Below are 144,179 nucleotides of genomic sequence, written 5' to 3'. Positions count from 1 at the left end.
GGGTGGAGAGGGTCTGTATCGATGGGTCGACGAGAGGCCGAGCGGCGGTGGAGGAAATGGGCTCGCCGGTGCTGCGGTCTGGCACTTCTGGTGGAGGAAAATGGGATTGGTTTACTTGGTGAGCTGCGGTGGATCGTGGGGGTGCTGATCGCACTTCGGATCGAGGATGAGGAGCGGTGGTGGGAGCTGCCGACGGTGAGCCGGGGGCGCGGCGGATGTCCGGTGAGCAATGGCGATCGGGGCAGGGAAAATTGAGGGGAAAAACGATGTGCAACAGCCAGGGCGTGTACTAGGGAAGCTAAAGGAAGAGCTCAGGGAGGTGCCCGTGCGCAAGCAGGAGCTGGCGTCAACGACGCGCGTGGCGATCGCGGCGGCGCTCGGGCAGAAGCTCAGCGACGTGGAGGACGCACGGGCAGGCCAGCACGGGGTCGGGAGGGTGGCGGCACAGCAGAGGGATGATGCGTGGAGCATAGGAAGGCAGGAGGTGGCGTGGGAAATGCTGCGACGGTGAGCGGCGGCGATGTGGAGTTCGGGCAGTTTGCGGGCGACGTGGCCGAGCGGGGAGAGGCCAGTGAGGGGGCGGAAAGCGGCGGGGCAAAGGCCGGGGTGGCATGTGGCAAGGTCCTGAGCGGCGCAGAGACGGCAGCGGCGGCGCACATGGCCAGGAGAACGGCGACGGCGCGCGACAGAGAAGAACAGAGGAGAGGGAGAGAGAGGTAGACGAAGGAGGACTCAAATGCAATTTTAGAGAAATGCAGGGACCCTACTGTAAAGCATAAATAACTTTCACACCAGTGCTCAAATGGAGATGGGCCCAAAAGCAAAAGTGTATGGTTTTTCAAAATGTACAACTTTGCTTTAAGGTTCATCCACGGAAGAGCTAAGGAGTTGGAGTTAAAATAAATTTTAGCAAAGATTCTATACTGTATACAAACCCTATTTAAAAACTACACCACAAATATGTCCAAAGGGTAGTTTCACCTACTTTTGTGATTTAAACACAAGTTTTTAACTTTTGTAGAACAACCCTCATACTTTTGAATTCTACCCTCCATGTTCACTCATTTAACACAAAAGGACTCTAATTTAAATATAATTATATAAATAACCCTTTTCCCTTAGCATTTAAATTCTTAAGCACACTTTTACCACATTTTGCACATAACATTATACTTAAATCTAGGGTGTGACAACACTAATTACCTGAGTGTCACACTTGTCGGGCTCCGAAAAGCTCATCCACTGATCAACGCGGGAGAACGAGATGGGGACCTCCAACCAACGGAGTGGTCGTGGTACCGCCGGCTCGACGGACATGATCTCCCGGAGAAGCAGCTTCCGGTCCCGCCTGGAGCCGAAATCCCCATCTCCCCCGAAGATGATGTTGACGGTCTTCGAAGCATCCTGGAACTTGGGGTTGCGCCCTTGGTCCTCTTGCTCGTCATCCTCGGTTTCTTTGTCCGCAGGCTTCTTGTTCTTCCTGCCACCACCGGAGTTGCTGAACATCCTCCGGAGGTGGTAGCAATCGATGGCCACGTGATTGGCACCTAGGTGCAATGGGCACTTCTTCTGTAGGAGCTTCTCAAACTCCTCCTGCGTCATCGACTTCTTGCCCCGCGAGGGACGATCCACAGCCACGATGAGATCATCTGGCTTGCGCTTTCGGGGTGGACCCGGATAGTCCCGCTGGCCTTTGTCGTTGCGGTTGTCGTTTGGGCGCCTCAGATTGCTATCTTGGTGCCGCGGGAACCGCTCCCGCATCTTCTCCTCCTATTCGGACCAATCGTACATCATATCATGAAGGCTCGCAACAGTCTTCGGCCTGTTCGGCCCAAAATCCCTGTAGATGCCTGGGTCGGTGATGAAGCAGTTGATGATGTTGTCCTCTGAGATGTTCGCGATGGTGGTGCGGACATCGAAGAAGCGACGTGTGTAGGACCGCAGGAGCTCGTTACATTCCTGTTTACACTGAGCAAGATCGTGATGATTACCTACGCGAGCAATCGCTCCCTGGAAGTTGTCGATGAAGACCTTCTTGAGCCGCCCCCAGGAGTCGATGGAGTTGTTACTGAGGCTCTCCAGCCACGTGAGCGGCGTAGGGTCCAAGGCCATCGGGAAGTAGACAACCTTGGTGATGTTCGAGCCCCCGACGACCTCAATGGCCGTGGAGTAGCAACGCAGCCGCTGCTGAGGAGCCTGCTTGCCATCGTACTTGGTGATGCCGATCGACTTGAAGCCCTCAAGGTACTTGTAGCTGCTGAACCGTGCAGAGAAAGCTGGGAAGCGGTCTCTGCAGTCAGTTCCTTCAGTTTTGACTTCTTCGTGGACCTTGCGCCTGGAGTCGATCACGGACCGCGCGTCGCGGCCTTCATTAATATGCTGGCGCAGGTCTTCTGGAAGAGGCCGATGATTGGCCTGTGGCGGGTTACCCCCTGGAGGTGGCTGCTGCCTCCCACCAGGGGCCTGGCTCCCATGAGCGTTGTCGTTGTTGTGGTTGGGCTGAGGTCGAGGGCGTCCACCAGCCGTTCGGCTGTGAGCCTGGCTCCGACTCTCACCCACGCGCTCCTCCCTGATGGTAGATGCCGGGTTTTGCTGATCCAGCTGCATCTAGGCCCTCTGCGTGTAAAGAAGTGCTTATCGCACATTCGGATCATTACTGCGCTCGAGTATTGCCGTGACCCTTGCAATGTTAGCCGCCGGAGTCCTGAAGCCCCGCTCGCTCACGGCGGCGAACTCAGGGTCAAGCTCGCGATGCATAGATCGCCTGTGCTCGTTGACCCTCTTCCGTCGGATTGTGCGGGCTCTATTCCTGGCCCTCCACGCCTCACGATCGGTGTTGTTCTCATCACCGGCGTTGGCTGTGACCTCATCTTTAGAGACCGCTTCAAAATCGATGACGGGAAAGTTGCCATCACCCTCACCTTCTTCCGCCATCAGTACCTGGCAAGAGACGAGCTCGTCAGAGCTTGCGTCGACTAGTTCAGTCGACTCCTCTGCCACGGTAGCCAATGGCCTGCCCTCCTGAAAAGGCAAAGGTTCAAGGTGGGCCACGAGTCGATCCTGAGCCTCGAGTAGATCGGAGAGCTCCATGCCCCTCCAATGTACGAAACGCCCCTCCGGTATGGAGGTGATCATCAGATCACTGGCGCCAAAACAACCCGAAGCCGCCCGACACGTGGTGGCTTTAGGCCCTCTAGATTGAAGCAGAAAATCCAGGTCCTTCTCTAACAAAGAGAGGGACCCAGAGTTGGGATCGGTTACGTGAGTCCCTAGATTGGAACGAGTCCAACCCAAGGGAAGTTGCCGCAGCGCTTGATGAAGTCGAGCTGGGAGCTGACTCCATCTTGATCTTTGCGGCGGATGCATGGATCGGCAAGTCGTCGAGATCATCGACGAACTTGTCGAGATCGCCACGAAGATTCGCCACGGGAGTCTTTGTCTTCATGTCAACGAGGAATCGCCAGAAATTGCCCACACCATCTGCGATGCAAACCCACGAGCCAAAAACAAAAGTCATGCCCTGAGTGGGAACTGACCTGGAGAATCGGAAAGACGCCATCGAGCTCGCCGGTGGATCTTCGACGTGCACCCCTACCTGGCGCGCCAGCTGTCGGTGTTTTACCGGCTATCCACCGAGGGATATACCCAAGGTGGTAAGTTTTGAGTGGGGAGACGCCGAGATCAGGAACTCGAAGGTGCAAGGAACACAAAGCTTAGACAGGTTCGGGCCGCTAGGCGCGTAATACCCTACGTCCTGTATGGTGGTTTGTATTGCCTTTGGTGTAGATTGATCTAGAGATCTTGTTTTGAGAGGGGTCCCTGTCCTCCCTTATATATCTGAGAGGCCAGAGTTACAAGGATACTTGTCACACCTGTGGCAGAACCAACCTGAATTATACTGGCTCAAGTACGTGAGTCCATTCTTGAGGGCTCCAACGTGCTTCAAACGGTATAATCCCTTGGCCTGTCGGGTAACGTCCCGATAAACCACCGAATACAGGATCAATAAGGTTACCTCACACGAAGGTGAGTCCATAGATACAGTCACCATCATATTTTACATCACAGGGAATTACATTATAAGAGTTTCCAAAAGTAGTACGAAGTTTCAGCTCAGAGAGATTATTACAAACTGTTAAAGTTAAGGTTCTTAGCAGCGGAAAACATACGCGACGATTCCTAACACGTCGTCAAGACAGATGCCATGCTAAGCCCGGGCACGACATCACTCGATATCACCAGTGCTGGCTAGGGACGGATCCCATTCCAAGGGCCAACCGTCTGGAAGAGCACAGGGCCATGACAGGGGAAGAGTAGGGTCTTCAAAGGCTTTACCTGAAAAACAAGTTACTAGCAAGACTGAGTATACTAATACTCAGCAAGGCTTACCCGGGATTGGGTATACTTTAGCCCATAACTAGACTCATGAAGGCATTTCAAGGGTTCTGGGTTTATTTTCAGCTGAAAAGCAACAAAGAGTATAATCTACTTTCAAGTTTTAGCTTTCAGATTCTAGCTGGATTAGCCAATCTAGGTAAGCACCTATACTAAACAAGCAAGATATAGATTATCATCCATCAGGATTATTCCATCAACAATTACACTTTTTACTCGATGTGGCAGAAGGGATAAGCAGTCTCATTCATCGTGAGAGGCGGACGATTCCTGAATCGAAATTCAACCTTGCAAGGTAAACCTAACACACACGCTTGGAATACCAATAGGGCGTTCCGAAGCAACTGTTTACCTTTCATTCCGGGTCGTGGAACAGGCCACCACAAGCGACTTGCAGGACCGTACGCACACCCTATATGTGCAAGACATACGTCTGTAGCACGACTACAAAACCCGTATTCCTGTCTGCCATGCAGAACGTACTCCCACAGGTCGGTGCATAAGAAGAACCAAATTAATCGAGTGGTGGAAGGTATGTCCACTTGCCGGGCCGATTGGTTACCAGTCTTACCGCTTACCATATTTCGCGGCATGTGGCTAGTACTTTCAAACGCTTAGCCACCACTACCACACATTTTGACCTTAACCACTTTTGACAAAACAGACAGGGTAAACCTCCAGGTCATGATACAACACATGACCCTATCCATCATCCTTATAGTGGTTGCAGAATTGTAAACAAGCAACTCCTATATCGCGCGAGTGACAGAAAATCACCCGATTTTTACCGGCCCTATTTAGCAGAGCATCTAAGCGATAAGGACTCGGGGGCAATACATTGGATTCCTAAGATCTTATGCAACTAGGGTTTCATTTCAACTCCTAGACATAATGCAAGATATGTAGTATATAAGTGAAATGGTAATAACTTGAAATATTGGGATATGCATCGGGGCTTGCCTTTACTGGTGGGGCTGAAGTCAGAAATGTCAATATCTTCCGAACTTTGGTTCGGGGCTTCCGATAATCCCTTGGTGACGTTCACTTGGTCTTCAGAAACATCCTCTGCAGACTCCGGGGAGATCTCGTAGGTACCGTTGCCGAAGTAGTCATATCTACATGTAATGCAACATTACATTTAAGTATGCACACCAAAACTATTCTACTTCACAACAAAGTTGCAATCCAGCACTCATATAACACACTATTCACATAACAACCAAAAAGATCTGAATTAAACCTAGACAGAGCTTTAGGTGGACAACTAATTAGAATCGGCTACTCGTTGAAGATTATAACAGAGCCGATTGGAAACAACAAAGGTTTAGCCGATGGAAAGGTGCATCGGGTTCCTAGATGATCGATGAAAGCATCGATTACTTTGGCAGAAGGATTATTCCTAAAGTAGTTGTCTTAACTGAGATATGCTTAAGTGTTATTCTAGGTAACTAAGTGTGGTTATATCGACTCGATTACGTCAGCACAACTATTGAGTGACGTACAGCCGATTGGAGTGTGGTTGAGGATATGTGACCGATAGATATATAGCCGATCTTTCAGTCGATAAATCGGCTGATAGAGGTGTGTGGAATAGAGATGGGAAAACTAAAGATTGATCAGCTCTATTTGACCGATATGGAAAAGCAACCAAAATCGGCTTGGGTCGGCCGATGGCAAGAACCCTAAGATTGTGGGTGCATCTTCGATGCATCGACTATGTGCAGCCGATGTAGGACAGAACAAAAGAGTGGTATCGGCGGTAGCCGATACTAGAAAGGTAACAGCCGTATCAGCTAACCAACCGATGGTAGGAACATATCAAAAGAAAAGCATTGGTTGACAGTTGTTACACAGAAACATCATAGACTTAAAGAAAACGGATGCTAAGTGGTTGGGTTGATAACCTGACACTAAAGCATAACTGCCAAGACGTATTAGCTAAGCAATAGATGCACACGGACTAACAAGGATCTATATACGACAAGGAACTTAAGGAAACAGCAATCAAGACGAGGACAATGTCTTGATGGTAGGGATATGAGCACTAGGGTGATAGAATTAACTAACTGTCACACTTCTCCACTTAAAACATACATCCTATACTTACTTTTTAGCTATAACACATGCACACAACACAAGGTACAAGTAAATCATTCATTCCCTAATATTTAACCTAGACCGCAAATCAAGACTTTCAATTCAAGATCACAACATAAACTTGTAGATTTCGACCTAGGGTTCAAACAAAACTGGTTTTGTATTTTTATGAACTTCCTACGGAAATCTATGAAATGTAGAATTTCACTGATTTGATATAAAGAAGACTCTGGAAAACTTAAAGAAAACACCCTAGAACTTTCTAAAACGAAGCAATTAAGTCCCTGGCCTGGGAAAACAGATAACAGGAAGATAACAACGATATTCCGGCAAAGGAATCGCCGGTATTAAGAAGATTCAGTGAACCAGGGCAAACCTTGGGGTAGCCTTGGTTATGAAGGAGAACACGCGGAAAGTGAATTCCCGCGGTGAACAGGATTGGCGACGAGAAGAGCTCGACGATGACGAGATTCCATGAGTGACGAAGAAGTTTGCCGGGAATTGTAGTGGTTAGAGAATGGCCGAAGAAGTAGTCTTCGCGGTGACTCGTGGTGATAGCGGTTGAGCGATCCACGAGGGTAGGAACTGCTGAACGTCGTGGACCCCTGGGACGAGATGATGGAGCCGAACGTGTTCGCTATACCGACTTTTCCGCGAACCTCAGGGTTTTCCTGCTTACGGGCTAAACCTCTTTTGCTCACGCACGTGTGCCACTGAAACACGGCCGGCACACCCGCGTAGCATCCTGCAGGACTGCCGTGCTTGGTTGCATCGAGGCTCCTCCGAGCTCGTCACGCCCGACCGCTGCCTTCGCTCCGCAACTTCTCCTTCCGACTTGCCGCGCCATAAGCGCTTCTCCGCCTCCGCGAGGATCGAGGTCTTGCTCGCACCTGGCCACCTCCAAACTCTCCACGAGCAGTCCGCAGTGCCGCCGGACTTCGCCCGTTGCCTTCTCCTCGACGGCCTCTAATGTCCATCACGCGCGACCCTCCTGCACCCAACTCGATCGTGGCCTGAGCTCGCCCAGTGGGAACACTGCCATGCGTTGCACGTCGCCACTCTGCATGTCGTTGCCCTACTCGTCAATGCTCTGCATAGCTCCTCCTCCTTCCTCTGTTGCCAGACCCGCGCTTCGCTCCGGCCTTACCGCATCGCAGGTCCCTCCGCGGCCATCCTTGCCAAGGTACTGCCGTGCGTGGCCCTGTTGCCCTCCGTGCGGGTCGGTCCCGAGCCGCCACGCCTCACCTCCATCCGCGCATGTGGCAGAACCAACCTGAATTACACCGGCTCAATTACGCGACTCCTCTCTTGAGGGTTACCCCGTACTTTAAACGGTATAATCCTTTGGCCTGTCGGGTAACGTCCCGATAAACCACCGAACGCAGGATCCGACAAGGTACCTCACACGATGGTGAGTCCAGAGATATAAATGCCATTATATTTTACACCACAGGCAAATATATTACAAAAATATACAAAGCATCATTAACTCCCACTGAGAGGAGGTTATTACAAAACAGGTTTAAATCTTAAGATAAAGCAGCGGAGTTTGAAAAGCGTAAACATTGTACACGTCGTTATTACAGATATCATGCTAGCCCTGGCAGGATATCACTCAGCGGAATCGGTGTTGGCCGGGGACGGATCCCACTCCACGGACCAACCATCAGGCAAAGGGTAGGGCCACGGTGTAATAAAAGCGGGCTCATCAGTGAGATTACCTGAGATAAATCAACAAAAGCAAGGCTGAGTATACTAATACTCAGCAAGGCTTACCCGTCTCATGGTATACTTAGCCATGTATCTAGACTTATGCAGGCTTTTAAGGTTTTGGGTAAAGTTTTCAGCTAAAAAGCAACAAAGAGTAGATCCTTATTTTCAACTTTTTAGCTTTCCGGTTCTAGTTGATTAACCATTCTAGGTAAGCACCTATAACTACTCAAAACATGGTAGAATCATTAACAAAACATCATCTTTCATAATCACAAAGTTGCTCTTGTTACTCTATGTGGTAAAGGGGGTAAGCAGTCTCATTCATCGTGAGAGGCGGACGATTCCTGAATCGAGATTCAAAACCTTGCAAGGGTAAACCTAACACACACGCTTGGAACACCAAAGGGTCGTTCCGAAGCAACCGTTTGCCTTTCATTCCGACTCGTGGATCAGATCCACCACAAGCGACTGCAGGACATACGCACTTCCAAAGTGCAGGACGTACGTCTGTAGCGCGACTACAAAACCCGTACTCCTCGTTGCCCAGCAACACGTATACCTACACGTCGAACAAAGTAACCAAAAGAAGCAAATACATGTGGTGGGGGGTATGTCCACTCCTCGGGCCGATTGGTTACTAGGCTTACTGCTTACCATATTTCACGGCATGTGGCTAGTACTTTCAAACACTTAACCACCGCTACCACACACTGCGACCTTATCAAATTCCATACACCGACGGGTATCACCTCAATATGATACCTCACAAAATCCCGTCCGTCATCCTTATAGTGATAACAGGAATGTAAACATCACAATTCCTATATCGCGCGAGTGACAGGAAATCACTCGACTTCTACCGGTCCTATAAGCATAGCAGCTAGTCGGATTCAAGTACTATTATTCAATACATTGGTTCCTAGGATTCATGCATCTAAGGTTTCCAAACAACTCCTAAGAACTTAATGCATACAAAGATATATAAATAATATAGGTTGCAGTGTAATAAAGTAGGGGTTATGTCCGAGGCTTGCCTTCGCTAGTGGGGTTGGGGTTAGTCAAATTATTTTCTTCCGAACCTTGGTTCGGGGCTTCAGAGAAATCCGCAACGAGATTCCTGGAGTCTTCAGAATAACCTCCTTCTTGTTCCGGAATCAGCTGATAATCCCCGTCAGCGAGAGTGGTCGAGTCTACATGATATGCAAGATGAAGTTTAATGGATGCATACACTTTCATTTCAATTCACGATAAAGTTGCAATCCAATTAACAGAATATTACATTACAACAAATAACCTGACTATCCTGCACTGGGCAGTCATTTATCGAGTATTAATTATTTTATCTAAACCCATTAGACAACGGGGTTGATTACACTAATTTTCTAACTAGTGGCATAGGGCAACAGGTTGGGTGGTTCCTAACAATTGTATTAAAGAGCTTTATACATTGACTACACCAATTATTTACATGTCCTCTATATATTACTATTATATTATGGACTAATTAAATTTTGTCCAATTCGTTTGACATCTAATTCATAATTGTAAATTTAATCACATGTTATACTATTAAGGAACAGTACCCTAAAATATTTTCATATTTTTTTTTTATAATATTAATTTATTAATATGAAATAACTATAATAATTAATATAAGAAATATACTTATTTATATAATATTTTTTTTTTTTTTTCAATTCTTTATGTTAAAAGAAATTAACACCACTGGTTTCACCATTTTATCATTTTTCTATGAATTTATATGCATTTCCTAAGTTTACAAGTAACTAAACTTAACATTTAAATTAGATCATCAAACATTCAGAAACTGAAGTTCATCCCTTAAGTAAAGTTGTAGATCTTTAACTAAGGATTCCAACAAAATTTAGTTTGTATTTTTATGATTTTTCCCCGAATAGATACAGAATTTCTAAGTTGACAGCCTTATTTACACAAGGGGGTCCTTCGGTACTATTTCTCTGAGTCTAGGGCTTTGCAGAAAACCCCCTGGACTTCTATTCCTTCTAACCCGACGTCCTTGGCTGTGAACCGAAGTAGAGCAAGGCGGTGGCGGCCGTGTTCCGGTGACGGTGGTTACCGGCGGCGAGGTCCAAGGGCAGGGAAAGACTCAGAGGCTTACGGTGGTCTTGTTGCGCTACTTGTCGAGGACTGGGATGGCCGGAATGACAGATCTCGACGAGGACCCGAGGCGGCGGCGGAGGGGTCACCGTCGATGGCGAGATTCCGACGGTGAACGTCGGCAAGGGACCTGCGCACGAGAACCAGTACGTCATGGGGAAGGTGCACGTGCAATCAATTGAATGAATAGATGCTGAATCAAGGGTGATCGACGGAGACCGAAGCGGCGGCGGCGAGGAAGAACGCCGGCGAGCGTCGGGGAGGCGCGGTGGTGGACTAGAAGGTCAATGGAGAGGTCGAGGAGCTTCACAAAGGTGATGTAGTGCTGGCTAAGGTATCGTGGTGGTGTGGAAAGGCTCGGAGCGAGCTGCCCACGGTGAGGCCGAAAGCGGCGGCGGACGGTGATCGTCGCAGACGAAGCTCCGGTGGAAATTGGAGGACAACAGTTGGTCGTCGAGCACGAGCAAGCAACGGGGAAGCTTGTACAAGTATTGATTGGGGTGGAGAGGGTCCGGTGTGGGCTGCCCACGGGCGTGCCGTGCACGGCCGGAGCAGAAGAAGACGGCGGCAGCGAAGTGTGGTTTGGGCGCTCGGAATTGGACTCTGGAATAGAAGGAATAGAACGTAGGGATGAGGGTAATGCTGCTGCACGCGAGAAAGAGGGAGTTAAGGCGCTAGGGTGGGCTGTCCACGGCGACGAAGAGGTGGCGGCCGGAGGAGGCTCGGGGTCGTCGTGGCGCGCGCGCGAGGCCAGGAAGGGAGAGGAAAGAGGTCGGGGCCGGGAGGGGACGACGCGTGGGAAGGTAAACCAGCAGGAGGTGGAGCTTGGGGCGCGGCGCCGGCGGTCAGCAGCGGAGGCAGAGCAGAGCAGAGAGAGGGAAGCGGCGGTGCTAGAGGTAGAAGAAGCAGGCAGGAGTCAGAAGGACCTGTTCGTGATTTCCAAAGAGTTCAGGGACCCTTCTGTAAACTAAAATTTCCCATTGATACAAAGGTCAACTGAAAAAGTGTTCAACATGAAAGTTGTAGAGTTTTTCAAACTCTACAATATTGTTTTAGGGCTTAGGTTCAGAAACTCAAAGTTTACAGCTATTTGGATTATATTTTGAAACAAGATGGAATTTAAGTTAAATTTGTCTTTGCCCACCTAAATTTGATTAAATTTTGGGCATGTTTATAAATTTTCTGACCTGTCATGATTACTTGTATTTTTACACATTAACCCTTAAGTAAATTTGAATTTGACTTTTATATTCTAACCATTTCATATGTAACCCTTATATTTGTGTTAATTACACATAAGCCCTTAGTTTCATACAAAGTCTATTTCTTTTAGGTTTTAACCTAATATTTGTACTTTTCTTTTCTATAGTCATTTGAATTTGACATTTAAGATCATTTTTCACACACTTGCACATATGAACTTATAAAATTTATAATTTACAAATACACCCCTAGTTCTTTATACAAACCTTAATATACATACAACACACTAGTAACTAGTGTCTATATTCTAATTACAGGAATGTTACAGCCTTCCCCCTTAAAAAGAATCTCGTCCCAAGATTCCGAAGCTGAGCAGAAGTGGATGATTAGATTTGGGGATTGGCTTGAAGGAAGTCTGGGAAATTCCGTTGAAGATAAGACTCTGTTTCTCAAGTCGCTTCTTCCTCGGTGTGATGATCCCATAAGATTTTGTACATCTTAACTGCCCTTCTTCTGGTGAATCTTTCCTTGGTATCTAGGATTCGAAAAGGTTGTTCGATGTATGATAGATCGGGTTCAATCTCGAGGGTACATGTCTCAACGATTTCTGTGGGTACTTTGACACACTTCTTAAGTTGAGAGATATGGAAGACATTGTGAATAGCAGCCAATTGAGATGGAAGGTGAAGCTTGTAAGCCACTGGGCCACAAACATTGAGGATTTCAAAGGGTCCGACATATCGAGGTGCTAACTTTCCCTTTATGCCAAAACGTTGGACGCCTTTGGTAGGAGATACTCGGAGATAGACAAAATCTCCAACTTGGAATTGCAGAGGTTTCCTCCTCTTATCTGCATAGCTTTTCTGTCTGGACTGAGCGGTTTTAAGATTAGATTGAATAACCTTAACCTTATCTTCGGCTTCAACGACTAGGTCTGGTCCGAAGATTTTGCGTTCACCGATCTCTGACCAACTCAAAGGAGTTCGACATCTGCGACCGTATAACGCTTCGAAAGGAGCCATTTGAAGACTAGCTTGATAATTGTTGTTATAAGAGAATTCAGCTAGAGTAAGGCATTTGTCCCAGCTTGTACCATAGTGAATAATACAAGCTCGGAGCATGTCTTCAAGGATTTGGTTAACTCGCTCAGTTTGTCCATCCGTTTGGGGATGATACGCGGAGCTTCGAATTAATTTGGTTCCTAGAGCTGATTGTAATTGCTCCCAGAATCGTGCAATAAATTGGGGTCCTCGATCAGAGATGATGGTTTTTGGAACCCCATGTAATCGAACAATTTTGTCCAGATAGACTTCGGCATACCTTTTAGCAAAGTAAGTGGTATGCACAGGAAGAAAATGAGTGGTTTTTGTGAGTCTATCAATGATTACCCATATGGAGTCATGCTTTTGAGATGTGTTGGGAAGACCGACAATGAAATCCATGCTAATGTCTTCCCATTTCCATGACGGAATGGGTAGTGGTTGAAGTGTACCAGAAGCTTTTAAGTGGCTAGCTTTGACTCTCTGGCAAGTGTCACACTCAGATACATATTTGGCAATTTCTCTTTTCATTCTGGTCCACCAAAAATGTTGTCGTAGGTCTTGATACATCTTGGTGCTACTAGGATGAATAGAGAATTTGCACAAATGTGCTTCATCAAGGATTTGCTTACGAAGTGGATGATCTTTAGGTACAACAATGCGATTGTTGAACCATAGGACTCCTTGATGATCAGTGTGAAAATATTTATATTTGGCTTCTCCCTAGGATAACTTTGATTTGATGATTTTGATACCCTCATCATGTAGTTGCGACATGATGATTTTATCCCGCAGAGTAGACTCAATGGATAGCAAGTTCAGACTGCCTTGAGGAATAATCTCTAAATTAAGCTTTCTCATCTGATTGCAGAGAGTGTCACTGAAAATTGTTACAGAATAACAGTGACAATGTGCTTTGCGGCTAAGTGCATCCGCAACCACATTAGCTTTGCCTGGATGGTAGTGTACCTCAAGGTCATAGTCTTTAATCAATTCCAACCAACGCCTTTGCCTCATATTTAAGTCAGCTTGAGTGAAGATATACCTGAGGCTCTTATGGTCAGTGTAAATATTACACTTAGCACCCATAAGATGATGTCTCCAGATCTTGAGAGCATGGATAACTGCTGCCAATTCAAGATCATGTGTTGGATAATTTTGCTCATGATTCCGAAGTGCTCTGGATGCATAAGCAATGACCCGATTGTTTTGCATAAGAACACAACCCAGGCCAGTTCCAGAAGCATCACAATAGACATCAAAAGACTGAGTATTATCTGGCTGAGCTAATACGGGAGCAGTTGTCAGAAGCTTCCTCAAGGCATGAAATGCTTCATCACACTTATCATCCCAGCGGAACTTAACTTCTTTTTTAAGTAGCTCAGTCATTGGTTTGGCTATATTGGAGAAGTCTGGAATAAATCGGCGATAATATCCCGCCAATCCAAGGAAACTTCGAATTTGATGGACTGAAGTTGGAGGTTTCCAGTCCATAACCTCTTGGACTTTGGTTGGATCAACCGATATGCCTTGACTAGATATAGTATGTCCCAAAAATTTCATACTATTCAGCTAGAATTCATATTTTGAGAATTTGGCATAAAGGCGATGATCACGTAGTCGTTGAAGAACGACACATAAATGATTAGCATGGTCTTCTTTAGTTTTGGAGTATATTAAAATGCATCAATGAAGACCACGATGAATTTATCGAGTTCCGGCATGAATACTGAATTCATGAGATACATGAAATATGCCGGTGCATTAGTAAGTCCAAATGACATAACCAGATATTCGTAAAGTCCATATCTGGATGAGAAGGCCGTTTTTGGAATATCACAAGGCCTAATCTTGATCTGATGATAACCAGAGCATAAGTCAATCTTAGAGAAAACCTTAGCCCCGGCTAGCTGATCAAACAAAATGTCAATGCGGGGAAGAGGGTACTTATTTTTGATGGTAACCGCATTGAGTGGACGGTAATCGACACATAGCCTTAGGCTATCGTCTTTCTTCTTGACAAAGAGAGCAGAACAACCCCAAGGTGAGGCACTTGGGCGTATATAACCTTTATCAAGAAGATCTTGGAGCTGAATTTTTAATTCTACTAATTCATTTGGAGGCATGCGATACGGCCTTTTTGAAATAGGAGCAGTGCCAGGTTGAAGTTCAATGATGAACTCGATGTCTCTATCTGGTGGCATTCCAGGCAAGTCATCTGTAAAGACATCGGAATATTCGCATACTATAGGAATATCCTTGACTTTGATATCTGTGATAGCATAAGTGCAAGGGTGTAGACAATCTGGTTGAGGCAGATAAAGGGTGGTAATCCCATAGTATGGTGATTCAATTTCAACCACGCGGAAAAAGATATCTAACCGAACTCGATGTTTAGTCATCCAGTCTGTTCCAAGTATAATATCAATACCCTCCAAACTTAGTAAAACCAAATCAGTTTTGATTTCTATACTACCGAACTGAATTGGCACACTTTTAACCATTTGGTTAGAGGTGATTTTTCCTCCAGGGGTAGAGATCATGTATGACCCCTGGGTAGGACTAAGATCGAGTCCAATTCGGGTACCACAGTTGTTACTAATAAAACTATGTGTTGCTCCAGAATCAAATAAAGTAACAACTGGTTTGTGGTGAATAGAAAATGTACCCGACATGACGGGAGCCCCATCTGGAAGTTCTGCCAGAGTGGTGAAGTTAATCCGTCCTTGCCGGACTTGCATCACCGGCTTCTTGCCCTTGTTCTGGTTACCCTGAGTAGAGCTTTGCCCTGGATTAGGTTTCTTGGGCCGCGGACAATCCCGGATGAAATGATCCGCACTTCCGCAATTGAAACAGCGATAGTTGCTGCCTCTCTGTGGCACTTGTTGAACATTTGGCCGTGGGCCAGATGGTTGTGCTTGTTGCAGAGGAACGGGAGGTCTATACCTTCCCTGCTGTTGGGGCGGCCTGAAAACCAATTTACCCGTTGGGGCATTCCGCTGCGGTGCTCTAAATGGTGTATTGGGAACAACCCGATACCTCGGTGATTGAGCACTCGAGGGTCCAGTAGGGTTCTTTCTCTTTTTCTCAGCATGATGTGCCACGATACAATCTTCTTGAGTTAAAGCCATATTAACCAGCTCGCTGAAAGTATTAGCCTTTACAAGATTCAGGCGTTCCTTGAGCTTGGTATTAAGGCCTCGACGGAAACGATCTTGTTTCTTGGCATCGTTATCCGCATGATATCCTGCATATTGACACAGATGATTGAAATTCTGTGCGTATTGTAGGACTGTACTGGTGCCTTGAGTAAGAGCCAGGAATTCATTCAACTTTCGCTCTAGTAATCCCTCCAGAATATAATGTGCTCTAAAGGCTGCCCGAAATTCATCCCAGGTGATAACATGCCCTGCAGGTTGCATGGCGTAGAAATTATCCCACCAGATCCGAGCAGCACCTCGGAGTTGCTGTGCGGCAAAGGAAGCTTTACTGGAATCCGCACAAGGTACTGTCAATAGAGCGAACTTTGATTCAATAATATGGAGCCAAGCATCAGCATCCAAGGGCTCTTCAGCTTTACTGAAGAAAGGAGGCTGTGTACTGATGAAATCCTGGTAACTAGCCACGGGAGGATTGTGATCATCCCGACCTCCTCGGAACTGTTGACGTTGTTGGTTTTGCTGCGCTTGAACCAGCAAGTTAAGCAACTCAGTTTGCCGAACCATAACTTCGGCAAGGTTAGGAGGTGGCGGTGGCGGTTGTTGTGAACCGCTAGCCTGATCTGCCCGGAAACCTTCCGGGGTTCCGCGCGTGGCTCCAACCATCTGAAACAAAGGAGATGTCCATCATTAACCATATAGCCTTACTCCCAATTTCAGAAGATATAAACAATGCACATACTCCATTCAATCATCTCATTTCAGAATCATAAGGATAATGAACCGGATGATAAAATAGGAAACTTATATTACAACACTTATTCTGATAATTGTTCACATCACACATCCGAAAGTTCACTACGTAGGCCATCTAAGTTACAACAAATGGCACGAGGTCTAACTACTTAAGTTATTACATTCTCATGGATTACATCTCGAAATTCGACGATTTACGAAACTAGAAATCGTCGAAGTTGCCTATAGACGACTGACTGCCAGAGGGAGAGTGATAGGGACTAAGAACAGGATCCCCATGCTCAGAGTCAATCTCTGAAACACCCTCAATCTCTTCTGGATCTTCTTCTTCTTCAGGCATTATGGGTATAGCGTGAAGTATCGGTTGTTGCTGTAGTTCCTCAATGTGAGCCTGAGCATCATCAGCTTCAAGTATCAGATCATGGATCTGCGCCTGTAGGAACTCAATAACAGTGTCGCGCTGAGTGATTATATGATCACTCTCATTGATCTGATCTTCATCATGGAGGATTGTCTCATCTCTTGCTGCAATAATTTCATCCTTCTGAGTCACCAAAGCTTGTAATTCTTCTATTTGGGTTACTTGATGGTCAGCATTCCGATAGTGACTTTGAGCCACTCCAGTTAACTGACTCACACCATGACGCAGTAGCATCTGGTAATGATGTTGTACATCCATAAACCTGGTAATGATACGGACGGTTTCTTCAGCCAGATCTCCTAGCATATGACCAAGATGCTCTGTCCGAAAATTCCATTCCGAATTATCAGGGTCTATGGAAGGAAATAACCCAATAGGATATGCAGCAACTTCCATCGGATGCTGAGTGCAGAAAAGTTTGATAGCCTCCAAGGCAGCAGTTTCAAGGGTATCAACCAGACGATATCCAACCACTTCCACTTCTATGGGATGCCATAAGGAGCGGAAAGGGTGTTGAGGAATTATCATCTTAACCCGGCATCGAGGAACTCCTTCTTCACGATATTCTACCCCATCGTATTGAGGAGGCTCTGTATAATGAAACAAACTTAAGGATTCCCACAAGAGACGAGGAAACCCTTCCCAATGTAAAGCATTGGTGTGGAAATGCCCTTCCTGATCCCAGAAGGCATTGGAAGGAGCAGCCATCTGCGACAACAATGCAAATGGTAAGATATATTTACCCTGCGGAAAATTCTCAAGGTAAATGGATTAAGATAGTTGATTCTGATAACAGCAAAGGCTGGAAATCAGATGGATACTTAAGAGCTAAAGATTGCTATCTACCCCAATTAAGAAATACCAACATGTTACTTATTTCTTAGAAAGCATCGAATTTAAGCATTCGTTTTGTTGATTAGTGTGTTATGCATGCACGCACTACGTGATCTCACAACCAAAAATAACTGCCAAGTAATCTTGGTCTTACGTGGTTAGTTTCGGTAGCATAATACATACGTCTCTCCTTAATAACTAGTCGATAAGCCCTATCCGTCCTAGTTTCGTAATCGTGGTTAGTGTACCTGCAGAAAACCACAATGCATATATATATATATATCCAATGAACCTTTCATGCCAGCATATCATGAAAGCGTCCCCATTCATTACTGCTCACTATAGAAATAGCATCTGTACAATTACCGCCGTACAGACAACGTTAACATACGTCGCCAAAACAACGTATTCACGGGGGGTACCACAAAATGCGGGGGTATGAACAGCGATCACCATACCCTGCGCCGAACCATCTACTCCCAGTGTAGTCAACCAAAGTTGGTACATTGGTAGCATCTCAAGTAAGCCACTGCTTGAGAAACAGCGTTCGGTTCGCATCACCGACAGGAAGGCCAAGCTCCCTCAGTTGGCTGAGGATCCTTACCTTCTTACCTCACGATCGAAGATGTCGTTATAGAAAGTAAGGTTGGGATTGTGCATAAATTTAAGTTTCAACAGAAAAGTAATGCTAGAAGTCAGAGTTATATATATATATGTTACAGCCACCTCTAATTCCCTTATAACATTACCCTAGGGCTTTACGTACTATACATAAACCTTAACGAATCCAACGTACCTTTTGCAAAATACTTTGTTGGTCAAATTTTATACCGAAAGTATTTTTAAGGCACTTTATATCTCCAGTGTACACTTGTTAGCTCTGATACCAGCTGTGGCAGAACCAACCTGAATTACACCGGCTCAAGTACGCGAGTCCTCTCTTGAGGGTTACCCCGTACTTTAAACGGTATAATCCTTTGGCCTGTCGGGTAACGTCCTGATAAACCACCGAACGTAGGATCCAACAAGGTACCTCACACGATGGTGAGTCCAGAGATATAAATGCCATTACATTTTACACCACAGGCAAATATATTACAAAAATATACAAAGCGTCATTAACTCCCACTGAGAGGAGGTTATTACAAAACAGGTTTAAATCTTAAGATAAAGCAGCGGAGTTTGAAAAGCGTAAACATTGTACACGTCGTTATTACAGATATCATGCTAGCCCTGGCAGGATATCACTCGGCGGAATCGGTGTTGGCCGGGGACGGATCCCACTCCACGGACCAACCATCAGGCAAAGGGTAGGGCCATGATGTAATAAAAGCGGGCTCATCAGTGAGATTACCTGAGATAAATCAACAAAAGCAAGGCTGAGTATACTAATACTCAGCAAGGCTTACCCGTCTCATGGTATACTTAGCCATGTATCTAGACTTATGCAGGCTTTTCAGGTTTTGGGTAAAGTTTTCAGCTGAAATGCAACAAAGAGTAGGTCCTTATTTTCAACTTTTTAGCTTTCCGGTTCTAGTTAATTAACCATTCTAGGTAAGCACCTATAACTACTCAAAACATGGTAGAATCATTAACAAAACATCATCTTTCATAATCACAAAGTTGCTCTTGTTACTCTATGTGGTAAAGGGGGTAAGCAGTCTCATTCATCATGAGAGGCGGACGATTCCTGAATCGAGATTCAAAACCTTGCAAGGGTAAACCTAACACACACGCTTGGAACACCAAAGGGTCGTTCCGAAGCAACCGTTTGCCTTTCATTCCGACTCATGGATCAGATCCACCACAAGCGACTGCAGGACATACGCACTTCCAAAGTGCAGGACGTACGTCTGTAGCGCGACTACAAAACCCGTACTCCTCGTTGCCCAGCAACACGTATACCTACACGTCGAACAAAGTAACCAAAAGAAGCAAATACATGTGGTGGGGGGTATGTCCACTCCTCGGGCCGATTGGTTACTAGGCTTACCGCTTACCATATTTCACGGCATGTGGCTAGTACTTTCAAACACTTAACCACCGCTACCACACACTGTGACCTTATCAAATTCCATACACCGACGGGTATCACCTCAATATGATACCTCACAAAATCCCGTCCGTCATCCTTATAGTGATAACAGGAATGTAAACATCACAATTCCTATATCGCGCGAGTGACAGGAAATCACTCGACTACTACCGGTCCTATAAGCATAGCAGCTAGTCGGACTCAAGTACTATTATTCAATACATTGGTTCCTAGGATTCATGCATCTAAGGTTTCCAAACAACTCCTAAGAACTTAATGCATACAGAGATATATAAATAATATAGGTTGCAGTGTAATAAAGTAGGGGTTATATCCGGGGCTTGCCTTCGCTAGTGGGGTTGGGGTTAGTCAAATTATTTTCTTCCGAACCTTGGTTCGGGGCTTCAGAGAAATCCGCAACGAGATTCCCGGAGTCTTCAGAATAACCTCCTTCTTGTTCCGGAATCAGCTGATAATCCCCGTCAGCGAGAGTGGTCGAATCTACATGATATGCAAGATGAAGTTTAATGGATGCATACACTTTCATTTCAATTCATGATAAAGTTGCAATCCAATTAACAGAATATTACATTACAACAAATAACCTGACTATCCTGCACTGGGCAGTCATTTATCGAGTATTAATTATTTTATCTAAACCCATTAGACAACGGGGTTGATTACACTAATTTTCTAACTAGTGGCATAGGGCAACAGGTTGGGTGGTTCCTAACAATTGTATTAAAGAGCTTTATACATTGACTACACCAATTATTTACATGTCCTCTATATATTACTATTATATTATGGACTAATTAAATTTTGTCCAATTCGTTTGACATCTAATTCATAATTGTAAATTTAATCACATGTTATACTATTAAGGAACAGTACCCTAAAATATTTTCATGATTTTTGAGCAATTATAATATATACCATTTGATTATATAAGATGAACTATACCACATTTCTAATTTAAACTAATACAGTAAGAAAATAGTACTTAAATATGGGAATAATTATTTTTATTCAATTCTTTATGTTAAAATAAAATTAACACCACTGGTTTCACCATTTTATCATTTTTCTATGAATTTATATGCATTTCCTAAGTTTACAAGTAACTAAACTTAACATTTAAATTAGATCATCAAACATTCAGAAACTGAAGTTCATCCCTTAAGTAAAGTTGTAGATCTTTAACTAAGGATTCCAACAAAATTTAGTTTGTATTTTTATGATTTTTTCCCGAATAGATACAGAATTTCTAAGTTGACAGCCTTATTTACACAAGGGGGTCATTCGGTACTATTTCTCTGAGTCTAGGGCTTTGCAGAAAACCCCTGGACTTCTATTCCTTCTAACCCGACGTCTTTGGCTGTGAACCGAAGCAGAGCAAGGCGGTGGCGGCCGTGTTCCGGCGACGGTGGTCACCGGCGGCGAGGTCCAAGGGCAGGGAAAGACTCAGAGGCTTACGGTGGTCTTGTTGCGCTACTTGTCGAGGACTGGGATGGCTGGAATGACAGATCTCGACGAGGACCCGAGGCGGCGGCGGAGGGGTCACCGTCGATGGCGAGATTCCGGCGGTGAACGTCGGCAAGGGACCTGCGCACGAGAACCAGTACGTCATGGGGAAGGTGCACGTGCAATCAATTGAATGAATAGATGCTGAATCAAGGGTGATCGACGGAGACCGAAGCGGCGGCGGCGAGGAAGAACGCCGGCGAGCATCGGGGAGGTGCAGTGGTGGACTAGAAGGTCAATGGAGAGGTCGAGGAGCTTCACAGAGGTGATGTAGTGCTGGCTAAGGTATCGTGGTGGTGTGGAAAGGCTCGGAGCGAGCTGCCCACGGTGAGGCCGAAAGCGGCGGCGGACGGTGATCGTCGCAGACGAAGCTCCGGTGGAAATTGGAGGACAACAGTTGGTCGTCGAGCACGAGCAAGCAACGGGGAAGCTTGTACAAGTGTTGATTGGGGCGGAGAGGGTCCGGTGTGGGCTGCCCACGGGCGTGCCGTGCGCGGCCGGAGCGGAAGAAGGCGGCGGCGAAGTGTGGTTTGGGCACTCGGAATTGGACTCTGGAACAGAAGGAATAGAACGTAGGGATGAGGGTAATGCTGCTGCGCACGAGAAAGAGGGAGTTAAGGCGTCGGGGTGGGCTGTCCACGGCGACGAAGTGGTGGCGGCCGGAGGAGGCTCGGGTTCGTCGTGGCGCGCGCGCGCGAGGCCAGGAAGGGAGACGAAAGAGGTCGGGGCCGGGAGGGGACGACGCGTGGGAAGGTAAACCAGCACGAGGTGGAGCTTGGGGCGCGGCGCCGGCGGTCAGCGGCGGAGGCAGAGCAGAGCAGAGAGAGGGAAGCGGCGGTGCCAGAGGTACAAGAAGCAGGCAGGAGTCAGAAGGACCTGTTCATGATTTCCAAAGAGTTCAGGGACCCTTCTGTAAACTAAAATTTCCCATTGATACAAAGGTCAAATGAAAAAGTGTTCAACATGAAAGTTGTAGAGTTTTTCAAACTCTACAATATTGTTTTAGGGCTTAGGTTCAGAAACTCAAAGTTTACAGCTATTTGGATTATATTTTGAAACAAGATGGAATTTAAGTTAAATTTGTCTTTGCCCACCTAAATTTGATTAAATTTTGGGCATGTTTATAAATTTTCTGACCTGTCATGATTACTTGTATTTTTACACATTAACCCTTAAGTAAATTTGAATTTGACTTTTATATTCTAACCATTTCATATGTAACCCTTATATTTGTGTTAATTACACATAAGCCTTTAGTTTCATACAAAGTCTATTTCTTTTAGGTTTTAACCTAATATTTGTACTTTTCTTTTCTATAGTCATTTGAATTTGACATTTAAGATCATTTTCCACACACTTGCACATATAAACTTATAAAATTTATAATTTACAAATACACCCCTAGTTCTTTATAGAAACCTTAATATACATACAACACACTAGTAACTAGTGTCTATATTCTAATTACAGGAATGTTACAGCGCACGCCCGAACCGCGCGCGTCCTTGGCCCGCATCGCGCTGCTGCTCACGCGTCTGAATCCGCCCTGCATGTCACTGCTCGTTCCGGGCCGTTCGCTTCCGCTCGGGTCCTGCTCCTGCACTCACACGCCTACGCCGCCTGCATCGGCGCCGTGCTTGCTCCAACGCCCGTTCCTGCGTCGCGCGCGCTCACTCCGAGCCGCAAACGCACGCCTGCACTGGCCCAACGCCCCGGCCCCGCTCCGCTCTCTGCCAGCGCCTGAGCTCGACGCCTGTGCCGCTCGTCAGTCACCCAGCACCGCACTTGCACATGCTACTGCTCTACCGCGCAAGTGCTGCCTACACACACTCCTACTTCTGCTCCAACGCCGTCCGCGCGCTCCAGTGCCGCCCGTGCGCTCCGCACCAGCCACCCGCTGCCTACTTCCGCGCTCTCTGCGTCCGCCTGCGCGCCGCGCTCCCGCGCGAGCCTGCCCGCATGGCGCGCCGCTCCGTCCTGGGCCCGCCTGCTCCCGCTGCGCCTCCGCCTGGGCCATGCCTCCGCCCCGACCTGGCGCGGCGTTCCGCCGCTCCGGCTCGCTCCCCGCGCTGTGCGCCTCTTGCGCCGCGCCACTAGCCGCTCGGGCCGAGCCGTCCCCTGCGCCTGCACCGAGCCGCAGCAGCGCCTGAGCCGCCGCCCCAGCGCTTGCCTCCAGCTCCCGCGGCCCGCCTGCGCTAGCCACTCGGGCCCCTGCGCGCGCTCGCCCGGGCGCGCCTGCGGCCGCCGCCAGCCCGCGCGACCGCCTGCTACTGCTGCCTACCGCGCCGCCGCCGCACTAGCGCCCAGCGCCGGTCCTGCAGCCGCCCAGCAGAGCCGCCCGGACGTCCTGTACCAGCTCGGCGCCTGATTTGGATAGAGAGAGAGGGGGATAGGTGCGCTGCCAGTAAAAGGAGGAAGAGGTCAAATATAAGAAGAACAGAGAGAGAGTGGAGATAAGGATAAAGCTGCTGCCAGTGGAGGAAGGAAAGAAGGAGACGCCAGGGAGAAAAGAAACAGAGGAGAAGGATGAACAGATTTCCCCAAGGAGCTATGCGTAAATATAGAAAACTGCAAGGGCCTGTCTGTAAAACAAAATTTCCTGTTGATTTAAAACCCATATGAAGAAATGCCCAAAATGAAAGTTGGAGAGTTTTTCAAACTCTACAACATTACTTTAGGGCCCAATTTCAAAAACTCAAAACTTATGTTTTTACATGTGAATTTTTGAACAAAAGTCGGATTTGAATTACTTTTGTCCTAAAGAGCTAAACTTTATAAAATTCAGGACCTAAATGCAAGCATTTATGACACGTCATGATGACGGGATAGACTCGTCATAATGATTGGATAGACATGTCATGATGACTTGCACTTTTACACTTTAGTCCTGAGTAAATTTGAAAGTTACTTTTATAAATCAAACATTTGCATAAAAGGACTTGTACTTTTATAAAATTGCATAAATATCCTTATTCTCACCACTTTTACCCAACATTTTTTTACACATTTCAACATACACATTTCAAATGAAACTTTCAAATAAACATACATTTTTACAAAGGATAACATAAGAAAAACATGTTTACCAAAACCACCTTTCACTTATTTTGAAATTACCCTAATCCAAATACTTTTTGCAAAAACAACCCTAGGTTTTTTTGTAATTACAAAATACCCCTTTTTACTTGCATTTTAAATTTTCAAAAGCTTCAAACATACGCAAGCTTTACACTAACAAGCCTTCACACTAACAAATATATGTCTAGTTTACAAACACATGAACTATCACAACACCCGATTTATAACAACATAAATCGAGCAATCATATATGCGCCAGGATCAAGTCACGCATATATACAACAGAATCATCAAGATATCACAACACGTATCTCGAAATAAAAGCGTATAAATTATAAATGAATATCTTTATTACAACTGAATCAAGAATCAGTTCAAGGAATGCGGAAGCGTAAAATAAATATATGCAGGATAGGGCGCCACAGGGACGTCGGCAGCGGCTGGTCGGTACTCTGGTTGTTCTGCCCCTACTGGCCAGAACTGGTGCCAGTGCTCCTGGTGTTAACCATCTGTTTGCAGCAGAACGAAACTTAAGGGAGACAAATATTGTACGATTTTGGAAAGAAGATCTGATAGGATAAAGTAGAGAATAAGGAGTGTACGGTTTTAACCCCCAACGATCTATCTCAATTTTATCACTTAATTCAAGTTTTGCGTTAAAGTCGATTTGCATGTACAAGTTTAACTACTAGACTATGCAATCAACCAAAGATCCAAATCAAACATTTGCACAATCACAAACATTCAATATTCACATCTTAGCCGAGTTTAGCACACTACTCGACTAACACACTAGTTCTAGCGCACTTCCATCGGGATGGCCTAAACTTATGGGGTTAGACGAGTTCAGGCCAACGTCTACGGAAAAGATCAAATTAATTCTCAGAAAATGCAGAGAGGGTTAGCGAAATCGAGGTTTAGAGCTCAAGGAATAGAAGCAGAAACGAATGTTTGAGTTTTGCGGAAGTAAGGCAGGAGAAAGGAAATCCCTAAACTCTGTCACACCCGATTTATAAGAACATAAATCGAGCAATTATATATGCGCCAGGATCAAGTCACGCATATATACAACAGAATCATCAAGATATCACAACACGTATCTCGAAATAAAAGCGTATAAATTATAAATGAATATCTTTATTACAACTGAATCAAGAATCAGTTCAAGGAATGCGGAAGCGTAAAATAAATATATGCAGGATAGGGCGCCATAGGGACGTCGGCTGGGAGACAACGCCTAGAAATCGTCGAGTCCGCTGATGTAGTCCTCCACGTCGCCTGGTACTGAGCAGCAGTCGAAGATATCCCAGAGAGAACAGAAGAGTAGAGAAGGCAAGTGTGAGTACACAACTTGTACTCAACAAGTATAACACGAATTATGAGGCTCTAAGATTAGCTGACTCAACTGCATTAGCTTTTAATCTTGGCAAATTTTATTAAACCTATTTACTACCAGTGGATGAATTACCATAACCCAAGTTACATGATACTTAATCAAGATTAAACATAAGACTACTGAAAACCAAGCCAAACCACCAAGGTAAACACCCCACTAATCAGACGGAGGATCTAGGCCGCTCATGACCGTGAGCACGGCTAGCATACCAGTTTTACACTCTCGAGAGGTTGCACAACTTTACCCACAAGCCGTGAGCTACGCTAGTTGTTCATCACACTTCCTTAGGTGAGATGGCTAGCAAGCACACTACGAGACCGTTATAGAGGACACGTTGTTAAGGTGTAACCGCTAAGGATTCTGGATCAGCGACTATGGAGCAAGCCTCGAGGGGGTACAAGTACACAGCACAGACCAAGCCTCGTAGCGCGAGGGCCATAGAAACTTACCACCCCTCTTGCCCCGCAGGTAAGTTACTCCCAAACCAAAATGACTTAATTAGTAAGTCAAGACCGTCCCATTCCAGTCTTGTGGTTGCGCGGTTGTCCCAGGTTGTCGCTCGATGAACCGGTCCTTATGGAGAGTGGCCAACCAAGCACTAAGCACCGTGCTGGCCCCCTAAACCAAGTTTTTATAAAAACATCTTTTAACGAGTCGTGAGCCGCTCAAGCACACAGCACAGAGGGCCACTCTTAGAATCAAGTTGCATATAGCCATTAATCAAATTTAATTAAAAAGGATCATAAGGTGTGAGAGCGCAGAACCTAGCACAACTAACCAAAATGCAATATTAACAGAGGAGAAGGATGAACAGATTTCCCCAAGGAGCTATGCGTAAATATAGAAAACTGCAAGGGCCTGTCTGTAAAACAAAATTTCCTGTTGATTTAAAACCCATATGAAGAAATGCCCAAAATGAAAGTTGGAGAGTTTTTCAAACTCTACAACATTACTTTAGGGCCCAATTTCAAAAACTCAAAACTTATGTTTTTACATGTGAATTTTTGAACAAAAGTCGGATTTGAATTACTTTTGTCCTAAAGAGCTAAACTTTATAAAATTCAGGACCTAAATGCAAGCATTTATGACACGTCATGATGACGGGATAGACTCGTCATAATGATTGGATAGACATGTCATGATGACTTGCACTTTTACACTTTAGTCCTGAGTAAATTTGAAAGTTACTTTTATAAATCAAACATTTGCATAAAAGGACTTGTACTTTTATAAAATTGCATAAATATCCTTATTCTCACCACTTTTACCCAACATTTTTTTACACATTTCAACATACACATTTCAAATGAAACTTTCAAATAAACATACATTTTTACAAAGGATAACATAAGAAAAACATGTTTACCAAAACCACCTTTCACTTATTTTGAAATTACCCTAATCCAAATACTTTTTGCAAAAACAACCCTAGGTTTTTTTGTAATTACAAAATACCCCTTTTTACTTGCATTTTAAATTTTCAAAAGCTTCAAACATACGCAAGCTTTACACTAACAAGCCTTCACACTAACAAATATATGTCTAGTTTACAAACACATGAACTATCACAACACCCGATTTATAACAACATAAATCGAGCAATCATATATGCGCCAGGATCAAGTCACGCATATATACAACAGAATCATCAAGATATCACAACACGTATCTCGAAATAAAAGCGTATAAATTATAAATGAATATCTTTATTACAACTGAATCAAGAATCAGTTCAAGGAATGCGGAAGCGTAAAATAAATATATGCAGGATAGGGCGCCACAGGGACGTCGGCAGCGGCTGGTCGGTACTCTGGTTGTTCTGCCCCTACTGGCCAGAACTGGTGCCGGTGCTCCTGGTGTTAACCATCTGTTTGCAGCAGAACGAAACTTAAGGGAGACAAATATTGTACGATTTTGGAAAGAAGATCTGATAGGATAAAGTAGAGAATAAGGAGTGTACGGTTTTAACCCCCAACGATCTATCTCAATTTTATCACTTAATTCAAGTTTTGCGTTAAAGTCGATTTGCATGTACAAGTTTAACTACTAGACTATGCAATCAACCAAAGATCCAAATCAAACATTTGCACAATCACAAACATTCAATATTCACATCTTAGCCGAGTTTAGCACACTACTCGACTAACACACTAGTTCTAGCGCACTTCCATCGGGATGGCCTAAACTTATGGGGTTAGACGAGTTCAGGCCAACGTCTACGGAAAAGATCAAATTAATTCTCAGAAAATGCAGAGAGGGTTAGCGAAATCGAGGTTTAGAGCTCAAGGAATAGAAGCAGAAACGAATGTTTGAGTTTTGCGGAAGTAAGGCAGGAGAAAGGAAATCCCTAAACTCTGTCACACCCGATTTATAAGAACATAAATCGAGCAATTATATATGCGCCAGGATCAAGTCACGCATATATACAACAGAATCATCAAGATATCACAACACGTATCTCGAAATAAAAGCGTATAAATTATAAATGAATATCTTTATTACAACTGAATCAAGAATCAGTTCAAGGAATGCGGAAGCGTAAAATAAATATATGCAGGATAGGGCGCCATAGGGACGTCGGCTGGGAGACAACGCCTAGAAATCGTCGAGTCCGCTGATGTAGTCCTCTACGTCGCCTGGTACTGAGCAGCAGTCGAAGATATCCCAGAGAGAACAGAAGAGTAGAGAAGGCAAGTGTGAGTACACAACTTGTACTCAACAAGTATAACACGAATTATGAGGCTCTAAGATTAGCTGACTCAACTGCATTAGCTTTTAATCTTGGCAAATTTTATTAAACCTATTTACTACCAGTGGATGAATTACCATAACCCAAGTTACATGATACTTAATCAAGATTAAACATAAGACTACTGAAAACCAAGCCAAACCACCAAGGTAAACACCCCACTAATCAGACGGAGGATCTGGGCCGCTCATGACCGTGAGCACGGCTAGCATACCAGTTTTACACTCTCGAGAGGTTGCACAACTTTACCCACAAGCCGTGAGCTACGCTAGTTGTTCATCACACTTCCTTAGGTGAGATGGCTAGCAAGCACACTACGAGACCGTTATAGAGGACACGTTGTTAAGGTGTAACCGCTAAGGATTCTGGATCAGCGACTATGGAGCAAGCCTCGAGGGGGTACAAGCACACAGCACAGACCAAGCCTCGTAGCGCGAGGGCCATAGAAACTTACCACCCCTCTTGCCCCGCAGGTAAGTTACTCCCAAACCAAAATGACTTAATTAGTAAGTCAAGACCGTCCCATTCCAGTCTTGTGGTTGCGCGGTTGTCCCAGGTTGTCGCTCGATGAACCGGTCCTTATGGAGAGTGGCCAACCAAGCACTAAGCACCGTGCTGGCCCCCTAAACCAAGTTTTTATAAAAACATCTTTTAACGAGTCGTGAGCCGCTCAAGCACACAGCACAGAGGGCCACTCTTAGAATCAAGTTGCATATAGCCATTAATCAAATTTAATTAAAAAGGATCATAAGGTGTGAGAGCGCAGAACCTAGCACAACTAACCAAAAGGATCATAAGGATAAAAGTGGCTAGGAAATCCTTATAGGCGTACAATATTAAAATGCAGTATGAAAATTGTATTTAAAAGTGATTGGGTGTTCATGTTACACTTGCCTTCCTCGAAATTCTCCTGCTGCTGCTCAAACTGATCTGTAGAAAGGGGCTCATGGTACTGGTCCAAAGGCTCAGCGTCTACTCACGATCGCAACGCCAAAACATGGTCCATTACATACACATACATGCAAACAAGGACAAAAGATAAGAAACAGTACAATATCTCATAAAAACAGCACACAAAACTATGATAGAACTATTCTACACATTACAACGATCGCATGAACGTGAAAACCACCTAAAACGAAGCTAAGACGCGAAAACTAGAGCTAAAACAAGGTTCAGGGGCTTTTCAGCGAGAAAACAGAACTCCTATGGGGGTTCTGGGCAAAAACCAGGGACCTAAACGTAATTAAAGGCTAGATCTAGGGTCTAACCCATGAAAACATAGGGCATGGATGGCGGACGCAATTTCCAGAAAGCTCAGGGGGCTCCGGCGCTAAAAATAGGACCTAGATGGAATTTCTTTTGAACGGCCCCGGACTGCGGTTTGATTTCGGGAAAACCCAGGGGCTCTTTAACAAAATAGCTAGGCCGAAGGGTATCTTCTAATCTGGATGGTTGGATCTAGATCTGATGACTCGGACACGTTCCAGTTACGATGGTCCGATTTGCACGGTGAGGGTCCGAACGGTCCGATCTGGATCGCACCGGTCCAATTTGACAAGGACGCGGCCGGCGGCGGGGAGGTCGCCAGGGATTGGTTTCCGCGGTGGCGCGTTGCTGGAGCTAGGCGATCTCGGTGCTTCAGGGATCAAAACAACTCGAGCTTGGGTCTAGGGGGTTCAGCGCGACACGGGTAAACCACCTAGGGCTAAGGCGGGGCTCGGGAAGGCTCGGTGAGAAAGAATCGACGGTGGGGGCGGATCTGCACGACGGCGCATCATTGGCGCGCGCGTTCCGGTCTAAGAGGGGCTAAAGGTCTACGACATCTAGCACCAAAGGACTAAGGTGACATGCTGAGGCTCACCGAGGGCCTGAACGGATCGGAGGAGCGGCGCAAGCTGGTCGGCGACGAGGGCCGAGCGGCGGAAACGGGCGGCGCTCATGGGAAGAGCTGCTGCAGGGGTCTTCCGGGCTTCTGATCTCCATGGATCGGCTCGGGGTGTACCTGCGGAGGTGCCACGGGGGTCAGGGGGGTCCGGGGATCACCGGCGGCAAGGAATCGCACGAGCGGAGCATCTCACCGGCGGCGACTCTCGATCAAATTCCGGCCACGGCCGGACTCGGGGTCGAGGGTGGAAGGCTCGGGAAGCTTCTTGGCGGGACGGCGAAGCTGCTGCGAGCCTTGGCCAGAGCTAGGATGCACCAGAGCGGCCGGCCCACGATGGAGCAGAGGTGCTGCACGGCGGAGCAAGCGGCCGGTGGTGCTGGGGATTCGGGCGGCTGCAGTGCGGCGGTAGGGCACAAGGAGGGTTTAAGGGAAGGGTTACAGGGGCCAAATAAGGAAGAGGCCGGTGGTTTGGGCGTGCATGCCCCGGTAGAGATTGCGGCCGTGATCCGCGTGGGAGAAGCGGATCGTACAACCGCTCGGCGCAATCCTGGCTCAGGGAAGGAAACTTTTGGAAGGAGGGTGCGCACGGGAGACTGGCCGATGGGCTCGTGCTCGGTTGCGGGGTGGAGCGGGGCCACGTGCAGCGACGGCACGGCGGGGCGGAACAGAGGGAGCCGGCGCGGGGAAGAAGAAGGAAAAGAAGGAGATGGTCACCGACAGGTGGGGTCGAGCTGGGGGAATGACTGAGAAGGAAGGAATGACAGAAAAAAGAATGGGAATGACTGAGAAAAGAAGGAATGACTGAGAAAAGAACGGGAATGACTGAGAAAAGAAGGAATGACTTACTTTCCTATTTCCTTCCTTTTCTTTTCCCACACCAACTCAAATCTATTTGAATTCAACTCAAATTTGAATTCAACTCCTATGCACTCAACCAAATAAAACTTATGCACCAGCATGAATGCACAAACATGTTGAACCTAAAATAAATTTTAATTACTTGTGATATAAAATTAGTTTAAATGCAAGGTAACTCAAGAAAAACCTTAGAAACTTTATTTAAGCCAAAATAAATTCGTTAAAACTTTAGGAAATATACATTAGGGTGTTACAAACCTACCCCCCTTACAGGAATCTCGTCCCGAAATTCGAATAGGCTAGCTAGCAAAAAGATCGGGATATGTCTGTCTCAGCTCATCTTCTCGCTCCCAGGTACCCTCATCCTCCGTGTGATGACTCCATTGAACACGGCACATCTTGGTCTTCTTGTTTCTGGTAACTCTCTCAAACGTCTCCAGAATTTTCACCGGATGCTCGGTGTAGGTCAGATCCTCTTGCACTTCCAACCCTTCCAATGGTGCTTGTTCCTCTCGCACCCTCAAGCACTTCTTCAGCTGAGACACGTGGAAGACATCATACACTCCCGAGAGGTTGGGAGGCAACTCCAAATGATATGCCACCTCTCCTTTCCGTTCCAAAACCCTGAATGGACCGATGTAGCTTCCCTCTCACATTAAACCTGCGGATTCCCCTCATCGGCGAGACCTTGAGGTACACATGATCACCCACTGCAAATGTCAGATCTCGATGACGAACATCCGTGTAGCTCTTCTGACGAGTCTGTGCGACCCTCAGGTTCTCTCGCACCCGCTGTACCAGCTGTTCTGCCTCTTCAACAATATCCGGACCAAACACCTGCCTCTCGCCAATCTGATCCCAATACAGTGGAGTCCTGCACTTCTGACCATACAGGGCCTCGAAAGGAGATTTCTTCAGACTGGCCTGATAGCTGTTGTTGTATGAAAACTCTGCATACGGCAGGCATTTATCCCAGCTGGTACCATACTGAATAGCACAGGCTCGAAGCATATCCTCCAACACTTGGTTGGTTCTCTCTGTCTGCCCATCTGTCTGAGGATGATAAGCAGTGCTGAAACGTAGCTTCATATCCAACGAGTCATGCAACTGCTCCCAGAACCGTGAAGTGAAATGAGATCCTCGGTCAGATATGATCTTCTTCGGAACTCCATGCAGACAGATGATCCTGGAGATGTACAACTCTGCGAGTCTGGCACCGGAGTAAGTAGTGTTCACCGGGATGAAGCGAGCAACCTTCGTCAACCGATCCACTACTACCCATATGGAGTTGTACCCTTTCTGAGTACGAGGCAATCCAACGATGAAGTCCATAGTGATCTCCTCCCATTTCCACTCTGGAATCTTCAACGGCTGCAATAGACCTGCTGGTCTCTGATGCTCTGCCTTGACACGCTGACAAATGTCACACATAGCCACGTACTCCGCAACGGAACGCTTCATTCCATACCACCAGAATCATCCCTTGAGGTCATAATACATCTTCGTGCTGCCTGGATGAATGGAATACGCCGTATCATGAGCCTCACTCAAGATCAACTTCCTGAGATCCTTCACATCTGGCACACATATCCGGCCCTTGTACCACAAGGTACCCTGATCATCCTCTCTGAAATGAGGTGCTTTGCCAATCTTGAGCAGTTCGCGGATCTCCTGCAGCTTCTTATCATCTTTCTGATGCTGCCTGATCTCTGCCTCTAGAGTAGGTTCTGCCTCGAAGGATGCACTCGAAGTGTGATGTAAGAAACCCAGACTCAACTGTTCAAACTGCTCGCATAACTCCCGAGGCATCTGAAAAGCCACGGCCATGTTGGCATAACTCTTCCTACTCAGAGCATCTGCTACAACATTGGCCTTGCCCGGATGATAGTGAATCTCCAGGTCATAATCCTTGACCAACTCTAGCCATCTTCTCTGCCGCATGTTCAGCTCGTTCTGAGTGAAAATGTACTTGAGGCTCTTGTGATCGGTGTAAATATCACACCGATGCCCAAACAAGTAGTGCCTCCATATCTTCAGAGCATGCACAACTGCGGCTAACTCCAGATCATGAGTGCGATAATTCAGCTCGTGCCGGCGCAACTGCCGCGAAGCATAAGCTATCACTCTGCCCTCCTGCATCAGGACGCAACCCAGACCATCCCTCGAAGCATCACAATACACTGTGAACCTCTTGCTCTGGTCTGGCAGAGAGAGGACTGGCACCGGAGTTAACCTCTTCTTCAGCTCCTCGAAGGCCTTTTGACGCTCATCAGTCCAAGAGAAATCCACACACTTCTCTAGCAAGGAAGTCAAAGGCTTCGCAATCTTGGAGAAATTCTCAATGAACCTCCGATAATATCCTGCTAAGCCCAGAAAAGAGCGGACTTCCTTCACCGTCTGCGGTACCACCCAGTCAAGCACATCCTTCACCTTTCCGGGGTCCACAGCAATACCTCCCTTGGAGATGACATGACCGAGGAATGGAACCTTGTCAATCTAGAATTCGCAGTTGCTGAGCTTGGCATACAACTTGTGCTCTCTGAGCCTCTGTAACACAAGCCTCAGATGTTTCTCATGCTCTGCTTCGGACTTGGAATATATCAGGATATCATCAATGAATTGTGGCAGAACCGCCTGAATTATTCCAGCTCAAGTGCGCTAATGATAGCTATATAGCTGGCATTACCTCAACGCACTTCAAACAGAATAATCCGTTGGTCTGTCGGGTCTCCGCCCGATACAACCACGGTTCAACAGGATCGCAGCAGGTTTACCTCGCATGAAGGTGAGTTTACAATCACAGAATAGCTCATCAACTTTTAATTTACAGTCATTCAAACATTATTACAAACCAGTTTAAACAAAGTAAACTTATACAAACAGTGCTAAACCTGACAAGCGGAACAGCTTGTCCAAATTCATAGCAGAAATAAAAGTTTACGCGACTACACACGTCGCAAAGGTGGACACCATGCTTAGCCCAAGGCTTGGTGTCACTTCGGAGGGTCACTGCCAGCCGGGGACGGTTCCCACTCCACGGACCAGCCAAAAGGAACGGACGTTGGCCACTCAGGATTGTCCGTGGGATTCTGGAAGGTTATACCTGAAACAGATATTGGCAAGTCTGAGTATTCTAATACTCAGCAAGGCTTACCCGAGTTCGGGTATACTTTAGCCCGTAACTAGACTCATGAAGGCATTGCAAAGTTTCTGAGTTACTTTTAGCGGAAAAGCAATTAAGAGTATAATCTACTTTTAAGTTTTAGCTTTCAGATTCTAGCTTGATTAGTCATCTAGGTAAGCGCCTATACTAAACAAGTAAGATAGATATTCTCATCCATTCAAAATTATTCATCAGTAGTTACACTTGTTACTCGATGTGGCAGAAGTGATAAGCAGTCTCATTCATCGTGAGAGGCGGACGATTCCTGAATCGAGATTCAACCTTGCAAGGTAAACCTAACACACACGCTTGGAACATCCAAAGATCGTTCCGAAGCAACCGTTTGCCTTTCATTCCGGGTCGTGGATCAGGTCCACCACAAGCGACTGTAGGACCGTACGCACACCAATTGTGCAGGACATACGTTTGTAGCGCGACTACAAAACCCGTATTCATGTCTGCCTTGCAGAACGTACTCCCGCACGTTGGTGCGTGGGAGAACCAAATTACGAGTGGTGGGTGGTATGTCCACTTGCTGGGCCAATTGGTTACTAGGCTTACCGTTTACCATATTTCGCGGCATTTGGCTTGTACTTTCAAACGCTTAGCCACCACTACCACACATTTCGACCTTAACCACTTTTGACAAAACAGACAGGGTAAACCTCCAGGTCATGATACAACACATGACCCTATCCATCATCCTTATAGTGGTTGCAGAATTGTAAACAAGCAACTCCTATATCGCGCGAGTGACAGGAAATCACCCGACTTTTACCGGCCCTATTTAGCAGAGCATCTAAGCGATAAGGACTCAGGTACAATACATTGGATTCCTAAGAACTTATGCAACTAGGGTTTCATTTCAACTTTTGTTAATGAAGTTTAGTTTGAAACAAAATACTTTTACTTTTATTTTAAATCTAAGGTTAGAAGGTGTTTGGTATATAACTTGTACATTTTAATCTTGCTTCTCATGATTTTTGGCATATAAATCCTATGAGCTGTGTGTAACCTTGTATTAAAATTTCAAACCTAGCTTTGTTTGGTAGCTTAACTTCTTTTAAATTTAGGCAATTCAAATTTGAAATTTTGGCTAAGCATGTTCTATAAGCCTAATTAGTTAAGATCTTTTTGTCATACTCTAATGTGTTAATGTTTAGTGTATAACTAAGTTTTCAAAACCTTATGATCCTTTTAACTTAAAGTTTTGAATTTAAATTTGGAATTCAAATTCAAATGTTCTAGTTCCTATTTGCAATAGATTCAGTGATATCCTCATGACTCCTTTATAAATGGTGCTTCCAACCTAAACCCTTTTTATTTCATGAACTCTTGTGTGTTGACTTGGTTGAATTATAAATTTTGTAATATAAGGTCCTAAATTCAAATCCCATATTACTTAAATTATTGCATCTCATATAGAATCAACGACGCTCGACGACGGAGATTACGAGTTGGTCTTAGGACAAGACCAAGAGTTTTCGGAAGACCCAACGCAAGTGGTCGAGGAACTAACTGAAGCCCCGAACCAAGGTTCGGAAGTCTCTGATACTCCTGCCCCCAACCCCACTCAAGAAGGCAAGCCCTGGATATATCCCACTACTTTATTTACACTGCAATCTATATCTATTTATCTATACTTATGCATTAAGTCTAGGAATTGTAATGAAACCCTAGATGCATGGATAGCAGGAACCCAATGTATTGTACCCGAGTCCTTATCGGATAGATGCACCGCAAATAGGGCCGGTAGAAGTCGAGTGATTTCCTGTCACTCGCGCGATATAGGAGTTGCATGTTTACTGTTCTGCAATCACTATAAGGATGACGGACAGGGTCATGTGCTGTATCATGACCTGAGGTTTTACCCTGTCTGTTTTGTTAAAAGATGTTAAGGTCGATATGTGTGGTAGTGGTGGCTAATCGTTTGAACAGTACTAGCCACATGTCGCGAAATATGGTAAAGCAGTAAGCCTAGTAACCAATTGGCCTGGTAAGTGGACATACCTCCCACCACTCGATCTTTATTTTATGTTCACACGCACCGACGTGTGGGAGTACGTTCTGCAAGGCAGACAGGAATTCGGGTTTTGTAGTCGCGCTACAGACGTATGTCCTGCACAATTAATGTGCGTACGGTCCTGTAGTCGCTTGTGGTGGCCTGTCCATGAGTCGGAATGAAAGGCAAACGGTTGCTTCGGAACGGTCTTTGGATGTTCCAAGCGTGTGTGTTAGGTTTACCCTTGCAAGGTTGAAATTCGATTCAGAATCGTCCATCTCTCGCGGAAATTGAGACTGCTTATTCCTTCTGCCACATCGAGTAAAAAGTGTAATTATTGATGGAATAATCCTGATGGATGATAATCTCTACCTTGCTTGATTAGTGTAGGTGCTAAGAAAAAATGGATAATCAACTAGAAAATGAAAGCTAAAACTTGATAGTAGTTCATACTCTTTGTGCTTTTCAGCTGAAAATAAACCCAGAGCCTTTACAATATCATCATTAGTCTAGTTACGGGCTAAACTATACCCAACCCCGGGTGAGCCTTTCTGAGTATTAGAATACTCAGTCTTGCTAGTACCATTTGCAGGTATAACCTTCGAGAATCCCACGGACAATCCTGCATGGCCAACTTCTGTTCGTTTTGGCTGGTCCGTGGAATGGGATCCATCCCTGGCTGGCAGTGACCCTCCTGAGTGACACCAGGCCCTGGGCTGAGTATGGTGTCCACAGTTGCGACGAGAGTAGTCACGTGTTTGGTTTCCTTTCCACTGTGAACATGGACAAGCCGTCTAGCTTGTCAGTTTAAACATCGTTTGTATAAATTTTATTTGCAGTTGAGCAAGGCTTGTAATAATGTTTACTTATCTGTAAATTAAAAGTAATGAGTGGTACTGTGGTTGTAAACTCGCCTTCGTGCGACGTAAACCTGCGTCGATCCTGTTGAACCATGGTTGTATCGGGCGGAGACCCGACAGACCAATGGGTTACACCGTTTGAAGTGCGTTGAAGCCCTTGAGAGAGGACTTGCGTATTTGAGCCGGTGTAATTCAGACGGTTCTGCCACAGCTGGTATCAGAGCTGTAGGTTTACCATTACTATTACAGTAACTCTTAAAAAGTGTTTTCTAAATAAAATTTGGCCAACAAATGAATTTACAAACATGCGTTGGATTCGTTAAGGCTGTGCTTAGTTTGTAAAGTCCTAGGGATGTATGTGGGAAATATCAGGTGGCAATTAGAGTATATATTTAATCCTGACTTGCAGCACTACTTTCCGTCAAAACTTAAATTCATGCACAACTTAACCTTACTTTCGGTAACGACACCTACGATCGAAGGTAAGAAGGTAAGGATCCTCAGCTAACTGGGGAGTTAGCCTTCCCGTCGGTGATGCGAACCGAACGCTGTTTCTCAAACAGTGGCCTACTTGAGATGCTGCCAATATACCAACTTGGGTTGATTATATTGGGAGTATATGGTTCGGCGTAGGGTATGGCGATGGCTGTTCATACCCTCGCATTTTGCGGTACCCCTGTGAATACGTTGTTTCAATGATGTATGTTAACGTTGTCTGTACGGCGGTAATTATACAGATGCTGTTTCTATAGTGAACAGTACTGTTTGGGGACGCTTTCATGTCGTGCTGCCATGAAAGGTTCATGATATATATATATGTGTTTTTCTGCAGGTACACTAACCACGGTTAATAGGTTAAGACGGATAGGGTTTATTGACTAGTTATTAGGGAGTGCCGTATGTGTTATGCCACCGAAACTAACTACGTAAGTCCGAAGTTATTCGGCAGTTGTTTTGGTTATGAGGACGAATAGTACGTGCATGCATTATCAAATGAATGAAAACAAAGTATGCTTCTGTTAAGGAGGAATAGTGTGTTGTTCATCTTTAGAACAGGTTGATAGGATTTTCATGATAATCTTAAGTATTTTAGGTATCCATCTGATTTCCAGCCTTTGCTGTTATCAGACTTGACTATCTTATTCCATTTATCTTGTGATTTCTCAGCAAGGTAAAAAGTCTCACCATTTGCATTCTTGTTGCAGATGGCAGCCCCTCTTAACGTCTTTTGGGATCCGGCAGGGCATCTCCACATAGATGCCTTGCATTGGGAAGGTTTTCCTCGCTTACTTTGGGAATCCTTAAGGACATTTGATTATATGGAACCTCCACAGTATGATGCGGTTGAATATCTAGAGGAAGGTGTTCACCGAGCCCGAGTCTGAATGGTTATCCCTCAACATCCTTTCCGCTCCCAGTGGCAGCCCATTGAAGTTATTGTGATGGGCTACCGTATAGTGGACACTATTGAAGGAGCCGCACTAGAGGCTATTCATCTTTTCTGCAATCAACATCCAAGAGAGGTGGCTGGACAGCCGATCGGTTTATTTTCTACTATAGATCCCAAAGAGTCGGAATGGAATCTCAGGGTGATGCCTAAGAGTCACAGACTGGAAGGTCCAACAGAAGAAACACTTTGAGGCATGATGCGGTTTGTGAACGTGCAGTATCATTATCAAATGTTACTACGTCGCGAAATGGGACAGTTAGTTCATGCTGCGCGAAGTCATTTTAGGGAGGCTGACAGACTCATCACCCAAGTTGACCAACTTCGAGCTTTGGCAATAGAGAAAGATGGGATCATTGCTGCCCGAAACGAGACTATTCAGCACTAGGAAGACCAGATCAATGAAAGTGATGCGATTATTACCCAACGCAACACGATCATTGAATTTCTTCAAGAACAGATCCAGGATCTTATCCTCGAAGTTGATGATGCCAATGCGCATATAAATGAACTTCAACAGCAGCCTGCACCTCCTGTAGTACCAGCACCCGCAGGCGAAGAAGAGGAAGATCCTGAAGAAATCGAAGGAGTCTCCGAAATTGACTCTGAGCACGGAGATCCTGTTATTAGTCCACATCATTCCTCTTCAGGCAGCCAGTCATCAGTGGGTAACTTGGATGACTTTTAGGTTGGGTGGATGACAGTCTAGTTGTACTTAGTGTAGTAAAGTGTAAAATTGGTAGTGAGTAGTTTACCTAGATGGGGCCACTTGTTGTATATGTGGCATGTGTAGTTAGGTAACAGCTTGTAGTGGTCTCGGTATGCTGATGTAAGATGTAAGGATCACCAGTGTTTATATAGTAATCCAAATCCTGTGTTTTATCATCCTACTTTATCTTCTTGCATCTAAATGAGTGGATTGAATGGAACATATGAATCGTATCTCTGTTTGGTAATTGTATATCATTTGAAATTTGGAGTAAGGATGTAATTGATAATGGATATCCCCTTTATTTCATATGGTTGGAGCTACTCGCGGAACCCCGGAAGGATTCCGGATAGATCAGGCCAGTGGTTCTCAGCAACCACCACCCCCACCTCCAAATTTGGCCGAAGTCATGGCCCGACAAACAGAGCTTCTCAACCAGCTTGTGCAAACACAGATGGGCCATTTCCATCAGCAATCCCGAGGCCGAGATGAACCTCTATCGGCCAGTTACCAAGATTTCCTCAGTAACCAACCTCCGTTATTTCATAAGGCGGATGAACCCCTTGACGTCGATGCCTGGCTCCGCACCATCGAGTCCAAGTTCGCCTTATTGCCAGCTCCATGTTTGGATGAGAACAAGACACTCTTTGCAGCCCAGCAGCTCCGTGGTACCGCTCGTTTATGGTGGGATCATTTTCATGCCATGCAGCCTGCAGATCATATCATCACCTGGGACGAGTTCCGGACTGCGTTTCGAGCGCATCACATCCCCGAAGGACTCATTGAGTGAAAGCTCAATGAATTTTTGAATCTAACTCAAGGAACCCGCATCGTGATGTAATACGCACAAGTTTTCAACCACTTGTGCCAATATGCAGGGTATCATGCAGACAGTGATGTTCGCAAAAGGGATCGCTTTCGCCGAGGCCTGAATACCAAACTTAAAGAACGGCTGAATTTTGTAAGGGCCGATAGTTTCAATGAGCTGGTCAACATGGCCATCACCCAGGAGGACTGCATCTCAGCCCACAGGGTGGAAAAGAAAAGGAAGACCCCAACAGGGCCTGCAACTTCGCAACCCTCAAGGTATCGGTTGGTCCCAAGCACTGCTCCTCGAGCCCCGCCTCGAAGTAATATGCCTGGCAGATGGGTAGCTAGACCACCCCAACAGGCACGATTCAACCGACCACCGACACCTCAACCTCAGCAGCAGCAGCAACCAGGCCCGCGGACGGGCTTTCCACCAGCCAATCAAGGAAACAGCAATTATCGCTGTTTCAATTGTGGAAGCCCGTCCCACTTCATCAAGGATTGCCCTCAACCTAGGAAATCTATCCAAGGGCAAACATCCAATCCAACCAACAAGGGCAAGGGCAAGAGGCAGGTGGTCCAGGCCCATCAAGGAAGGGTGAACCTCACCACACTCTCCGAACTCCCTGAAGGGACACCGATAATGACGGGTACATTTTCTATCAACCATCATCCCGTTATTATTCTTTTTGATACTGGTGCCACCCATAGTTTTATTAGTATGGATTGTGGGACTAAAGTGGGCTTGGATATCTATTCCATAAATGAAGCCTATAGGATCGTAACTCGTGGTGGTAAGATTTTGTCCAATCAAATCTGTAGAATGGTACCAATTCAGCTGGGTAGTCATTTAATCAAAACAGATCTGCTGGTATTAGACCTAAAGGGAATGGATGTCCTTTTGGGTATGAACTGGATGACCCAGCATCATGTGTCCTTAGATATCTCTTCTCGAATTGTGGAAATAGATTCACCTGAGTATGAGCCAACCATTCTCTATCTCCCACAACAGCAATACCTTAACCCTTGCACTTATGCTACAACTAGGGTTAAGCTAAAAGATATCCCCATTGTCTGTGAGTATCCCGATGTCTTCCCAGACGATTTGCCTGCAATGCCCCCAGATAGAGAGATCGAATTTATCATAGAACTCCAACCTGGCACAGCCCCCATTTCTAAGAAATCTTACCGTATGCCTCCGAATGAGTTGGCCGAATTGAAAATCCAACTCCGAGACCTCTTAGACAAAGGTTTCATTCGTCCAAGTGCATCACCATGGGGTTGTCCAGCTTTATTTGTGAAAAAGAAAGACAATAGCTTAAGGCTATGTCTGGACTACCGTCCTCTCAATGCGGTAACTATCAAAAACAAGTATCCCCTACCCCGCATTGATATTCTCTTCGATCAGTTAGCTGGAACTAAGGTATTTTCTAAGATAGATCTTCGTTCCGGCTATCATCAAATTAAGATTCGGCCCAGTGACATTCCAAAAACAGCTTTCTCCACCAGATATGGTCTATATGAGTATCTAGTTATGTCGTTTGGTCTCACCAATGCTCCAGCATATTTTATGTACCTCATGAATTCTGTCTTCATGCAAGAACTCGACAAATTTGTCATAGTCTTTATTGATGACATCTTGATCTACTCTAAACACTCAGAAGATCATGCCCAACATCTTCATGTTATTCTTCAGCGATTAAGAGACCATCGTCTGTATGCCAAATTCTCCAAGTGCGAGTTTTGGTTAAATACAGTGAAGTTTCTGGGCCACACTATTTCTGGTGATGGAATATCCGTTGATCCTAGTAAGGTACAAGAAGTGATGGATTGGCAACCTCCAACATTAGTCCATCAGATTCGTAGTTTTCTCGGTCTAGTTGGCTATTATCGTCGCTTCATTCCTGACTTTTCCAGAATAGCCAAACCTATGACCGAGCTACTAAAGAAAGGTGTCAAATTCTCTTGGGATCAAAGATGCGAAGATGCATTCCACACTCTTAGAGATCATCTTACGACTGCTCCAATCTTAGCTCAACCAGATGTATCAAAACCTTTTGACATCTACTGTGATGCATCGGGAACTGGACTTGGTTGTGTACTTATGCAGGACAACCGAGTAATTGCATATGCATCACGAGCACTTAGGGTTCATGAACAGAACTACCCTACTCATGATCTTGAACTCGCAGCTGTCATTCATGCCCTAAAGATTTGGAGACACCATCTGATGGGTACGAAGTGTCATATCTACACAGACCATAAGAGCCTCAAGTATATCTTCACCCAAGCAGATCTGAATATGAGGCAAAGGCGTTGGCTAGAACTTATCAAAGATTATGACTTAGAAGTGCATTATCATCCAGGCAAGGCTAATGTTGTTGCGGATGCACTCAGTCGCAAGGCACATTGTTCTTGTCTATCCGTTGAAGTTTTCAACGAAACTCTTTGCTGGGAGATGAGAAAGCTCAACCTAGAAATCATTCCTCAAGGTAACTTGAACCATCTTTCAGTTGAAGCCACGCTTAAGGATGACATTGTTCTAGCACAGCAGCACAGTAAGGGAGTTGGAATCATTAAACAAAAAATAACACAAGGGGGGAAAAAGTATAAATGTTTCCAAGTGAATCCCGAAGGAGTTTTGTGGTTCAACGAACGTCTTGTGGTACCTAAGGACCATAAGCTCCGTAGACAGATAATGGATGAAGCCCACCTATCTAAATCTTCTATACACCCTGGCAGTACGAAAATGTACCAAGATCTGAAACAAAGCTTTTGGTGGACTCGTATGAAACGGGAAATTGCCAAGTACGTCTCAGAATGTGATATCTGCCAAAGAGTTAAAGCCAGTCATTTAAAGACTGCTCGTATCCTTCAACCCCTATCCATCCCTTCTTGGAAATGGGAAGATATCAGTATGGATTTTATTGTTGGTCTGCCAAATACTTCTCTGAGACATGACTCTATTTGGGTAATCGTTATTAACCAAAACTACACATTTCCTTCCCGTGCACACTACATATAATGCCAAGAAGTATGCCAAGATTTACTTGAATCGGATTGTTCGTCTTCATGGCATACCTAAAACAATCATCTCCGATCGTGGGACACTATTCGTCGCTCGGTTCTGGGAGCAACTCCAAGATGCTCTTGGAACTAAGTTAATTTGAAGCTCTGCATATCATCCTCAAACAGATGGGCAGACTGAAAGGATAAATCAGATTTTGGAAGATATGCTTAGGGCTTGTGTACTTCAGTTTGACAAGGGTTAGGATAAATGTTTGTCGCTGGCAGAATTCTCTTATAATAACAACTATCAGACAAGCATTAAGATGGCCCCATTTGAAGCATTGTACGGTCGCCGATGCCGAACTCCCTTGAGTTGGTCGCAAACCGGCGAGCGTAAAGTCTTTGGACCCGACCTAGTTATTGAAGCAGAGGATAAGGTAAGAATTATTCAGAGCAATCTAAAGGCCGCCCAATCTCAATAGAAAAGCTACGCGGATATACGAAGAAGACCATTACAGTTTCAAATCGGAGACTTCGTATATCTTCGAGTATCTCCTACCCGAGGTATTCAAAGATTCGGTGTAAAAGGGAAACTTGCTCCTCGATACATCGGACCCTTTGAAATCCTTGAAATCTATGGATCCGTAGCTTACCGTCTCCAACTTCCTCCTCAATTAGCGGCCATCCATAACATCTTCCATGTATCCCAACTCAGGAAGTGTGTTAAGATCCCTACCGAAATCATCGATACCCAAGCCATCAAAATCGAACCAGATCTGACCTATATAGAGCGTCCAATCAGAATACTAGACACTAAAGAGAGAAGCACCAGAAGAGAAACCATCCGAATGTACAAGATTCAGTGGAACCATCATACGGAAGAAGAATCAACATGGGAAACCGAATCTTACCTTCAGCATAACTTTCCCGACTTCTTCCAAGCCAACCTCCGAGCTTGATCATTCCATTCCATCCTGTTCCGAAATTTCGGGACGAGATTCTTTTTAGGGGGGAAGGCTGTGACACTCATGTAATTAGCATAGTCACATCTTAGAGTTTTAGTGTGTTGTTATGTACAAAATGTAGAAAAAGTGTGTTTAACAATTGTAATGCCATGAAAAAGTGTTTGTTTATATAATTATATTCTAATGGAGGTCCTTTTGTGCAAAAGGGGTGTATATGGAGGGTAGATTTCAAAGGTACGAGGGTTATTTTGCAAAAGTTGAAAACTTACGTTTAAATCGTAAATATATGCAAAACTACACCTAGGATGTAGTTGTAGTGTAGTTTTTATATAGGATTTATATAAAGTTTGAAAACTTTGATAAGTTTTGTTTTAACTTTAAAAATATTGCTCTTCTGCAGACAAACCCTAAAGCAAAGTTGTAGAGCTCGAAAAACCATACACTTTTGCTTTTGGGACCATCTCCATTTGAGCACCGGTTTAAAAGTTATAGATGCTTTACAGTGGAGTCCCTACTTTTCTCTGAAATTGCGTTTCAGTCCTCTTCGTCTACCTCCCTCTCTTCCTCCCCTGCTTCTCCTCTGCTGCACGCCGCCGCCCGCGCCCGGTCCTGAGCGCCGCCCTGCTGCTCTGCGCCCCTCTGCGCCCCGCTCCACGCGTCGTGCTGCTCTTCCTCCCACCGCCCGCAGTGCCCGTGCTGGCCGCCCCCTTGCTCCTCCACGTCGGGCAGAAGCCCCGAGCGGCCGCCACGCCGCCCTGATAAGCCCGCTGGCGCCGCCTGCCGCTCTGCGCCTGGCCGTGTGCTCTCCCTCTCCCTTATCCTTCTTCCCTACAATGGAGCGCGGCTATAAAACCGGATCAAGCCCCTGTCTCCACGGCTGTTTTGCCTTCGCCTTCTTCCACCTCGCGCCACCGAACCGCCGCCGCCGATTCCTCACCGGAATCCTCCTCAGCCGCACCATCCTGACCCATTTCCTTGAACCCTAAGCTTCCTCACCTCCTCCCCTTGCTCCCCAACTGGATCCGGTCCATCCCCGGCCATCCCCCTCGCCGGATTTGCCCCAGCCCGAGCCGTCCCTCACCGGCGCCGCTCGAGATCGGCCTCGTCGTCGACAACACGCACCGCCGCCTCTCCGTCCAATCCAAGTATGGAGATCGACTCCCCACATCCCACTGATGCTCATGCGCATGTTAGACCCTCCTGTTCGTCGGTCCTTCACCAGGAATGGCGGCGCGCCGCCACGGCCGCCGCCCCTCCTCGCCGTCGACAGAGTTCCACCTCTGCCCGTCGAGCCCCCCTTGTCCAACTTGTTCCCCACCCCCTGCTGGTCATGCCCCACCGGCCCCTCCCCGCCGGCGACCTCGCCGCCGGCGAGAACATGCCGGGGCCGAGCGGCCGGGCAATGTCAAGACCGGGCAGGAACGTGTCCGTGAGAAGGAGATTTTTTCCAGGGGCCCGAGCGCATAAAACCCAGACACCCCCTCTGTAGTGGATCTATTATTTCATGTGTGTGTATTACTGTCTTGCAAAATTCGTAGAAAACCACAGAAAAATCTAAAAATGGCAAAATTAGTTTTGTTGGAAACTAGATTTCAAACCCTACAACTTTTTTTAATGAAGTTTAGTTTGAAACAAAATACTTTTACCTCTATTTTAAATCTAAGGTTAGAAGGTGTTTGGTATATAACTTGTACATTTTAATCTTGCTTCTCATGATTTTTGGCATATAAATCCTATGAGCTGTGTGTAACCTTGTATTAAAATTTCAAACCTAGCTTTGTTTGGTAGCTTAACTTCTTTTAAATTTAGGCAATTCAAATTTGAAATTTTGGCTAAGCATGTTCTATAAGCCTAATTAGTTAAGATCTTTTTGTCATACTCTAATGTGTTAATGTTTAGTGTATAACTAAGTTTTCAAAACCTTATGATCCTTTTAACTTAAAGTTTTGAATTTAAATTTGGAATTCAAATTCAAATGTTCTAGTTCCTGTTTGCAATAGATTCAGTGATATCCTCATGACTCCTTTATAAATGATGCTTCCAACCTAAACCCTTTTTATTTCATAAACTCTTGTGTGTTGACTTGGTTGAATTATAACTTTTGTAATATAAGGTCCTAAATTCAAATCCCGTATTACTTAAATTATTGCATCTCATATAGAATCAACGATGCTCGACGACGGAGATTACGAGTTGGTCTTAGGTCAAGACCAAGGGTTTTCGAAAGACCCAACGCAAGTCGTCGAGGAACTAACTGAAGCCCCGAAACCAAGGTTCGGAAGTCTCTGATACTCCTGCCCCCAACCCCACTCAAGAAGGCAAGCTCCGGATGTATCCCACTACTTTATTTATACTGCAATCTATATCTATTTATCTATACTTATGCATTAAGTCTAGGAATTGTAATAAAACCCTAGATGCATGGATAGCAGGAACCCAATGTATTGTTCCCGAGTCCTTATCGGATAGATGCACCGCTAATAGGGCCGGTAGAAGTCGAGTGATTTCCTGTCACTCGCGCGATATAGGAGTTGCATGTTTACTGTTCTGCAATCACTATAAGGATGACGGATAGGGTCATGTGCTGTATAATGACCTGAGGTTTTACCCTGTCTATTTTGTTAAAAGATGTTAAGGTCGATATGTGTGGTAGTGGTGGCTAAGCGTTTGAACAGTACTAGCCACATGCCGCGAAACATGGTAAAGCAGTAAGCCTAGTAACCAATCGGCCCGGTAAGTGGACGTACCTCCCACCACTCGATCTTTATTTTATGTTCACATGCATCGACGTGTGGGAGTACGTTCTGCAAGGCAGACAGGAATACGGGTTTTGTAGTCGCGCTACAGACGTATGTCCTGCACAATTGATGTGCATACGGTCCTGCAGTCGCTTGTGGTGGCCTGTCCATGAGTCGGAATGAGAGGCAAACGGTTGCTTCGGAACGGTCTTTGGATGTTCCAAGCGTGTGTGTTAGGTTTACCCTTGCAAGGTTGAAATTCGATTTAGAATCATCCGTCTCTCGCGGAAATTGAGACTGCTTATTCCTTCTGCCACATCAAGTAAAAAGTGTAATTATTGATGGAATAATCTTGATGGATGATAATCTCTACCTTGCTTGATTAGTGTAGGTGCTAAGAAAAAATGGATAATCAACTAGAAAATGAAAGCTAAAACTTGAAAGTAGTTCATACTCTTTGTGCTTTTCAGCTGAAAATAAACCCAGAGCCTTTACAATATCATCATTAGTCTACTTACGGGCTAAAGTATACCCAACCCCGGGTAAGCCTTGCTGAGTATTAGAATACTCAGTCTTGCTAGTACCATTTGCAGGTATAACCTTCGAGAATCCCACGGACAATCCTGCATGGCCAACTTCTGTTCCTTTTGGCTGGTCCATGGAATGGGATCCGTCCCCGGCTGGCAGTGACCCTCCTGAGTGACACCAGGCCCTGGGCTGAGCATGGTGTCCACCGTTGTGATGAGAGTAGTCGCGTGTTTGGTTTCCTTTCCGCTGTGAACATGGACAAGCCGTCTAGCTTGTCAGTTTAAACATCGTTTGTATAAATTTTATTTGCAGTTGAGCAAGGCTTGTAATAATGTTTACTTATCTGTAAATTAAAAGTAATGAGTGGTACTGTGGTTGTAAACTCGCCTTCGTGCTAGGTAAACCTGCATCGATCCTGTTGAACCATGGTTGTATCGGGCGGAGACCCGACAGACCAATGGGTTACACCGTTTGAAGTGCATTGAAGCCCTTGAGAGAGGACTTGCGTATTTGATGCGGTGTAATTCAGACAGTTCTGCCACAGGAACCCTGCCGACGACGAGGAGGGGCGGTGGCCGTGGCGGCACATCGCCGTTCCCGGCGAAGGGCCGGCGAACAGGAGGGGCTATCGCGCGCACGAGCACCAGAGGGCAAAGGGGAAACGATCTCCCTACTTGGATCGGGTGAAGAGGCGGCGGGGTGTGCTGTCAACGACGAGGCCGAGCTTGGGCGGCGCCGGTGAGGGGCGGCTCGGGGTGAGACGATTCCGACGAGGGGAATGGCCGGGGCTGGCCCGGATTAGGCTGAGGAGCTAGAGAAGGAGGTGAGGTAGCTCTGGGCCAGCGGAATTGGAGCAGGGTGGTGCGGTTGGGGAGGATTTCCGGCGAAAGATGAGCGGCGGCGCTTTGGTGCTGGTGGTCGTAGAGAGGAGGACAGGGGAAGAAACAGCAGAAGGATGGAGCTCGGTCTGGTCTTGTAGCGAGACACGGTCTGCTGGAGAAAAGGAAAGGGAGAGGGAGATCACCCAGCCAGCGCAGACAGCGGGCAGCGCCGGTGGGTCTGGCGAGGTGCCGTGGCAGCTGCTCGGAACATCGGCCCGACGTGGAGGGACGAGGGGCGGCCAGCGCGGGCAACGCGGGCGGCGGGAGGAAGAGCAGCACGACGCGTGGAGCAGGGCGCAGAGGGGCGCAGAGCAGCAGAGCGGCACTCAGGACCGGGCGGGGGCAGTGGCATGCAGCAGAAGAAGAAACAGAGAGAGCTTGGGTTTGGGGAAGACGAAGGGGACTTGATTGCAAAATGCAGAAAACACAGGGGCCTCACTGTAAAGTATAGATAACTTCCACACCAAAGCTCAAATGGAGATGGACCCAAAAGCAAAAGTGTGTAGTTTTTCAAAATGCACAACTTTGCTTTAAGGCTCACCCATACAAGAGCTAAGGTTTTGCAATCAAATCAAAATTTAGCAAGATCTCTAAACTTTGCATAAATACTATTTTAAAATTACACCACATTTACAACCAAAAGGTAGTTTCACCTATTTTTGCGTTTTAAACATAAGTTTTTAACTTTTATAAAACAACCCTCATACTTTCAAAATCTACCCTCCATGCTCACCCATTTAGCACAAAAGCACCCTGATTTAAAAGCAATTATACAAGCAATCACTTTTGCTTATCATTAACATTTTTAAACACACTTTTGCTACATTTTGTACATAACTACACACTAAAGATCTATGGTGTGACCATACTATTTACCTAAGTGTCACAGCCTTCCTCCCTAAAAAGAATCTCGTCCCGAGATTCCGGATCAGAAGAAATGGAATGATTAGTTTCGGAGATTGGCTTGGAAGAAATCTGGGAAATTATGCTGAAGATAAGATTCAGTTTCCCATGTTGCTTCTTCTTCGGTGTGATGGTTCCACTGAATCTTGCACATTCTAATGGTTTCCCTTCTAGTACTCCTCTCTTTGGTATCTAGCACTCTGATGGGATGCTCTGTATAAGTTAGGTCGGCTTCGATTTCAATAGTTTGAGGATCGATAATCTCAGTGGGAACTTTGGCACACTTCCGAAGTTGAGATACATGAAAGATGTTATGGACGGCCGCTAGTTGAGGAGGAAGTTGAAGACGATAGGCTACGGGTCCATAGATTTCAAGGATTTCAAAGGGTCCGATGTATCGAGGAGCAAGTTTCCCTTTTACACCGAACCTTTGAATACCTCGGGTAGGAGATACTCGAAGATACACGAAGTCTCCAATTTGAAACTGTAAAGGTTTCCTTCGTATATCAGTGTAGCTTTTTTGTCGAGATTGGGCTGCCTTCAGATTTGTCTGTATAATCCTTACTTTCTCTTCTGCCTCATTGACAAGATCTGGTCCAAAGATTCTACGCTCGCCGGTTTGTGACCAACTCAAAGGAGTGCTGCAACGGCGACCGTACAATGCTTCGAATGGGGCCATCTTGAGACTGGTCTGATAGCTGTTATTGTATAAGAATTCTGCCAGTGATAGGTATTTATCCCAATGCTTATCATATTGGAAGGCACAAGCTCTGAGCATATCTTCTAAGATCTGATTTATTCTTTCAGTCTGCCCATCTGTCTGAGGGTGATACGCGGAGCTTCGAATTAACTTAGTTCCAAGAGCATCTTGGAGTTGCTCCCGGAATCGAGCGACGAATAGTGTCCCACGATCGGAAATGATGGTCTTAGGTATGCCATGAAGGCGAACAATTTGATCCAAGTAAATCTCGGCATACTTCTTGGCATTACAGGAAGTGTGCACTGGAAGGAAATGTGCAGATTTCATTAATCGATCCACGATTACCCAAATAGAGTCATGTCTCAGAGAAGTATTAGGCAGACCAACAATGAAATCCATACTGATATCTTCCCATTTCCAAGAGGGAATGGTTAGAGGTTGGAGGGTACCAGCAGTCTTCAGATGACTAGCTTTGACTCTTTGGCAGATATCACATTCTGAGACATACTTGGCAATTTCTCATCTCATACGGGTCCACCAAAAGTTTTGTTTTAAGTCTTGGTACATCTTTGTACTGCCCGGATGTATAGAAAATTTGGACAGGTGGGGTTCGTCCATTATCTGTTTACGGAGTTTGTGGTCCTTGGGTACAACTAGTCGTTTGTTGAACCACAAAACTCCTTCGGGATCCACTTGGAAACATTTATACTTTTTCTCGCCTTGTGTTATCTTCTGCTTAATGATTCCAACTCCCTCACTGCGCTGCTGAGCTAGAATAATGTCATCCCTAAGCGTGGCTTCAACATAGAGATGGTTTAAGTCAACTTGAAGAACGATTTCTAGATTAAGCTTCCTCATTTCCCAGCAAAGAGTCTCGTTGAAATCTTTAACAAATAAGCAAGAACAATGTACTTTGCGACTAAGCGCAGCTGCAACAACATTGGCCTTGCCTGGGTGATAGTGTACCTCTAGGTCATAATCCTTGATCAGTTCTAACCAGCGTCTTTGCCTCATATTCAGATCTGCTTGTGTAAAGATATATTTGAGGCTTTTGTGGTCGGTATATATATGACACTTTGCACCCATTAGATGGTGTCTCCAAATTTTCAAAGCATGGATGACAGCTGCTAGTTCGAGGTCATGAGTAGGATAGTTCTGTTCATGAACTCTGAGTGCCCGTGATGCATATGCAATCACTCGGCGGTCTTGCATAAGTACACAACCGAGTCCAGTTCCTGATGCATCACAGTAAATGTCCAAGGGTTTTGACACATCGGGTTGAGCCAAGACTGGGGCAGTGGTAAGACGATCTGTGAGAATGTGGAAGGCATCATCGCATTGTTGATCCCAAGAGAATTTTACACCTTTCTTCAGTAGTTCTGTCATAGGTTTGGCTATTCTGGAGAAATCCAGGATAAACCGACGATAATAGCCTGCTAGACCAAGAAAACTACGGATCTGATGGACTGAGGTTGCGGGTTTCCAATCCATCACTTCTTGTACTTTATTGGGATCGACGGATATTCCGTCACCAGAAATGGTATGGCCCAGAAATTTCACTGTATCCAGCCAAAATTCACACTTGGCAAATTTGGCGTATAGATGGTGGTCCCTTAATCGCTGAAGGATGACATGAAGGTGTTTAACATGATCTTCTTGAGTTTTAGAGTAAATCAAGATGTCGTCAATGAAGACCACAACAAACTTGTCGAGTTCTTTCATGAAGACAGAATTCATGAGGGAAATAGGCTGGAGCATTAGTGAGACCGAACGACATGACTAGATACTCGTATAGACCATATCGAGTGGAGAAAGCTGTTTTTGGAACATCACTGGGCCGGATCTTAATTTGATGATAGCCGAAACGAAGATCAATCTTAGAGAATACCTTAGCTCCGGCTAGTTGATCGAAACGGATGTCAATGCGGGGTAGGGGGTACTTATTTTTTATGGTCACCGCATTAAGAGGATGATAATCAACACACAGCCTTAAGCTATTGTATTTCTTTTTCACAAACAGGGCTGGACAACCCCAGGGTGATGCACTTGGATGAATGAAACCTTTGTCCACGAGGTCCTGGAGTTGGATTTTTAATTCAGCCAACTCGTTAGGAGGCATGCGATAGGATTTCTTAGAGATAGGGGCCGTGCCAGGTTGGAGTTCTATGATGAACTCGATATCTCTATCTGGGGGCATTCCAGGTAGGTCATCCGGAAAGACATCTGGATATTCAAAAATGATTGGAATATCCTTTAGCTTGATCCCAGAGGAAGCATAGGTGCAAGAGTTGAAGTGCTTTGGTTGTGGAAGATAAAGAATGATAGGTTCGTGTTCAAGTGAATCTATCTCTACAGTTCGAGAAGAGATATCTAAAGACACATGGTGCTGGGCCATCCAGTTCATTCCCAAAAGGACATCCATTCCCTTTAGGTCTAACAGAAGTAAGTCTATTTTCATCAATTGACTACCCAGTAAAAGTGGTACCTTCATACAGACTTGATTTGATAGGGTTTTCCCACCAGGAGTGATTATCTCATAATATTCATTAGTAGGATAAATTTCCAAACCTACTTTAATTCCACATTCCTTACTGATAAAACTATGGGTGGCACCAGAATCAAAAAGAACAATAACGGGGTGATGGTTGATAGAAAATGTACCCGTCATTATCGGTGTCCCCTCAGGAAGTTCGGAGAGTGTGGTGAGGTTCACCCTCCCTTGTCGGACCTGAACCACTTGTCTCTTGCCCTTACCCTTGTTAATCGGATTAGATGCCTGCCCTTGGAAAGATTTCCTAGGTTGAGGGCAGTCCTTGATGAAATGGGACGGACTTCCGCAATTGAAACAACGATAGTTGCTATTTCCTGGAGTGGCTGGCGGAAAGCTCGGCCGCGGGCCTTGTCGTGGTTGCTGTTGAATTTGTGGCGGCGGTGGTCGGTTGAATTGTGCCTGTTGGGGTGGTCGGGCTACCCATCTACCAGGCAAACTGCCTCGAGGCGGAGCTCGAGGGGCGTTACTCGGAACCAACCGATACCTTGACGATTGTGGAGTTGCAGGCCCTGTAGGTGCTTTCTGTTTCTTTTCTGCTTTGTGGGCTGAAATGCAATCTTCCTGAGTAATGGCCATGTTGACAACTCATTAAAATTATCGGCCTTTACCAAATTCAGCCATTCTTTAAGTTTAGTGTTTAGGCCTCGGCGAAAGCGATCACGTTTGCGGGCATCAGTGTCCGCATGAGATCCCGCATACTGGCACAAGTGATTGAAAACTTGTGCATACTGCGTAACAGTGCGGGTACCTTGGGTCAAACTCAAGAATTCATTGAGCTTTCGCTCAATGAGTCCCTCTGGTATGTGATGTGCTCGAAACGCAGTCCAAAACTCGTCCCAGGTGACTACATGTTCGGCAGGTTGCATAGCATGAAACTGATCCCACCATAGATGAGCAATGCCTCGGAGCTGCTGGGCTGCAAAGAGCACCTTATTTTCCTCTGAACATGGAGCTGCTAGTAAGGCGAACTTGGGCTCGATGATTCGAAGCCAAGCGTCTGCGTCCAAAGGCTCATCTGCCTTATGGAACAATGGTGGTTGAGTGCTGAGGAAGTTCTGGTAACTGGCTGACAGGGGTTCATCTCGGCCTCAGGGTTGCTGATGGAAGTGGCCCATTTGAGCTTGTACAAGTTGATTAAGAAGATCCGTTTGCCGGGCCATAACCTCGGCCAAATTTGGAGGTGGTGGTGGCGGTTGTTGGGAACCACCGGGCTGATCTGCCCGGAATCCTTCCGGGGTTCCACGAGTAGCTCCAACCATCTGAAATAAAGGAGACATCCATTACCAACCATATTCTTACTCCAATTTTAGATAATATGCAATTACTATTGGGAATGTAATTCATATATGCCATTCATTCTACTCAGAACAGATGTAAGGACATTGAGCAGGATAACGAAACACAAGATTTAGATTACTATATAAACACTAGTAATCCTTACATCTCACATCAACATACTCAAACCACTACAAACCTTTGCCTAAAAGCACGTGCCACATATACAACAAGTGGCTCTACATCTAGATAGACTACACACTGGCTATGTCACATCTTTCTACCTTAGTTACAACTAAACTATCACTCACCCAACCACAACTAAAAGTCATCAAAGTTTCCTACTGATGACTGACTACTCGAAGAGGAGTGATGGGGACTGATGACAGGGTCTCCGTGCTCAGAGTCAATCTTGGAGACTCCTTCTATTTCCTCGGGATCTTCCTCTTCTCCTTCAGGTGCCGGTACTGAAGGAGGCATAGGCTGCTGTTGAAGCTCATTTATGTGTGCGTTGGCATCATCCACTTCGAGGATAAGATCATGAATCTGTTCTTGAAGAAATTCAATGATTGTGTTGCGTTGGGTGATCGTCGCATCACTTTCATTGATTTGATCTTCCCTGTGATGAATAGTCTCGTTTTGGGTAACAATGATTCCATCTTTCTCAATCACCAAAGCTCGGAGTTGATCCACTTGGGTGATATGTCTAGTAGCTTCCCTATGGAGACTTCGTGCAGCATTTATCAATTGGCCCAGCTCACGATGTAGCAACGATTGGTAATGATACTGCACATTCGTGAAACGCATCATCCCCCGAAGTGCTTCTTCCGGTGAACCTTCCAATCTGTGACCCTCAGGAATTACCCTGAGATTCCATTCGGACTCACTAGGATCTGTTGTAGCAAACAAACCAATGGGTTATCCTACGACTTCCTTGGGATGTTGATTACAGAAGGCATAAATAGCTTCTAGTGCTGCCCCTTCAATAGTATCCACAATTCGATAGCCCGTCATGCTGATTTCAATGGGCTGCCATTGCGAACGAAAAGGATGCTGAGGAATGGTCATCCTGATGTGGGCTCTGTGAACTCCTTCTTCCAAATGCTCAACAGCATCATATTGGGGAGGTTCCATATAGTGGAGAGACTATAAGGATTCCCAAAGTAAACGAGGGAAGCCCTCCCAATGAAGGACATTAGATGGGGCTGCCATCTGCAACAAGAATGCATATGGTGAGACTTTTTATCTTGCTGAGAAAGTACAAGATAAATAGAATGGGAAAATCAATTCTGATAACAGCAGGGACTGAAAATCAGATGGAAGCCTAAGATACTATAAGATACCCAACTTAAAACTACCATCAGAACTCTATTAACCCCTTCCAAAGACAAACAACACAACATTCATCCTTATCAGCAGTAAATATATAGTACATTCTTTCATTTAACAACAGATTATGCATGCACGTACTACTCGTCCTCACAACCAAAAAAACTGCCGAATATGTTCGGACTTACGTGGTTAATTCCGGTGGCATATCCATACGTCTCTCACTATATAACTAGTCGATAAATTTTACTCATCCTAACCTCGTAATTGTGGTTAGTGTACCTGCAGAAGAACACACATATATGTATATCATGAAACTTTCATGGCAGCACGACATGAAAGCGTCCCCAAACAGTACTGTTCACTATAGAAACAGCATCTGTACAATTACCACCATACAGACAATGTTAACATACGTTATCGAAACAACGTATTCACGGGGGGTACCGCAAAATGCGGGGGTATGAACAGCGATCGCCATACCCTGCGCCGAACCATATACTCCCAATATAAGCAACCTAAGTTGGTATATTGGCAGCATCTCAAGTAAGCCACTGCTTGAGAAACAGCGTTCGGTTCGCATCACCGACGGGAAGGCTAACTCCCCAGTTAGCTGAGGATCCTCACCTTCTTACCTCACGATCGTAGGTGTCGTAACAGAATGTAAAGTTGAATTGTACATGAATTTAAATTTTAACAGAAAGTAGTGCTGCAAGTCAAAATTATCCATACATATATAGATACTAATAGCCACCTTATATTTCCCATACAAGTCCCTAGGGCTTTACATTCTAGGCATCATCCTTAACGGATCTAACGTACTTTACAAACTCATTTGTTAGCAAATTTTATCCCGAAAACACTTTTTAAAAGCTTTTCCAGATGTAAAAGTAAACCTACAGCTCTGATACCAGCTGTGGCAGAACCGCCTGAATTACAAGTGCGCTAATGATAGCTATATAGCTGGCATTACCTCAACGCACTTCAAACAGAATAATCCGTTGGTCTGTCGGGTCTCCGCCCGATACAACCACGGTTCAACAGGATCGCAGTAGGTTTACCTCGCACGAAGGCGAGTTTACAATCACAGAATAGCTCATCAACTTTTAATTTACAATCATTCAAACATTATTACAAACCAGTTTAAACAAAGTAAACTTATACAAACAGTGTTAAACCTGACAAGTGGAACAGCTTGTCCAAATTCACAGGGAAATTAAAGTTTACACGACTACACACGTCGCAAAGGTGGACACCATGCTTAGCCCAAGGCTTGGTGTCACTCCGGAGGGTCACTGCCAGCCGGGGACGGTTCCCACTCCACGGACTAGCCAAAAGGAACGAACGTTGGCCACTCAGTGTTGTCCGTGGGATTCTGGAAGGTTATACCTGAAACAGATATTGGCAAGTCTGAGTATTCTAATACTCAGCAAGGCTTACCCGAGTTCGGGTATACTTTAGCCCGTAACTAGACTCATGAAGGCATTGCAAAGTTTCTGGGTTACTTTTAGCGGAAAAGCAACTAAGAGTATAATCTACTTTTAAGTTTTAGCTTTCAGATTCTAGCTTGATTAGTCATCTAGATAAGCGCCTATACTAAACAAGCAAGATAGATATTCTCATCCATTTAAAATTATTCATCAGTAGTTACACTTGTTACTCGATGTGGCAGAAGGGATAAGCAGTCTCATTCATCGTGAGAGGCGGACGATTACTGAATCGAGATTCAACCTTGCAATGTAAATCTAACACACACGCTTGGAACATCCAAAGATTGTTCCGAAGCAACCGTTTGCCTTTCATTCCGGGTCGTGGATCAGGTCCACCACAAGCGACTATAGGACCGTACGCACACCAATTGTGCAGGACATACGTCTGTAGCGCGACTACAAAACCCGTATTCCTGTCTGCCTTGCAGAACGTACTCTCGCACGTCAGCGCGTGGGAGAACCAAATTACGAGTGGTGGGAGGTATGTCCACTTGCCGGGCCGATTGGTTACTAGGCTTACCGCTTACCATATTTCGCGGCATGTGGCTAGTACTTTCAAACGCTTAGCCACCACTACCACACATTTTGACCTTAACCACTTTTGACAAAACAGACAGGGTAAACCTCCAGGTCATGATACAACACATGACCCTGTCCATCATCCTTATAGTGGTTGCAGAATTGTAAACAAGCAACTCCTATATCGCGCGAGTGACAGAAAATCACCCGATTTTTACCGGCCCTATTTAGCAGAGCATCTAAGCGATAAGGACTCAGGTACAATACATTGGATTCCTAAGATCTTATGCAACTAGGGTTTCATTTCAACTCCTAAACGTAATGTGTAACACCCTAGTGTAATTTTCCCTAATTTTAATGAATTTAATTGGGCTTAAATGAATTTTCCAGGCTTTTCTTTAATTTTTGTGGCATTTAAAGTAATTTTATAACGCAAGTAATTAAAATTTATCATAGGATTAAATTGTTTGTGCATTCATGCTGGAGCATTATTTTTCTTGTGTTGAGTTTATAGGATTTGAATTCAAACTTATTTGGATTCAAATAGATTGTTTGAATGGTTTGAGTGCAAAAGAAGAAAAGGAAAAAGGATAAAAGAAGGCAGCCCAAACCCAGCAGCCTTGGCCTAGCCCAGTCTCCCTTTCCCCTCGGGCCTCCTCTCTTCTCTCCTCCTCTCCCGCATGGGCCAAGCCGGCCCATTTCTTTTTCCCCAGCCCAGCGTCTCTCTCTCTCTCTCTCTCTTTTCTCCCGCGGCCCAGCCCGAGCCAGCGCCCCTCCCCCTCACGCACGCAGCCGCCACGTGCGCTCGCCCCCTCCCCGCTCTCCCTTCCTCTCCCGCTGCCAGGCCGGCCCCACCTGTCATCCCTCTCCTCCCGCAATGACCGCGCCGCCGCAACGGCCGTGAGCTCCGGATCTCCCCCGCCTCAACCGTTCCCCGAGACCCCCGGCCCTGCCCCTCTTATCCCCCTGCGCCATCCCTTGGACCCTCTCATCCCAACAGCGCCGCCCCTAAGCCCTAACCACGGCCGCCGCCTTGCCTCGGCTTGAACCCGAGCCGTTGCCGCCGGTGGGCCTCGTCTGTGCAATTGCCGGCCACCCGTACCTCCTCGTGCCGTGCTGACCCCCCTATCCCTTTCACAGGACCTCCACGCACCGATCCCAGGTGACCAGGAGCCCGGAGAGCCTCGGCACCACCCCTCCCTGTGGGAGCCTGATCCTCTCCGCCGCCGGACGTCGTCGCCCTCCTCCCTCCGCCGCGTCTCCGGCCTCCACAGCACTTCGGTGAGCCTCGCCCCTTTTCCTTGCTCCTTTTGCGCCTAGTGCCGTAGGTCGTAGACCGCCCCAGGGACAACTGCGCAACCACAAGACTGGAATGGGACGGTCTTGACTTACTAATTAGGTCATGTGGGTTCGGGAGTAACTTACCTGCGAGGGCAAGAGGGGTGGTAAGCTTCAATGGTCCCTGCTCCTCCGGCTTGGTCTGTGCTGTGTGTCTTGTACCCCCGGAGGTGGGCCCCATCGTCGCTGATCCAGAATCCTTAGCAGTTACACCTTACCAACGTGGTCCTTTGTAACGGTCTCGTAGTGTGCTTGCTAGCCATCTCACCTAAGGAAGTGTGATGAACAACTGACGTAGCTCACGACTTGTGGGTAAAGTTGTGCAACCTCTCGAGAGTGTAAAACTGATATATCAGCTGTGCTCACAGTCATGAGCGGCCCAGATCCTCCTTTTGATTAGTGGGGTTATCAACCTTTGGTTAGGGAGATTCCCCGGGTGGTTTTGGTTTGGATGGTTCTCAGTAGTTCTTAATTAATACTGATTAATTTCTTATGAAATTTGGGGTTCATGATAATTCATCCACTTGTAGTAATTAGCTTTAATAAAATTTGTCAAGACTAAAAGCTAATGCAGTCGAGTCAGCTAGCCTAGAGCCTCATAGTTTGTGTTATACTTGTTGAGTACTAGTTTGTACTCACACTTGCCTCTCTACTCTTCTGTTCTATTTCGGATATCTTCGACTGCTGTTCAGTGCCCGGCAACGTGGAGGACTACATCAGTGGCTTCGACGACTTCTAGGCGTTTGTCTCCCAGTCGACGTCCCTGTGGCGCCCAGCTTTACATGTATTCATTTTACGCTTCCGCATTCCTTGAACTGATTCTTGATTCAGTTGTAATAAAGACATTCATTTTATAATTTATACGATTTTATTCATGACATGTGTTGTGATATCTTGATAATCTGTTGTATATATGCGTGACTTCATCCTGGCGCATATATGATTGCTCGATTTATGTTCTTATAAATTGGGTGTGACAGATTGGTATCAGAGCCGTGTCGACTGTAGGACGAAGCCTAGATAGAAATGGTCGAGTTTAGGGATTTCCTTCCGCTTGCTCTGCTTCCGCAAAACCCAAACATTCATTTCTGCTTCCATTCCTTGAGTCTTAAGCCCTTGATTTGCTATCTCTCCTGTCTTTTCTGAGAAATAGCTTGAGTTTCCGTAGACGTTGGCCTGAGTTCGTTTAACCCTATAAGTTTAAGCTATCCTGATAAAAGTGCGCTAGAACGAGTATGTTAGTCGAGTAGTGTGATAAACTCGACTAAGTTGTGAATATTGACTGTTTGTTATTGTGCAAATGTTTGATTTGGATTTTTGGTTGATTGCATAGATTAGAAGTAAATCTCTTGATGCAAACCGATCTTAACGCAAACTTGAATCGAGTAATAAAATTGAGATAGAACGTGGGGGGTAAAACCGTACATTCCTTTCTCCCTATTTTATCCTGTCAGAGTTTTCCTTTCCGAAGTTATACCCTATCTATCTCTTATAAATTTCGTTTATTGCAATCAGATGGTGAACATCAGGCGCACCGGTTCCGGTTCTGACCCGCAGCAGCAGAACAACCAGGGTAATGGTCAGCCGTTGCCGATGCCTCCACCACTGACCCCGGAGCAGTTCTTCCAGCTCTAGATGCAGATGATGGCGACCCTGAACAATACCGTTCAGGCTCTGCAGCAGATCCACGCCCAGCCACCGCCTCCTCCGCCACCTCAGCCCCGTGATCGGCGTGCGGATTTCCTGAGAGGTCATCCTCCGACCTTCTCTCACGCCACGGACCCACTCCAGGCGGACGACTGGCTTCGTTCGGTGGAGCGCCAGTTGGTTGTTGCGCAGTGCGACGACCGGGAGAGGGTTCTGTACGCAGCAGGGCAGCTGCGAGGCTCCGCTCTCGACTGGTGGGAGTCCTATCCGGCTCAGGACCGCGACTCTCTCACCTGGGTCCAGTTCCGAGAGCGTTTCAGGAACCACCATATTCCTGAGGGCATCATGAAGATGAAGCAGAAGGAGTTTCGTGCCCTTAAGCAGGTAAATTTGGATAGAGTTATCTGTAATTTCTTTTGAGCTTGATCTATCCTTGATTTCTTTCCATAAGCCGGACATGTTGAGCGATCTCCATCCTTGTTATCTGTGTTTGTCATTTCAGGGATCGATGATGGTGACGGAGTACCGTGACCGTTTCCTTCAGCTGGCCCGCTATGCCCCTGCTGACGTCGCTCATGATAGCGATAAGCAGGAGTACTTCAAGGAAGGGCTGGATGATCACATCCAGTATGCGCTGCTGAACCACCGCTTCGACAACTTCAACCAGCTGGTTGATGCTGCCCTCAACACCGAGCGTAAGCGCCAGGAGATTGAGGATAAGAAGAGGAAGATGGCTCCATCCTCTTCGGGCAGCAACACTCGTCCCCGCTATCAGCATCCACCGCAGCAGCAGCAGCAGAGACCGCCCCAGGGACCGGAACCGCGCTCACGCGGTACGCCGACGAACCCGAGCCGCCCTCGTCGTGGGGATCACCTACCCAAGCCCCAATCTGCCGCGCTGATCGCCCAGATGGATTGCACGTGCCGCCAGCATCCTCTAGAGCTTGACCTCGTCCCGGATGGAGGCCGGACGGCCAAGATCGGCCATCGCCGGCGTAGCGCCGCCGCGGGAGCTGAACTCCGGCGACCCAACGCCGCCCCCTCCGCGCCCAAACACCGCGAACCGTCAGATCCGCATCCTGCGCTCGAGATTAGATCGCGCTGGGAGTAGTTCAGAACCGCAGGATCCCGATCCAACCGTCCCAACCAGAAGATACTAGTTCGTCCGGGGCTTTAAATCTGAGGCGTCCGATTTGGATCGGGTGGCTGTGGTGAGCGCGTACCGCTTCGCGTTAGGGATTAGATCCGAGCCGTTAGATGATGATCCAAGGGCCCAGAACAGAAGTTACCGGTTCAGCTCGCTCGTTTTGCTAAAGAGTCCCTGCCTTTTTGGGAAAACAACCCGCCGTCCACCCCTAGTTCAAAAGTATTTACAGACAGGTCCTTTTCTTCTCGTTTAGACCCCTGGGTTTTCCAGTTTTTCATACCCGCAGTCCATGCCGCGTGTTTTCACGTGCTAGCCCCTGAGTCTAGGGTTTAATTATGTTTAGGTCCCCAGTTCTCGCAAATAGGTCCCTGGATCTTGCTTTAAGCGTAGTTTTCGCGTTTTAGCTCCGTTTTAGGTGTTCTTTATATCCACGCGATCGTTGTAATGTGTAGAATAGTTCTAGGCCAGTTTTATGTGCTGTTCTATTTTATTGGTGTACTGTTTCTTATATTTTGTTATTGTTTGCATGTGTGTGCATGTGTGGCCCATGTATTGCTGTTACGATCGTGAGTAGACGTCGAGCCACCGGAGCAGTACCAGGAGCAGCCATCTTCCGAGCAGTTCGAGCAGCAGCCGGGAGAGTACGAGGAAGGCAAGTATAACATGAACCTCCTATCACTTTTTAATACAATTTCATACTGCATTTAAATTCTGTATGCCTATAAGGATTTCCTAGCCACTTTATATCCTTTATATATATCCTTTGGGTTGCATTGTGGTTAGTTTTGCTAGGTTGCAGCGCTATAACACACTTGGTCCTTTTTAATTAATTTGTTAATGATCTTATGCAACTTAATTCTGGAGCCGACCCTCTGTCTATGTGCTTGAGTGGTTTGTGCGTCCTTAAAAGATGTTTTTATTAGAAGCATGGTTTAGGGGGCCAGCACGGTGCTTAGTGCTTGGTTGGCCACTCTCCCTAAGGACCGGTTCATAGAGCGACAACCTGGGACAACCGCGCAACGACAAGACTGTAATGGGACGGTCTTGACTTACTAATTAGGTCATGTGGGTTCGGGAGTAACTTACCTGCGAGGGCAAGAGGGGTGGTAAGCTTCAATGGTCCCTGCTCCTCCGGCTTGGTCTGTGCTGTGTGTCTTGTACCCCCGGAGGTGGGCCCCATCGTCGCTGATCCAGAATCCTTAGCGGTTACACCTTACCAACGTAGTCCTTTGTAACGGTCTCGTAGTGTGCTTGCTAGCCATCTCACCTAAGGAAGTGTGATGAACAACTAGCGTAGCTCACGACTTGTGGGTAAAGTTGTGCAACCTCTCGGGAGTGTAAAACTGATATATCAGCTGTGCTCACAGTCATGAGCGGCCCAGATCCTCCTTTTGATTAGTGGGGTTATCAACCTTTGGTTAGGCAGATTCCCCGGGTGGTTTTGGTTTGGATAGTTCTCAGTAGTTCTTAATTAATACTGATTAATTTCTTATGAAATTTGGGGTTCATGATAATTCATCCACTTGTAGTAATTAGCTTTAATAAAATTTGTCAAGACTAAAAGCTAATGCAGTCGAGTCAGCTAGCCTAGAGCCTCATAGTTTGTGTTATACTTGTTGAGTACTAGTTTGTACTCACACTTGCCTCTCTACTCTTCTGTTCTATTTCGGATATCTTCGACTGCTGTTCAGTGCCCGGCAACGTGGAGGACTACGTCAGTGGCTTCGACGACTTCTAGGCGTTTGTCTTCCAGTCGACGTCCCTGTGGCGCCCAGCTTTACATGTATTCATTTTACGCTTCCGCATTCCTTGAACTGATTCTTGATTCAGTTGTAATAAAGACATTCATTTTATAATTTATATGATTTTATTCGTGACATGTGTTGTGATATCTTGATAATCTGTTGTATATATGCGTGACTTGATCCTAGCGCATATATGATTGCTCGATTTATGTTCTTATAAATCGGGTGTGACATAATGCAAGATATATAATATAATAATGGAATTGTAATAGATTGAAATACTGGGATATGCACCGGGGCTTGCCTTCTTGAGTGGGGTTGGGGGCAGGAGTGTCAGAGACTTCCGAACTTTGGTTTGGGGCTTCAATTAGTTCCTCGACGGCTTGTGTTGGGTCTTCAGAAAACCCTTGGTCTTGTCTTAAGACCAACTCGTAATCTCCATCGTCAAGCGTTGTTGATTCTATATGAGATGCAATAAATTAAGTAAGACGAGATTTAAATTTAAGATCTTATATTTCAAATGTTGCAATTCACCAAGTCAACACACAAGAGTTCATGAAATAAAAAGGGTTTATGTTTAAACCACCATTTATAACGGAGTTATGAGGATATTACTGAATCTATTGCAAACAAGAACTAGAACATTTGAATTTGAATTTGAATTTGAATCCCACATTTAAATTCAAATTTGAAATAAAAAGGATCATAAGATTTTGGAAATTTAACCATACACTAATCATTAGCATATTGAAGAATGACAAAAGATTTTAACTAACTAGGTTTACAAAACATGCTTAGCTAACATTTCAAATTTGAAATGCTCAATTCAAAAGAGGTCAAGCTACCAAACAAAACTAGGTTTGAAATTTTAATACAAGGTTACATGTAGCTTATAGAAGTTACATGTTGAAATTCATAAGCAACAAAGCAAAAATGTAGAAGTTATGCACCAATTACCCTCTAACTTTAGATTTAAAATAGATGCAAAAATATTTAGTTTCATATCAAACTTCATAAACAAAAGTTGTAGGGTTTGGAATCTAGTTTCCAACAAAATTAATTTTGCAATTTTTGGATTTTTCTGTGATTTTCTATGAATTTTGCAAGACAGCAACATCACCCACATAAAATAACAGTACATAGAAAAGGGGGTCTCGGTATATTTGCATTGGGGCCCTTGGACTAAGTTTTCTATTTGCATAAGAGCCCCTGCCAGGCCCCGACGCCGGCCGGCTTCTCGGCCCCGACGCGTTCTCGCCGGCGGTGAGGTCGCCGGCGGGGGAGAGCTGGCCAGGCATGACCTACAGGGCTAAAGAAACAGATGGGGAGGGGTGGTGCTCGACGGGCAAAGGGGGAACCCTGCCGATGATGAGGAGGGGCGGTGGCCGTGGCGGCGCGTCGCCGTTCCCGGTGAAGGGCCGGCGAACAGGAGGGGCTATCGTGCGCACGAGCACCAGGGGGCAAAGGGGAAACGATCTCCCTACTTGGATCGGGTGAAGTGGCGGCGGGGTGTGTTGTCGACGATGAGGCCGAGCTTGGGCGGCGCCGGTGAGGGTCCAGCGAGGGGAATGGCCGGGGCAGGACCGGATTAGGCTGAGGAGCTAGAGGAGGAGGTGAGGTAGCTCTGGGCCAGCGGAATCGGAGCGGGTTGGTGTGGTTGGGGAGGATTTCCGGCGAAAGATGAGCGGCGGCGCTTTGGTGATGGTGGTCGCAGAGAGGAGGACAGGGGAAGAAACAGCAGAAGGATGGAGCTCGGTCTGGTCTTGTAGCGAGACACGGTCTGTGGGAGAAAAGGAAAGGGAGAGGGAGATCACCCAGCCAGCGCAGACAGCGGGCGGCGCCGGCGGGTCTGGCGAGGCGGCGTGGCAGCCGCTCGGAACATCGGCCCGACGTGGAGGGACGAGGGTCGACCAGTGCGGGCAACGCGGGCGGCGGGAGGAAGAGCAGCACGACGCGTGGAGCAGGGCGCAGAGGGGCGCAGAGCAGCAGAGCGGCGCTCAGGACCGGGTGGGGGCGGCGGCGTGCAGCAGAAGAAGAAACAGAGAGAGCTCGGGTTTGGGGAAGACGAAGGGGACTTGATTGCAAAATGCAGAAAACACAGGGGCCTCACTGTAAACTATAGATAACTTCCACAGCAAAGCTCGAATGGAGATGGACCCAAAAGCAAAAGTGTGTAGTTTTTCAAAATGCACAACTTTGCTTTAAGGCTCACCCACAGAAGAGCTAAGGTTTTGCAATCAAATCGAAATTTAGCAAGATCTCTAAACTTTGCATAAATCCTATTTTAAAATTACACCACATTTACATCCAAAAGGTAGTTTCACCTATTTTTGTGTTTTAAACATAAGTTTTTAACTTTTACAAAACAACCCTCATACTTTCAAAATCTACCCTCCATGCTCACCCATTTAGCACAAAAGGACCCTGATTTAAAAGCAATTATACAAGCAATCACTTTTGCTTATCATTAACATTTTTAAACACACTTTTGCTACATTTTGTACATAACTACACACTAAAGATCTAGGGTGTGACCATACTATTTACCTGAGTGTCACATGAATATCACCACAAAGGTGTCCAGATAATCCATGAAAACCTTGTTCATCAGATGCATGAAGAAAGTCGGAGCATTGGTCAAGCCGAAGGACATGACCGTATACTCGTATAGCCCATACTTGCAGGTGAATGCCGTCTTCGGGATATCCTCAGGATGAATCTTCAGCTGGTGATAACCCGAACGCAGATCAATCTTTGAGAATACACAAGCACCCTGGAGCTGATCAAAGAGATCCTCAATACGAGGCAATGGATGCTTGTTCTTGATGGTGACTGCGTTCAGATCCCGATAATCGACGCACATTCTCTTCGCGCCATCCTTCTTCTCTACAAGCAATACCAGAAAAGCCCAAGGAGAGAAACTGCGACGGATATAACCCTTGGCTAGCAACTCGTCGACAGTCTTCTTAACTTCCTCACGCTCAACGGGTGCCATACGATAGGGCCGCTTAGCAATAGGAGCTGTGCCAGGCAAGAGATCAATAGAAAACTCAATGTCACGATCAGGCGGCATACCTGGCAAATCATCCGGAAAGACATCCGAGAATTCAGACACCACGCGAATACCTTCCGTGGGTCTAGCCTCCATCTGACAAAGAATTCCAGAAGGCTCCGAAGCACTGACTGTGACTTCCTATCCATCCGGTGCTGACAAATGGACAGTCCTCTGAGCACAATCAATCTTGACACCCCATCTAACAAGGGTCTCCATTCCCAAGATCACATCAATGCCCACTGAGTCAATGATGATAAGCCCGGTGCGAAACTCTACCCCCCTTATGATCAAACTAATCCTGGAACAGATAGAGCAGGTATGGATCTTGCCTCCAGGCGTAGTAACTACCATAGGAGTCCTCATGCAGGATACCGGTATATGGTGTTTCTCAGCAAATGACCGAGTAATAAACGAATGCGTAGCACCAGTATCAAAAAGAACTGTAGCAGGGTGAGTATTGACCATGAACGTACCAATAACCACGTTGGGAGCCTCGGCCACTGACTCGGCCGTCACGTGGTTCACCCTGCCCTGAAAGGGAGCCTTGGGCTGAGCTGGGCGCCCCTGCTGTCCAGACTGCGCCTTCCGGGGATAGACATTGGCGTAGTGTCCCGGCTGGCCATAGTGGAAACACACCCGTGGGAGTGCTGGAGCCTGTTGCCCGGCAGGAGGAGTAGGCACTCCTTGCCGCGGAGCTGGTGGAGCCGGTGGAGCAGAGCGTGCCGGAGGCGCTGGAAGCCTCTGGCCCTGTCCCGCCTGCTGTTGCTGCTGAGGACGAGGCGGGTACTGCTGCTATCGCTGCTGGTACTGCTGGATCTGCCTCTGGTGCTGCTCCTGCTGCTGCTGCGGGTACTGGTACCGAGGCCGGGTGTTGCTGCCAGACGCAGCAGGAGCCATCTTCCTCTTCTTGTCCTCAATCTCCCGGCGCTTGCGCTCGGTGTTGAGGGCAGCGTCAACCAGCTGGTTGAAGTTGTCGAAGCGGTGGTTCATGAGCGCGTACTCAATATGATCATCTAGCCTCTCCCTGAAGCGCTCCTGCTTATCGCCATCATTGGCGACCTCAGCGGGGGCGTAGCGAGCGAGCTGGAGAAAACGATCACGATACTCCATCACCGTCATAGCTCCCTGAAACGATAAACACCGGAAAAGAAGGTGGAAATTACTCAGCATTTCCAATTTCACGAGGATAAACAAGGGGGGCTTGAGCTCAAAAGGGAATTATGGAGAGATTTCGCTTTAATTTACCTACTTAAGCGCAAGGAACTCCTTGTGCTTCATCTTCATCACTCCAGCAGGGATGTGGTGGTTCCTGAAACGCTCCCGGAACTGGACCCAAGTGAGAGCGTCGCGGTCTTGAGCTGGATAGGACTCCCACCAATCAAGAGCTGAGCCTCGCAGCTGTCCTGCCGCGTATAGGACTCGCTCCCTGTCGCCGCACTGAGCGATATCCAACTGGCGCTCTACTGAACGAAGCCAGTCGTTAGCCTGGAGTGGATCAGCCGCATGGGAGAACGTCGGCGGGTGAGCCCTCAGAAAATCCGCACGCCTGTCGCGGGGCTGCTGCGGTGGAGGAGGCGGCGGCTGGGTGTGGATCTGCTGCAGAGCCTGAACAGTGTTGTTCAGAGTGGCCATCACCTGCATCTGGAGCTGGAAGAATTGCTCCGGAGTTAGAGGTGGAGGCATCGGCAGCGGCTGGTCGGTACTCTGGTTGTTCTGCCCCTGCTGGCCAGGACCGGTGCCGGTGCTCCTGGTGTTAACCATCTGTTTGCAGCAGAACGAAACTTAAGGGAGACAGATATTGTACGATTTTGGAAAGAAGATCTGATAGGATAAAGTAGAGAATAAGGAGTGTACGGTTTTAACCCCCAACGATCTATCTCAATTTTATCACTTAATTCAAGTTTTGCATTAAAGTCGATTTGCATGTACAAGTTTAACTACTAGACTATGCAATCAACCAAAGATCCAAATCAAACATTTGCACAATCACAAACATTCAATATTCACATCTTAGCCGAGTTTAGCACACTACTCGACTAACACACTAGTTCTAGCGCACTTCCATCGGGATGGCCTAAACTTATGGGGTTAGACGAGTTCAGGCCAACGTCTACGGAAAAGATCAAATTAATTCTCAGAAAATGCAGAGAGAGTTAGCGAAATCGAGGTTTAGAGCTTAAGGAATAGAAGCAGAAACGAATGTTTGAGTTTTGCGGAAGCAAGGCAGGAGAAAGGAAATCCCTAAACTCTGTCACACCCGATTTATAAGAACATAAATCGAGCAATCATATATGCGCCAGGATGAAGTCACGCATATATACAACAGAATCATCAAGATATCACAACACGTATCTCGAAATAAAAGCGTATAAATTATAAGTGAATATCTTTATTAGAACTGAATCAAGAATCAGTTCAAGGAATGCGGAAGCGTAAAATAAATATATGCAGGATAGGGCGCCATAGGGACGTCGGCTGGGAGACAACGCCTAGAAATCGTTGAGTCCGCTGATGTAGTCCTCCACGTCTCCTGGTACTGAGCAGCAGTCGAAGATATCCCAGAGAGAACAGAAGAGTAGACAAGGCAAGTGTGAGTACACAACTTGTACTCAACAAGTATAACATGAATTATGAGGCTTTAAGGTTAGCTGACTCAACTGCATTAGCTTTTAATCTTGGCAAATTTTATTAAACCTATTTACTACCAGTGGATGAATTACCATAACCCAAGTTACATGATACTTAATCAAGATTAAACATAAGACTACTGAAAACCAAGCCAAACCACCAAGGTAAACACCCCACTAATCAGACGGAGGATCTGGGCCGCTCATGACCGTGAGCACGGCTAGCATACCAGTTTTACACTCTTGAGAGGTTGCACAACTTTACCCACAAGCCGTGAGCTACGCTAGTTGTTCATCACACTTCCTTAGGTGAGATGGCTAGCAAGCACACTACGAGACCGTTACAAAGGACATGTTGGTAAGGTGTAACCGCTAAGGATTCTGGATCAGCGACTATGGAGCAAGCCTCAAGGGGGTACAAGCACACACCACAGACCAAGCCTCGTAGCATGAGGGCCATAGAAACTTACCACCCCTCTTGCCCCGCAGGTAAGTTGCTCCCAAACCAAAATGACCTAATTAGTAAGTCAAGACCGTCCCATTCCAGTCTTGTGGTTGCGCGGTTGTCCCAGATTGTCGCTCGATGAACCGGTCCTTATGAAGAGTGGCCAACCAAGCACTAAGCACCGTGCTGGCCCCCTAAACCAAGTTTCTATAAAAACATCTTTTAACGAGTCGTGAGCCGCTCAAGCACACAGCACAGAGGGCCACTCTTAGAATCAAGTTGCATATAGCCATTAATCAAATTTAATTAAAAAGGACCATAAGGTGTGAGAGCGCAGCACCTAGCACAACTAACCAAAATGCAACCCAAGGTCTTTATATAAAGGATAAAAGTGGCTAGGAAATCCTTATAGGCATACAATATTAAAATGCAGTATGAAAATTATATTTAAAAGTGATTGGGTGTTCATGTTATACTTGCCTTCCTCTAAATTCTCCTACTGCTGCTCAAACTGATCTACAGAAAGGGGCTCCTGGTACTGGTCCAAAGGCTCAGCGTCTACTCACGATCGCAACGCCAAAACATGGTCCAGCACATACACATACATGCAAACAAGGACAAAAGATAAGAAACAGTACAACATCTCATAAAAACAGCACATAAAACTATGATAGAACTATTCTACGCATTACAACGATCGCGTGAGCGCGAAAACCACCTAAAACGGAGCTAAGACGCGAAAACTAGAGCTAAAACAAGGTTCAGGGGCTTTTCAGCGAGAAAACAGAACTCCTATGGGGGTTCTGGGCAAAAACCAGGGACCTAAACATAATTAAAGGCTAGATCTAGGGTCTAACCCATGAAAACATAGGGCATGGATGGCGGACCCAATTTCCAGAAAGCTCAGGGGGCTCCGGCGCTAAAACAGGACCTAGATGGAATTTCTTTTGAACAGCGCCGGACTGCGGTTTGATTTCGGGAAAACCCAGGGGCTCTTTAACAAAATAGCCAGGCCGAAGGGGTATCTTCTAATCTGGACGGTTGGATCTAGATCTGACGACTTGGACACATACCAGTTACGATGGTCCGATCTGACAAGAACGCGGCCGGCGACGGGGAGGTCGCCGGGGATTGGTTTCCGCGGTGGCGCGTCGCCAGAGCTAGGCAATCTCGGTGCTCCGGGGATCAAAACAACTCGAACTTGGGTCTAGGGGGTTCAGCACGACACGGGTAAACCACCTAGGGCTAAGGCGGGGCTCGGGAAGGCTCGGTGAGAAAGAATTGACGGTGGGGGTGGATCTACACGACGGCGCATCACCGGCGCACGCGTTCCGGTCTAAGAGGGGCTAAAGGTCTATGACATCTAGCACCAAAGGACTAAGGTGACATGCTGAGGCTCACCGAGGGCTTGAACGGATCGGAGGAGCGGCGCAAGCTGGTCGGCGACGAGGGCCGAGCGGCGGAAACGGGCGGCGCTCGCGGGAAGAGCTGCTGCAGGGGTCTTCCGGGCTTCTGATCTCCACGGATCGGCTCGGGGTGTACCTGCGGAGGTGCCACGGGGGTCAGGGGGTCCGGGGATCACCGGCGGCAAGAAATCGCACGAGCGGAGCATCTCACCGGTGGCGACTCTCAATCAAATTCCGGCCACGGCCGGACTCGGGGTCGAGGGTGGAAGGCTCAGGAAGCTTCCTGGAGGGACGGCGAAGCTGCTGTGAGCCTTGGCCCGAGCTGGGATGCACCGGAGCGGCCGGCCCACGACGGAGCAGCGGTGCTGCACGGCGGAGCAAGCGGCCGGTTGTGCTGGGGATTCGGGCGGCTGCAGTGCGGCGGTAGGGCACAAGGAGGGTTTAAGGGAAGGGTTACAGGGGCCAAATAAGGAAGAGGCCGGTGGTTTGGGCATGCGTGCCCCGGTAGAGATTGCGGCCGTGATCCGTGCGGGAGAAGCGGATCGTGCAACCGCTCGGCACGATCCTGGCTCGGGGAAGGAAACTTCTGGAAGGAGGGTGCGCACGGGAGACTGGCCGATGGGCTCGTGCTCGGTTGCGGGGTGGAGCGGGGCCACGTGCTGCGACGGCACGGCGGGGCGGAACAGAGGGAGCCGGCGTGGGGAAGAAGAAGGAAAAGAAGGAGATGGTCACCGACAAGTGGGGTCGAGCTGGAGGAATGACTGAGAAGGAAGGAATGACAGAGAAAAGAACGGGAATGACTGAGAAAAGAAGGAATGACTGAGAAAAGAACGGGAATGACTGAGAAAAGAAGGAATGACTGACCTACTTTCCTGTTTCCTTCCTTTTCTTTTCCCGCACCAACTCAAATCTATTTGAATTCAACTCAAATTTGAATTCAACTCCTATGCTCTCAACCAAATAAAACTTATGCACCAGCATGAATGCACAAACATGTTGAACCTAAAATAAATTTTAATTACTTGTGATATAAAATTAGTTTAAATGCAAAATAACTCAATAAAAACCTTAGAAACTTAATTTAAGCCAAAATAAATTCGTTAAAATTTTAGGAAATATACATTAGGGTGTTACAATACAAACCAACACCAGCTAAGGAATCGTATCAGAACATATCTCGAGTAGATTCCTTCTTTATCGGTTAGCTTTATCTCCTACTTAAACGGGACAAATAAGAGATAAACGAGATAAAAAAGAGATAAGACAGACTTAATCTCTTAAACCTCTTTGAACTACTATCACAGCCGATTTATAAAGAACATAAATCGAGCAATCATATATGCGCCAGGATCAAGTCACGCATATATACAACAGAATCATCAAGATATCATAACACATATCACGGATAAATATAAATCGTAAATAAATCGTAAATAAATCGTAAATGAATTATTTTATTACAACCGAATCAAGAATCGGTTCAAGAGTTGTGGAAGCGTAAAAGAGATACATGAAGAGTAGGGCGCCACAGGGACGTCGACTGGGAGACAAACGTCTAGAAGTCGTCGAAGCCGCTGACGTAATCCTCCACGTTGCTGGGCACTGAGCAGCAGTCGAAGGTATCCAAGAGGACAGAAAAGGAGGTTCTAAGGTTGGCTGACTCAATAAGTATAACACAAACTATGAGGTTCTAAGGTTGGCTGACTCAACTGCATTAGCTTTTAGTCTTGGCAAAGTTTTATTAAAACTAATTACTACAAGTGGATGAATTACCATAACCCACATTACATAGAAATTAGTCAATATTAATTAAGTACTACTGAGAACCATCCAAACCAAACCACCCGGGGAATCTCCCTAATCAAAGGTTGATAACCCCACTAATCAAAAGGAGGATCTGGGCCGCTCATGACTGTGAGCACAGCTGATATATCAGTTTTACACTCTCGAGAGGTTGCACAACTTTACCCACAAGTCGTGAGCTACGCTAGTTGTTCGTCACACTTCCTTAGGTGTGATGGCTAGCAAGCGCACTACGAAACCGTTACAAAGGACACGTTGGTAAGGTGTAACCGCTAAGGATTCTGGATCAGCGACGATGGGGCCCACCTCCGGGGGTACAAGCACATAGCACAGACCAAGCCGGAGGAGCAGGGACCATTGAAGCTTACCACCCCTCTTGCCCACGTAGGTAAGTTACTCCCGAACCAAAATGACCTAATTAATAAGTCAAGACCGTCCCATTCCAGTCTTGTGGTTGCGCGGTTGTCCCAGGTTGTCGCTCTTTGAACCGGTCCTTATGGAGAGTGGCCAACCAAGCACTAAGCACCGTGCTGGCCCCCTAACCAAGTTTCTATCAAAAACATCTTTTAAAGAGACGTGAGCCACTCAAGCACACAGCACAGAGAGCCACTCTCTGGATTAAGTTACATATACCATTAATCAAATTTAATTAAAAAGGACCAAGTGTGTTATACCGCAGCAACCTAGCACAACTAACCAAAATGCCACCCGAAGGATATATATATACAGGATATAAAGTGGCTAGGAAAGTTCTTATAGGCATACAGTATTAAAATGCAGTATGAAATTGTATTTAAAAGTGATAGGATGTTCATGTTATACTTGCCTTCCTCGAAACTCTCCTGCTGCTGTTCAAACTGCTCAGAAGATGGCGGCTCCTGGTTGTAACATTCAGGTAATTAGAAATATAGACACTAGGTATTAGTAAGTTGTATGCATGTTAAGGTGTATATGAGTTGTACAGAGAACTAGGGGTATATTTGTAAATTATGAATTTTATAAGTCCCTATATGAAATTGTGTAAAAATGCTCTTAAATGTCAAAATCAAATGTCTATAGAGAAGAAAAGTACAAATATTAAGTTAAAACCTAAGAGAAATAGACTTTGTATGAAACTAAGGATCTATGTGTAATTAACACAAATATAAGGGTTACATATGAAATGATTGGAATATAAAAGTCAAATTCATCTTTACTTAAGGACTAATGTATAAAAACACAAGTAATCATGACATTCCAGGAAAATGTGTAAACATACCCAAAGTTTGATCAAATTATTTGAATAAAGACAAAAGTAATTTAAATTCCACCTTTATTCATAAACTTGACTTAAAGAGTTGAAAACTTTGAATTTCTGAACTTAAGCCCTAAAACAATGTTGTAGAGTTTGAAAAACTCTACAACTTTCATGTTGAGCATTTTCTCATTTGACCTTTGTAGCAGTGGAAAATTTTAGTTTACCAAGAGGTCCCTACATTTTCTGGAAATCACAAACTAGTCCCCCGGACCTCTCCCCTCTCTTCTTCCTCCTCGCGCACGTGGGTCCCTGCTCTGCTCGCCTGCCGCCGGCAGTGCTTCGCCCCTGCCGCCGCTCTGCCGCCGCCAATGGCGCCACCTCCTGCTGGCTTACCTTCCCACGCGTCGTCCCCTCCCGGCCCCGACCTCTTTCCTCTCCCCTGGTGGCCTCTCGCGCGCGCGCCACGCCTTCCCGAGCCGTTCGCCGGCCGCCACGATCTCACCGTCGTTGCCAGCTCTTGCTAGCGCCCGTAGCCTCGCCTCTGGTCTTAACTCACGCTTAGCACCACTGTGTGATCTTGTTTACCCTTGTCGCACTTCTTTTCCATTGCCTTTTCCCGTTCCCCAAGCTTGAGCTCTCACCGGACCTCTGCCGCCCCACTGTCCACCGTCGCCAGCCGCTCTCACTTCTGCTCGACCCCAATTTCAAGCCCCTCGAGCACTGCTGTGATCCACTGATGCTCTCCAGCCCGCGCAATTTCATTTTCTCGCATCCAAGCTTCATCTTCCACAGCTCCGGCCGCTTCGAGCTCCGCCGCCGCCTTCGGCTCACCGTGGGCAGCTCACTCCGAGCCCTCCTGCGCCACCACAACACCCTAGCCAGCACTACATCATCCCTGTGAAGCTCCCCGACCCATCTATTAGCTCTCTAGTCCGCCACCTCGACTCCCAGACGCTCGCCGGCTTTCTTCTCTGCCGCCGCCGCTTCTGTCTCCGTCGGTCATCCCTGATCCAACACGTATTCATCCAATTGGTTGCACGTACACCTTCCCCGTGTCTCACTGAAGCTCATGCGCAGGTTTGCTGCCAACGTCGACCGCTGGAGCCTCGCCGTCGACGGTGACCCCTCTGCCGCCACCTCGGGTCCTCATCGAGATCCCTCTTCCCGGCCACCCCAGCCCTCGACAAGTGGCGCAACAGAACCACTGTAAGCCCCTGAGTCCTCTCCTGCCCTCAGACCTTGCGGCCGGTGACCGCCGTCGCCGGAACAGGACCACCCCCGTCTTGCTCTGCTTTGGTTCACAGCCCAGGGACCTCGGGTTCGAAGAATAAAAAATCCAGGGGGTTATGTGCACAACCTTAGACTCAGATGAATAGTACCGAAGGACCCCTTTGTGTAAATTATGCTGTCAACTTAGAAATTCTGTATCTATTCAAGGAAAAATCATAAAAATGCAAACTAAATTTTGCTAGAATCCTTAATTAAAGATCTATAACTTTACTTAAGGGGTAAACTTCAGTTTCTGAATGTTTGATGATCTAATTTAAATGTTAAATTTAGTTACTTGTAGGCTTAAGAAATGCATTTTAATTCATAGAAAAATGATAAAATTGTGAAACCAGTTATGTTAATTTTCTTTTAGCATGTAGAATTGAGGAAAAATAATTATCCCAATATTTAAGTATTATTTTCTTAATGTACAAGTTTAATTAGAAATAATGTATAGTTCATATTATATGATAAATTTTTATAGATGTTAAATGCTCCAAAAATCATGAAAATATTTTAGGGTACTGTTCTTTAATATTGTAACATGTTATTAAATTTCCAACCAAGAATTAGGTGTCAAACAAATTAGACATAATGTACTTAGTCCATAATGTAATAGTAACTTAAGGTTCATGTAAGTAATTAATATAATAAATAAGTAAAGTTATTTAATGTAATTATTAGAAACACACCCAACCTGTTGCCCCATGCCACTAGTTAGACATTTAGTAGGGTTAACTTAACTATTTAATGTATTTAGATAAAATAATTAATACTCGATAAATGACTGCCCAGTGCAGGGTAGTTAGGTTATATTCGAAATGTAATGTTCTTTTGTTTGGATTGCAACTTTATTGTGAATTAACATAAAATTATATGCATTCCATAACTTGTAACTCTGCATCTCATATAGACTCGACCACTCTCGCTGATGGAGATTATCAGCTGATTCCGGAATCAGAAGGAGTTTGCTTGGAAGACCCCGGAAACCTCGTCGCGGAATTCTCTGAAGCCCCGAACCAAGGTTCGGAAGATATTAATTTGACTAACCCCAGCTCCACCAGCGAAGGCAAGCCCCGGACATAACCCCTATTTTATTTACACTGCAAACTATACTATTTATATATGTCTTTATGCATTAAGTTCTTAGGAGTTGTTTGGAAACGTTAGTTGCATAATTCCAGGAACCGATGTATTGAACACTACTACTTGAGTCCGAATAGCTGCTCTGCTTATAGAACCTGTAGAAGTCGAGTGATTTCCTATCACTCGCGCGATATAGGAATTGTGATGTTTACATTCCTGTTATCATTATAAGGATGACGGACGGGAGTTTTATGAGGTATCATGGTTGAGGTGATACCCCGTCTGTATTGTTGAATTGGATAAGGCTGCAGTGTGTGGTAGCGGTGGTTAAGCGTTTGAAAGTACTAGCCACATGCCGTGAAATATGGTAAGCGGTAAGCCTAGTAACCAATCGGCCCGAGGAGTGGACATACCCCCCACCACATGTATTTGCTTCTTTTGGTTACTTTGTTCGACGTGTAGGAATACGTGTTGCTGGGCAACCAGGAGTACGGGTTTTGTAGTCGCGCTACAGACGTACGTCCTGCACTTTGGAAGTGCGTATGGTCCTGCAGTCGCTTGTGGTGGCCCTGATCCACGAGTCGGAATGAAAGGCAAACGGTTGCTTCGGAACGACCCTTTGGTGTTCCAAGCGTGTGAGTTAGGTTTACCTTGCAAGGTTGAATTCGATTCAGAATCGTCCGCTTCTCACGATGGTTGAGACTGCTTGATCCCTTTGCCACATAGAGTAACAAGAGCAACTTTGTGATCATGAAAGATAATGTTTGGTTAAAGATTCTACCATGTTTGAGTAGTTATAGGTGCTTACCTAGAATGGTTAATCAACTAGAATCTGAAAGCTAAAAGTTGAAAATAAGGATCTACTCTTTGTTGCTTTTCAGCTGAAAACTTTACCCAAAACCTGAAAAGCCTGCATAAGTCTAGATACATGGCTAAATATACCATGAGCGGGTAAGTCTTGCTGAGTATTAGTATACTCAGCCTTGCTTTTGTTGAATTACTTTAGGTAATCTCCCTGATGAACCAGCTTTCCTTACACCGTGGCCCTACCCCTGCCTGATGGTTGGTCCGTGGAGTGGGATCCGCCCCCGGCCAACACAGATTCCGCCGAGTGATATCGTGCCAGGGTTAGCATGATATCCGTAATAACGACGTGTACAGTGTTCGTGTTTTCAAACTCCGCTGCTGTAACTTAAAACTTAAACCGTTTTGTAATAATGTCCCTCGTTGGACACTGATGTTACTTTTATATCCTTATGTAATATATATCTGCCTGTGATGTAAAAGTATAATGGCATTTATATCTCTGGACTCGCCTTCGTGCGAGGTACCTTGTTGGATCCTATGTCGGTGGTTTATCGGGACGTTACCCGACAGGCCAAGGGATTATACCGTTTGAAGCACGAGGTAGCCCTCAAGAGAGGACTCGCGTACTTGAGCCGGTGTAATTCAGATTAGTTCTGTCACAGCTGGTATCAGAGCTAACAAGTGTACCCTGGAGATATATTTAACCTTAAAAGTAATTTATAGTATAAAATTTGATTAATCAAGTATTTGCGAACTACGTTGGGTTCGTTAAGGTTTATGTATAGTACGTAAAGCCCTAGGGTAATGTTATTAAGGGAATTAGAGGTGGCTATACTATATATATATAAATCTAACCTCCAGCATTACTTTTTGTCAAAACTTAAATTCATGCACAACCCGACCTTACTTTCTGTAACGACATCTTCGATCGTGAGGTAAGAAGGTAAGGATCCTCAGCCAACTGAGGAAGCTTGGCCTTCCTGTCGGTGATGCAAACCGAACGCTGTTTGTCAAGCAGTGGCTTACTTGAGATGCTGCCAATGTACCAACTTTGGTTGACTACATTGGGAGTAGATGGTTCGGCGCAGGGTATGGCGATCGCTGTTCATACCCCCGCATTTTGCGGTACCCCCGTGAATACGTTGTTTCAACAACGTATGTTAACGTTGTCTGTACGGCGGTAATAGTACAGATGTTGTTTCTATAGTGAGCAGTAATGAATGGGAACACTTTCATGACATGCTGGCATGAAAGGTTCATTGAACATATATATATGTATTGTGGTTTTCTGCAGGTACACTAACCACGATTATGAAACTAGGACGGATAGAACTTATCGACTAGTTAATAGAGAGAGACGTATTTATATTGTGCCACCGTAACTAACCACGTAAGACCAAGATTACTTGGCAGTTATTTTTGTTTGTGAGATCGAATAGTGCGTGCATGCATAATACATTAATCAACAAAAGGGATCTTTAATTTTGCTGCTTTAAGAAATAGGTAACATGTTGGTATTTCTTAGTTTGGGAAATAACAATCTTTAGCTGAGTCCCTTAAGTATCCATCTGATTTCCAGCCTTTGCTGTTATCAGAATTAGCTATCTTAATCCATTTACCTTGTGCGCTTTTCACAGGGTAAATATATCTTACCATTTGCATTGTTGTCGCAGATGGCTGCTCCTTCCAATGCCTTTTGGGATCAGGAGGGGCACTTCCACACTCATGCTTTACATTGGGAAGGGTTTCCTCGTCTCTTATGGGAATCCTTAAGTCTGTTCCACTATACAGAGCCTCCTATATATGATGGGGTGGAATATCGCGAAGAGGGAGTTCCTCGATGCCGGGTTAAGATGATAATTCCTCAACACCCTTTCCGCTCCTCATGGCATCCCATAGAAGTAGAAGTGGTTGGATATCGTTTGGTTGACACCCTTGAAACTGCTGCCTTGGAAGCTATCAAACTTTTCTGCAATCAGCATTCGACTGAAGTTGCCGCATATCCTATTGGTTTATTTCCTACCATTGACCCTGATAATTCGGAATGGAATTTTCGGACAGAGCATCTTGGTCATATGCTAGGAGATCTGGCTGAAGAAACCGTCCGTATCATTACCAGGTTCATGGATGTGCAACATCATTACCAGATTCTACTGCGTCACGGTATGAGTCAGTTAACTGGTGTGGCTCAAAGCCACTATCGGAATGCTGACCGTCAAGTGACCCAAATAGTGGAATTACAAGCCTTGGTGACTCAAAAGGATGAAATCATTGAAGCAAGGGATGAGACAATCCTCCATCGTGAAGATCAGATCAATGAGAGTGACCATATAATCACTCAGCGCGACACTGTTATTGAGTTCCTACAGGCACAGATCCATGATCTGATACTTGAGGCTGACGATGCTCAGGCTCACCTTGAGGAACTGCAGCAGCAATCGATACTTCCTGCTATACCCATAATACCTGAAGAAGAAGAAGAAGATCCATAAGAGATTGAGGGTGTTTCGGAGATTGACTCTGAGCATGGGGATCCTGTTCTTAGTCCCTATCACTCTCCCTCTGGCAGTCAGTCTTCTGTAGGCAACTTCAACGATTTCTAGTTTCGTAAATCGTCGACTAGCTAGATGTAACTTGTGGGGAGTGTAATAACTTAGGTAGTGAGTAACTTAGCTAGATCTTATGCCACTTGTTGTAACATAGATGGCCTGCGTAAGGATCTTTCGGAGGTGTGATGCGGAGAACAATCAGACCCAGTGTTGTAATATAAGTTTCCTATTTTATCATCCTGTTCATTATCCTTATGATTCTGAAATGAGATGATTGAATGGAGTATGTGCATTGTTTATCTAAGACATATATCTTCTGAAATTGGGAGTAAGGCTATATGGTTAATGATGGACATCTCATTTGTTTCAGATGGTTGGAGCCACGCGCGGAACCCCGGAAGGTTTCCGGGCAGATCAGGCTAGCGGTTCCCAACAACCGCCACCACCACCTCCTAACCTTGCCGAGGTTATGGATCGGCAAACTGAGCTGCTCAACTTGCTGGTTCAAGCACAACTGAACCAGCAACATCAACAGTTCCGCGGAGGTCGTGATGACCGCAATCCTCCCGTGGCCAGTTACCAGGATTTCATCAGTACCCAGCCTCCATTCTTCAGTAAAGCTGAAGAACCCTTGGATGCCGATGCTTGGCTCCATATCATTGAATCGAAGTTTGCTCTATTGACAATACCTTGTGCAGACTCAAGCAAAGCTTCCTTTGCCGCCCAGCAACTTCGAGGTGCTGCTCGGATCTGGTGTGACAATTTCTATGCCATGCAACCTGCAGGGCATGTTATCACCTGGGATGAGTTTCGGGCAGCCTTTAGAGCACACTATATTCATGAAGGATTGCTGGAGCGAAAACTGAATGAATTCTTGGCACTTACTCAAGGCACCAGTACAGTTCTGCAGTATGCATAGAACTTTAATCATCTGTGTCAATATGCAGGATATCATGCAGATAATGACGCCAAGAAACAAGATCGTTTCCATCGAGGCCTTAATACCAAGCTCAAGGAACGCCTGAATCTTGTGAGGGCAAATACTTTCAGCGAGCTGGTTAATATGGCCTTAACTCAAGAAGATTGCATCATAGCACATCATGCTGAGAAAAAGAGGAAGATTCCTACTGGACCCTCGAGTGCTCAACCACCAAGGTATCGGGTTGTTCCCAATACACCGTATAGAGCACCACAGCGGAATGCCCCAACTGGTAGATTGGTTTTCAGGCCGCCCCAACCGCAAAGAAGGTATAGACCTCCTATTCCCCCGCAACAATCACAACCATCTGGCCCACGGCAAAATGTTCAACAAGTGCCACAGAGAAGCAGCAATTATCGCTGTTTCAATTGCGGAAGCGCGGATCATTTCATCCGAGATTGTCCGCGGCCCAAGAAACCTAATCAAGGGTAGAGCTCTACTCAGGGTAACCAGAACAAGGGCAAGAAACCGGTGATGCAAGTCCGGCAAGGACGGATTAATTTCACCACTCTGGCAGAACTTCCTGATGGAGCTCCTGTCATGTCGGGTACATTCTCTATTCACCACAAACCAGTTGTTACATTATTTGATTCGGGAGCAACACATAGTTTTATTAGTAACAACTATGGTACCCGAATAGGACTCGATCTTAGTTCTACCCAGGGGTCATATATAATCTCTACCCCTGGAGGAAATATTACCTCCAACCAAATGAGTAGAAATGTGCCAATTCAGTTAGGTAGTAAAGAAATCAAAACTGATTTGGTTTTATTAAGTTTGGAGGGTATTGATATTATACTTGGGACATACTGGATGACTAAACATCAAGTACGGCTAGATATTTCTTCTCGAGTTGTTGAAATTGATTCACCATACTATGGGATCACCACCCTTTGTCTGCCGCAACCAGAATGTCTGCATCCTTGCACTTATGCCATCACAAATATCCAAGTCAAGGATATTCCTATAGTATGTGAATACCCCGATGTCTTTCCAGACGACTTGCCTGGAATGCCACCAGATAGAGACATCGAGTTTATCATTGAACTTCAACCGGGCACTGCTCCTATTTCAAAAAGGCCGTATCGCATGCCTCCAAATGAATTAGCAGAACTAAAAATCCAGCTCCAAGATCTTCTCGATAAGGGCTATATACGTCCAAGTGCTTCACCTTGGGGTTGTTCTGCTCTCTTTGTCAAAAAGAAAGACAATAGCCTAAGACTATGTGTCGATTACCGTCCACTCAATGCGGTTACCATCAAAAATAAGTACCCTCTTCCCCGCATTGACATTTTGTTCGATCAGCTAGCTGGAGCTAAGGTCTTCTCTAAGATTGACTTACGCTCTGGTTATTATCAGATCAAGATTAGGCCTTGTGACATTCCAAAAACGGCCTTCTCGACCAGATATGGACTTTATGAATATCTGGTTATGTCATTTGGACTCACTAATGCACCGGCATATTTCATGTATCTCATAAATTCAGTATTTATGCCGGAACTCGATAAATTCGTTGTGGTCTTCATTGATGACATTCTGATATACTCCAAAACCAAAGAAGACCATGCTAATCATTTACGTGTCGTTCTTCAACGACTACGTGATCATCACCTTTATGCCAAATTCTCAAAATGTGAATTCTGGCTGGATAGTGTGAAATTTTTAGGACACACTGTCTCTAGTAAAGGCATATCGGTTGATCCAACCAAAGTCTAGGAAGTTATGGACTGGAAACCTCCAACTTCAGTCCATCAAATCCGAAGTTTCCTTGGATTGGCGGGATATTATCGCGATTCATTCCAGACTTTTCCAAAATAGCTAAACCCATGACTGAGCTATTAAAGAAAGAAGTTAAATTCTGTTGGAATGACAAATGTGAGGAAGCATTCCATACCTTGAGAAAACTCCTAACAACTGCTCCAGTGTTAGCTCAGCCAGATAGCACTCAACCTTTTGATGTCTATTGCGATGCTTCCGGAATTGGCCTTGGTTGTGTCCTTATGCAAAACAATCGGGTCATTGCCTATGCATCAAGAGCACTTCGGACCCATGAGCAAAACTACCCAACACATGATCTTGAATTGGCATTAGTTATCCATGCTCTCAAGATCTGGAGACATCATCTTATGGGTGCTAAGTGTAATATTTACACTGACCATAAGAGCCTCAAGTATATTTTCACTCAAGCTTACCTAAATATGCGGCAAAGGCGTTGGTTAGAATTGATTAAAGACTATGACCTTGAGGTACACTACCATCCAGGCAAAGCTAATGTGGTTGCGGATGCCCTTAGCCGCAAAGCACACTGTCATTGTTTATCCATAACAACTTTCAGTGACACTCTCTGCCATTAGGTGAGAAAACTCAATTTAGAGATCATTCCTCAAGTTAGTCTAAATCTACTATCCATTGAGTCTGCTCTTCGAGATAGAATCATCATGTCGCAACTACATGATGAGGGTATCAAGATTATCAAATCAAAGCTATCTCAGGGAGAAGTCAAATATAAGTGTTTTCACACTGACCATCAAGGAACATTATGGTTCAACAATCGAATTGTTGTACCTAAAGATCATCAGCTTCGCAAGCAAATCCTTGATGAAGCACATCTATCCAAGTTCTCTGTTCATCCTGGTAGCACCAAGATGTATCAAGATCTACGGCAACATTTTTGGTGGACCAGAATGAAAAGAGAAATTGCTAAATATGTATCCGAGTGCGATACGTGCCAGAGAGTTAAAGCCAGTCATCTCAAGGCATCTGGTACACTTCAGCCATTACCCATTCCGTCATGGAAATGGGAAGATATTAGCATGGATTTTGTTGTCGGTCTTCCCAACACATCTCAAAAGCATGACTCCATATGGGTGATTATTGATAGACTTACCAAAACAGCTCATTTCCTTCCTGTGCATACCACTTACTCTACTAAGAAGTATGCCGAAGTCTATCTGGACCAAATCGTTCGATTACATGGGATTCCAAAAACCATCATCTCTGATCGAGGGCCCCAATTTATTGCACGATTCTGGGAGCTATTGCAATCAGCTTTAGGAACAAAATTGATTCGAAGCTCCGCATATCATCCCCAGACTGATGGACAGACTGAACGAGTTAATCAGATTCTTGAAGACATGCTCCGAGCTTGTATTATTCACTATGGTACAAGTTGGGACAAGTGCCTTGCTCTAGCTGAATTCTCTTACAATAACAGTTATCAAGCTAGTCTTCAAATGGCTCCTTTTGAAGCGTTGTACGGTCGCAGATGTCGAACTCCTTTGAGTTGGTTTGAGACTGGTGAACGCAAAATCTTCGGACCAGACCTAGTCGTTGAAGCCGAAGATAAGGTTAAGATTATTCAATCTAATCTTAAAACCGCTCGTCCGAGGAAACCTTTGCAATTTCAAATTGGAGATTTTGTTTATCTCCGAGTATCTCCAACTAAAGGTGTCCAACGTTTCGGCATAAAAGGGAAGTTAGCACCTCGATATGTCGGACCCTTCAAAATTCTCAATTTTTGTGGCCCAGTGGCTTACAAACTTCGCCTTCCGTCTCAATTGGCTGCTATTCACGATGTCTTCCATGTCTCTCAGCTTAGGAAGTGTGTCAAAGTACCCACAGAAATCGTTGAGACATGTGCCATTGAGATTGAACCCAATCTATCGTACATCGAACAACCTCTTCGAATCCTGGATACCAAGGAAAGACTCACCAGAAGAAGGGCAGTTAAGATGTACAAAATCTTATGGGATCATCACACCGAGGAAGAAGCGACTTGGGAAACAGAGTCTTATCTTCAACGAAATTTCCCAGACTTCCTTCAAGCCAATCCCCAAATCAAATCATCCGATTCTGTTCAGCTTCGGAATCTCGGGATGAGATTCTTTTTAAGGGGGGAAGGCTGTAACATTCAGGTAATTAGAAATATAGACACTAGGTATTAGTAAGTTGTATGCATGTTAAGGTGTATATGAGTTGTACAGAGAACTAGGGGTATATTTGTAAATTATGAATTTTATAAGTCCCTATGTGCAATTGTGTAAAAATGCTCTTAAATGTCAAAATCATATGTCTATAGAGAAGAAAAGTACAAATATTAAGTTAAAACCTAAGAGAAATAGACTTTGTATGAAACTAAGGATCTATGTGTAATTAACACAAATATAAGGGTTACATATGAAATGATTGGAATATAAAAGTCAAATTCATCTTTACTTAAGGACTAATGTATAAAAACACAAGTAATCATGACATTCCAGGAAAATGTGTAAACATACCCAAAGTTTGATCAAATTATTTGAATAAAGATAAAAGTAATTTAAATTCCACCTTTATTCATAAACTTGACTTAAAGAGTTGAAAACTTTGATTTTCTGAACTTAAGCCCTAAAACAATGTTGTAGAGTTTGAAAAACTCTACAACTTTCATGTTGAGCATTTTCTCATTTGACCTTTGTAGCAGTGGGAAATTTTAGTTTACCGAGAGGTCCCTACATTTTCTGGAAATCACAAACTAGTCCCCCGGACCTCTCCCCTCTCTTCTTCCTCCTCGCGCACGTGGGTCCCTACTCTGCTCGCCTGCCGCCGGCAGTGCTTCGCCCCTGCCGCCGCTCTGCCGCCGCCAATGGCGCCACCTCCTGCTGGCTTACCTTCCACGCGTCGTCCCCTCCCGGCCCCGACCTCTTTCCTCTCCCCTGGTGGCCTCTCGCGCGCGCGCCACGCCTTCTCGAGCCGTTCGCCGGCCGCCACGATCTCACCGTCGTTGCCAGCTCTTGCTAGCGCCCGTAGCCTCGCTCTGGTCTTAACTCACGCTTAGCACCACTGTGTGATCTTGTTTACCCTTGTCGCACTTCTTTTCCACTGCCTTTTCCCGTTCCCCAAGCTTGAGCTCTCACCGGACCTCCGCCGCCCCACTGTCCACTGTCGCCAGCCGCTCTCACTTCTGCTCGACCCCAATTTCAAGCCCCTCGAGCACTGCTGTGATCCACTGATGCTCTCCAGCCCGCGCAATTTCATTTTCTCGCATCCAAGCTTCATCTTCCCCAGCTCCGGCCGCTTTGAGCTCCGCCGCCGCCTTCGGCTCACCGTGGGCAGCTCACTCCGAGCCCTCCTGCGCCACCACAACACCCTAGCCAGCACTACATCATCCCTGTGAAGCTCCCCGACCTATCTATTAGCTCTCTGGTCCACCACCTCGACTCCCAGACGCTCGCCGGCTTTCTTCTCTGCCGCCGCCGCTTCTGTCTCCGTCGGTCATCCCTGATCCAGCATGTATTCATCCAATTGGTTGCACGTACACCTTCCCCGTGTCTCACTGAAGCTCATGCGCAGGTTTGCTGCCAACGTCGACCGCTGGAGCCTCGCCGTCGTCGGTGACCCCTCCGCCGCCACCTCGGGTCCTCATCGAGATCCCTCTTCCCGGCCACCCCAGCCCTCGACAAGTGGCGCAACAGAACCACTGTAAGCCCCTGAGTCCTCTCCTGCCCTCAGACCTCGCCGCCGGTGACCGCCGTCGCCGGAACAGGACCACTCTCGTCTTGCTCTGCTTTGGTTCACAGCCCAGGGACCTCGGGTTAGAAGAATAAAAAATCCAGGGGGTCATGTGCACAACCTTAGACTCAGATGAATAGTACCGAAGGACCCCTTTGTGTAAATTATGCTGTCAACTTAGAAATTCTGTATCTATTCAAGGAAAAATCATAAAAATGCAAACTAAATTTTGCTGGAATCCTTAATTAAAGATCTACAACTTTACTTAAGGGATAAACTTCATTTTATGAATGTTTGATGATCTAATTTAAATATTAAATTTAGTTACTTGTAGGCTTAAGAAATGCATATTAATTCATAGAAAAATGATAAAATTGTGAAACCAGTTATGTTAATTTTCTTTTAGCATGTAGAATTGAAGAAAAATAATTATCCCAATATTTAAGTATTATTTTCTTAATGTACAAGTTTAATTATAAATAATGTATAGTTCATATTATATGATAAATTTTTATAGATGTTAAATGCTCCAAAAATCATGAAAATATTTTAGGGTACTGTTCTTTAATATTGTAACATGTTATTAAATTTCCAACCAAGAATTAGGTGTCAAACAAATTAGACATAATGTACTTAGTCCATAATGTAATAGTAACTTAAGGTTCATGTAAGTAATTAATATAATAAACAAGTAAAGTTATTTAATGTAATTATTAGAAACACACCCAACCTGTTGCCCCATGCCACTAGTTAGACATTTAGTAGGGTTAACTTAACTATTTAATGTATTTAGATAAAATAATTAATACTCGATAAATGACTGCCCAGTGCAGGGTAGTTAGGTTATTGTCGAAATGTAATGTTCTTTTGTTTGGATTGCAACTTTATTGTGAATTAACATAAAAGTATATGCATTCCATAACTTGTAACTCTGCATCTCATATAGACTCGACCACTCTCGCTGATGGAGATTATCAGCTGATTCCGGAATCAGAAGGAGTTTGCTTGGAAGACCCCGGAAACCTCGTCGCGGAATTCTCTGAAGCCCCGAACCAAGGTTCGGAAGATATTAATTTGACTAACCCCAGCTCCACCAGCGAAGGCAAGCCCCGGACATAACCCCTATTTTATTTACACTGCAAACTATACTATTTATATATGTCTTTATGCATTAAGTTCTTAGGAGTTGTTTGGAAACCTTAGTTGCATAATTTCAGGAACCGATGTATTGAACACTAGTACTTGAGTCCGAATAGCTGCTCTGCTTATAGAACCGGTAGAAGTCGAGTGATTTCCTGTCACTCGCGCGATATAGGAATTGTGATGTTTACATTCCTGTTATCATTATAAGGATGACGGACGGGAGTTTTATGAGGTATCATGGTTGAGGTGATACCCCGTCTGTATTGTTGAATTGGATAAGGCCGCAGTGTGTGGTAGCGGTGGTTAAGCGTTTGAAAGTACTAGCCACATGCCGTGAAATATGGTAAGCGGTAAGCCTAGTAACCAATCGGCCCGAGGAGTGGACATACCCCCCACCACATGTATTTGCTTCTTTTGGTTACTTTGTTCGACGTGTAGGAATACGTGTTGCTGGGCAACCAGGAGTACGGGTTTTCTAGTCGCGCTACAGACGTACGTCCTGCACTTTGGAAGTGCGTATGGTCCTGCAGTCGCTTGTGGTGGCCCTGATCCACGAGTCGGAATAAAAGGCAAACGCTTGCTTCGGAACGACCCTTTGTGGCATTTAAAGTAATTTTATAACACAAGAAAATCAAAATTTAATATAAGATCAACTTGTTTGTGCATTCATGCTGGAGCATTGTTTAATTGTTTTGAGTGTATAGGGTTTGAATTCAAATTTATTTGAATTCAAATAGATTTGTTTGATTTAGTTTAAGTGTAGAAAAGGAAAAGAAAAAGGAAAGAGCCAGCCCAACCCAACCCCTCTCTCTTCTTCTCTCGGGCCCTCTCTTTTCCCTTCTCCCGCGGCCCAGCCGGCGGCCCAGTGGCTCTCTCCCCTTCTTTTCCCGTGGGCCCCTCTCCTCTCTCCCTTTTTCCCCGGCCCAAAGTCATTCCCGCGGCCCAGCTTCTTTTTCCTCCCCACGTGGGCTTCGCGCCGGTCAAGCCTACCGCCCCAGCCCGGTCGCGCCCCCTCTCTCTTTTCTCTCGCTGATGCGCGGGCCCCGCCTGTTGGCGCCCTTTTTCCCCCGTCCGAGCCGCGCCCGTTCTTTCCTTTCTCTCTACCGTCTCGGTCCCACTCGTCAGTCCCCTCCCTCTCCTTTCCTTTCTTCCTCCTCGCGCGCTGGCTACCCGAGATCCCCGGCGATCTCCTCTCCCTGGGCCCGCAAGCCGAGACCTCCGCCTCTGCCCTTAATTGCCCCTGTCGACCCCCCTTTTACCCCGTGCCCTAACCCTAGCCGCAGCGCTCCCCGAAAACCCCAGCGCCGCCGCCCTTTTCCTCCGCCGCACAAACACCCTCGGCCTCACCGTCGAACCACCGTTCCGCCGCGCCCCGGACCACCGCATCCCCCGCAAAAGCTCCACCTCGCCATCCTAAAGCTCCTCGAGCTCAACATTGGAGCTCTACGCCTCGGTAACGACGGAATTTCCCGAGGGAACTTTCGCCAGTGAGTTGCCCCGCCGCAACAATTTCTCGTCGTCGGTAGGTATCCGGCCGGGCTGACCCCCTGAGCACCTCTGCAGGGCCTGTGTGCTTCGATTTGGGGACCAGCAGATCTGAAGCAGTCCCACCTCGGCCCGTCCGCGATCACCCCGAGCGTCGCCTCCGCAGGACCTCGCCGCCGGCCGTCCTCCGCCACGCTCCGGGCACCGCAAGCCCTCGGTGAGCTTCCTCTTCGCTCCCTGGTTCTTTTGCACTAGGTGTCGTGGTCCTTAGCTGGCCGCAGTGCCTAGACCACATGCACGCCGGTGAATTCACCGCTCGCCGTCGACTCGTCGCTAGAATAGGGTAGGCCGCTTCTATTCCCCCTAGGCGTGCTCCCCAGGCCGTGGTGATGCCTTCCAGCCTGGAGTCGTGAAGAATGGCCCACCGGAGCGGCAGGAACGCTGAGCTCCGGCGAGCCGAGCCGTGCGCCGCCGCGGAGCTTAGTCTCCGGTGAGTCCCGCCGCCACTGGCGCCAGCGTGGATCCTATGCCGCTCGATCAAAGATGGACGCCTAGGATTAGATCTAGAGCCTTTTGATCGGGACCGTGCGATCGAGATCCGGTGGTTCGGGTCAAGCGATACTGGTTCGGGTTGAGTGAGAGGCAGAGCCGTCAGATTTAGAATGGGCGGTCTGGATCAGATCCGTTTAAGTATAGGTTCGGTCCGTTCGATTTAGATCGGGTGGCCGTGGTGAGCGCGTACCCCTTCGCGTAATAGATCTAATCTGAGCCATTAGATGGCGATCCAAAGGCCTAGATCTGGAGATACCCTTTCAGCCCGGTTTTTTTTAATCTAAAGAGTCCCTGCCCTTTTGAAGAATCAACCCGCAGTCCACCCGTAGTTAAAAGATATTTGCAGATAGGTCCTTTTCTTCCCTTTTAACCCCCTGAGCTTTCTAGATTTAGGTTTTTCAGCCCTTCCCTAGAGTTTTTGCAGGTTAGCCCCTGTGTCTATGGTTTAATTAGGTTTAGGCCCTCAATTTTTGCGCAGAAACCCCTGGTTTTCCTATTTTCTTACAGAAAAGCCCCTGGACCTTGTTTTAAGTCTAGTTTTCGCGTCTTAGCTCCGTTTTAGTTGGTTTTCGCGCTCTTGCGATCGTTGTAATGCGTAGAATAGTTCTAGGCTAGTTTTGTGTGCTGTTCTATTGTATTGGTGTACTGTTTTCTTATAGTTTGCTATTGTTGTGCATGTGTGTATGTGTGGACTATGCTTGATGAACGTGAGTAGACGTCGAGCCTTCGGAGCAGTACCAGGAGCAGCCACCTTCCGAGCAGTTTGAGCAGCAGCCGGGAGAGTACGAGGAAGGCAAGTATAACATGAACCTCCTATCACTTTTTAATACAAATTTCATATTGTATTTTAATTCTGTATGCCTATAAGGATTTCCTAGCCACCTTTATCCTTATATATATATATATCCTTGGGTTGCATTGTGGTTAGTTTTGCTAGGTGCTGCGCTCTCACCTATGTTGATCCTTTTTAATTAAATTTGATTAATGGATCTATGCAACTTAATCCTGAGAGTGGCCCTCTGTGCTGTGTGCTTGAGTGGCTCACGTCTTCTTAAAAGATGTTTTCGATAGAAACATGGTTTAGGGGCCAGCACAGTGCTTAGTGCTTGGTTGGCCACTCTCCATAAGGACCGGTTCATAAAGCGACAACCTGGGACAACCGTGCAACCACAAGACTGGAATGGGACGGTCTTGACTTACTAATTAGGTCGTGTTGGTTCGAGAGTAACTTACCTGCGTGGGCAAGAGGGGTGGTAGGCTTCAATGGTCCCTGCTCCTCCGGCTTGGTCTGTGCTATGTGCTTGTACCCCCAGAGGTGGGCCCCATCGTCGCTGATCCAGAATCCTTAGCGGTTACACCTTACCAACGTGATCCTTTGTAACGGTCTCGTAGTGTGCTTGCTAGCCATCTCACCTAAGGAAGTGTGATGAACAACTAGCGTAGCTCACGACTTGTGGGTAAAGTTGTGCAACCTCTCGAGAGTGTAAAACTGATATATCAGCTGTGCTCACAGTCATGAGCGGCCCAGATCCTCCGTCTGATTAGTGGGGTTATCTTGGTGGTTTGGATGGTTCTCAGTAGTTCTTAATTAATATTGATTAATTTCTTATGCAATTCGGGTTTATGGTAATTCATCCACTTGTAGTAATTAGCTTTAATAAAATTTTGCCAAGTCTAGAAGCTAATGCAGTTGAGTCAGCTAACCTTAGAGCCTCATAGTTTGTGTTATACTTGTTGAGTACGAGTTTGTACTCACACTTGCCTCTCCACTCTTCTGTTCTCTTGGATATCTTCCACTGCTGCTAAGTGCCCGGCAACGTGGAGGATTACGTCAGCGGCTTCGACGACTTCTAGGCGTTTGTCTCCTAGTCGACGTCCCTGTGGCGCCCAGCTCTACGTGTATCTCTTTTTCGCTTCCGCAACTCTTGAACCGATTCTTGATTCGGTTGTAATAAAATAATTCATTTACAATTTATATTAATGTTATTCGTGATATGTGTTGTGATATCTTGATGATTCTTTTGTATATATGCATGACTTGATCCTGGCGCATATATGATTGCTCGATTTATGTTCTTTATAAATCAGGTGTGACATGCTCTACAGCCCATTCAATTTCAATCTCCTACGTCCGAACCTCGTCTCCCACAGCACCGGCAAGCTCGAGCTCCGCCACCGCTCGGCCTCACCGTCGACGCAACGCCATAGAGCCCCTCAGCCCCCACCAGGGGTACCAGCAGCACCACATCATCTAGCAGAAGCTTCTCAGCAGTTCCTTGACCGCCCTCCGGCATCCCAGCCACTGGAACAACCTCACCGCCGTTACCCCTTCGCCGGTGAGCCTCTGTCCTCGTCGAACCCGTTCCTCCGACCCTCCTCGACCCCAATAGACTCTACCTCGAGCTTCTCCACACCACCCTGAATCTTCCCGACCACTTCCTCGCCACCCACAGCCACCAGAGTGCCGCCTCCGCCGTTCAACTCCACCGCCGGCCACCTGTTTCTGTCGCGCCGCCGCTACAGGCTGCCCCCACCCGATCTCGACCAGTCACAGGTGCGCAAGGACCCCGTGATGCTTTTCCGCCCCTCCACTCTCGCCGCCGGCGATCGCCGTCACCGGATTTGGCTGGTCAACCCCCGTGCCCCCCCCCTCTGACCACGGCCAGGGACCTCGGGATTGAAAGAATCAAAAGCCCAGGGGGCTGTCTGCAAAGCCAAGACTCATAGGAATAGTGCTATAAGGACCCCCCCCCCCCGTGTTATTTTTGCTGCAGAATTTGAAATTCCATAGCAATTCAAGGAAAATTATAAAAATGCAAACTAAAATTTGTTGGATTCCTTATTTTAAGATCTACAACTTTCCTTATAGGTTGACTTTCAATTTCTAAGTAGTTTCCACTCTAATTTAAATGGTAATTTTAAGTAGTTGTAGATTAAGAAAATGCATAGTAAATAGTAGAAAAATGGTAAAAATAATTAACCTACTGTTTATATGGTATTTTCATAAGGAATGAGTTTAATCATAGATAATGTCTATTTGAACCTTAGGTATTTAGGATCTACGGTTCTAGATGGTTAAAAACTTTGAAAATATGTGGAGATGTTGAACTTGAATAGTGTAACCTGTGCCCAAAAATCTAGAATGAAATCTTGCATGTATATATAGCTATAAATAATACCTAATAGATTAGTATTAATGTTGATTATCCTTGTAGCTCAATTTTTGTAGGAATAAAATCTTAATAAATTTACAATGGCTAGACATAACTTAATCTGTTAATAGCAAAAATTTCAACCCCAATGCTATGATAGTTTATTTTGTAACAACAACTCATATTGTCTAATGTAGCTAACTAGGTTAATTTATACCCGATAAATGACTGCCCAGTAAAAGGGGTAAATGAGATGTTTGATGAGTAAATTATGTTTTCATTGGATTACAACTTTATTGTGAAATAAAATAAAAGTATATGCATCCGTTAAATTACATCTTTGCATATCATATAGATTCAACTACTCTCGCCGATGGAGACTACGAACTGATCCCGAATCAAGGAGTGGAAATTTCTGAAGACCCCGGGAACGTCGTCGAGAATTTAACTGAAACTCGGAACCAAAGTTCGGAAAACTTTGACACTTCTCCCCCCAACCCCAGTCAAGAAGGCAAGCCCCGGACATAACCCCCTACTTTATTTACACTGCAATAATCACCGTCAAGTCACCCAGATAGTGGAGCTTCAAGCCCTGGCTACTGAGAAGGAGGAGATTATCACAACAAGGGAAGAGACTATTCTTCACCGGGAGGATCAGATCAACGAAAGTGATGCAATAATCACTCAGCGCAACACAATCATTGAGTTCCTCCAGGAGCAAATTGACGACCTTATCCTTGAGGTCGATGATGCCCACACTCACATTGTGTCACACACGATTTATAAGAACATAAATCGAGCAATCATATATGCGCCAGGATCAAGTCACGCATATATACAACAGATTATCAAGATATCACAACACATGTCACGAATAACATTAACATAAATCGTAAATGAATCATAAATGAATTATTTTATTACAACCGAATCAAGAATCGGTTCAAGAGTTGCGGAAGCGTAAAAGAGATACACGGAGAGCTGGGCGCCACAGGGACGTCGACTGGGAGACAAACGCCTAGAAGTCGTCGAAGCCGCTGACGTAGTCCTCCACGCTGCCGGGCACTGAGCAGCAGTCGAAGATATCCAAAATAGAACAGAGGAGTAGAGAGGCAAGTGTGAGTACAAACTCGTACTCAACAAGTATAACACGAGCATGAGGCTCTAAGGTTAGCTGACTCAACTGCATTAGCTTTTAGTCTTGGCATATTTTATTAAAGCTAATTACTACAAGTGGATGAATTACCATAAGCCCAATTGCATAATAAATTAATCAATATTAATTAAGAACTACTGAGAACCATCCAAACCAAAACCACCCGGGGAATCGCCCTCGTCAAAGGTTGATAACCCCACTAATCAAACGGAGGATCTGGGCCGCTCATGACTGTGAGCACAGCTGATATATCAGTTTTACACTCTCGAGAGGTTGCACAACTTTACCCACAAGTCGTGAGCTACGCTAGTTGTTCATCACACTTCCTTAGGTGAGATGGCTAGCAAGCACACTACGAGACCGTTACAAAGGACCACGTTGGTAAGGTGTAACCGCTAAGGATTCTGGATCAGCAACGATGGGGCCCACCTCCGGGGGTACAAGACACACAGCACAGACCAAGCCGGAGGAGCAGGGACCATTGAAGCTTACCACCCCTCTTGCCCACGCAGGTAAGTTACTCCCGAACCAACACGACCTAATTAGTAAGTCAAGACCGTCCCATTCCAGTCTTGTGGTTGCACGGTTGTCCCAGGTTGTCGCTCTATGAACCGGTCCTTATGGAGAGTGGCCAACCAAGCACTAAGCACCGTGCTGGCCCCCTAAACCATGTTTCTAACAAAAACATCTTTTAAGGAGACGTGAGCCACTCAAGCACACAGCACAGAGGGTCACTCTCAGGATTAAGTTGCATAAGACCATTAATCAAATTTAATTAAAAGGGACCAAGTGTGTTATAGCGCAGCAACCTAGCACAACTAACCAAAATGCAACCCAAAGGATATATATATATAGGATATAAAGTGGCTAGGAAAGTCCTTATAGGTATACAGTATTAAAATGCAGTATGAAATTGTATTAAAAAGTGATAGGAGGTTCATGTTATACTTGCCTTCCTCGTACTCTCCTGGCTGCTGCTCAAACTGCTCAGAAGATGGCGGCTCCTGGTACTCACGATCATCAAGCATAGTCCAGACATACACACATGCACAAACCATACCAAACTATAAGAAAACAGTACACCAATACAATAGAACAGCACATGGAACTAGCCTAGAACTAATCTACGCGTTACAACGATCGCGTGGATATAAAGAACACCTAAAACGGAGCTAAAACGCGAAAACTGCGCTTAAAACAGGATCCAGGGACCTATTTGTAAGAAAAACAGGGCAACCAGGGGCCTCTGCACAAAAACCGAGGACTTAAATGCAATTAAACCCTAGATCCAGGGGCTAGCACGCAAAAACTCCAAAACTAGGGCTGAGAAACAAATTCTAGAGAGCTCAGGGGTCAAAAGGGAAGAAAAAGGACCTACTTGCAAATACTTTTGCTCTACGGGTGTACTGCAGGTTGAATCCTCAAAAAGGCAGGGGCTTCTTAACAAAAAGGCTAGCTGAAAGGGTATGATTTAATCTGGGCCCTCGGATCAGATCTGCACGGCCCAGATTAGAATCCATACGCGAAGGGGTACGCGCGATCTTCGGCCTTCGGATCAAGATCGAACGGTCCGGACCTATACTTAAATGGATCTAATCTAGACCACCTAATCCAGATCTGACGGCTCCGATTCATCCTTACCCCGAACCGGTACGCACGCTTTAGATCCATTAGATCTCGATCTTACGGTTCGGATCTAAGCGTGCACGATCTAATCTCCACCCTTGGTTGCAGATCGGAGGGCGCTGAGGGCTTCCGGCCGGTTCTGGCGGCGGCGGCTACGGATTACGGCGGAGGACGGCCGGAGCTCGCCGGAGACGCGCGATTGGGCACTTCCGGCCTCGATTCGGGGTACGGCTAGCACAGGAAGAGAGAGTGGATGACGGCGATCTCGTCTGGGCAGCCAGCACGGGGGATTGGGGCTCGGGGTGATGCTCCCCACGGCAGAGGCGGCACGGGGTCGCCGGCGAACGGCACGGTCGGGGTTCCGGCTCGGGTTTGAGCCGAGCCAGGCACGGCGCAGCACCAGCGCGACCCTGGGATCCTACTGGGGGTCTTAGCACGGGCATACGGTACAGGAGGGGGGCGGTCGACGAGGAGGGTCTTACCCGCGGCGGTGAGGGGAGATCGGAGCTCGTGGCAGGAGGCCTTGGGGTGGGTTGCAGGGCTCCAGGTGCCTCGGTCGGCGGCGCCCACAGGTGAGGAAGGTTGTGCCGTGTTTGGGGAGACCGAAGACGCGCCGGCGAGGGTGAATTTGGCGGCGCAGGGGGCGGCAACGGCGGCGGTGCCGTAGCCCTGCTCCCACGTGGCCGGCGGGGTGCTAGGGTTGAAGGCGGCGGCGCACGGGTGGGGGATGGGAGCGCAGGGTTTGGGGGGTCCCACTTATGGGGCGGCGGAGCCCTTGGCGTGCGGGCCCAGGCGCGGGCGGCGCGAACATCCCGGCGGCAGAGCTGCTCGGCCGTTGCGGAGGGGAGAGGAGAAGAAGCTGACCCGTGGGTCCCGGCTGGCAGAGGGAGAGGAAAGGAGAGCGGGGAAAACGAGCGCTGGCTCGGGCTGGGGAGGGGTGGGCCGGGGCGCGGCCCACGCGGGGGAAAAGAGGAAGAGGGATGCTGGGCCTCGGGTGGCCCATGCGGGAAGGGAAAAAGGGGCCCGGGATGGAAAGGGGAGAGAGGAGGAGAGGAGTGCTGGGCTGGGCTGCCTTCTTTCTTTCCTTCTCCTTTTCTTCTTTTGTTTTTCTAACTCACTAATTCAAACAAACTATTTGAATTCAAACAAACTATTTGAATTCAAACTACAATTTGAATTCAAATCTATAAATTCAACACAATTAAAACAATGCTGCGGTATGAATGCACAAACACTTTAATCCTATGATATATTTTATTTCCTTATGTTATAAATTGCTTTAAATGTCACAAAAATTAAAGAAAAGCCTGGAAAATTTATTTAAGTCCAAATAAATTCATTAAAAATTAAATAATTTACCTTAGGGTGTTACAAACCTACCCCCCTTACAGGAATCTCGTCCCGAGATTCGGATAGGCTAGCTAGCAAAGAGATCAGGATACGTCTCCCTCAGCTCATCTTCTCGCTCCCAAGTAGCCTCATCCTCCGTGTGATGACTCCACTGCACACGGCACATCCTGATCTTCTTGTTTCTGGTAACTCTCTCAGATGTCTCCAGAATCTTTACCGGATGCTCAACATAGGTCAGATCCTCCTGCACATCCAACCCGTCTATCGGTGCTTGCTCTTCTGGCACTCTCAAGCACTTCTTCAGCTGAGACACGTGGAATACATCGTGCACTCCCGAGAGATTGAGGGGCAACTCCAAACGATATGCCACCTCACCTTTCCGTTCCAACACCTTGAACGGACCAATGTATCGAGGGGCTAGCTTCCCTCTCACATTAAACCTGCGGATTCCTCTCATCGGCGAGACCTTCAGATATACATGATCACCCACTGCGAAGGTCAAATCTCGGCGACGAACATCCGCATAGCTCTTCTGACGAGTCTGAGCGACCCTCAGATTCTCTCGCACCTGCTATACCAACTGTTCTGCCTCTTCAACAATATCTGGACCAAATACCTGCCTCTCGCCAATCTGATCCCAATACAGCGGAGTTCTGCACTTCCGACCGTACAGGGCCTCGAAAGGAGACTTCTTCAGACTGGCCTGATAACTGTTGTTATACAAAAATTCTGCATACGGCAGACATTTATCCCAGCTGGTACCATACTGAATAGCGCAGGCTCGAAGCATATCCTCCAACACTTGGTTGGTTCTCTCTGTCTGCCCATCTGTCTGAGGATGATAAGCAGTACTGAAGCGCAGCTTCGTATCCAACGAATCATGCAACTGCTCCCAGAACCGCGAAGTGAACTGAGATCCTCGATCAGATATGATCTTCTTAGGAACACCATGCAGACATACAATCCTGGAGATGTACAACTCTGCGAGTCTAGCACCGGAGTAGGTAGTGTTCACCGGAATAAAATGAGCAACCTTCATCAACCGGTCCACTACTACCCATATGGAGTTGTACCCTTTCTGAGTACGAGGCAAGCCAACAATGAAGTCCATAGTGATTTCCTCCCATTTCCACTCTGGAATCTTCAACGGCTGCAATAATCCTGCTGGCCTCTGATGCTCTGTCTTGACTCGCTGACAAGTGTCGCAGATAGCCACGTACTCCGCAACGGAACGCTTCATTCCGGACCACCAGAATCGTTCCTTCAGATCGTAATACATCTTCGTGCTGCCTGGGTGGATAGAATATGCTGTATCATGAGCCTCACTCAGAATCAACTTCCTGAGATCTGCTACATCCGGCACACATATACGACCCTTGTACCACAAGGTACCCTGATCATCCTCCCTGAAATGTGGAGCCTTGCCAATCTTGAGCAACTCACGAATCTCCTGCAGCTTCTGATCCTCCTTCTGATGCTGCCTGATCTCAGCCTCTAGAGTGGGCTCTGCCTCGAACGATGTACCCGAGGTATGATGCAAGAAACCCAGGCTCAACTGCTCAAACTCCTCACATAACTCCTGAGGCATCTGAAAAGCCACGGCCATGTTAACATAGCTCTTCCTGCTCAGAGCATCTGCTACAACATTAGCCTTGCCCGGATGATAGTGAATCTCCAGGTCATAATCCTTGACCAACTCTAGCCATCTTCTCTGCCGCATGTTCAGCTCACTCTGGGTGAAAATATACTTGAGGCTCTTGTGATCGGTGTAAATATCACACCTCTGCCCAAACAAGTAATGCCTCCATATCTTCAGAGCATGTACTACTGCGGCTAACTCCAGATCATGAGTAGGATAATTCAGCTCGTGCCGGCGTAACTGCCGCGAGGCATAAGCTATCACTCTGCCATCCTGCATCAGAACGCAACCAAGACCATCCCTCGAAGCATCACAATACACTGTGAACCTCTTGCTCTGGTCTGGCAGAGTAAGGACTGGCGCCATAGTCAACCTCTTCTTCAGCTCCTCGAAGGCCTTCTGACGCTCATCAGTCCAAGAGAAACCCACGTCCTTCTCCAGCAAGGAAGTCAAAGGCTTCGCAATCTTGGAGAAATTCTCGATGAACCTCCGATAATAGCCTGCTAAGCCCAGAAAAGAGCAGACTTCCTTCACCGTCTGTGGTACAACCCAGTCAAGCACATCCTTCACCTTTCCGGGGTCCACAGCAATACCTCCCTTGGAGATAACATGACCGAGGAATGGAACCTCGTCAATCCAGAACTCGCACTTGCTGAGCTTGGCATACAGCTTGTGCTCTCTGAGCCTCTGCAACACAAACCTCAGATGCTTCTCATGCTCCACTTCTGTCTTGGAATATATCAGGATATCATCAATAAATATCACCACGAAGGTGTCCAGATAATCCATGAAAACCTTGTTCATCAGATGCATGAAGAAAGCCGGAGCATTAGTCAAGCCGAAGGACATGACCGTATACTCGTATAACCCATACTTGCAGGTGAATGCCGTCTTCTGAATATCCTCAGGACGAATCTTCAGCTGATGATAACCCGAACGCAGATCAATCTTCGAGAATACACAAGCACCCTGAAGCTGATCAAAGAGATCCTCAATACGGGGCAATGGATGCTTGTTCTTGATGGTGACCGCATTCAGATCCCGATAATCGACGCACATTCTCTTCGCACCATCCTTCTTCTCTACAAGCAATACAGGAAAAGCCCAAGGAGAGAAATTGCGACGGATATAACCCTTAGCTAGCAACTCGTCGACAGTCTTCTTAACCTCCTCATGCTCGACAGGAGCCATACGATAGGGCCTCTTAGCAATAGGAGCTGTGCCAGGCAAGAGATCAATAGAAAACTCAATGTCGCGATCAGGCGGCATACCTGGCAAATCATCCGGAAAGACATCCGGGAATTCAGACACCACGCGAATACCATCCGTGGGTCTAGCCTCCATCTGATGAAGAAATCCAGAAGGCTCTGTGGCACCAACAGTGACTTCCTGACCATCCGGTGCTGACAGAAGAACAGTCCTCTGAGCACAATCGATCCGGACTCCCCACTTAGCAAGGGTCTCCATTCCGAGGATCACATCAATACCCTTGGTGTCTAGCACCATCAGATTCGCACTGAAATCTACCCCCTTATGGCCACACTGACTCTGGGATAGAAGACATGAGACCTCAACTGCCCTCCCGGTGAAGATACTAACATGCACCTCTTTAACGTGCTAGTAGGGATGCCATGATGCTCAACAAAAGACTGGGTGATGAAAGAATGCGTAGCACCAGTATCAAAAAGCACTGTAGCAGGATGGGCATTAACCATGAACGTACCAATAACCACGTTAGGAGCCTCGGCTGCTGACTCGGCCGTCACGTGGTTCACCCTGCCCTGAGCTGGGGCCTTGGGCAGTGCTGCACGCCCCTGCTGTCCTGCCTACGCCTTCCGAGGGCAGACGTTGGCGTAGTGCCCTGGCTCGCCGCAGTGGAAGCACACTCGAGGAAGTGCCGGAGCCTGCTGCCCAGGAGGAGGAGTGGGCGCTCCCTGCCTCTGAGCTGGTGGAGCCGGAGGCGCCGGAAGCCTCTGACCCGGTCCCACCTGCTGCTGCTGCTGAGGACGAGGCGGAAACTGCTGCCGCTGCTGGTACTGCTGGGTCGGCCTCTGCTGCTGCTGCTGTGGAGGGTACTGGTAGCGGGGACGGGTGTTGCTGCCCGAAGAGGATGGAGCCATCTTCCTCTTCTTGTCCTCAATCTCCCGGCGCTTACGCTCGGTGTTGAGGGCCGCATCAACCAGCTGGTTCAAGTTGTCGAAGCGGTGGTTCAGCAGCGCATACTGGATGTGATCATCCAGTCCCTCCTTGAAGTACTCCTGCTTATCGCTATCACGAGCGACGTCAGCAGGGGCGTAGCGGGCAAGCTGAAGGAAACGGTCACGATACTCCGTCACCGTCATCGGTCCCTGAAATGACGAACACAGATAACAAGGATAGAAATCGCTCGATGGTCAGGTTTTACGAAAGAAATCGAGGATGGATCAAGCTCAAAAGGAATGGTAGGGAATTCCGTTAATAATTTTTTTTTTACCTGCTTAAGGGCACGGAACTCCTTCTGCTTCATCTTCATAATGCCCTCAGGAATGTGATGGTTCCTGAAACGCTCACGGAACTGGTCCCACGTGAGAGCCTCACGATCCCGAGCTGGGTAGGACTCCCACCAGTCAAGAGCGGAGCCTCGCAGCTGCCCGGCTGCGTAAAGGACTCGCTCACGGTCGTCGCACTGCGCAACAACCAACTGGCGCTCCACCGAGCGAAGCCAGTCGTCTGCCTGGAGTGGGTCCGTGGCGTGAGAGAAGGTCGGAGGGTGACCTCTCGGAAAATCCGCACGCCTGTCACGGGGCTGAGGCGGCGGAGGAGGCGGTGGCTGAGCATGGATCTGCTGCAGAGCCTGAACGGTGTTGTTCAGGGTAGCCATCATCTGCATCTGGAGCTGGAAGAACTGCTCCGGGGTCAGTGGTGGCGGCATCGGCAGCGGCTGACCGGTACTCTGGTTGTTCTGCTCCTGCTGGTCAGAACCGGAACCGGTGCGCCTGGTGTTCACCATCTGATTGCAACAACCGAAATTTATGAGAAAAAGATATCGTGCCACTGCGGAAATGAAACTTCGGAAGGATATGACAGAAAGAAAAGGAATATAGGTTTTACCCCCAACATTCTAACTCAATTTTATTATTTAGTTCGAGTTGGGTTAGGTCGATTTGCATGAACAAGTTTAACACCACTAGCCTATGCAATCAGCCAAAAATCCAAATCAAACATTTGCACAATAACAAACATTCAATATTCACAACTTAGTCGAGTTTTCCACACTACTCGACTAACACACTCGTTCTAGCGTATTTCATAGGGACAACCTAAACTTATAAATCACAGGATTAGGCGTCTCGGGCCAACGTCTACGGAAAACTCAAGCTTTTTCTCAGAAAGGACAGGAGAGAGATAGCAAATCAAAGACTTAAGACTCAAGGAATAGAAGCAGAAACATGATGGTTGAGGATTTGCGGAGGCAAGTAAGAGAAAAGAAGTCCTAAACTCGACCAATTCTACCTAGGCTTCGTCCTACAGTCGACACGGCTCTGATACCAATCTGTCACACCCGATTTATAAGAACATAAATCGAGCAATCATATATGCGCCAGGATCAAGTCACGCATATATACAACAGATTATCAAGATATCACAACACATGTCACGAATAACATTAACATAAATCGTAAATGAATCATAAATGAATTATTTTATTACAACCGAATCAAGAATCGGTTCAAGAGTTGCGGAAGCGTAAAAGAGATACACGGAGAGCTGGGCGCCACAGGGACGTCGACTGGGAGACAAACGCCTAGAAGTCGTCGAAGCCGCTGACGTAGTCCTCCACGCTGCCGGGCACTGAGCAGCAGTCGAAGATATCCAAAATAGAACAGAGGAGTAGAGAGGCAAGTGTGAGTACAAACTCGTACTCAACAAGTATAACATGAGCATGAGGCTCTAAGGTTAGCTGACTCAACTGCATTAGCTTTTAGTCTTGGCATATTTTATTAAAGCTAATTACTACAAGTGGATGAATTACCATAAGCCCAATTGCATAATAAATTAATCAATATTAATTAAGAACTACTGAGAACCATCCAAACCAAAACCACTCGGGGAATCGCCCTCGTCAAAGGTTGATAACCCCACTAATCAGACGGAGGATCTGGGCCGCTCATGACTGTGAGCACAGCTGATATATCAATTTTACACTCTCGAGAGGTTGCACAACTTTACCCACAAGTCGTGAGCTACGCTAGTTGTTCATCACACTTCCTTAGGTGAGATGGCTAGCAAGCACACTACGAGACCGTTACAAAGGACCACGTTGGTAAGGTGTAACCGCTAAGGATTCTGGATCAGCAACGATGGGGCCCACCTCCGGGGGTACAAGACACACAGCACAGACCAAGCCGGAGGAGCAGGGACCATTGAAGCTTACCACCCCTCTTGCCCACGCAGGTAAGTTACTCCCGAACCAACACGACCTAATTAGTAAGTCAAGACCGTCCCATTCCAGTCTTGTGGTTGCGCGGTTGTCCCAGGTTGTCGCTCTATGAACCGGTCCTTATGGAGAGTGGCCAACCAAGCACTAAGCACCGTGCTGGCCCCCTAAACCATGTTTCTAACAAAAACATCTTTTAAGGAGACGTGAGCCACTCAAGCACACAGCACAGAGGGTCACTCTCAGGATTAAGTTGCATAAGACTATTAATCAAATTTAATTAAAAGGGACCAAGTGTGTTATAGCGCAGCAACCTAGCACAACTAACCAAAATGCAACCCAAAGGATATATATATAGGATATAAAGTGGCTAGGAAAGTCCTTATAGGTATACAGTATTAAAATGCAGTATGAAATTGTATTAAAAAGTGATAGGAGGTTCATGTTATACTTGCCTTCCTCGTACTCTCCTGGCTGCTGCTCAAACTGCTCAGAAGATGGCGGCTCCTGGTACTGGTCCAAAGGTTCCGCGTCTACTCACGATCATCAAGCATAGTCCAGACATACACACATGCACAAACCATAGCAAACTATAAGAAAACAGTACACCAATACAATAGAACAGCGCATGGAACTAGCCTAGAACTAATCTACGCGTTACAACGATCGCGTGGATATAAAGAACACCTAAAACGGAGCTAAAACGTGAAAACTGCGCTTAAAACAGGATCCAGGGACCTATTTGTAAGAAAAACAGGGCAACCAGGGGCCTCTGCACAAAAACCGAGGACTTAAACGCAATTAAACCCTAGATCCAGGGGCTAGCACGCAAAAACTCCAAAACTAGGGCTGAGAAACAAATTCTAGAGAGCTCGAGGGTCAAAAGGGAAGAAAAAGGACCTACTTGCAAATACTTTTGCTCTACGGGTGTACTGCGGGTTGAATCCTCAAAAAGGCAGGGGCTTCTTAACAAAAAGGCTAGCTGAAAGGGTATGATTTAATCTGGGCCCTCGGATCAGATCTGCACAGCCCAGATTAGAATCCATACGCGAAGGGGTACGCGCGATCTTCGGCCTTCGGATCAAGATCGAACGGTCCGGACCTATACTTAAATGGATCTAATCTAGACCACCTAATCCAGATCTGACGGCTCCGATTCATCCTTACCCCGAACCGGTACGCACGCTTTAGATCCATTGGATCTCGATCTTACGGTTCGGATCTAAGCGTGCACGATCTAATCTCCACCCTTGGTTGCAGATCGGAGGGCGCTGAGGGCTTCCGGCCGGTTCTGGCGGCGGCGGCTACGGATTACGGCGGAGGACGGCCGGAGCTCGCCGGAGACGCGCGATTGGGCACTTCCGGCCTCGATTCGGGGTACGGCTAGCACAGGAAGAGAGAGTGGATGACGGCGATCTCGTCTGGGCAGCCAGCACGGGGGATTGGGGCTCGGGGTGATGCTCCCCACGGCAGAGGCGGCACGGGGTCGCCGGCGAACGGCACGGTCGGGGTTCCGGCTCGGGTTTGAGCCGAGCCAGGCACGGCGCAGCACCAGCGCAACCCTGGGATCCTACTGGGGGTCTTAGCACGGGCATACGGTACAGGAGGGGGGCGGTCGACGAGGAGGGTCTTACCCGCGGCGGTGAGGGGAGATCGGAGCTCGTGGCAGGAGGCCTTGGGGTGGGTTGCAGGGCTCCAGGTGCCTCGGTCGGCGGCGCCCACAGGTGAGGAAGGTTGTGCCGGGTTTGGGGAGACCGAAGACGCGCCGGCGAGGGTGAATTTGGCGGCGCAGGGGGCGGCAACGGCGGCGGTGCCGTAGCCCTGCTCCCACGTGGCCGGCGGGGTGCTAGGGTTGAAGGCGGCGGCGCACGGGTGGGGGATGGGAGCGCAGGGTTTGGGGGGTCCCACTTATGGGGCAGCGGAGCCCTTGGCGTGCGGGCCCAGGCGCGGGCGGCGCGAACATCCCGGCGGCAGAGCTGCTCGGCCGTTGCGGAGGGGAGAGGAGAAGAAGCTGACCCGTGGGTCCCGGCTGGCAGAGGGAGAGGAAAGGAGAGCGGGGAAAACGAGCGCTGGCTCGGGCTGGGGAGGGGTGGGCCGGGGCGCGGCCCACGCGGGGGAAAAGAGGAAGAGGGATGCTGGGCCTCGGGTGGCCCATGCGGGAAGGGAAAAAGGGGCCCGGGATGGAAAGGGGAGAGAGGAGGAGAGGAGTGCTGGGCTGGGCTGCCTTCTTTCTTTCCTTCTCCTTTTCTTCTTTTGTTTTTCTAACTCACTAATTCAAACAAACTATTTGAATTCAAACTACAATTTGAATTCAAATCTATAAATTCAACACAATTAAAACAATGCTGCGGTATGAATGCACAAACACTTTAATCCTATGATATATTTTATTTCCTTATGTTATAAATTGCTTTAAATGTCACAAAAATTAAAAAAAAGCCTGGAAAATTTATTTAAGTCCAAATAAATTCATTAAAAATTAAATAATTTACCTTAGGGTGTTACACATTGACAAACTCCAGGAGCAGCTAATACCTCCTGCTGTACCTGTAGCCCCTGAAGGTGGAGAAGAAGACCCGGAGGAAACTGAGAGAGTCTCCGATCTCGACTCTGAACATGGAGATCCAAAACCCAATCCTCAGCCAGATCATTCTTCCTCCAGCAGCCAGTCTTCTGTAGGCAATCTCAATGATTTCTAGTTTGTTTAGATCGTCGACTCTTTAGATGTAACCAGTGTAAAGTGTAGTGACTTAGGTAGTAATTAGCCTACTTAGACCTCATGCCATTTGTGGCAGAACCAACCTGAATTATACCGGCTCAAGTACGCGAGTCCACTTCCGAGGGCTCCAACGTGCTTCAAACGGTATAATCCCTTGGCCTGTCGGGTAACGTCCCGATAAACCACCGATACACAGGATCAAATAAGGTTACCTCACACGAAGGTGAGTCCAGAGATACAGTCACCATCAAATTTTACATCACAGGAAAGTTACAATACAAGAGTTTCTTAAAGCAGTGCGAAGTTCTAAATTTAGAAAAGACATTACAAATTGTAAAGCTATGGTTTTTAGTAGCGGAAATCATACGCGATGATTACAGCGCGTCGTCAAGGCGGATGTCATGCTAAGCCCGGGCACGACATCACTCGGTATCATCAATGTTGGCCGGGGACGGATCCCATTCCACGGACCAACCTTCTGAAGGAGCACAGGGCCAAGGCAGGGAAGAGTAGGGTCTTCAAGACATTACCTGCAAAACATATAGCTAGCAAGGCTGAGTATACTAATACTCAGCAAGGCTTACTCGGGGTTGGGTATACTTTAGCCCATAACTAGACTTATGAAGGCTTATAATAGTTCTGGGTTTAGTTTCAGCTGAAAAGCAACTAAGAGTAGATCCTTATTTTCAACTTTTAGCTTTTAAGTTCTATGTGATTATCCATTCTAGATAAGCACTTATAACTAAGCAAGCAAGGTAGAGCTCTTTATCTCAACCATCAGTATTACTCATCATATAGTTGCTCTTGTTACTCTGTGTGATAAAGGGATTAAGTAGTCTCAGTCGTCGTGAGAGGCGGACGATTCTGAATCGAATTTAACCTTGCAAGGTAAACCTAACTCACACGCTTGGAACACCAAAGGGTCGTTCCGAAGCAACCATTTACCTTTCATTCCGACTCATGGATCAGAGCCACCACAAGCGACTGCAGGACCATACGCACACCCAATGTGTGCAGGACGTACGTCTGTAGCGCGACTACAAAACCCGTACTCCTGGTTGCCCTTGCAACACGTATTTCCCCAATCGAATCAAGTAACTAGAAGAACCAAATACATGTGGTGGGAGGTATATCCACTCCTCGGGCCAATTGGTTACTAGGCTTACCGCTTACCATATTTCGCGGTATGTGGTTAGTACTTTCAAACGCTTAACCCCGATCGGCACACACCGCGGCCTTATCAATTTCAACAACACAGACGGGGTATCACCTCAACCATGATACCTCATAAAACTCCTGTCCGTCATCCTTATAGTGATAACAGGAATGTAAACATTACAACTCCTATATCGCGCGAGTGACAGGAAATCACTCGACTTCTACCGGTCCTATTAGCAGAGCATCTATGCGATAAGGACTCAGGTACAATACATCATCGGTTCCTAGGATTTAATGCATCTAGGGTTTCATTTCAACTCCTAGACATAATGCATAAGTATAGATAAATAGACATAGATTGCAGTGTAATTAAAGTAGTGGGTTATGTCCGGGGCTTGCCTTTACTGGTGGGGCTGAAGTCAGAAATGTCAATATCTTCCGAACTTTGGTTTGGGGCTTCAGTTGATCTCTTGGTGACGTTCATTTGGACTTCAGGAACATCCTCCGTAGGCTCCGGGGAGATCTCGTAGGTACCGTTGCCGAAGTAGTCGTATCTACATGTAATGCAACATTACATTCAAGCGTGCACACAAAACTATTTTATTTCACAGCATAGTTGCAATTCAGCACTTATATAACACACTATTCACATAACAACCAAAAGATCTGAGTTAAACCTAGACAGAGCTTTAGGGGGAACAACTAATTAGAAACAGCTACTTGTTGAGGGTTACAACAGAGTCGATTGGAAACAACGAGGGTTTACCCGATTGAGGAGTGCATCGGGTTTCTAGACGATCGATGAAAGCATCGATTACCTCAGCAGAGGGGTGATTCCTAAAGCAGTCGTGTCTTAACTGAGATGTGCTTAAGTGTTATTCTAGGTAACTAGGTGGGGTTGCATTGGCTTAATTACGTCAGCACAACTGTTAAGTGACGTACAACCGATTGGAGTGTGATTGAGGGTATGTGACCGATAGATATATAGCCGATCTCTCAGTCGATAAATCGGCTGATCGAAGTGTGTGGATAAGGATGGGGAAACTAAGGATCGATCGGCCGTGTTTGACCGATATGGAAAAGCAACCAAAATTGGTTTGGGTAGGTCGATGGCAAGAACCCTAAGATTGTGTGTGTTTCTCCGATACATCGACTATGTGCAGCCAATGTAGGACAGAACAAAAGAGTGGTATCGGTGGTAGCCGATATTAGAAAGGTAACAATTGTATCAGCTAACCAACCAATGATAGAAGCATATTAAAAGAAATTCATCGGCTGACAGCTGTTACGCAGAAACATCATAGGTCTAAAGAAAACGGATACTAGGTGGCTGGGTTGATAACCTGACATTGAAGCATAGCTGTCGAGACGTATTAGTTAAGCAGTAGATGCACATGGATTAACAAGGATCTTTATACGAAGAGAGCCTTAAGGAAATGGCAATCAAACAAGAACAGAGTCTGGATGGCAGGGATCTGAGTACTCGTGTGAAAAGATTAACTAGATGTCACACATCTCCATATAAGACATACATTCTATGATTACTTTTCAGTTATAACATATGCATACAATATAAGGTTCAATAAAGCACTCATTCCCTAATATTTAACCTAGATCACAAATGAAAGGCTTCCAATTCAAAGCACAACACAAAATTTGTAGATTTTGACCTAAAGGTCCAAATAAAACTGATTTTGTATTTTTATGAACTTCTTACGAAATTCTATGAAATGTAGAAGTTCATTGATTTGAAATAAAGAAAGTTCTGGAAATTTTATAAAGAACACCCTAGAACTTTCTAAAACATAGCAATCAAGTCCCTGGTTCGGGGAATCAGATAACAGGAAGATAACGACGATATTCCGGCAAAGGAATCGCCGGCATTAAGAAGATTCAGTGAATCAGGGCAAACCTTGGGGTAGCCTTGGTTATGAAGGAGAACACGCAGAAAGTGATTTCCCACGGTGAACAGGATCGGTGAAGAGAAAAGCTCGACGATGATGAGATTCCGTGGTTGACGAAGAAGTTTGCCGGGAAGAGTTGCCGTGGGTGGAAGATGGCCTGTTGTCTCGCACGCGCTTGCTGAATCGAGTCGTGCCGGCCACTGGCAAACACTTCCGCTCGCACTCGTGAACGTGCCAGTTCAATTTCCGCTCGGACCTCCAGGTCTTGCAACTCCGCCGCCCTCTTCACCTGTTGCGACGCCATTAAGGCCGGTCTACCACCGCCGCCGGTCTTGCGCTGTGCGTCGAACCCGCGTTACGTTGCTCCTGCCTTGACTTCCGCACGGATGAAGGGAACTCGCCGTGCGTGGCTCCTCCGAGCTCGATGCATCCGGTCGCCACCTCCGCTTTGCCGCCTTTCCTTTCGGCTCGCCGCTCCTCGTGCATCTCATGAGCGAGCGAGCTCGCATCCTTCCTTTCAATTCGTCGGCCTTCGTCGGGCGTGCTCCATTGATGGCGGTGCCCCAGACTGGCGACCGCCTCCTCCCTGTGCTTGCTAGCGTCGTCGCCGGCCTGAAGATTGGGTTCCTGTCCCTGAATGACAGCCGCCATCGTCACTCCTGCACCATCGCCGACAGCCTCGCCGACACTCCCGCATACGTGTGCCTGCGCGTTCCCGCACCGCGAGCACCGCGCTCAAGCTCGCGCAGACCGTTCCACAACGCGCCGCCGGTCCCGCATCTGCACACGCACGCCTGCACGTCGTCGTCCTGCCCGGCCACCTCTCCTGGCGCGCGGCCCCTGCATGCACCGCCCCTGCACGCAAAACTACCCTTCACTTATTTTGAAATTACCTTTATCCAATTACATTTTGCAAAAACAACCCTAGATTTTTCTATAATTACAAAAATACCCTTTTTACTTGTAGTTTTAAACTTTCAAAAGTTTCACATAAACATACACAAGCTTTACACTTAACAAACACATATTTCACACTAACAAATTATATCTAGTATTGTAAGTACACGAACTGTCACACCATTTGTTGTTATATAGATGGCCTGTGTATGGACCCTTCTGATGTACGATATTAAGGACAACCAATATCTGCGATGTAATCTAAATCCTGTGTATTATCATCTTGATTAATATCTTTGCATCTGAAATGAGTTGGTTGAATGGAGTATGTGAATTACATATCTAAGTAGTAGTATATCTTCTAAAATTGGGAGTAAGGCTATGTGGTTAATAATGGATATCTCCTTTGTTTCAGATGGTTGAAGCCACGCGCGGAACCCTGGAAGGCTTCCGGGCAGATCAGGCCAGCGGTTCCCAACAACCGCCACCGCCACCTCCAAATCTAGCCAAGGTTATGGCTCGGTAGACCGAACTTCTTAATCTGCTAGTATAGGCACAGCAGAACCAACAACGCCAGCAATCACGAGGAGGTCGTGATGATCCTCACCCTCAGGTAGCAAATTACCAAGATTACTTCAGTACTCAGCCCCCGCTATTCAGCAAAGTTGAGGAGCCCCATGATGCTGATGCTTGGCTTCGCACCATTGAATCCAAGTTTGCTCTTCTTACGATTCCTTATGCGGACTCCAACAAGGCTCATTTCGCTGTCCAACAACTACGTGGTGCTGCCTGTATTTGGTGGGATAATTATTGTGCCATGCAAGCTGATGGCCATGTTATCTCTTTGGAAGAATTTCGGAATGCCTTCAGAGCATATCATATACCCGAAGGACTGATGGAGCGGAAACTTAATGAGTTCTTGGCACTCACACAAGGCACCTGCACCATACTGCAATATGCATAGGCTTTTAAACAGCTGTGTCAGTACGCGGGTTATAACGCGGACAGTGACACCAAGAAGCAGGATCGTTTCCGTCGGGGTTTGAGCACTAAGCTCAAAGAACATCTAAACCTTGTAAAGGCAAATACCTTCAGCGAGCTGGTTAACATGGCCCTGACCTAGGAGGATTGCATCACGGCACACCGTGCCGAAAAGAAGCGAAGGATTTCCACTGGACCCGCGAGCGTTCAACCCTTGCGGTATTGATTTGTTCAGAATGCACCGCCTAGAGCGCCACAGCGGAATGCTCTGTTTGGCAGACTGGTTTTCAGACTGCCTCAACAGCAAGGAGGATATAGACCTCCCGTACCTCTGCAACATCCACAACAATCTGGCCCGCAGCTAAATGTTCAACAAGTCCAACAGAGAAGTAGCACTTATCGCTATTTCAATTGCGGAAGTGCGGATCACTTCATCAGAGATTGTCCGCGGCCCAGGAAACCTAATCAAGGGCAAAGTTTTGATCAAAGTAACCAGAACAAGGGCAAGAGGTCGATGATGCAAGTTCGGCAAGGATGAGTTAACTTCACCACCCTTGCAGAACTTCCGGATGGAGCTCCCGTCATGTCGGGTACATTCTCTATTCATCACAAACCAATTGTTACATTATTTGATTCAGGAGCAACTCATAGTTTTATTAGTAACAACTGTGGTACCGAATAGGACTTGATCTTTATTCTACCTAGGGGTCATATATGATTTCTACCCCTGGAGGAAAGATTACTTCTAACCAAATGGTTAAAAGTGTGCGGATTCAGTTAGGTAGTAAATTAATCAAAACTGACTTGGTACTGTTAAACTTAGAGGGTATTGATGTCATACTTGGGACAAATTGGATGATAGAACATACAGTATTGCTAGATATCTCTTCCCGAGTTATCGAGATTGACTCACCATATCAAGGAGTCACCACCCTCTATCTACCTCAGCAAGAATATCCTCATTCTTGTGCCTATGCTATCACAGATATTAAAGTAAAAATATATTCCCGTAGTCTGTGAGTATCCCGATGTCTTTCCAGACGACTTACCGGGAATGCCACCAGATAGAGACATCGAGTTCATTATCAAACTTCAACCCGGCACCACTCCTATTTCAAAGAGGCCGTATCGCATGCCTCCAAACGAGTTGGCCGAGCTAAAAATCCAACTCCAAGATCTTCTTGACAAAGGTTTTATATGCCCAAGTGCTTCACCATGGGGTTGTCCTGCTCTCTTTGTAAAGAAAACGGACAATAGTTTAAGGTTATGCGTTGATTATTGTCCACTCAATGCGGTCACTATCAAAAATAAGTACCCTCTTCCCCGCATTGACATCTTATTTGATCAACTAGCTGGAGCTAAGGTCTTTTCCAAGATTGACTTACGCTCTGGTTATCATCAGATCAAAATCAAGCCTTGTGACATTCCAAAAACGGCTTTCTTGACCATATATGGATTATATGAATATCTGGTTATGTCCTTTGGACTTACTAACGCCCCGGCGTATTTCATGTATCTCATGAATTCAGTCTTTATGTCGGAACTCGACAAATTCATCGTGGTTTTCATTGACAATATTCTGATATATTCAAAGACTAAAGAAGATCATGCTAATCATATAGATGTCATTCTTCGACGGCTACATGATCATCGCCTTTACGCCAAATTCACGAAATGTGAATTCTGGCTGGATAGTGTGAAATTTTTGGGACATACTATCTCTAGTGAAAGCATATCGGTTGATCCAAGCAAAGTTTAGGAGGTTATGGATTGGAAGCCTCCAACTTCAGTCCATCAAATCTGAAGTTTCCTTGGATTAGCGGTATACTATCGCCGATTCATTCCTGACTTCTCCAAAATAGCTAAGCCCATGACTGAACTACTTAAGAAAGAGATTAAGTTCCGTTGGGATGATAAGTGTGAAGAAGCATTCCACACCTTGAGAAAACTTCTAACCACTGCTCCAGTGCTAGCTCAGCAAGATAATACCCAGTCTTTTGATGTCTATTGCGATGCTTCTGGAATTGGACTTGGTTGTGTTCTTATGCAAAACAACCGGGTCATTGCTTATGCATCCCGAGCACTCTGAAATCATGAGCAAAATTATCCAACCCATGATCTTAAATTGGCAGCAGTTATTCACGCTCTCAAGATCTGGAGACATCATCTTATGGGTGCCAAGTGTAACATCTACACTGACCATAAGAGGCTCAAATATATCTTTACCCAGGCTGACCTAAATATGAGGCAAAGGCGTTGGTTAGAACTGATCAAAGACTACGATCTTGAGGAACACTACCATCCTGGTAAGGCCAATGTGGTTGCGGATGCACTTAGCCACAAGGCACATTGTCATTGCTTATCCATAGAAACTTTCAATGACACTCTCTGTAATCAGATGAGGAAACTCAATCTAGAGATCATTCCTCAAGGTAGTCTGAATCTATTATCTATCGAGTCTACTCTTCAAGATAGAATCATCATGTCGCAATTACATGATGAAGGTATCAAAATTATCAAGTTAAAACTATCTTAGGGAGAATCAAAATATAAGTGTTTTCACACCGATCATCAAGGAGTTCTATGGTTCAACAACCGTATTGTTGTGCCTAAAGATCATCAACTTCGTAAACAAATCCTTGATGAAGCACGTCTATCTAAATTCTTTATTCATCCTGGTAGTAACAAAATGTACCAAGATCTTCGACAAAATATTTGGTGGACCAGGATGAAAAGAGAAATTGCTAAATATGTATCCGAGTGTGATACATGCTAGAAAGTCAAAGCCAGTCATCTAAGAGCATCTGGTACACTTCAACCACTACTCATCCCATCGTGGAAGTGGGAAGACATTAGTACGGATTTTATAGTGGGTCTTCCCAACACATCCTAAAAACATGACTCCATATGGGTAATCATTGATAGACTTACTAAAACTGCTCATTTTCTTCCCATGCATACCACTTATTCTGGTAAGAAGTATGCCGAAGTCTATCTTGATCAAATTGTTCGATTGCATGGTGTCCCTAAGACCATTATTTCTGATCGAGGGGCCCAATTCATTGCACGCTTCTGGGAACAACTGCAGTATGCTCATGGAACCAAACTAATTCGAAGCTCTGCGTATCATCCCCAGACTGATGGACAAACTGAGCGAGTCAACCAAATTCTTGAAGACATGCTCCGAGCTTGTATTATTCACTATGGTGCAAGCTGGGACAAATGTCTCGCCTTAGCCGAGTTTTCTTATAACAATAGCTATCAGTCTATGTAACACCCTAATGTAAATTTCCTAAATTTTAATGAATTTATTTTGGCTTAAATAAAATTTCTAAGGCTTTTGTTGATTTATCTTGCATTTATACTAATTTTATATCACAAGTAATTAAAACTTACTTTAGGGTCAACATGTTTGTGCATTCATGCTGGAGCATCTATTCTGTTTGTTTGAATAGTTGAGTTTGAATTCAAATCCCATTTGAATTCAAATAGAATTGAGTTAGTTTGAAAAAAGAAAAGAAAAAGGAGAGAGAAAAAAAGAGAAGTCAGGCAGCAGCCCACCTGCAGCCCCCTTTCTTTTCCTTTCCCCGCGGCCCACCTTCCCTCCCGCGGCCCAGCACGCACCCGAGGCCCAGCTCGCCCACGCTCGGCTCAGCCCGCACGCCCCCTCTCTCTCTCTGATCGCTCGGTCCCGCACGTCAGCGCCCCAGCACCTCTCTCCTTCCTTCTTCTTTCCCGCGCACCGGCCGCCCAAAATCTCCGGCAAGCCCTAGCACCGGGCCCGCACGCTGAGATCCCCGGCCCGGCCTTTATCTGGCTTCCACGGACCCCCTGCACCTCATCTCCTACCCTGCAGCCGCCCTAAACCCTAGCGCCACTGCCCCGTTCTGCTCCGCCGTACCGAGCCTCTGCACGGCCGTGCACCCGTCGCTCCGGTGCACTCCAGCTCCAACCAACACCCGCAGCAGCTCCGCCTTGCCGCCAGGAAGCTTCCCGAGGCTTCCACCCTCGACCTCGAGCACTGCCGAGCCGGAATCAAGCCCGAGGACCGCCGCTGGTATCCTACTCCGCCCTTGCGATTCCTCACCACCGGTGATCCCCGGACCTCCCTAACCCCCGTAGAACCTTCGCAGGATCTCCACGAGTCGGCCCACGGTGACCAGAAACCCGGAGACGCCTGCATTAGTTCTCCCCGCGAGCGCCGCCCGTCCCCGCCGCTCAGCCCTCGTCGCCGGCCAGCCTGCGCTGCTTCTCTGGCCCGTTCAAGCCCTCGGCGAGCACCACATCATCCTCCTGGTCGTCTTGTGCTAGATGTCGTGGACCAAGGCTCACTCTTGTGGCCGGAACGCGCGCACCGGCGATGCGCCGCCGTGCCGTTTGTAACACCCTAAGGTAATTTCCTCAAATTTTTAATTAATTTAATTGGGCTTAAACAAATTTTCTAAGCTTTATTTTAATTTTCGTGGCATTTAAAGTAATTTATAACGCAAGAAAATAAAATTTATCATAGGATTAAAGTATTTGTGCATTCATGCCGCAGCATTGTTTTATTTGTGTTGGGTGTATAGGTTTGAATTCAAATCGCATTTGAATTCAATTAGAATTGTTTGAATTAATGAGTTAGAAAAACAAAAGAAGAAAAGGAGAAGGGATGAAAGAAGGCAGCCCAACCCAGCCCGGCCCATCTCTTCCCCCTCTCTCCTCTTTCCCCTCTCTCCCGCATGGGCCAGCACCCCCCTCCTTTCTCTCTTCCCCCGCGTGGGCCGAGCCCCGGCCCAGCTCCCCTCCTTACCTTGGGCGCCTCTCTCTTCTCTCCCTTTCTCCCCGCACGGGCCGTGCCACGGCCCAGCTCCCCCTCAGCCCGCGCCCTCCTTCCTCTTCCGCTGACTGCTTGGCCCCACCTGGCAGCCCCGTCTCCTCCCTCTCCTCTCCTTCTCCCCGGCGCAACCTCCCTCCCGAGATCTCCGGCGAGCTCCCCTGCTCCGGGCCCGCGCGCCAGGGTGCCGCAGCCGCCTTACAAAGCCGCCGCCTGCACCTAGGGTTCTCCCCTGTCGCCGCCACACCCCGCACGCCTAACCCTAGCCGCCAATCGCGCTCGCCGCCGCCGCGCGCCCCGGGCCGCCGCCGTCCCGCCTCCTCGTTGGTCGCCGCCGTCGTCCAAGCCTCGGGAACTCACCCCGGGGTGGTAAGGACACTCCCCCGCCCCTCCTTTCCCTCGATCTCGCCTCTCCGCGGCCGCACGCGCTCGCCGGCGTCCCCGAGCCGCGCGCCGCCGTCGCCCGGCCGCTACGGCCACCGCCTCCGCCCCCTTTTGCCCCAATTGAGTTCCCCGTGTCCGCCTCTCTCTCCCCGACCGGATCTCGTCGCGCATCGCCCGCGGAATCGCTCCGTAGCGTGTCCTCCGGCGAGCCTCCGCCGCCTCCGCCGCGCCTAGCGCCTCCCCACCGCCGGAGCCGGCCGGAGCCTCCCTCAGCCGTCCGATCCGAGCATACGGTCTGGATTAGATCCAGACCGGTACGCGATCCAGGCCGTTAGATTTCAAACCGACGGATCGGATTAGATCTCGGTCAGGTGTAGATCTCAGCCGCACGTTTTAAATCCTGTGGCCCGCGTGAGTGCAAGCCCTAGATCTCTCTTGAGCCGTCCGATTTTGATCCGAGCGTCCAGATCCGCAGATACCCTTTCGCGGGACGGATCTAATCTGAGCCGTCCGATCTCAATCCAGCGATCCAGAATAGAAGATAACGCTTCAGCCGCTTCTTTTGCTAAAGAACCCCCGGGTTTTCTAGGAATCAACCCGCCGTCCACCCGTGAGTCAAAAATAATTACGGATAGGTCCTGTTTTATGCGTTTAGGCCCCTGGCTTCTCTGGAAATCTAACCCGCCGTCCAGCCTGAGGTTTCTAACCAGCTAGCCCCTGAGTCTATGCTTTAATTACGTTTTAGTCCTCGGTTTTTGTCCAGAAGCCCCTGGAAGTCCTGTTTTTCTTACAATTAGGTCCCTGGATCCTGTTTTAAGCGCAGTTTTCACGTTTTAGCTCCGTTTTAAGCGTTCTTTATATCCATGCGATCGTTGTAACGCGTAGATTAGTTCTAGGCTAGCTTCATGTGCTGTTTCTATGTAATGTTGTACTGTTTTCTTATAGTTTGTTCTTGTTATGCATGTGTGTATGTGTGGGCTATGTTTGATGATCGTGAGTAGACGCGGAGCCTTTGGAGCAGTACCAGGAGCAGCCGTCTTCCGAGCACTTCGAGCAGCAGCCGGGAGAGTACGAGGAAGGCAAGTATAACATGAACCTCCTATCACCTTTAAATACAATTTCATACCGCATTTAATTCTGTATGCCTATAAGGATTTCCTAGCCACCTTTATATCCTTTATATATATCCTATGGGTTGCATTTCTGATTAGTTGTGCTAGGTTGCTGCGCTATAACAAATCTTGGTCCTTTTTAATTAATTGGATTAATGGTCTTATGTAACTTAATTCTGGAGCCGACCCTCTGTGCTGTGTGCTTGAGTGGTTTGTGCGTCCTTAAAAGATATTTTTGTTAGAAACATGGTTTAGGGGGCCAGCACGGTGCTTAGTGCTTGGTTGGCCACTCTCCATAAGGACCGGTTCATAGAGCGACAACCTGGGACAACCGCGCAACCACAAGACTGGTATGGGACGGTCTTGACTTACTAATTAGGTCATTTTGGTTCGGGGGTAACTTACCTGCGTGGGCAAGAGGGGTGGTAAGCTTCAATGGTCCCTGCTCCTCCGGCTTGGTCTGTGCTGTGTGTCTTGTACCCCCGGAGGTGGGCCCCATCGTCGCTGATCCAGAATCCTTAGCGGTTACACCTTACCAACGTGATCCTTTGTAACGGTCTCGTAGTGTGCTTGCTAGCCATCTCACCTAAGGAAGTGTGATGAACAACTAGCGTAGCCCACGACTTGTGGGTAAAGTTGTGCAACCTCTCGAGAGTGTAAAACTGATATATCAGCTGTGCTCACAGTCATGAGCGGCCCAGATCCTCCGTCTGATTAGTGGGGTTATCAACCTTTGACGAGGGCGATTCCCCGGGTGGTTTTGGTTGGATAGTTCTCAGTAGTTCCTAATTAATATTGATTAATTCTTATGCAATTCGGGTTATGGTAACTCATCCACTTGTAGTAATTAGTTTTAATAAAATTTGCCAAGACTAAAAGCTAATGCAGTTGAGTCAGCTAACCTTAGAGCCTCATGCTCGTGTTATACTTGTTGAGTACGAGTTTGTACTCACACTTGTCTCTCTACTCTTCTGTTCTATTTTGGATATCTTCGACTGCTGCTCAGTGCCCGGCAACGTGGAGGACTACGTCAGCGGCTTCGACGACTTCTAGGCGTTTGTCTTCCAGTCGACGTCCCTGTGGCGCCCAGCTTTTCATGTATCTCTTTTACGCTTCCGCAACTCTTGAACCGATTCTTGATTCGGTTGTAATAAAATAATTTATTCATGATTCATTTACGATTTATATTAATGTTATTCGTGACATGTGTTGTGATATCTTGATAATCTGTTGTATATATGCGTGACTTGATCCTGGCGCATATATGATTGCTCGATTTATGTTCTTATGAATCGGGTGTGACAGATTGGTATCAGAGCCGTGTCGACTGTAGGACGAAGCCTAGGTAGAATTGGTCGAGTTTAGGACTTCATTTCTCTTGCTTGCCTCCGCAAATCTTCAGCCATCGTTTTTCTGCTCCTATTCCTTGAGTCTTAATCCCTCGATTTGCTGTTTTTCCCGCCTTTCCGGAGAAGTAGCTGGAGTTTTTCGTAGACGTTGGCCTGAGTCGCCTAATCCGGTAAGTTATAAGTTTAGGTTGTCCCGATGAAATTACGCTAGAACGAGTGTGTTAGTCGAGTAGTGTGGAAAACTCGACTAAGTTGTGAATATTGAATGATTGTTATTGTGCAAATGTCTGATTTGGATTTTTGGTTGATTGTATAGGCTAGTAGTTAAACTTGTTCATGCAAATCGACCTAACCCAACTTGGACTAAATAATAAAAAAATTGAGTTAGATCGTTGGGGGTAAAACCTATAATCTTTTCTCTCTGTTATATCCTATCGAAGTTTCATCTCCTCAGCGGCACCATATCTTATTCTCATAAATTTCGTTTGTTGCAATCAGATGGTGAACACTAGACGCACCGGTTCCAGTTCTGACCAGCAGGAGCAGAACAACCAGGGTACTGGTCAGCCGCTACCGATGCCGCCACCACTGACCCCGGAGCAGTTCTTCCAGCTCCAGATGCAGATGATGGCCACCCTGAACAACACCGTTCAGGCTCTGCAGCAGATCCATGCCCAGCCACCGCCTCCTCCGCCGCCTCAGCCCCGTGACAGGCGTGCGGATTTCCTGAGAGGTCACCCTCCGACCTTCTCTCACGCCACGGACCCACTCCAGGCGGACGACTGGCTTCGTTCGGTGGAGCGCCAGTTGGTTGTTGCGCAGTGCGACGACCGAGAGCGGGTTTTGTACGCAGCAGGGCAGCTGCGAGGCTCCGCTCTTGACTGGTGGGAGTCCTACCCAGCTCGAGATCGTGACGCTCTCACGTGGGACCAGTTCCGTGAGCGTTTCAGGAACCATCACATTCCTGAGGGCATCATGAAGATGAAGCAGAAGGAGTTCCGTGCTCTTAAGCAGGTAAAATTTAACGGAATTCCCTACCATTCCTTTTGAGCTCGATCCATCCTTGATTCTTTTGTAACCTGACCAATTGAGCGTTTTCCATCCTTGTTATCTGTGTTCGTTATTTCAGGGATCTATGACGGTGACGGAGTACCGTGACCGTTTTCTTCAGCTTGCCCGCTACGCCCCTGCCGACGTCGCTCGTGATAGCGATAAGTAGGAGTACTTCAAGGAGGGACTGGATGATCACATCCAGTATGCGCTGCTGAACCACCGCTTCGACAACTTCAACCAGCTGGTTGATGCGGCCCTCAACACCGAGCGCAAGCGCCGGGAGATTGAGGATAAGAAGAGGAAGATGGCTCCATCCTCTTCGGGCAGCAACACTCATCCCCGCTATCAGCATCCACAGCAGCAGCAGCAGCAGAGGCCGCCCCAGCAGTACCAGCAGCGGCAGCAGTTTCCGCCTCGTCCTCAGCAGCAGCAGCAGGCGGGACAGGGTCAGAGGCTTCCAGCGCCTCCGGCTCCACCAGCTCAGAGGCAGGGAGCGCCCACTCCTCCTCCTGGGCAGCAGGCTCCGGCACTTCCTCGAGTGTGTTTCCACTGCGGCGAGCCAGGGCACTACGCCAACGTCTGCCCTCGGAAGGCACAGGCAGGGCAGCAGGGGCGTGCAGCACAGCCCAAGGCCCCAGCTCAGGGCAGGGTGAACCACGTGACGGCCGAGTCAGCGGCCGAGGCTCCTAACGTGGTTATTGGTACGTTCATGGTTAATGCCCATCCTGCTACAGTGCTTTTTGATACTGGTGCTACACATTCTTTCATCACCCAGTCTTTTGTTGAGCATCATGGTATTCCTACTAGCACATTAAAGAGGTGCATGTTAGTATCTTCACCGGGAGGGCAGTTGAGGTCTCATGTCTTCTGTCCCAGAGTTAGTGTGGCTATAAGGGGGGTAGATTTCAGTGCAAATCTGATGGTGCTTGACTCCAAGGGTATTGATGTGATCCTCGGAATGGAGACTCTTGCTAAGTGGGGAGTCCGGATAGATTGTGCTCAGAGGACGGTTCTTCTGTCGGCACCGGATGGTCAGGAGGTTACTGTTGGAGCTACAGAGCCTTCTGGATTTCTTCATCAGATGGAGGCTAGACCCACGGATGGTATTCGCGTGGTGTCTGAATTCCCGGATGTTTTTCCGGATGATTTGCCAGGTATGCCGCCTGATCGCGACATTGAGTTTTCTATTGATCTCCTGCCTGGCACAGCTCCTATTGCTAAGAGGCCCTATCGTATGGCTCCTGTCGAGCATGAGGAGGTTAAGAAGACTGTCGACGAGTTGCTAGCTAAGGGTTATATCCGTCGCAGTTTCTCTCCTTGGGCTTTTCCTGTGTTGCTTGTAGAGAAGAAGGATGGTGCGAAGAGGATGTGCGTCGATTATCGGGATCTGAATGCAGTCACCATCAAGAACAAGCATCCATTGCCTCGTATTGAGGATCTTTTCGATCAGCTTCAGGGTGCTTGTGTATTCTCGAAGATTGATCTGCGTTCGGGTTATCACCAGCTGAAGATTCGTTCTGAGGATATTCCGAAGACGGCATTCACCTGCAAGTATGGGTTATACGAGTATACGGTCATGTCCTTCGGCTTGACTAATGCTCCGGCTTTCTTCATGCATCTGATGAACAAGGTTTTCATGGATTATCTGGACACCTTTGTGGTGATATTTATTGATGATATCCTGATATATTCCAAGTCAGAAGCGGAGCATGAGAAGCATCTGAGGCTTGTGTTGCAGAGGCTCAGAGAGCACCAGCTGTATGCCAAGCTCAGCAAGTGCGAGTTCTGGATTGACGAGGTTCCTTTCCTCGGTCATGTTATCTCCAAGGGAGGTATTGCTGTGGACCCCGGGAAGGTGAAGGATGTGCTTGACTGGGTTGTACCGCAGACGGTGAAGGAAGTCCGCTCTTTTCTGGGCTTAGCAGGTTATTATCGGAGGTTCATTGAGAATTTCTCCAGGATTGCGAAGCCTTTGACTTCCTTGCTGGAGAAGGATGTGGGTTTCTCTTGGACTGATAAGCGTCAGAGTGCCTTTGAGGAGCTGAAGAAGAGGTTGACTACGGCGCCAGTGCTTACTCTGCCAGACCAGAGCAAGAGGTTCACAGTGTATTGTGATGCTTCGAAAGATGGTCTTGGTTGTGTTCTGATGCAGGAAGGCAGAGTGATAGCTTATGCCTCGCGGCAGTTACGCCGGCACGAGCTGAATTATCCCACTCATGATCTGGAGTTAGCCGCAGTTGTGCATGCTCTGAAGATATGGAGGCATTACTTGTTTGGGCAGAGGTGTGATATTTACACCGATCACAAGAGCCTCAAGTATATTTTCACTCAGAGTGAGCTGAATATGCGGCAGAGAAGATGGCTAGAGTTGGTCAAGGATTATGACCTGGAGATTCACTATCATCCGGGCAAGGCCAATGTTGTAGCAGATGCTCTGAGCAGGAAGAGCTATGTTAACATGGCCGTGGCTTTTCAGATGCCTCGGGAGTTATGCGAGGAGTTTGAGCAGTTGAGCCTGGGTTTCTTGCATCACACCTCGGGTACGTCATTCGAGGCGGAACCCACTCTAGAGGCCGAGATCAGGCAGCATCAGAAGGAGGATCAGAAGCTGCAGGAGATTCGTGAGTTGCTCAAGATTGGCAAGGCTCCTCATTTCAGAGAGGATGAGCAGGGTACCTTATGGTACAAGGGTCGTATATGTGTGCCGGATGTAGCAGATCTCAGGAAGTTGATTCTGAGTGAGGCCCATGATACAGCATATTCTATCCATCCGGGCAGCACGAAGATGTATTACGACCTGAAGGAACGATTCTGGTGGTCTGGAATGAAGCGTTCCGTTGCGGAGTACGTGGCTATTTGTGACACTTGTCAGCGTGTCAAGGCAGAGCATCAGAGGCCAGCAGGATTATTGCAGCCGTTGAAGATTCCAGAGTGGAAATGGGAGGAAATCACTATGGATTTCATTGTTGGCTTGCCTCGTACTCAGAAAGGGTACAACTCCATATGGGTAGTAGTGGACCGGTTGACGAAGGTTGCTCATTTTATTCCGGTAAACACTACTTATTCTGGTGCTAGACTCGCAGAGTTGTACATTTCCAGGATTGTCTGTCTGCATGGTGTTCCGAAGAAGATTATATCTGATCGAGGATCTCAGTTCACTTCACGGTTCTGGGAGCAGTTGCATGATTCGTTGGATACGAAGCTGCGCTTCAGTACGGCTTATCATCCCCAGACCGATGGACAGACAGAGAGAACCAACCAAGTGTTGGAGGATATGCTTCGAGCCTGCGCTATTCAGTATGGTACTAGCTGGGATAAATGCTTGCCATATGCAGAATTTTCGTATAACAACAGCTATCAGGCCAGTCTGAAGAAATCTCCTTTTGAGGCTCTGTATGGCCGGAAATGCAGGACTCCGCTGTATTGGGATCAGATTGGTGAGAAGCAGGTGTTTGGTCCGGATATTGTTGAGGAGGCCGAACAGCTAGTACAGCAGGTGCGAGAAAATCTGAGGGTCGCTCAGACTCGTCAGAAGAGCTATGCGGATGTGCGTCGTCGAGATTTGACCTTCGCAGTGGGTGATCATGTATATCTGAAGGTCTCGCCGATGAGAGGAATCCGCAGGTTTAATGTACGAGGGAAGCTAGCTCCTCGGTACATTGGTCCGTTCAAGGTGTTGGAACGGAAAGGTGAGGTGGCATATCGTCTGGAGTTGCCACTCAATCTGTCGGGGGTGCACGATGTGTTCCATGTGTCTCAGCTGAAGAAGTGCTTGAGAGTGCCAGAAGAGCAAGCACCGATAGAAGGGTTGGATGTACAGGAGGATCTGACCTATGTTGAGCATCCGGTAAAGATTCTGGAGACATCTGAGAGAGTTACTAGAAACAAGAAGGTTAAGATGTGCCGTGTTCAGTGGAGTCATCATACGGAGGATGAGGCTACTTGGGAGCGAGAAGATGAGCTGAGGAAGACATATCCCGAGCTCTTTGCTAGCTAGCCTATCCGAATCTCGGGACGAGATTCCTGTAAGGGGGGTAGGTTTGTAACACCCTAAGGTAATTTCCTCAAATTTTTAATTAATTTAATTGGGCTTAAACAAATTTTCCAAGCTTTATTTTAATTTTCGTGGCATTTAAAGTAATTTATAACGCAAGAAAATAAAATTTATCATAGGATTAAAGTATTTGTGCATTCATGCCGCAGCATTGTTTTATTTGTGTTGGGTGTATAGGTTTGAATTCAAATCGCATTTGAATTCAATTAGAATTGTTTGAATTAATGAGTTAGAAAAACAAAAGAAGAAAAGGAGAAGGGATGAAAGAAGGCAGCCCAACCCAGCCCGGCCCATCTCTTCCCCCTCTCTCCTCTTTCCCCTCTCTCCCGCATGGGCCAGCACCCCCCTCCTTTCTCTCTTCCCCCGCGTGGGCCGAGCCCCGGCCCAGCTCCCCTCCTTACCTTGGGCGCCTCTCTCTTCTCTCCCTTTCTCCCCGCACGGGCCGTGCCACGGCCCAGCTCCCCCTCAGCCCGCGCCCTCCTTCCTCTTCCGCTGACTGCTTGGCCCCACCTGGCAGCCCCGTCTCCTCCCTCTCCTCTCCTTCTCCCCGGCGCAACCTCCCTCCCGAGATCTCCGGCGAGCTCCCCTGCTCCGGGCCCGCGCGCCAGGGTGCCGCAGCCGCCTTACAAAGCCGCCGTCTGCACCTAGGGTTCTCCCCTGTCGCCGCCACACCCCGCACGCCTAACCCTAGCCGCCAATCGCGCTCGCCGCCGCCGCGCGCCCCGGGCCGCCGCCGTCCCGCCTCCTCGTTGGTCGCCGCCGTCGTCCAAGCCTCGGGAACTCACCCCGGGGTGGTAAGGACACTCCCCCGCCCCTCCTTTCCCTCGATCTCGCCTCTCCGCGGCCGCACGCGCTCGCCGGCGTCCCCGAGCCGCGCGCCGCCGTCGCCCGGCCGCTACGGCCACCGCCTCCGCCCCCTTTTGCCCCAATTGAGTTCCCCGTGTCCGCCTCTCTCTCCCCGACCGGATCTCATCGCGCATCGCCCGCGGAATCGCTCCGTAGCGTGTCCTCCGGCGAGCCTCCGCCGCCTCCGCCGCGCCTAGCGCCTCCCCACCGCCGGAGCCGGCCGGAGCCTCCCTCAGCCGTCCGATCCGAGCATACGGTCTGGATTAGATCCAGACCGGTACGCGATCCAGGCCGTTAGATTTCAAACCGACGGATCGGATTAGATCTCGGTCAGGTGTAGATCTCAGCCGCACGTTTTAAATCCTGTGGCCCGCGTGAGTGCAAGCCCTAGATCTCTCTTGAGCCGTCCGATTTTGATCCGAGCGTCCAGATCCGCAGATACCCTTTCGCGGGACGGATCTAATCTGAGCCGTCCGATCTCAATCCAGCGATCCAGAATAGAAGATAACGCTTCAGCCGCTTCTTTTGCTAAAGAACCCCCGGGTTTTCTAGGAATCAACCCGCCGTCCACCCGTGAGTCAAAAATAATTACGGATAGGTCCTGTTTTATGCGTTTAGGCCCCTGGCTTCTCTGGAAATCTAACCCGCCGTCCAGCCTGAGGTTTCTAACCAGCTAGCCCCTGAGTCTATGCTTTAATTACGTTTTAGTCCTCGGTTTTTGTCCAGAAGCCCCTGGAAGTCCTGTTTTTCTTACAATTAGGTCCCTGGATCCTGTTTTAAGCGCAGTTTTCACGTTTTAGCTCCGTTTTAAGCGTTCTTTATATCCATGCGATCGTTGTAACGCGTAGATTAGTTCTAGGCTAGTTTCATGTGCTGTTTCTATGTAATGTTGTACTGTTTTCTTATAGTTTGTTCTTGTTATGCATGTGTGTATGTGTGGGCTATGTTTGATGATCGTGAGTAGACGCGGAGCCTTTGGAGCAGTACCAGGAGCAGCCGTCTTCCGAGCACTTCGAGCAGCAGCCGGGAGAGTACGAGGAAGGCAAGTATAACATGAACCTCCTATCACCTTTAAATACAATTTCATACCGCATTTAATTCTGTATGCCTATAAGGATTTCCTAGCCACCTTTATATCCTTTATATATATCCTATGGGTTGCATTTCTGATTAGTTGTGCTAGGTTGCTGCGCTATAACAAATCTTGGTCCTTTTTAATTAATTGGATTAATGGTCTTATGTAACTTAATTCTGGAGCCGACCCTCTGTGCTGTGTGCTTGAGTGGTTTGTGCGTCCTTAAAAGATATTTTTGTTAGAAACATGGTTTAGGGGGCCAGCACGGTGCTTAGTGCTTGGTTGGCCACTCTCCATAAGGACCGGTTCATAGAGCGACAACCTGGGACAACCGCGCAACCACAAGACTGGTATGGGACGGTTTTGACTTACTAATTAGGTCATTTTGGTTCGGGGGTAACTTACCTGCGTGGGCAAGAGGGGTGGTAAGCTTCAATGGTCCCTGCTCCTCCGGCTTGGTCTGTGCTGTGTGTCTTGTACCCCCGGAGGTGGGCCCCATCGTCGCTGATCCAGAATCCTTAGCGGTTACACCTTACCAACGTGATCCTTTGTAACGGTCTCGTAGTGTGCTTGCTAGCCATCTCACCTAAGGAAGTGTGATGAACAACTAGCGTAGCCCACGACTTGTGGGTAAAGTTGTGCAACCTCTCGAGAGTGTAAAACTGATATATCAGCTGTGCTCACAGTCATGAGCGGCCCAGATCCTCCGTCTGATTAGTGGGGTTATCAACCTTTGACGAGGGCGATTCCCCGGGTGGTTTTGGTTGGATAGTTCTCAGTAGTTCCTAATTAATATTGATTAATTCTTATGCAATTCGGGTTATGGTAACTCATCCACTTGTAGTAATTAGTTTTAATAAAATTTGCCAAGACTAAAAGCTAATGCAGTTGAGTCAGCTAACCTTAGAGCCTCATGCTCGTGTTATACTTGTTGAGTACGAGTTTGTACTCACACTTGTCTCTCTACTCTTCTGTTCTATTTTGGATATCTTCGACTGCTGCTCAGTGCCCGGCAACGTGGAGGACTACGTCAGCGGCTTCGACGACTTCTAGGCGTTTGTCTTCCAGTCGACGTCCCTGTGGCGCTCAGCTTTTCATGTATCTCTTTTACGCTTCCGCAACTCTTGAACCGATTCTTGATTCGGTTGTAATAAAATAATTTATTCATGATTCATTTACGATTTATATTAATGTTATTCGTGACATGTGTTGTGATATCTTGATAATCTGTTGTATATATGCGTGACTTGATCCTGGCGCATATATGATTGCTCGATTTATGTTCTTATGAATCGGGTGTGACACCGATCCACCCCTGTCATCGTGCGCGCCGCCTGAGCCCTCCTCGAGCCCCGCCTTAGCCCCAGGTGGATCATGCATGCTGCGCTGAACCTCCCAGACCCAAGCTCGAGTAGTTTTGACCCCCGGAGCACCGAGATCGCCTAGCTCCGGCAAACTTCCACTGCGGGAGCTGTCTCCGGCGAGCAATCGCCGCCACCCCGCGTCCCAAACCCCGCCAGCTGCCAGATGCGCAGCGGATGATCATGATTAGATCACAGATGGATAGGGTCCGGACCATCAGATCGTGATCCAGCGGATCAGATCGACGCGTACCGGTTCGGCCTGGCTATTTTGTTAAAGAGCCCCTAGGTTTTCCTAAAATCAACCCGCAGTCCGGCGCCGTTCAAAAGTATTTGCAGATCAGCCTAGTCTTTAGTGTTTAGACCCCTGGATTCTTTAGAAATAGAACACACCGTCCATCCCCGGTGTTTTTTGCATGTTAGACCCTAGGTCTAACCTTTAATTAGGTTTAAGTCCCTAGTTTTTGCGCAGAACCCCCTGGAACTTCCTGCTTTCTTGCAAAAAAGCCCCTGGACCTTGCTTTAACCCTAGTTTTCGCGTCTTAGCTCCATTTTAGGTGGTTGTCGCGCTCACGAGATCGTTGTAACGCGTAGAATAGTTTTAGCTTAGTTTTGTGTGCTGTTTTACTGTATTGTTGTATTGTTTCTTATCTTTTGCCATTGTTTGTATGTATGTGCATGTGTTGACCATGTTTTGGCGTTGCGATCATGAGTAGCCTTGAGCCATCGGAGGAGTACCAGGAGCCCCCTTCTTCAGAGCCCTTTGAGCAGCAGCAGGAGAACTTTGAGGAAGGCAAGTATAACATGAACATCCTATCACTTTTAAATACAATTTCATACTGCATTTTAATACTGTATGCCTATAAGGATTTCCGAGCCACTGTTATCCTTTATATAATACCTTGGGTTGCATTTTGGTTAGTTGTGCTAGGTGCTGCGCTCTCACATATAATGGTCCTTTGTAATTAAATTTGATTAATGGTATATGCAACCTGATTCTGAGAGTGGCCCTCTGTGCTGTGTGCTTGAGCGGCCCATGTCTTGATAAAATATGTTTTTATAGAAACCTGGTTTAGGGGGCCAGCACGGTGCTTAGTGCTTGGTTGGCCACTCTCCATAAGGACCAGTTCATAGAGCGACAACCTGGGACAACCGCGCAACCACAAGACTGGAATGGGACCGTCTTGACTTATTAATTAGGTCATTTTGGTTTGGGAGTAACTTACCAGCGGGGCAAGAGGGGTGGTAAGCTTCAATAGTTCCTGCTCCTCCGGCTTGGTCTGTGCTGTGTGCTTGTACCCCCATGAGGTGGGCCCCATCGTTGCTGATCCAGAAAACTTAGCGGTTACACCTTACTAACGTGATCCTTTCTAACAGTCTCGTAGTGTGCTTGCTAGTCATCTCACCTAAGGAAGTGTGATGGACAACTAGCATAGCTCATGACTTGTGGGTAAAGTTGTGCAACCTCTCGAGAGTGTAAAACTGGTATACTAGCCGTGCTCACGGTCATGAGCGGCCCAGATCCTCCGTCTGATTAGTGGGGTTTGCCTTGGGTGGATTGGCTTGGTTTTTAGTAGTCTCATGATTAATTTTGATTAATTATTATGTAACTGGGGTTATGGTAATCCATCCACTTGCAGTAAATAGCTTCAATAAAATTTGCCAAGATTAAAAGCTAATGCAGTTGAGTCAGCTAACCTTAGAGCCTCATAATTCGTGTTATACTTGTTGAGTACAAGTTGTGTACTCACACTTGCCTTCTCTACTCTTCTGTTCTCTCTTGGATATCTCTGATTGCTGCTCAGTGCCAGGCGACGTGGAGAACTACATCAGCGGACTCGACGATTTCTAGGCGTTGTCTCCCAGCTGACGTCCTTGTGGCGCCCTATTCTTCATGTATTTCTTTTTTACGCTTCCGCATTCCTTGAACTGATTCTTGATTCAGTTGTAATAAAGATATTCATTTACAATTTATATGCTTTTATTTCGAGATACGTGTTGTGATATCTTGATGATTCTGTTGTATATATGCGTGACTTGATCCTAGTGCATATATGATTGCTCGGGTTATGTTCTTATAAATCGGGTGTGACAGAATTGGTATCAGAGCCATGTCGACTGTAGGATGAAGTGTAGATAGAAATGGTCGAGTTTAAGGATTTCCTTTCTCTTGCCTTGCTTCCGCAAAACTCAAACATTTGTTTCTGCTTCTATTCCTTGAGCTCTAAACCTCGATTTGCTAACCCTCTCTGTATTTTCCGAGAATTAGTTGATATTTTCCATAGACGTTGGCCCACAATTTTCTGTCTGTCCTAATAAGCTTAGGGTGCCTCGCAAAGGAAAAATACGCTAGAGCGCCTGTTTGTGTAGTCGAGTGGTGTGATAAACTCGACTAATGCTTGAGTATTGAGTGTTTGTGATTGTGCAAAGTGTTTGATTTGGATTTTCGGTTGATTGCATAGTTTAGAAGTTAAACTTGTTCATGCAAATCGACTTTAACGCAGACTTGAATTAAATAATAAAAATTGAGTTAGATCGTTGGGGGTAAAACCGTACACTCTTTACTCTCTACTTTACCCTGCCAGAGTTTTCTTTCCCGAATCATACAATATCTATCTTTTATGAATTTCGTTCTGCTGCAAACAGATGGTGAACACCAGGAGCACCGGCACCGGTTCTGGCCAGCAGGGGCAGAACAACTAGGGTACCGACCAGCCGCTGCCGATGCCTCCACCTCTGACTCCGGAGCAGTTCTTCCAGCTCCAGATGCAGATGATGGCCACCCTGAACAACACTGTTCAGACTCTGCAGTAGATCCACGCTCAGCCGCCACCTCCTCCATCGCAGCAGCCCCGCGACAGGCGCACGGACTTTCTAAGGGGTCACCCGCCGACGTTCTCCCATGCGGCTGATCCACTCCAGGCTGATGACTGGCTTCGTTCAGTGGAGCGCCAGTTGGACGTCACTCAGTGCGACGACAGGGAGCGAGTTCTGTACGCAGCAGGGTAGCTGCGAGGCTCAACTCTCGATTGGTGGGAGTCCTACCCAGCTCGGGACCGCGACGCCCTCACTTGGGTCCAGTTCCGGGAGCGCTTCAGGAACCACCACATCCCTGCTGGAGTGATGAAAATGAAGCACAAGGAGTTCCTTGCGCTTAAGCAGGTAAATTGGAGTAAAATCTTTCTCGCAATTTCTTTTTGGAGCACAAGCCCACCCTTGTTTATCTTCTTGAAATCGGAAATGCTGAGTAATTTCCATCCTCTTTTTTTCCGGTGATTATCATTTCAGGGAGCTATGACGGTGACCGAGTACCGTGATCGTTTCCTCCAGCTCGCTCGCTACGCCCCCGCTAAGGTCGCCAATGATGGCGATAAGCAGGAGCGCTTCAGGGAGGGGCTAGATGATCATCTTGAGTACGCGCTCATGAACCACCGCTTCGACAACTTCAACCATCTGGTTGACTCTGCCCTCAACACCGAGCGCAAACACCGGGAGATTGAGGACAAGAAGAGGAAGATGGTTCCTGCTGCGACTGGCAGTAACACTCAGCCTCGGTACCAGTACCCACAGCAGCAGCAGCAGCAGAGGTAGATCCAGTCGTACCAGCAGCAACAGCAGCAGTACCCGCCTCATCCCCAGCAGCAGCAGCAGGTGGGATAGGGCCAGAGGCTTCCAGCGCCTCCGGCACGCTCTACTCCACCAGCTCCACCAGCTCCGCAGCAGGGAGTGCCTACTCCTCCTGCAGGACATCAGGCTCCAGCATTCCCACGGGCGTGCTATCACTGCGGCGAGCAGGGACACTACGCCAATGTTTGTCCACGGAAGGCGCAGTCTGGACAGCAGTGACGCCCAGCTCAGCCCAAGGCGCCATCCCAGGGCAGGGTGAACCACGTGACGGCCGAGGCTCCCAACGTGGTTATTGGTACATTTATGGTTAATACCCACCCTGCTACAGTGCTTTTTGATACTGGTGCTACGCATTCCTTCATTACTCGGTCTTTTGTCGAGCATCATGGCATTCATACTAGCACATTAAAGTGGGGCATGTTAGTATCTTCACCGGGAGGGCAGTTGAGGTCTCATATCTTCTGTCTCAGGGTCAGTGTTGTCATAAGGGGGTAGAGTTCAGTGCTAATCTGATGGTGCTAGACACCAAGGGTATCGATGTGATTTTGGGAATAGAGACCCTTGTTAGATGGGGTGTCAGGATTGATTATGCTCAGAGGATTGTCCACTTGTCGGCACCGGATGGACAGGAAGTTACAGTCAGTGCTTCGGAGCCCTCTGGGATTCTTTGTCAGATGGAGGCTAGACCCACGGATGGTATTCGCGTGGTGTCTGAATTCCCGGATGTCTTTCCGGATGATTTGCCAGGTATGCCGCCTGATCGCAACATTGAGTTTTCTATTGATCTCTTGCCTGGCACAGCTCCTATTGCTAAGCGGCCCTATCGTATGGCACCCGTAGAGCATGAAGAAGTTAAGAAGACCATCGACGAGTTCTAGCCAAGGGCTATATCCATCGTAGCTTCTCTCCTTGGGCTTTTCCTATCTTGCTCGTAGAGAAGAAGGATGGAGCGAAGAGAATGTGCGTCGATTATCGGGATCTGAATGCAGTCACCATCAAGAACAAGCATCCATTGCCTCGCATCGAGGATCTTTTTGATCAGCTTCAGGGTGCTTGTGTATTCTCGAAGATTGATCTGCGTTTGGGTTATCACCAGCTGAAGATTCGTCCTGAGGATATTCCGAAGACGGCCTTCACCTGCAAGTATGGGCTATACGAGTATACAGTCATGTCCTTTGGCTTGACCAATGCTCCGGCTTTCTTCATGCATCTGATGAACAAGGTTTTCATGGATTATCTGGACACCTTTGTGGTGATATTCATTGATGATATCCTGGTATATTCCAAGTCAGAGGCACAGCATGAGAAACATCTGAGGCTTGTGTTGCAGAGGCTCAGAGAGCACAAGCTGTATGCCAAGCTCAGCAAGTGCGAATTTTGGATTGACGAGGTTCCATTCCTCGGTCATGTCATCTCCAAGGGAGGTATTGCTGTGGACCCCGGCAAGGTGAAGGATGTGCTTGACTGGGTGGTACCGTAGACAGTAAAGGAAGTCCGCTCTTTTCTGGGCTTAGCAGGATATTATCGGAGGTTCATTGAGAATTTCTCCAAGATTGCGAAGCCTTTGACTTCCTTGATAGAGAAGGGTGTGGATTTCTCTTGGACTTATGAGCGCCAGAAGGCCTTCGAGGAGCTGAAGAAGAGGTTGACTACGGTAGTCCTTACTCTGCCAGACCAGAGCAAGAGGTTCACAGTGTATTGTGATGCTTCGAGGGATGGTCTTGGTTGCATTTTGATGCAGGAGGGCAGAGTGATAGCTTATGCTTCGCGGCAGTTGCGCCGGCATGAGCTGAATTATCCCACGCATGATCTGGAGTAGCTGCTGTTGTGCATGCTCTGAAGATAAGGAGGTATTACTTGTTTGGTCAGAGCTGTGATATTTACACCGATCACAAGAGCCTCAAGTACATTTTCACTCAGAGTGAGCTGAACATGCGGCAGAGGAGATGGCTAGAGTTAGTCAAGGATTATGATCTGGAGATTCACTATCATCCGGGCAAGGCCAATGTTGTAGCAGATGCTTTGAGCATGAAGAGCTATGTCAACATGGCCGTGGCTTTTCAAATGCCTCAGGAGTTATGCGAGGAATTTGAGCAGTTGAGTCTGGGTTTCTTACATCACACCTCGAGTGCATCATTCGAGGCAGAACCCACTCTAGAGGCAGAGATCAGGCAGCATCAGAAAGAAGATAAGAAGCTACAGGAGATCTGTGAACTGCTCAAGATTGGCAAGGCACCTCATTTCTGAGAGGATGATCAGGGTACCTTGTGGTACAAGGGTCGGATATGTGTGCCGGATGTAGAGGATCTCAGGTAGCTAATCTTGAGTGAGGCTCATGATACAGCGTATTCCATTCATCCTGGCAGCACGAAGATGTATTATGACCTCAAGGAACGATTCTGGTGGTATGGAATGAAGCGTTCCGTTGCGGAGTACGTGGCTATCTGTGACACTTGTCAGCGTGTCAAGGCAGAGCATCAGAGACCAGCAGGTTTATTGCAGCCATTGAAGATTCCAGAGTGGAAATGGGAGGAAATCACTATGGACTTCATCGTTGGATTGCCTCGTACTCAGAAAGGGTACAACTCCATATGGGTAGTAGTGGATCGGTTGACGAAGGTTGCTCACTTCATCCCGGTGAACACTACTTACTCTGGTGCCAGACTCGCAGAGTTGTACATCTCCAGGATCGTCTGTCTGCATGGTGTTCCGAAGAAGATCATATCTGACCGAGGATCTCAGTTCACTTCACGGTTCTAGGAGCAGTTGCATGATTCGTTGAATACAAAGCTGTGATAGTTCAAGTACTTGTAATTTAGGCACATAATTTCTTAGTGTGAAGTATGTGCTTGTTAGTGTAAAGCTTGTGTATGTTTATGTGAAGCTTTTGAAAATTTAAAGTGCAAGTAAAAGGGGTATTTCTGTAATTATGGAAAAACTAGGGTTGTTTTTGCAAAATGTAATTGGATAGGAGGTAACTTCAAAATAAGTGAAGGGTGGTTTTGCAAACATGTTTTTCTTACTTTATCCCCTGTAAAAAAAATATATTTTTATCCAAAAGTTTCATTTGAAATGTATGTGTTGAATTGTGTAAAAATTTGGGTAAAGTTGTGAAAATAAGGGTATTTATGTAATTTTACAAAAGTAACTTTCAAAGTTACTCAGGGCTAAAGTGTAAAAAGGTGCAAGTCATCATGACATGTCTATCCAATCATTATGACATGTCTATCCCGTCATCATGACATGTCATAAATGCTTCCATTTAGGTCCTCAATATTATGAAATTACACTCTTTAGGACAAAAGTAATTCAAATCCAACCTTTGTTCAAAATTTAACGTGTAAAGATATAAGCTTTGAGTTTTTCAACTTGAGCCCTAAAGCAATGTTGTAGAGTTTGCAAAACTCTCCAACTTTCATTTTGGGCATTTCTTCATTAGGGTTTTAGATTAATGTGAAATTTTACTTTACCAAGAGGTCCCTGCAATTTTCTAAATTTGCGCATAAGTCCTTGGGAAATCCTATTTCTCCTTCTTCTCTCTCTGTTCTGCCTCTCCCTGGCGTCCCTTTTTTCCCCACCGGCGGCGCCTCTATCTGGGGGGATTTCCTCCCTGCCTCCCTCCCTCGGCGCGGCTCCACGCGGCGGCGCAGCCGAGGGCGGGCGAGACCGGGCCGCGGCCGGCGACGGCGCGCAGGCGTGTGAGCGCGGGAGGAGCCGCGGCGCGGCGGCTCAGCGTGGTCCCGCACGGGGGGAGCGAGGCCCCGCACGTGGGGGACCTGGTGGTGGCCCGGCGCGCACCGCGGGGAGTGGTCTGGCGCGGCGTGGGCCAAGGACGCGCGCGGCTCGGGTGTGCGCAACAGAGGCTGGCGGCGCTGGAGCGGGCACGGTGCAGGCGCGCGTGCACGGAGGGACCTGCGGCGCGGCAAGGCCGGGGCGAGCGCGGGTCCTGCAGCAGGAGGAGGAGGAGTAGCAGGGAGCAGAGGGCCGCGGGCTGCTCTGTTTCAGCGGCAGATGGGAGGAGCAGGGAGTGGACGTGCGTGCAGCAGAAGCACGCGTAAGGGAGTAGAGGAGCAGCAGAGGCGGGTTCGGCAGCAGCTTGTCTGCAAGCAGCATGGCGTCCAGGGCCTCCTCCCATGGTTGGACCACGTCGAGTGCTCGGCGTGGGGCGGCTGAGGCCACGGATGGTGATGCGGCTACGCTTGTGGCGCGGCGAGCTCAGAAGGAGAAGCTATGCAGTGGCACGAGGCGGTCCGGGCGGAATTGGACGGGCGCGTCCGCGGGTGCGAGCGGGAGTGTTCTACCGGTGGCCAGCTCGGCTCGATTCCGCAGGCGTGTGCGCGTAGAAGGCAACAGGCCACGCGCGAGCAGGTTGAGGGCCAGGGATGCAGGAGCAAAACGGGAGCGGCATACAGGGGCTGCGGCCAGGCGCGGCGGCCCTGCGGGTGGCTGCGCAGACATGCCGGCACTGCACGCACAGGAGCAATCAGGTCGAAGAGGTTTTCTTCTTGTGCGAGCAGGGGCGTTCTGCCGGCTGTGCTTCTGCAGTACACGCGCGTGAGCAGAGGAGGCTTAGCCCATGAGCAGGAGGACCCTGAGGTTCGCGCAAGAGTCAGCCTAGCGAACCAATCCGTGTAATATCCAGGTAGTTAGACAATTAGATACCAAGTTTGGGTGTATTACATGTAAGCATGTTATAGTGTATACAAGTTGTACAAAGCAATAAGGGTATATTTGTAAATCATGAGTTTTATAAATTCTTATGTGCAAGTGTGTGAAAATGTTCTTAAGTGTCAAATTTCAGATGGCTATAGAAAAGAATAATGCAAAAGTCAAATAAAACCTAAGAGAAATATATTTTGAAAGAAACTAAGGACCCATGTGTAGTTAACACAAACATAAGGGACTTACATGTGAAATGGTAGAAAGATAAAAGTAAAACTTAGTTTTACCTAAGGACTAAAGTGTAAAAAGAGTTAGTAATGATTACTGCAGGAAATCTTGCAAAAAGACCCTAAACATTAAAGCATTATGTTTGAATTACAAGACAAAGTTTATAATTTGAATGGTGCTTTAAAGTTTAAAATAAAACTATATTCTTTGAGATTTTGAATTTGAACCTTAAAGCAGTCTTGTAGGGTTTGAAATTCTCTACAACTTTGCTTTAGACACTTTTCTCATTAGACTTTTGTATTAATGGGAAATCTTAGTTCACAGAGGGGTCCCTGGAGTTTTTGGAAATCACAAACTAGTCCTTCTGACTCCAGTCTGCTTCTTCCTCCTCTGACCGCGCCGCTTCCCCCTTCTGCTCTGCTCCTGTCGCCGCCGTTCACCGCCGGCACAGCTTCCCGAGCGCCACCACCAGCTGCAGCACACATCCACGCGTCATCTCCCCTCCATTCCGGCCGTTTCCCTCTCCTTTCCAGGCCGCACGCGCGCGCGCCACGTCATCCCCGAGCTTCCTCCGGCCGCCACCTCCTGGTCACCGTGGACAGGCCACCCCAGTGCCTTAACCCTCTCGCTCTTGCGCGCAGCAGCACCACATCAACCCCTACAAGCTGTTCTGCTACTCCCAGTGTCCAATTTCCAGTACCCGAGCTGCATTCCGCCGCCGCCGTCCCCTTCCACTCCGGCCGCGCACGGCACGCCCGTGGGCAGCCCACACCGGACCTCCTCCGCCTCAACCAACACCGGCACAAGCTTTCCCGTAGTCCCCTGGTGCTCCTCGACCACTCGTGGCCCTCCAATTTCCATTGAAAACTCGTCGCCGACGATCACCATCCGCTGCCGCCCTCGGCCTCACCGTGGGCAGCACCACTCAAGCAGTCCCAAGCCACCACATCACCATAAACAGCACCACATCATCACCCTGAAGCTGTTCGACCCATCCATTGACCCTCTGGTGCATCACAGTGCCTCCCCGACGCTCGCCGGCGTTCTTCTTCATCGCCGCCGCCTCGGTCCCCGTCGGTCTCCTTTAATCCAGCACGACTTCTTCCAATTGATAGTACCTACACCTTCCCTGTGTCTCACTGAAGCTTTTGCACAGGTCGGTTGCCAACGTTCGCCACCAGAGCTCCGCCGTCGACGGTGACCCCTCCGCCGTCACCTCGGGCTCAAGTCGAACCCCACTGTTCCGGCCATCCCCGTCCACGACACGTAGCGCATCGAGACCACAGTAAGCTCCGGACCTGATTCCTGCACTTGGACCTCGCCGCCGGCGACCACCGTCGCCGGAACACGGTCGCCTTCACCTTGCTCTGTTCGGGTCCACGGCCAAGGGCCTCGGGTTAGAAGAAATAGAACTTCAAGGGGTTTTATGCAAAGGAATAGACCCAGAGGAATAGTGCCGAGGGACCTCCTTATGTAATTTTTGCTGTCAACTTAGAAATACCATATCTCTTTAAGGAAAAAATCATAAAATAGTAAACTAAATTTTGTTGGAATCTTTAGACAAAGATCTGCAACTTTGCTTTAAGGGTCGACTTCAGTTTTTGAATATTTGATGACCTAATTTAAATAGCAAAGTTAATTGCTTGTAGGCTCAAGAAATACATAGTAATTCATAGAAAAATGATAAATTAGTAAAACCAGTGCTGATAATTTTCTTCTGACATGTAGAATTGAAGAAAAATATTTAGCCTTGTACTCTAGTATTATTTTCTTGTTGTATAAATTTTGTTAGGAATAAGGAGTAGTTTCCTTAGTATAATTAATAAATATAGTTCTAAATGTTCTAAAACAATGAAAATAGATTAAAGGTCCTGTTTTGTAATATTATCACATGTTATTAAATTTCCAATCAAGGGCTAGGTATTAAATAAATTGGATATAATATAATTGATCTATAATACAATGATAACTTAAAGTTAATATAAATATTTAGTATAGTCATTGTATAAAGTTTTTAATGGGAACCACACCACCTGTTGCCCCATGTTACTAATTGAATACTTAACCTAACTAAGTTTGTTGTTTAATGAATCTAAGTAAACTTATTAGTGCTCAATAAATGACTGCCCAGTACAGGGTAATTAGGAAAAGTATCAAAATAAAATGTTATTTATATTGGATTGCAACTTTATCGGGAAATAAAATAAAAGTAAAGGCATCCCGTAACTTGTAATTTTGCATCTCATGTAGACTCGACCACTCTCGCTGACGGAGATTATCAACTAATCCCGGAACAAGAAGAAGGTTATTCTGAAGACCCCAGGAATCTTGTCGTGGATTTCTCTGAAGCCCCGAACCAAGGTTCGGAAGAAAATAATTTGACTAACCCCAATCCTCCCAGCGAAGGCAAGCCCCGGACATAACCCCTACTTTATTACACTGCAACCTATATTATTATTTATGTATATCTTTATGCATTAGGTTCTTAGGAGTTGTTTGGAAACCTTAGTTGCATTGTTCCAGGAACCAATGTATTGAACACTAGAACTTGAGTCCGAATAGCTGCTCTGCTTATAGGACCGGTAGAAGTCGAGTGATTTCCTGTCACTCGCGCGATATATAGGAGTTGTAATGTTTACATTCCTGTTATCACTATAAGGATGACGGACGGGAGTTTTATGAGGTATCATGGTCAAGATGATACCCCGTCTGTTTTGATGAATTGATAAGGTCGTAGTGTGTGGTAGCGGTGGTTAAGCGTTTGAAAGTACTAGCCACATGCCGTGAAATATGGTAAGCGGTAAGCCTAGTAACCGATCGGCCCGAGGAGTGGACATACCACCCACCACATGTATTTGCTTCTTTTGGTTACTTTGTTCGACGTGTAGGCATACGTGTTGCTGGGCAACCAGGAGTACGGGTTTTGTAGTCGCGCTACAGACGTACGTCCTGCACTTTGGATGTGCGTATGACCTGCAGTTGCTTGTGGTGGCACTGATCCACGAGTCGGAATGAAAGGCAAACGGTTGTTTCGGAACGACCCTGTGGTGTTCCAAGCGTGTGTGTTAGGTTTACCTTGCAAGGGTTGAATCTCGATTCAGAATCGTCCGCCTCTCACGATGTATGAGACTGCTTATTCCCTTTACCACATAGAGTAAGAAGAGTAATTATGTGATTATCAAAGATGATGTTTGAGTAAAGATTTTACCATGTGTGAATAGTTATAGGTGCTTACCTAGAATGGTAAATCAACTAGAATCTGAAAGCTAAAAGTTGAAATTAAGGATCTACTCTTTGTTGCTTTTCAGCTGAAAAACCTACCCAAAGCTAAAAGCCATCATGAGTTTAGTTATGGGCTAAGGTATACCCAATTTCGGGTAAGTCTTGCTGAGTATTAGTATACTCAGCCTTGCTTTTGTTGATTTAATCCAGGTAATCTCCCTGATGAGCCAGCTTTCATTACCCCGTGGCCCTACCCTTTGCCTTATGGTTGGTCCGTGGAATGGGATCCGTCCCCGGCCAACACAGATTCCGCCGAATGATATTATGCCAGGGCTAGCATAATATCTGTAATGACGACGTGTATAATGACTACGCTTTTCAAACTCTGCTGCTTTGTCTGAAAACTAAAACCTGTCTTGTAATAATCTCTCCTCCGTGGGAGCTAATGATGCTTTGTACATTTTGTAATATAACTGCCTGTGGTGTAAAATATTTTGGCATTGTATCTCTGGACTCACCTTCGTGCGAGGTACCTTGTTGGATCCTGCGTTCGGTGGTTTATCGGGATGTTACCCGACAGACCAATAGTTTTATACCGTTTGAAGTACGAGGTAGCCCTTCGGTGAGGACTCGCGTACTTGAGCCGGTATAATTCAGGTTGGTTCTGCCACAGCTGGTATCAGAGCTAACAAGTGTACCCTGGAGATATAATTAGCCTTAAAAAGTAATTTTTAGTATAAAATTTCATTAATCAAGTATTTGCAAACTACGTTGGTTCGTTAAGGATTATGTATAGTACGTAAGCCCTAGGGTAATACTATTATGGGAATTAAAGATGGCTGTAATATATATATAAGACTAACACCCAGCATTACTTTTCAGTTGAAATTTAATTTTATGCACAATTCAACTTTACAATTATGTAACGACATCTTCGATCGGGAGGTAAGAAGGTAAGAATCTTCAGCCAACTGAGGGAGCTTGGCCTTCCCGTCGGTGATGCGAACCGAATGATGTTTCTCAAGCAGTGGCCTACTTGAGATGCTGCCAATGTACCAACCTCGGTTGACTACATTGGGAGTATATGGTTCGGCGCAGGGTATGGCGATCGCTGTTCATACCCCCGCATTTTGCGGTACCCCCGTGAATACGTTATTCAATAACGTATGTTAACGTTGTCTGTACGGCGGTAATTGTACAGATGCTGTTTCTATAGTGAACAGTAATGAATGGGCACGCTTTCATGACATGCTGGCATGAAAGGTTCATTGGATATATATATGCATTGTGGTTTTCTGCAGGTACACTAACCACGATTCCGAAACTAGGACGGATAGGATTTATCGACTAGTTAATAGTGAGAGACGTATTTATATTATGCCACCGTAACTAACCACGTAAGACCAAGATTACTTGGCAGTTATTTTTAGTTGTGAGATCGCTTAGTATGTGCATGCATAAATCATTTAATCAACTAAATTGAATGGTTAAATTGATGCTTCCTAAGAAATAGGCAACATGTTGGTATTTCTTAATTTGGGTAAGTAAGAATCTTTAGTTGGGTATCTTAGGCATCCATCTGATTTTCAGCCTTTGCTGTTATCAGAATCAGCTATCTTAATCCAATTTTACCTTGTAAATTTTCTCAACAGGGTAAAAATATCTTACCATTTGCATTGTTGTCGCAGATGGCTGCTCCTACTAGTACCTTTTGGGATCAGGAGGGGCACTTTCACACCAATGGTTTACATTGGGAAGGATTTCCTCGTCTTTTGTGGGAATCCTTGAGCATGTTTCATTATACAGAGCCTCCTCTGTATGATGGGGTAGAGTATATTGAAGAAGGAGTTTCTCGCTGCAGGGTTAAGATGATAATTCCTCAACACCCTTTCCGCTCCTTATGGCCTCCCATAGAGGTGGAAGTGGTTGGATATCGTCTAGTGGATACTCTTGAAACTGCTGCTTTAGAAGCTATCAAACTCTTCTGCAATCAACATCCGATTGAAGTTGCTGCATATCCTATTGGGTTATTTCCTACCATAGACCCGGGTAATTCGGACTGGGATTTTCGGACAGATCATCATGGTCATCTGCTAGGAGATCTGGCTGAAGAAACCGTCCGTATTGTTACCAGGTTTATGGATGTGCAATACCATTACCAGATGCTACTGCGTCATGGGGTGAGTCAGATAACTGGTGTGGCTCAAAGTCACTATCGGAATGCTGATCACCAAGTAACCCAAATAGAAGAGTTACAAGCTTTGGTAACACAAAAAGATGAAATTATTGCAGCAAGAGATGAAACAATTCTTCACCGTGAAGATCAGATCAATGAGAGTGATCATCTTATCACTCAACGTGACGCTGTTATAGAATTTCTACAAGAGCAAATTCATGATCTGTTAATCGAAGCGGATGATGCCCAGGCTCATATTGAAGAATTGCAGCAGCAACCCATACTCCCCGCTATACCCATAGTACCTGAAGAAGAAGAAGAAGACCCCGAGGAGATTGAGGGTATCTCTGAAATTGATTCTGAGCATGGGGATCCTGTTCTTAGTCCCCATCACTCTCTATCTGGTAGTCAGTCTTCTGTAGGAAATTTCGACGATTTTTAGTAAATCGTCGACTTTCGAGATGTAATCTAAAGGAATGTAATAGTTTAAGTAGTCAAACCTCGCGCCATTTGATGTAACATAGATGGCCTATGTAGTGAACTTTCGACATGCGAAGTGGGAACTATCTGAGTCAGCAATGTAATATAATTTCCGGTTTTATCATCTTGTTCGTTATCTTTAATTCTGAGATGAGATGATTGTGCGGAATATATGCATTGTTTATGTCTTCTGAAATTGGGAGTAAGGATATATGGTTAATAATGGACATCTCCTTTATTTCAGATGGTCGGAGCTACACGAGGAACCCCGGAGGGTTTCCGGGCTGATCAGGCCAGCGGTTCTCAGCAACCGCCACCACCTCTTCCCAACCTTGCCGAAGTCATGGCTCGGCAAACGGAATTGCTTAATTTGCTAGTTCAAGCACAGCAGAATCAGCAGCAACAATTCCGAGGAGGCCGGGATGATCGTAATCCTCCTGTGGCTAGTTACCAAGATTTCCTCAGTACCCAACCGCCTTTCTTCAGTAAGGCCGAGGAACCATTGGATGCCGATGCCTGGCTCCACATCATTGAATCGAAGTTCGCTCTCCTGACCATACCTTGTGCGGATTCTAGCAAGGCTTCTTTTGCTGCTCAACAACTTCGTGGTGCTGCTAGAATCTGGTGGGACAATTTCTATGCCATGCAACCTGCAGGGCATATTATCACATGGGATGAATTCCGGGTCGCCTTCCGAGCGCACTATATTCCCGCAGGGTTATTGGAGCGAAAGCTTAACGAGTTTCTGGCTCTTACACAAGGTGCCAACACAGTTCTGCAATACGCACAGAATTTCAATCATTTGTGCCAGTATGCCGGGTATCATGCAGATAATGATACCAAGAAACAAGACCGCTTCCGTCGGGGCCTTAACACCAAAATCAAGGAACGCCTGAATCTTGTGAGGGCTAATACTTTTAGTGAGTTGGTTAACATGGCCTTAACTCAGGAAGACTGCATTGTGGCGCATTATGCCGAGAAGAAGCGGAAGAACCCTGCTGGACCCTCGAGTGCTCAACCACCGAGGTATCGGGTTGTTTCCAATACGCCGCCCAAAGCACCACAGCGCAATGCCCCAACGGGAAGATTGGTTTTTAGGCCGCCTCAGCAGCAAGGAAGGTACAGACCTCCTGTGCTCCCGCAACAAGCACAACAATCTGGCCCACGGCCAAATATTCAGCAAGTGCCACAGAAAGGCAGCAACTATCGCTGCTACAATTGCGGAAGTGCGGATCATTTCATCCGAGATTGCCCGCGGCCTAAGAAACCTAATCAAGGGCAGGGCTCCACCCAGGGAAATCAGAATAAGGGCAAGAAGCCGGTGATGCAAGTCCGACAAGGACGAATTAACTTCACCACTCTTGCAGAACTTCCAGATGGAGCTCCTGTCATGTCGGGTACATTTTCTATTCACCACCAACCAGTTGTTACTTTATTTGACTCTGGGGCAACACATAGCTTTATTAGTAACAACTGTGGAACCCGACTAGGACTTGAATCTTGTCCTATCCAGGGGTCATATAGGATCACTACCCCTGGGGGAAATATTACTTCTGACCGAATAAGTAGATATGTGCCAATTCAGTTAGGTAGTAAAGAGATCAAAACTGATTTAGTTTTACTCAGTTTAGAGGGTATAGATGTCATACTTGGGACAAACTGGATGACTGAACATCGAGTCCAGTTAGATATATCTTCCCGTGTTATCGAAATTGATTCACCATATTGTGGGGCCATTACTCTTGTTCTGCCTCCGCCAGAATGTCTACACCCTTGCACGTATGCTATCACAGATATCAAAGTCAAAGATATCCCTGTAGTATGTGAATACCCCGATGTCTTTCCAGACGATTTGCCTGGAATGCCACCAGATAGAGACATCGAGTTCATTATTGAACTTCAACCTGGCACTGCTCCAATTTCAAAAAGGCCGTATCGCATGCCTCCAAATGAATTGGCAGAACTGAAAATTCAGCTACAAGATCTTCTTGATAAGGGTTATATACGCCCCAGTGCTTCACCTTGGGGTTGTTCTGCTCTTTTTGTCAAGAAGAAAGACGATAGTCTGAGACTATGTGTCGACTACCGTCCACTCAATGCGGTTACTATCAAAAACAAGTATCCTCTTCCCCGCATTGATATCTTGTTCGATCAACTAGCTGGAGCAAAGGTCTTTTCTAAAATTGATTTACGCTCCGGTTATCATCAGATCAAGATCAGGCCTAGTGACATTCCAAAAACGGCCTTCTCAACCAGATATGGACTTTATGAATATCTGGTCATGTCATTTGGACTTACAAATGCACCGGCATATTTCATGTATCTCATGAACTCCGTATTTATGTCGGAACTTGATAAATTCGTTGTGGTCTTCATCGATGATATTCTGATCTACTCCAGAACCAAAGAAGACCATGCTAAACATTTACGTGTCGTTCTTCAACAACTACGGGATCATCGCCTTTATGCCAAATTTTCAAAATGTGAATTCTGGCTGGATAGTGTGAAATTTTTGGGACATACTATTTCTAGTCAAGGCATATCGGTTGATCCAACCAAAGTTCAAGAGGTTATGGACTGGAACCCTCCCACTTCAGTCCATCAAATACGAAGTTTCCTTGGATTGGCAGGATATTATCGCCGATTCATTCCAGACTTCTCCAAGATAGCTAAACCCATGACTGAGCTACTTAAGAAAGAAATTAAGTTTCGTTGGGATGATAAGTGTGAGGAAGCATTTCACTCTTTGAGAAAACTTCTGACGACTGCTCCAGTACTAGCTCAGCCAGATAGTACCCAGCCTTTTGATGTCTATTGTGACGCTTCTGGAATTGGCCTTGGTTGTGTCCTTATGCAAAACAACCGGGTTATTGCTTATGCTTCCCGAGCACTTCGGACTCATGAGTAAAATTATCCAACACATGATCTTGAATTGGCAGCAGTTATCCATGCTCTCAAGATCTGGAGACATCATCTTATGGGGGCTAAGTGTAACATTTACACTGACCATAAGAGCCTCAAGTATATTTTTACTCAAGCTGATCTAAATATGAGGCAAAGGCGTTGGTTGGAGTTAATCAAAGATTATGACCTTGAGGTACACTATCATCCGGACAAAGCTAATGTGGTTGCGGATGCACTTAGCCGCAAGTCACATTGTCACTGCTTAACCATATCCACCTTTAATGACACTCTTTGCCATCAAATGCGGAGACTCAATCTTGAGATTATTCCCCAAGGTAGTTTAAACTTGATCTCCGTTGAGTCTACTTTGCAGGATAAAATCATCATGTCGCAGCTACATGATGAGGGTGTCAAAATTATTAAATCCAAGCTATCCCAGGGAGAAGCTAAATATCGGTGTTTTCACACTGATCATCAAGGAGTCCTATGGTTCAACGATCGAATTGTTGTGCCTAAGGATCATCAACTTCGTAAGCAAATTCTCGACGAAGCACATTTGTCCAAATTCTCTATTCATCCTGGTAGCACCAAGATGTATCAAGATCTTCGGCAACATTTTTGGTGGACCAGAATGAAGAGAGAAATTGCCAAATATGTGTCTGAGTGCGATACGTGCCAGCGAGTCAAAGCCAGTCATCTCAAGGCTTCTGGTACACTTCAGCCATTACCCATACCATCATGGAAATGGGAAGACATTAGCATGGATTTTATTGTCAGTCTTCCCAACACATCTCAAAAACATGACTCCATATGGGTAATCATCGATAGACTCACAAAAACAGCTCATTTTCTTCCGGT

The sequence above is a fragment of the Panicum hallii genome, chromosome 2, assembly GCF_002211085.1.
Source record: "Panicum hallii strain FIL2 chromosome 2, PHallii_v3.1, whole genome shotgun sequence".
Classification (NCBI taxonomy): domain Eukaryota; kingdom Viridiplantae; phylum Streptophyta; class Magnoliopsida; order Poales; family Poaceae; genus Panicum; species Panicum hallii.
Note: the sequence above shows the minus strand (reverse complement) of the source record.